The 127,111-nt window shown below is 34.2% G+C and overlaps 6 protein-coding genes, 2 long non-coding RNA genes and 3 pseudogenes across 23 annotated transcripts; 5 read left to right on the forward strand and 6 right to left on the reverse strand.

Annotated features, from left to right (window-relative positions):
• Positions 1 to 22,195: 22,195 nt before the first annotated feature.
• On the reverse strand, positions 22,196 to 25,034 carry LOC149493217 (cytochrome C oxidase biogenesis Cmc1-like protein). 3 transcript variants are annotated; one of them, XM_089726554.1, is made up of 3 exons: positions 23,547 to 25,034; positions 22,676 to 22,755; positions 22,196 to 22,547 (listed from the first exon to the last, which is right to left on the reverse strand). In XM_089726554.1, the coding sequence occupies exon 1, from the start codon at positions 24,932 to 24,934 to the stop codon at positions 24,656 to 24,658; it is 279 nt and encodes a 92-aa protein (XP_089582680.1). In that variant the 5' UTR covers positions 24,935 to 25,034; the 3' UTR covers positions 22,196 to 22,547; positions 22,676 to 22,755; positions 23,547 to 24,655. The 3 variants fall into 3 exon arrangements, with proteins under 3 accessions (XP_089582680.1, XP_089582678.1, XP_089582679.1); XM_089726552.1 differs by lacking the exon at positions 22,676 to 22,755 and having other exon boundaries at positions 22,196 to 22,487; XM_089726553.1 differs by lacking the exon at positions 22,676 to 22,755.
• Positions 25,035 to 27,201: 2,167 nt separating this feature from the next.
• LOC119369075 (protein NUCLEOLAR FACTOR 1-like) lies at positions 27,202 to 51,874 on the reverse strand. 6 transcript variants are annotated; one of them, XM_089726712.1, is made up of 12 exons: positions 51,536 to 51,874; positions 50,997 to 51,118; positions 49,210 to 49,396; positions 48,024 to 48,168; positions 47,427 to 47,550; positions 44,722 to 44,822; positions 44,492 to 44,623; positions 42,948 to 43,028; positions 29,588 to 29,650; positions 29,412 to 29,483; positions 29,138 to 29,200; positions 27,202 to 27,650 (listed from the first exon to the last, which is right to left on the reverse strand). In XM_089726712.1, the coding sequence occupies exons 1-11, from the start codon at positions 51,736 to 51,738 to the stop codon at positions 29,141 to 29,143; spliced, it is 1,290 nt and encodes a 429-aa protein (XP_089582838.1). In that variant the 5' UTR covers positions 51,739 to 51,874; the 3' UTR covers positions 27,202 to 27,650; positions 29,138 to 29,140. The 6 variants fall into 6 exon arrangements, 3 of the variants coding, with proteins under 3 accessions (XP_089582838.1, XP_089582839.1, XP_089582837.1); XR_016322897.1 differs by lacking the exons at positions 27,202 to 27,650; positions 29,138 to 29,200 and adding exons at positions 29,813 to 29,918; positions 35,041 to 35,226 and having other exon boundaries at positions 29,411 to 29,483; XR_016322899.1 differs by lacking the exons at positions 27,202 to 27,650; positions 29,138 to 29,200 and adding exons at positions 29,813 to 29,918; positions 35,041 to 35,231 and having other exon boundaries at positions 29,411 to 29,483.
• A 464-nt stretch (positions 51,875 to 52,338) lies between these two features.
• LOC149493218 (uncharacterized) lies at positions 52,339 to 54,914 on the reverse strand. Its single transcript, XR_016322900.1, has 2 exons — positions 54,550 to 54,914; positions 52,339 to 52,600 (listed from the first exon to the last, which is right to left on the reverse strand). It is a non-coding gene; the product is annotated as an uncharacterized LOC149493218 (long non-coding RNA).
• A 3,094-nt stretch (positions 54,915 to 58,008) lies between these two features.
• Positions 58,009 to 60,758, forward strand: LOC149493219 (uncharacterized; annotated as a pseudogene).
• Positions 60,759 to 69,161: 8,403 nt separating this feature from the next.
• LOC105631780 (2-methoxy-6-polyprenyl-1,4-benzoquinol methylase, mitochondrial) lies at positions 69,162 to 81,166 on the reverse strand. 4 transcript variants are annotated; one of them, XM_089715404.1, is made up of 9 exons: positions 80,598 to 81,166; positions 76,943 to 77,041; positions 75,990 to 76,116; positions 75,838 to 75,899; positions 73,966 to 74,124; positions 73,606 to 73,750; positions 71,319 to 71,390; positions 70,067 to 70,175; positions 69,162 to 69,388 (listed from the first exon to the last, which is right to left on the reverse strand). In XM_089715404.1, exons 2-9 carry the CDS (start codon positions 77,034 to 77,036, stop codon positions 69,287 to 69,289), a joined length of 870 nt encoding a protein of 289 aa, XP_089571530.1. In that variant the 5' UTR covers positions 77,037 to 77,041; positions 80,598 to 81,166; the 3' UTR covers positions 69,162 to 69,286. The 4 variants fall into 4 exon arrangements, with proteins under 4 accessions (XP_089571530.1, XP_089571531.1, XP_089571528.1 ...); XM_089715405.1 differs by lacking the exon at positions 80,598 to 81,166 and adding an exon at positions 78,167 to 78,458; XM_089715402.1 differs by lacking the exon at positions 80,598 to 81,166 and adding an exon at positions 78,148 to 78,457.
• A 3,042-nt stretch (positions 81,167 to 84,208) lies between these two features.
• LOC105631785 (autophagy-related protein 18c) lies at positions 84,209 to 86,872 on the forward strand (the record flags this gene model as incomplete). The annotated part of the gene is made up of 4 exons (XM_089715441.1): positions 84,209 to 84,553; positions 85,176 to 85,428; positions 86,028 to 86,151; positions 86,719 to 86,872. Coding segments are annotated over 4 exons (816 nt in total), but the record flags the coding sequence as incomplete, so codon positions are not given.
• A 124-nt stretch (positions 86,873 to 86,996) lies between these two features.
• On the reverse strand, positions 86,997 to 88,111 carry LOC149493220 (putative F-box protein At1g50870; annotated as a pseudogene).
• A 395-nt stretch (positions 88,112 to 88,506) lies between these two features.
• On the forward strand, positions 88,507 to 91,387 carry LOC105631781 (protein NETWORKED 4A-like; annotated as a pseudogene). Its single transcript, XR_016322817.1, has 2 exons — positions 88,507 to 88,664; positions 89,492 to 91,387. The product of XR_016322817.1 is annotated as a protein NETWORKED 4A-like (transcript).
• A 2,160-nt stretch (positions 91,388 to 93,547) lies between these two features.
• LOC105631782 (protein ENHANCED DISEASE RESISTANCE 4) lies at positions 93,548 to 96,819 on the forward strand. 5 transcript variants are annotated; one of them, XM_020678436.3, is made up of 3 exons: positions 93,548 to 93,628; positions 95,319 to 95,568; positions 96,035 to 96,819. In XM_020678436.3, exons 2-3 carry the CDS (start codon positions 95,448 to 95,450, stop codon positions 96,412 to 96,414), a joined length of 501 nt encoding a protein of 166 aa, XP_020534095.1. In that variant the 5' UTR covers positions 93,548 to 93,628; positions 95,319 to 95,447; the 3' UTR covers positions 96,415 to 96,819. The 5 variants fall into 5 exon arrangements, with proteins under 5 accessions (XP_020534095.1, XP_012069351.1, XP_012069352.1 ...); XM_012213961.4 differs by lacking the exon at positions 93,548 to 93,628 and adding an exon at positions 93,635 to 94,018; XM_012213962.4 differs by lacking the exon at positions 93,548 to 93,628 and adding an exon at positions 94,033 to 94,179.
• LOC110009259 (uncharacterized) lies at positions 96,270 to 97,785 on the reverse strand. The gene is made up of 2 exons (XR_002284136.3): positions 97,459 to 97,785; positions 96,270 to 96,736 (listed from the first exon to the last, which is right to left on the reverse strand). It is a non-coding gene; the product is annotated as an uncharacterized LOC110009259 (long non-coding RNA).
• A 16,082-nt stretch (positions 97,786 to 113,867) lies between these two features.
• Positions 113,868 to 121,269, forward strand: LOC105631783 (uncharacterized). Its single transcript, XM_012213963.4, has 22 exons — positions 113,868 to 114,268; positions 114,544 to 114,707; positions 115,181 to 115,260; positions 115,464 to 115,550; positions 115,675 to 115,725; positions 115,820 to 115,937; positions 116,011 to 116,067; positions 116,169 to 116,233; positions 116,370 to 116,453; positions 116,543 to 116,593; positions 116,678 to 116,740; positions 116,870 to 116,916; positions 117,054 to 117,123; positions 117,201 to 117,263; positions 118,628 to 118,717; positions 118,875 to 118,913; positions 119,026 to 119,253; positions 119,344 to 119,429; positions 119,694 to 119,742; positions 119,850 to 119,930; positions 120,057 to 120,150; positions 120,588 to 121,269. The coding sequence occupies exons 2-22, from the start codon at positions 114,590 to 114,592 to the stop codon at positions 120,776 to 120,778; spliced, it is 1,812 nt and encodes a 603-aa protein (XP_012069353.1). The 5' UTR covers positions 113,868 to 114,268; positions 114,544 to 114,589; the 3' UTR covers positions 120,779 to 121,269.
• Positions 121,270 to 127,111: the final 5,842 nt, after the last annotated feature.

Below are 127,111 nucleotides of genomic sequence, written 5' to 3' on the forward strand. Positions count from 1 at the left end.
GCGGCCCATGTGAGAAAAAGATGGATTTGCGTATTTAGTTCACGCTAATTCTGTTCTGTGTAGCACGGGTGTGCTACCAAGCACGGCCTGGGTGTGCTTTAGTCTGGAAGTCTGGGCTAGTGAAGCACGGGGTGTGCTAGGCAAGCACGGGCTAATGAATCCCTGAAGCACGGGCGTGCTACCAAGCACAGGCAGGGCGTGCTTGCTTCTGTCACTCCCGCCTAGAATTGTCATGGGCGTGCTAGGCTTGACACGCCCTGATCCCATTTTAGCACGGCCGTGCCTTTTGACACCCCCCCGGCCGTCCTCTCTTCTATCTCTCCTTTGGTTTCCTTAGCTTCTAGCACGATTGTGCCTTCTAGCACGGCCTGGGCATGCTAGAGGCTAAGTGTCTTGCCTGGTAAAGTTCGTTTCTGCGCCAAATTCCTACAATTTTCTCTTAGATCAAGCGGATTAAGAATCAAGGAAGCTTTGAACACAATTATACTAGAAGTGAATTAAAATCAAATTAAAGTAATAAAAACTTACTAAAATTCTAATAAAAACTATATTAAAAACACTATAAAATTAACACCTATCAGTTCTCATTGATAATGGGTCAGCACTGAATGTCTGCCCACTAAGGGTAGCCAGCTGTCTAGGGCTAGAAGAAGCAGACTTCACTCCATCAGACCAGATAGTCAAAGCCTACGACAGCACTAGGAGGGAGGTATTGGGGGTTGCAACATTAAAATTGGCAATTGGGCCAGCCATAATGGAGATCCCATTCCAGGTAATTTATGTGCCTACTAGCTTCAACCTACTCCTAGGTCGACCCTGGATACATCATGCTAAGGCAGTACCCTCTTCCTTGCACCAAAAGGTCAAGTTTCCTCATGAGGACAAGGTTATCACTATCCAAGGGGATGACTACAGTCAGCTCAAGAAGCCAAAGGGCCAGCCTCTCTTTAAGGTCAACCCTGAAACTACCAATCTACCCCTCTCGGGATTTCAATATGACACTGTACAGTTTATAGAAGGAAAGACTGCAAACTCTCGAATTCTCTTTGATTTCGGGACAGTGCAAATAAACTGCATAGTGCCTTTAATGCTGAAGATGTCCTATCTGCTTGGAATGATTATGGCAAGGTCCGGAAAGACCTACCCCGCACTGCAAGCTTGGGAGTGTCCGATAAATGAAGGGACCTATGGACTGGGTTACGAGCCCACTGATGAAGACCGTGCTGAGAGAACTAGAAGGGGACGCAAGGAGGGAATATAGATGCGGCCTTACCTTTTGACTCTGAATGGTTACTTCTGCAAACCGGGAGAAATGATTCCTTATCATGGCTTCCAAGAACCATTTCGCTGCCCGACTGCTAAGAAGATGCTGCCTGGATTAGAGATATTCTCAGATGTCTGGGGCAATAAGCCTGAAACAGTAACTGAACTGGAAGCAGAAGACTTCATGCAGCCCAGTCTCTTTGACGAGGTTGCAGTCATTACAGGAAATGATGGGAATCAAGACCTGCTCAACCTGATCAAGCCGAACGAAGAACCTCTCACCAACTGGTACGCCGAGGAGGAGCGCGCTGCTGATAAACCCCCTCCCGAGTCAAACCTAGTACCAAAGTCTGCAATCGAGTCATGTACTGAGTCTGAAACCGAGTCAGAGTCCAGTTCCAGTTTCGAGTCGTCTATGTCAGATTTAGAAAATCCAGATTTCAAATTTGATGTAATTTTTGAAGACGATTCCGTCATAATCAATAAAGGCTTACAAATTCTTGACTACCCCGTATGTCTATCTTTCCAAGCATTTCCAAGCAAAAATGATAAAAAAGAAATAAATGAAATAAAAAACGAAAAAGAAAAAATAATAATTGGCAAAGAAGAAAATGAACATACATACATTGCATCTGACTGTGTGAACAGGGAACAGGTCATTGAATGTTTGAAAAAGTTTGCCGATTGCTTCATGTGAAAGGCAAGTGACATCACGGGAATTGACCCAACAATAGTGGTGCACAAGATACCAGTATACCCTGAGGCTAAGCCAGTGAAACAGAAGCTAAGAAGGCTGAAGACAAAATGGTCCTTGAAAATCAAGGAGGAAGTAGCCAAGCAATTGGAGAACAAGTTCATAAAACCCATTGCCTACCCGACGTGGTTAGCGAACATAGTGCTGGTTCCCAAGAAGGATGGAAAAGTCAGAATGTGTGTGGATTACCGGGATTTGAATAAAGCATGTCCGAAGGACGACTTCCCCCTGCCACATATTGACTTGTTAGTGGACCAAATGGCTGGACACGAGATGGTCTCCTTGACCGATCTTGCTGTCGGATACAATCAAATAATGATGCATTTGCCAGACAAAGAGAAAACGGCATTCATCACGGAGTGGGGAACCTACTGCTATAGGGTCATGCCTTTTGGGCTCAAAAATGTCGGGGCAACCTATCAAAGAATGGCAACGACCATCTTTCAAGACATGATTCACAAAGAAGTAGAAGTGTACGTGGACGATATGGTTGTCAAATCGAAAACAGCTGAAGAACATACGACAGCACTTAAGAAGTTCTTCCTTAGACTTCGAAAGTACAATTTAAAGCTCAACCCGGCAAAATGTCTGTTTGGAGCTACATCCGGAGTATTTCTGGGGCATATGGTCAGTCGGAAGGGCATAGAGATTGACCCTTCAAAAGCTAAAGCCATTCTGGAAATGCCAGCACCGAAGACGGAGAAAGAAGTTCGGGGTTTCCTGGGAAGACTACAGTACATCAGCCGGTTCATTAATCAATTGGCCAATACTTGTGGTCCGATTTTCAAACTATTCAGAAAAGGAGTAGCTATCAAATGGAATGAGGATTGTCAGAGAGCTTTCGACCAAGTCAAGCAATATTTGTTATCCCCGCCGGTTTTACAGCCACCAAGGCTAGGAAAGCCTTTGCTATTGTACCTATCAGTGATAGAAGAAGCAATGGGTGCAATGCTAGCTCAACAAGCAGAAGATACAAGGATAGAAAATGCTGTGTATTACCTCAGCAAAAGGATGCTAGAATACGAGTTAAAATACAATAAGATAGAGAAGTTGTGCCTGGCCCTGGTCTGGGCCTGTACAAAGCTGCAGCACTACCTCTCGTCTTACACTACATACGTCATTTCTGAATCAAACCCCTTGAAATTCCTTATGGAGAGGCCGGTTCTTGACTGTAAGATGGCTAAGTGGGTCTCAGTGCTCGCGGGCTATGATTTAAAATTTGTACAATGAAATGCAGTGAAAGGCGAAGCCTTGGCTGATCAATTAGCGGAATTACCGGTCGAAGACCAAATGCCGGAGGTAGAATTTCCTGATGAAGATTTGTTAAGCTTGGAAAGTGAAGTCTGGGAAATGTACTTCGATGGAGCATCAAACTACCATGGAAATGGGGTTGGAGTCGTATTCAAAACTCCTTGTGGAGAATACATCCCAATCGCAGTCAAATTAGATTTCGACTGCACCAACAACGAAGCCGAGTATGAAGCTTGCATAAAGGGGTTAGAAGTAGCCTTGGAAAAAGAAATAAAGATACTCAAAGTTTTCGGAGATTCCAATCTAATAGTCTCCCAAGCCTTGAGAAAATGGAAAATTAAGGAAGAGCGTTTGGTTCCTTACCTACAACGCTTGGATGAATTGGCTCAGCAATTTGAGGATTTATCCTTCCACTACTTGCCGCGAGCCAAAAATCAGTTTGCTGACGCTCTGGCTACTTTGGCCTCCATGGTTAATGTAGGGGGAGACCAAGTCATTCGACCTCTAACAGTTCGGCTCCAGAAACAGCCAACACATGTCATGAATCTAGTCGATGACAAGCCCTGGTTTTGGGATATACAGAATTATCTTCAGAATGAAGCCTACCCGGAGGGGTCCAACAAGACTGATCAACGGACATTGAGACAGTTAGCGTCTGGATATTTCCTTACTGGGGGAGTTCTGTATAAAAGAAGTTGGAATGGCCTGCACCTAAGGTGCGTTGATGAGGGAGAAGCTCAAGCCATCATGGATTCCTTACATAATGGGGAATCCGGTCCACACATGCACGGGATAGCTCTGGCTCGAAAAATTATGAACCTGGGTTATTACTGGTCGACTATGAATGCAGATTGCGTGAGGCACGCGCGGAAGTGCCATGAGTGTCAAATTTTTGCTAAGTTGCAAAAACGGCCTCCGGTCAATTTGAATCCTATTGCTTCACCGTGGCCTTTCGCAACTTAGGGCATAGACGTGATCGGAAAGATCCACCCAAAGGCCTCCAATGGCCATCAATTCATCTTGATTGCTGTTGATTATTTCACTAAGTGGATTGAGGCAGCTTTTTATTCGGTCTTGAATGCCAAGAAGGCAGCATAGTTCGTTCGTACCAACATCCTTTGTCGGTACTGAACGCCATTCGAGATCATAACTGATAATGGGTCTCATTTTCAGAGTCAATTCTCTGATTTGTTGAATGAGAAGAAGATTCAACATCATAAGTCCTCTCCCTATCGTCCACAAACAAATGGGGCTGTAGAGGCTGCAAACAAGGCTATAAAAGTCATTTTGCAGAAGACGGTGAGAAAGCATAAAGCTTGGCATGAACAGTTGCCAAATGCTCTATAGGGATATAGGACTTCAATTAGAACGCCTACTGGGGCAACCCCATATTCCCTAGTGTATGGTATGGAAGTAGTGTTGCCTATCGAGCTGGAGGTTCAGTCAGCGAGAATCATCCGGGAAAGCCAGATCAGCGAAGCAGATTGAGCTGAGGATTATCATTTGCAACTCTTGGGTATGGATGAGAAGCGATTGCGAGCAATCCACCAAACTCAAGTTTACCAAAGAAGGATGGCACGGCACTTTAATAAGAAGGTCAAAGACCGAAAACTAGAAGAAGGTTGTTTGGTTTTGAAAGAGATTAGACAACCAGTCACAGACCCACGTGGGAAGTTCCGTCCTCATTGGGCTGGACCCTATGTGTTGAAGAAAATACTGTCCGGCGGAACCGTCATTTTGACTGATTTAGATGGTTTGGAGTTCACGAATCCCTGTAATTTAGATCAGTTGAAAAGATAATTTGTGTGATTAGCATTGCATAATGTAAAAAGAGCTACATTGGACCTGATTCTCCTCGAAAAAAAAGAAATTATATATCGGAGATATGTAGGCAGCCCTCATTGGGCGCGGTCTAAACATTAATAAAAAATCATTTCATAATTCATTTCTTCTTTGCCAAAAAAAAAAGAGAGGAAAGAAAAGAAAAAAAGGTGAAAAAAAAAGAAAAACCTGCTAAGTCGAAAACCCGAAAGGGCGGCTTAGGCAAAAGTCGGGGACCGCTAAGTTGAAAACCCAAAAAAGGGTGGCTTAGGCAAAAATGGGTAGCTCGCTAAGTTGAAAACCCGAAAGGGCAGCTTAGGCAAAAATTAGAGCTTAAATAAATAAAGTTGGAAAATGCTTAGAAAGCTTAAAAGCCAAACGACATTCTCAATTTAAGCAGTAAAGTCAAACAATCTGGAGTCAAGCAGAAAGCAAAAGAGTCCAAGCGAAATAAACAAATAATAAAGCCTAAGTCCAAGTCCAAAGCAAAAAAAAACATACATCCCAAAAATCCAAGTCCCAAATAAAAAATAAGGGAAAAATAATAAAAGTCCAAAAAGCCTATAAGAGTCTAGGTATCCCATCGCCTTCGTGGGGCAACGTCTTCCGAGTCATCCCTAGTTGGTAAACTCTGCCCAACCTCGCCTGTCCGAGGAGCCAGCACAATCTCCTCACCAGTCCCAACCTCATTATCAGCATCAGTCTGAACCCAACCTTCGAGTGCACTCAACAGTGCGGTCCTCCTTGGTCTCTCAACCGGCCAGACAGTGGCAATGAACCAGGCTCGATACTCAGGAGAAGTCTTAACACCGACAGGATTAGGTAAAGGCCTAACCATATGATGATCTCTAACCCAAGCCCTAAGGACGGCTCGGGTAACACCCAGGGTAATGGCTGAATCAGCTGAAATGTCATCCATAATCGGAACAGTCTGATCTATCCCCATCTGCCTCAAAACGCGCGAAGCGCAGTACCAAGTACAGTGTGTAAAGCCTAAAAGGTAGACCCGAGTATGGAGGAAGCTAACCTGGATAAAGCGGGTGATGTTGTACCAAGAGATGAACCACAGTATCTCATTTGGACCCAACTCAATCAGCCATGAAGTCCATGCATCAGTAGATGGGTGTGTGATCAAGATCCTCCGCATACGATACGGAGTAGGGCTATAAGGCAGGAGAGTAGGAGTAGCAACCACTTGAAGGTGGTCCTTCAACCAAACCTGAGTAATGGATCCTTTCTATTACAAAGGAATGAACTAAAAGAAGAAAAGAATAAGGAAAAGGAAAGGGGAAATACCTGGAGAATAATGGGAGAGACTGTCCAGTCATCGAACCCTAAAGCAGCCCTGTCAAGGCTCCTAATAGTCTCGGCCAGCACAATGCCGCCAATGCAGCCCATATCCTCCATATGCCGAACCATGGGGCAAAGGCACAAATCCCCAAAGCCTGGGTCCTGGTTAAACAAAAAGCCAGCCAATAAACAAAAAACCAAGGACCGCATTCTCAGCCTCATCCGGTTTGGGTCATCTGAGCGAGCCTCTGAAAATTCATCAATCAAGGGCAGCAGGATTGCTTTCTAGTCATCAACAATCATAGCCCTAGCCTGTGGTCGACTGACCTGAAACAGGTTTTCAAACGACCTGACATACCCAATTTTTACCTCATGCTCGACCAAAGGGGCATTGGGGTCACACCCTATAATAGCACAAAACTCCTCAAAAAGAGGGCAAATCTCCTCCATCATGGCCCCAAACCGAAAAACGTGAGCTTCAGGGTCCCAAAGTCTAATACAGCCCCGTAAAAAATCCCAATCAATTACTACACCCCTAAGAGTAATGACAGGAGAAAGATCGTACCTCCCCAAATTGATCTTTTCAACTTTGGAGAGACTCCTAGTCCAGTTATGCATGCTATGGTTGTAGAAGGGATTCATGTTTTTTATTTATTTATTTTGTTTATTTATTTAAAAAGAAAAGAAAGAAGAAAAAGAGAGAGAGAGAGGAAACTGACCAGAAATTACTTTTGGGCTCGAATTCCGAAGGTGAATGTGATCTAAAAAAAAAGAGAGCCTAAAAGACAGCTTTTATAGGCAAAAACACGCCCAGAGGCGGCTGCGGCCGCCGGACCCGGCAGCCCAGTCCGCCGAGCCCGGCGGCCCAATCCGCCAGACCCGGCGGGCGGCCGCTGGACCCGGCGGCAGCGGCCACCGCCAAAAATATATATATATTTTTTTTTTTCCAGTACCGTAAAAAAATAAAAAAAAAAAGAGTTTTTTTTCATTTCCAGTGCAAAAAAAAAAAAAAGTATATATTTTTTCCATAAAATGGGCTGAAAGGAAATCCTATTTTCTTTCAAATTTGATAATCATGCATACATATGAAATTTTCAATACTAACCAAGTGCAGGTACAGGCAAAGTTCAGTACAGAAAGACAGAAAAAAGAGAAAAACAGGAAAAATCTAGCAACTATCAACGGCGAGGCCTCCTCCCCCTCTGATCATCAAAAGCTATCTGAGTCCACGCCGTAGTTAGTTCTTGCTGCATCCCGAGAACCAGCTCCATCATCTGATTGACCAGCCCGACAGGAACCTAGAAATCATACAAAGGAGAATACGAGTCAATATCAAATCTCTTATGAATCTTTTTTGTGAGAGATTTTTCAGTCTTTACCTCAGTAATGTCCTTGGAAGGAAGAGTCGGGCGATCCACACTCTCCAGGGAGCCCTCTCGAAAAGCTGGAGGGCTGTTGGGAAGATAGTAGGGAATGCTGTATGGAAGGCGTAGATTGGCCAGGTCTAGGTGAAGCATCCCGGTAGCCTCCGAAATAGCCCGGGGAGCCCTGTAAGGACCAGCAGAGCGGCTAGGCCTGGCCCGAGACGGACCCTCAATTGGAGTGAAAGAAGTGGGATCGGTCGTAGGCCTCCTCCTTGGAGTCCTAGTCGAGGGACCCGAAGCCCGAGAAGAACGGGTGCCAAGCGGCTGGGAAGGAGCCGGTCCCTGAAAATCATCTAACCGAGATCCAATGGGCTGCATCAAAGAGATCCTGCAGAACTCATCATAATCTCCTCCCATGATGAACTCCACATGTGGAATACCCTCAGTATGAGCAGCGGTGAGTGTCATCCGCCTACCCGCTCGCATGTCCTCGGGAGGGGAATAAGGGACAGAGCGGCAGCCTCTTATCTGAATATCCACTCTCTCGCCCAAATAATATCGCCGCAGGACGGGGTGCGACAGGACCACCCTCCGCCGAGACAAGGCATCTGACCGCTGGAAATCAGGATCAGCCTGAATCCAGCTCTGTAGACGGGCAGTCAACGGCCCTATTTCGGCCTATAAAAGATGCAAATATGTTAGTAAATCCTTTTTATTTAACATACCCAAGAATCACTAAGCACATACCTGCTCCAGAGTGCAAGTATCAAAAAAGGCTCTCAGCTCCTTCAGCGATTTCTTGCGCTGAACAGTATGAAGGTTTGCTCGGTACCATCTCCAAGCCGAAGGCACCAGCCCTAATCCGAGATCGGTATGAAGTAGCTCTGGGCAAGTGTAAGGAAAGTACTCAAATGCCCAAGTCTGCGAAATAGAAAAAGAATCAGTGAAAAAGAAAAATCAAGACAAACAGAAAAATACGGAAAGGAAGAATGTTCTTTACATTACCTCCCAAAAGTAGTAGGTCCCGTTGAGTTTGCAGTGGCCTCGACTCAGATCACACATGTCATCGTACATGAGGCTCAAAATAGCACCGGCCCAGTCGTACTCCTCCAAATGGGACAGATTTTCCAAACTCTTTAAAATAGAAGGATTAAACTTCTCTTTCCTGTTGGACCAGAAGGTCGAAGCAAACAGCAACAACAAAGTGAATCTGGCCACCTGAGTAGCCGTCAGTTCTCCTCGCCTGTATCTAGCATAGATGTCAGGGGCCTGGAGGGATAACCAGCGTCTGGAAACGCTCAAAGCAGGAGTAACAGAGCCTGGCTCGACAACCCGAGGCAGGTCTATCCCGATCAGCTCCACTATCCGGTCAGAGGAGATCTCTGTCCTCCAGTCATCATATAGCTCGATCGGCCGAATGCCGAAAGGGATCCCAGAGATCACAGAAAAGTCCGCAGGGGTCACTATCAACTCGCCCCAAGAAAAGTGAAAAGTATTGGTGGTGTCCCACCATCTCTCGGCCAAGGCACACAGTAACTCTCTGTGGCTGCTCTGACCCATGTCAAGATGCCTTAGGTAGCCCAGATAAGACGGACCGATAATCGCTCCAACTGGGTTTTGGTGATCGAATATCTCGATCGGAATTTCAGCCACAGAGCTCTCTCCCACATCCAATTTAATACGGGAGTCCTAAAAGGTAAAGCAATCTAAGAGTTATTCCTTGGTTCCTTACTAAGGATAATATCTTAGTTCTACCCTAGCATGCATACTAATAAAACAGTAAGCACAGAAAAAATTCACATTTTGGGCCCAAAAATTACAGTTTGGCCACAGAGGCCCAAAAATCCGCTGTTTGGCCACAGAGGCCCAAAAATCCACAGTTTGGCCACGGAGGCCCGAAGATCTACATTTTTGGCCTCTAAGGCCCAAAGAAATAATTAAAACAAGCAAAGGTGAAAGGGAACTTACCCGGGCATAGATGCCGGTTATGGAGGCGTGAGTGTCAGCATCCGCCGTAACATTGGCATCCTCGAGGGAAACCCTCAGAGACGCCAGAAAATCCTCGTCACTGCTGTGGCTCGGGGAAACCATTGAGGAAGTTGAGAGGATTTGAGAGAAGTCTTTGAGTTTGAAAGTTAAGAATGAATGAAAAGTGAGAATCTTAAGCTATTTATAAGCAAATAGCTAAAAGGCGGGTCTTCTGGACGCGTCCGATTTTCGCCCTCAAAATTTGTGTTTCAGACGACCACCGACTCCCATAAATCCTTTTTATGGTTGTCGGTGGGGGGCAACTGTGAATACCCAAATTTTGAGGCTCAAAGAGCCAGTTTTCCCGGACTGCAAACAGTCCGGCCGGGCCGGAAGCCATTCGGAAAGTTCACCGGAAGTGTATCAATATGGTACTTAAAACGTCCGGGACGTTGCGCAGATCGCGGAACTAGTCCCGGAATATTTTTTGGAGGTCCGAAACTCCCGAAAAAGCCTCCGGAACGAAAAATTAGCAAACCTGCCGGCCTCGGTGGCTTAGGCCGCTGGACACGGCGGCTTTAGCCGCCTGCCCCGGCAACTCGGGCCGCCGTCCACAGCGGCTCCGGCCGCCGAGCCAAGCGGCCTAGGCCGCCGAAACAGTCCGTTTTTGCCTATAAATAGTGGCCCCGGCACTCATTTCAAGGCACTCAGTCTGTGTTGACGGACGCTCCTTCTCCCCTATGCTCCTTGCGATTCTTTACTGCTTTTCTACATTTTAGTTTAACTTTATTGCTTTCTTGCTTTGATAAGTGGTCACAAATTTGAATTAATTAATATTCTCTTAACGAGGAGCTTAACCTGGAGTTAAGAAGTGGCCGTCGATTAAATTAGGTACATGAACTAAACTCTGCCTATTTAATTTTAGCACTTCATGCATGTTTCTCTTCTACTCCTCCTAATTCTACAACTGCATAAATGCATTCATGTCATCATTAGGCAAGTAAACTGCCTCAATTAAATAAATTTAGGCTAAATGCCCGGTTAATCAATAATCGTGGTATTAAAGCCTAAATCCGACAATATTGGCTAAATAACCTAGTTAATTAATAACTACGGTTTAATCGCCTTTATTTCAAACAATTCGGCTTAAGTCCAATTAATCAATAATTGTGACTAAAAGGCCTTAATTCAAACACGTTTTTCTTGGCAATAAAATTGCCTACATTACAAATCAATTAATCACTTTTGGCAAACAAATTGCCTATAAGTAGATTAACCATTTTTTAAGCGACAAATCGCTTAAATCGAAATTTTGGCTAAAAAGCTTTTAATTAATCAACTTTTTGGCTAAAAGCCTTAAATCAATCAATTTTGGCAACAATCGCCCAATCAACATTTTTGGCAATAAAATTGCCTAAATCAACTCATTTTGGCTAAAAACCTTCAAATTAATCAATCTTTTGGCTAAAAGCCTTAAAATCAAGCATTTTGGCGACAATCGCCTAAATCACATTAATTTTTGGCAACAATTGCCTAGATCAAACTTTTTGGCTAAAAGCCTTAAATCAACAATTTTGGCATCAAATGCCTAATCAAATCAATCAATTCTTTGGCAAAATGCCTAAACAAAATGCACGAAGCATACACACACTCATGCATAAAGCATACCCATTCAAAGCCCTTTTAAAAAGGCCTAACGAACTACGTTGACTTTGATCTTCCATTCAAACGGAAGTACGTAGGCACGTTCGGGATTTAACCCCGAGTGGCAAGTCGAAATCACATAAACATTTTTCATTGGTTCAATTATTTCATTCACCCTGCAAAAGCATTCATTCATAGGTTAGTTCATCAGCATGACATAGTCTCGGGATCCACCTTGGGTTCGTAGACCATGCCTTAAACTTTGGGTTAATTAATCTAGTAATTAGGTTAATTAAAATTGGAGTCACTTAGGGTTTTTTCCTAGTTTACCCTAAAATAATTAAACAAGGTGGCGACTCATACATTCACGTGCATTTCTGCCCTTAGTCACATGCATTCATATGCGTTTGATATTTGGGGGAGGGGTTCATAGCTACTTGGTAGAACTTTTGATTTATCTGTGAATGAAGTTAGCCATATTTTTGGATTCCCCACTGAAAACGCTCAAATCCAAATAGGTAAGGATTTTCATGACCGTAGTACATGGCAACATTTCACCGATGAAATTAATTATAATCCTAGGTATTCAAAGGCATCCAAACTAAGAAATCCTGCCCTGAGATACATACACAAATTCTTGTCTAACACTATTTTTGGAAGGAGTGAGAGTGATGGAGTCTTAAGCTTAAATGAATTATACTTTTTATGGGCGATTGAAAAGGGAGTTTTGCTAAATGTTGGGTATTGGCTCTGCCAAAGATGGGCGAGGGTGGCCAGAGCGGATAAAGGGGCCATCATGATGGGGTGCTTTGTGACCCGCATTGCTAGGTATTTACAAGTCTAGAACCCGGCTAGACCAATCTATGATAGTGTAGGAGGAGGGCGCGGTACCAGATTAGATTTAGATGTCATGATCCACATGAAATTGATTGAGAATGTCGGAGATGCTTATCAGGTTATAGGAGCTTGAAAGGACAGTGCTGAGGATGAGGAAGCCGAGGCCGCAGGTGGTGCTGACATGGAGGAGGATAATCCGCCTCCTTTTGGTTCTTCTTTTGGTGCAGGTACTTCCGGTGCTGGTCCATCCTTTCAAGGAGCGTCAAACATGTCCAATGACGAAGTCCTTGTACGGATGATGTCTCGAATGGACATATTTGACACACGCCTTAACGGGATGGAATCTATGATTGCAGACAGATTCCAATCCATCGAGATTATGCACGAAAGCCTCGACTCTCGCATGGATACACTGCAAGGCCAACTCCAAACTGTTATCCAGCTCTTACAGCCACATCCACCCCCACCAGCGGAGTCTTGATGGATTTTTACTTTTTATTTGTTTTCCTATTTTGATTTGTTCTTATACACTGATCTTTTTGTGTTGAATTCGTAGTTTGATTTTTAGTTGACTATTATATCTTTTCGCAGTGTTTTCTATTAATGTTTATTTTGATCTTTTAGCTATGACATTCCAACTCCAGTTTCATTGTATTTTTCAATACAATTTTGGTAATGCTTACTGCACTCTCTTATTTCTTTTCCTCTGTTAATGCAATAAGTTTGGGAAAGTACTTATACACATTGGGGACAATGTGTTTGATTAAATTGGGGGAAGGAAAAATTTTAGCTAAAATTTTATTTTTGCTTATCATGGTTGGAATGATTATAAGTAGGCTTGAAGGTTGTCACAATTTAAGTAATTTTCGATGAATTTAGTTGATTTTCTTATTTAGTATATTTAAGCTTTAAATTTAAATTTTTGACTTAACATGATTTATTGATTTAACTATCTGTTTCTAAGATTATAGACACTAATTTTTAATGAAAATTTATGATACATAGGCATGTTTTAATCTAAAGTTATTTAACCTTGGTATTCCTAGAACAAATTAGAACTCCCTTTGAGGCAAAAATTTAAAATGCTTACATATAGAAAGAGATGATGTAGGCATTTTTTGTTGAACTTCATATTTAGCCTAGGCCACCTAACTTAAAAAAAAAATATGACTTTTGCAACCAATTTGAAGCCTATATCCAAATTTTATTGATCAAACCCTATTAAGCCTAGCTATTAAACCAATTTAAATTCCTACCCTAAGTACAATAATGTATGATTGAAGGATTCGATTTTTATTAAAACACAGCAACAAGAAGAGAGAAAATTTCATTGATGCTAGCAAGTGTACCAAATAAGCAAAATCAAAAGAGAAACACCCCATAGAAAAAAGCAATCAATCAAAGAATCCAAGTTTAGGGAATCTAAAAGCAAGGAAGAAATTATCAAAATATTATGGAAAGACCTTGCCAAAATACCTCTAGCTAGTGAAGAATTTCAAAACAGAAACTCCCTTAAAAGAAATAAGTTTTGGTATAATGAAAATCTGGATATTATACATTCTTTTGTACTCTTTGTCTACCTTTTATCCTTTTCTTTGATTAAGCTAAAATTATACCCCGAAAACCCCATTACAACCCAAAATAAAGACCTTTTGATCTTTTAAATCGTATGCATTTCAATTGTGGAGAAGGGATGACTAATTTTGCATATGGGAATGCTGAATTTGTACTATCAATTATCTTATTTTGAAAGGTTGAAAATTTTTTTAGATGATTCATACCCTATTTATCGTAAGTTGAATAGTTATTAGTGTTGAAAATCTCTTTAACTTATTTTTAAATCAAGGACTGTGCTTTATCAAAAATTGAATTCTAGCTTAAATGTAAGTAGCATGGAAAACAATTGATTTATTCACATATTTAATGATTGTGATATCTTGTGAGTTTATGAATAATTATCTCCAACCATAGTAAGCTAGTTTGTCAAATTATTTTTCTCTTAATTTTAGTTTTATTGCTTGAGGACAAGCAATGGTTTAAGTTTAGGGAATTTTGATAGGTGTCAGTTTTACAGTATTTTTAGTATAGTTTTTAATTAGAATTTTAGTAAATTTTATCACTTTCATTATTTTTAATTCATTTTTAGTATAATTTTGTTCAAAGCTTCCTTGAATCGTAATCCACTTGATCTGAAAGAAATTTGCAGGATTTTGGCACAGAAAAGAGCATTACAAAGCAAAATAATCAGAGTCTAGCACGCCCAGACCGTGCATCATAACACGCCCGTGCTAAACTAAGAGAAATCAAGTGCAGAGTCAGGGGCTAGCATGGCTAGCCCGTGCTATAGGACACGCCCGTGCCCAAAGGAACCTCAGGGCATGTCTTCCTAGCACGCCTGGGATGAAATTTATCTTGGGAAGTCAGAGCCTAGCACGCTCTAGCCGTGCTAAGGTGCACTCTCATGCCACAAAGACTCCTCTGAAGCGTGTTGCATAGCACGGCCCGTGCCCAATCATTCATAGTTCCAGACTCTAGCATGCCCAAGCCGTGCTAGATGGCACGCCCGTGTTTCAAAGGCAGAGCTGACGTGAACTAAAAACGCAAATCAATCCTTTTCTCACATGGGCCCGCCTCGGATAGTTTCCTAAACGTACTAAACAAGATCTAGACCTATTTAGGAACAGGAAAGAGTCCTAACTAAGAAGAAATCCAAGGTCTAAACAGTCATGATCTCATAAAGAAGATTTTGTACTTAATAAGGATTCTATTTCCTAAATGGAGTCAGATTTTCCTCCACGAGGTCTATATAAAGAGGGGAGCTTTTCATTGTTGGAGATCTCGAAATTTAGTATTCTTCTACATAGTTCTCTCTCTCTCAAAGATTTCAAGCATCCAAGATTTGTGCCAAGATTCAAGGAAGCCATCTACACCTAGTTTTTATATCTAAACTCTTAATCTTGTTTTTCTTTTCGTTGTTCATTACTGATTATGAAGATTTACTCAAGTATTACTGAGTTTTATTTAATTACTATGTCTAGCTAAACTCTTATACTAGGGATTTGATGTAACTTAATTCGATTCCAATTTATAATATTACATTTGCTTTTCATTGTTCTTGTTATAATTTATTATTGAACTTAAAGCTTCCAGGCAGAGTTTCTCCCCTAGATTGAATTATTTCATTAATCACTATCGGGAGAAGGGTTTTTGATATGGAAAAGGTAATGAATTACTTGAGAATAATAACTTGATGCAGAAGCTATATAGTTTGACTCAAGAGGGGTTTTCATAAGTTAATGACCTTAGGTTATGAATTCACAAAACAACCATAAAACTTAATAATTTAATTTATGTTTAATTGCGCTATTGGAAGATAGGTAATTAAACTATATCAGAATAGCTAACAATACATCGGGAGAGCTTGCTAGTGATTTTAGGATTCTTTCCCCTACTTGAACAATTAAAATTGATTAACAGACTAATAAAATAAATTGAATAGAATTAAGTGAAATCAAATTCCCTATTAGTTTAAATACTCGATTTCTTTTCACCTAAACTTTATTGCTTGATCTCTTTCTGTTTTATTTTCAAATTTACTTTCCTTATAACAAATCTCTCTTATTGTCGTTTAAATAATAATAGGTTAACATAATTTTGGTACTTGATATACAATCCCTGTGGATACGATACTCTTTCACTCTATATTACTTGTTGCGATTTCGTACACTTGCAAAAATCATTGTCATTGGTGTTTATTCAATCCATTTATGGCTAATGGCGCATTTCAGAACAATAAAGTCTGGTGCTTTGCTACTAGATCTCTGAATCGGGTCCGTTTTATTAATTTTTAACATTCTGGACCTTTGAAATGAAGTGTCTAAAGCCATAGGAGAAGTGGTGTGCGCCACACATAGTGCCGCTAGGCACTTTCCCTGATTAGAGAATCACAGAGTGAAAAATAGAGCCACTTGACTACAAGAGGAGTGGCGTGCGCCTTGCATTGTGGCGTGCCCCTTGCATTGTGGCGTGTGCCACTCCTGACACAGTCAAGGGGTTATGGTTTTTCACGAATCTCTCTCCCAACCAATCAAAAGAACGGTGTTTTCCAAACCCAAATGAAAGAAAAAAAAAGATGAGGAAAGAGGTTAATGGCTCTCAGAAGTTACCTTTGGGAGTTTTCCAATGATGTTTTGAAGATTGGATGTAAGAAAATCTAAAAGTTAGGTTCTTGAATCAAAGATCCGAGTTTGAGATCAAATGTGTGTGTTTTATGGACTTTTGCTCAACAATCTGCCGTTGTTTAAGCAAAAATCAATGAATACAAATTTAAATCCAAGTGGAAAACACAAGCTTTGACTTTGATTAAAGTTAGGTTTTAAAAATATAAGAGTTTCCTCAAGTTGATCAAAAGGCTCCTCTTTTACTCTAATCCTAAGGTTTATTTATAGGCAAATGGGTAGTGTTGCCCCATTTTAGGGCTTATGTGGCAAAATGCCACTGGTGGACCCCAAAATAGGCTCGACCCATTTTTATAAAATCAGACCGGGTGGCATGCCAAATGAGGCGATGCACCGGGTAGGACCAAAGCGCTTCCTTAAACACGGTTTCGTTGTGAAACATTCGGTAATTTGAAAAAGTAAAAATGGTCAAACATGTGCATTATCTCAGCCACAGACTACTGGTCTGAAAAACGGAGCGATTGGGAGTCCCGATCCAATCTTATATTAAAAATGAGTTATCATCACTAAGCCATTAGAGCCAAATTTTAAGCATCTACAGTTTTCCCTGTAACATCCCTCCCCGATCCACCCATTAACTCGAATGAACCGAGCCGAGACGCTACAATCTGGTTGAACCTACGTCCTGTCATGCGGAGATCATAATGTATGCTGAATAATATATCATGCTGTTGCTTTCTACATTAGTAAACCTAGATATGTACTTAATATCATTCTACTAGTTTCCAAAATGAAATGGGCCCAACTGTATGCCTTGTACATGCCATGATAAGGATAGACAGAATCAAAATATCAAAATGAGTAGCTACCCTGAAGACTGGGTCTTCCAAAGATGAACTGCAGCAGTTGTAAGATGACTCTCTACGGTCCAGTCCCAAAACCTACGAGTTAAACAAGTAACTCGCTGAGCAATAAAACTCAGTGGATATCTCAACGTATAAAGAAACATGTAAGCACACACATATGTATAAATAAACATGTAAACACACATATAGGTATAACGAAACATGTAAGCACACATATCATGATACTTCCATTATTGTACTTGCAGTGCATTATGCCGGATGACTTATGCAATTTTTAGTCAATATAACTGTATGGCTCCATAAGGTTATAGTGAAACCAAAGTGATAAGAGGAACTGTATGAAACTGGATGAATACTGTATAACTGGGCTGCTATGGCCCATATATAATCATATCCACTCAACGGCCTGTAGCTAGGGTACCAAACTGTATGGGGCACAGATCTGCTATCCTATGTCGTGACATAGCCTTATCTACGTGGTTTCTACCTAACCTCAATGGAGCATATTATTGATATGTCAATAACACAAAAGCATAGTAACTGCTTCATAAATTCATAAACCATACTGTTTACTTGTATGCTGATAGCCTCGCAAAGCGGGCAACTTGTGTTATATTAGTTTCACATCATTTGCATGATTTCATTTTATTTTTATACATTTGCTCGTGTTGTCTTTTTGTTTTAAAATGATTTGAGGAATGCAATTTGAGCAAAGGAATACAATTGCATAGAAAAAGAGGTCCAAAAGTGCATCAGAACACAAGTCGCGAGAGCGACATTGAAATTCGCGAGCGTGAGAAGCACACAAGAGAGTCAGAGTTTTTACAGGCATAATTTGCGAGAGCGACATGAAATTCACGAGCGTTAGAAGCACACAAGAGAGTCAGAGAGTTTATAGGCACAACTCGCGAGCGCGACATGAAATTCGCGAGCGCAAGTCGTGTTTCCAGCCTACATAGGTTGTACTATTTTGGTCATATCTCTCAATTTATAACTCCAATTTAGGTGATTCAAAAACCCACGGATAGATAAAACATAGAGGAACAAATAACTCTTCTATATCACTTCCTAATTCCATCATTAAATAGGGTCAAAATCAAGGTGAAGTTACTGGTCAATTCTCCAGCAAACCTGTTACAGTATGAACTCAATATCTACTTCATTTATTCATTTCATCCCATGCTTTCTCACCATTTCCAGTCCTCTTACTCAACATTTAGCAACATATCTTCTCATTATCAACACACCACACAAGTTCTCATGCAAGGAAAGTGTTAAATTAAAAGAGATATCAAACCTTCACTTCAAAAGCTATAAATCTTCTTCTTAGCTTCCTTTTTCTTCTACCTTTGAGCTCACCTCTCCTATACATAAGAACTCTTATGAATAATCTAAAATATCACTAAATTAGAGGTTGAATAAAATAGAGCTTCAAGAAATTATACTTACTTGGATAGAATAGAGGTTGAATTTAATGCTTAACTACCATTACAATGGATGGAAAGAAAGGTGGAAGAGTAAAGTAGATGAAGGAGATGAAGATAAAGATGAAGAAGGGAAAGTGAAATGGAAATCTCGGTTAGGCTCCAAAATATCATTGATTGTTTTTGTAAAATTACCAAATGGTACCTCAATTGTCAATAGGTTACAACTTAATACCTAAGCTTTATATTTTAGTGCAAGTAAGTCCTAATCCTTATACTTTGATCTTTTTGTCTCATTCAAGTAAGTCCACTTCTTTTCATTAGTATTATAACTCCCATTCTACCCCACTCAAGACTCTAATGGCTCGAACCGGGCTTTGGTTCAGCCCGACTCAACTCGACTCTATGCAACGACTCGATTCAGTAGGATGTCACATGCCCCCACTTTGATGATATTTTGATTTTTGAGCAAGATGCTGTCAAAGTGTAAAGTAGATGCGCAAGTAAGAAATACTTACCTGGTAGTTGCTGAATTGCTGAGTCTGGTTGAGACAAGGCGGGCGTCATTTGGATTGGTTTTGCGTTCTTTGAACGGCTAGGATGAAGTGCACCATTTTGGCGGCTTTGCTGATGTGAGGTGCCATTTTGGCGGTTTTAACTGAGATGCTCCGCTTTGCGATATGTGACTCGATTGAAGAGACAGTTAGTCACAAATGTTCAGGGACTTGAGAATGGAACAAAAGGCAGGTAGACTCAACCGTCTTCCGAAAGGAGATGCGACTCAATTGAAGAGATAGTTAGCTCACTTGCAAACATATCTAGGCGGGATTAAATATATGACGGGGTTACTGAATGTTGTAATAATCGTTGATCAGCTAGAGGAACATACGGCTCTTCGGGAATATATCACTTTGGGAATTCCAACAATTTGTTTAATTGATACAAACTGCGATTCGGATCTCGTAGACATTTCGATTCCAGTGAATGATCCAAAACAAAAAATAGTGGTATTTGCTAGCAACAACATAATGGAGGTAGTCAATCAATATGAATTGATCCTAAATCTGATTCAAATCCAATATAGTACCTATGGGTACATAAGAAATGTATTGACTCAATTCTTTTTAATGAATAGATCCAATCGCAACTTTGAATATGGAATTCAAAGGGATCAAATAGGAAATGATACTCTGAATCATAGAACTATAATAAAATATATGATCAACCAACATTTATCGAATTTAAAACAGAGTCAAAAGAACTAGTTCAATCGCCATTTTGGACGACTTGATCTGAAATTTTCCACTTTGGAAGGTTATCCTTTGGATGGGTACGTTCTTTGAACGGCTTAGGTGCTCCACTTTGGGAGGTTGTCCTTTGGACAACTATGTTGTACTTATCATACTTTTTCATGCCCACATTTGTTGTCAAATCAAACTACTCACATTTGAATAACATGGTTCTCTTGATTGGTAATATTGGGTATTCTAACTCTAACACCTCTAATAGCTGCCCATAGAAATCACTGCATTGGGCAATATAATTTGACCTCTTTATGCATACTCCAACATTTGATGTTGTTCTATTTTTTCCTCGTGTTTCAGTGTGAAATTTATATCCATTGACAAAATATATATTATATGAGGAGATGGTGTACAATGGACCTAATGCAAGGTCCTTGATGAATTGATTTATGACTGAGTTGTGGGGATTATGGACCTACGTTTAAAATGCATAAAGTTTATTGTAATAGATTCATGCTGGAACATAAAAGAATAATTATTTAATTTGGAATAATTATTTGTCTTGCATAATTATTGAACCATGTTTGGAATTTTATTTCTAGCTTGTATTAATGTTAATGTCACTGATTGCTGGTTCTGACTGTCGAAGTTAGGTTATATGTATGCTTTTTTGAAGTACTGAAGGTCATATATGCAAGTGTAACAAGTTACCATAAAAAATTAACAGAAGTTGGCATATCAGTGACTATAAAATTTGGAAGAATTGCACTTACTCAACAAACGGAGAAACTTCTTCACAATTCAAAAGGATATACATTTGAGCAGCTTGCTTCTCTTCTATTGTTAACCTTCTTTTCTTTGCTTTGCCTATGGGGCGCCCTGGATGGATAAAAATAGATAAGTTTCCTTCTAATTCATCTCCAGGAATAGGTCCCCCATCATCATTCCGTGGCACTCTACGATGTCTTGTGTAAACATGAGGCTCAAAATATAGTGTGCACAAAAAGTTGATGGTTCTTCAACAAGGTATGCATTAGCAATGGACCCTTCAACTTTTGATTTTATTACTCGCATTGTTTTTTAGCGAAGCATTGCATCTATGAGCATAATTGATTAATAATATAATTGGCATCATTAAAAATATATTACCATATTACCTATGAGCATAATTGAGCACCTACTGAATTGATTTGGTCGGTAATTTCTGTCGATATTTCATTTTTTTTTGTAGTGTAATCTAAACCGAGTTCTATTCTAAATCATCGTAAAAAGCATCTTCATTTCTTCTTCTCTCGAGAAAGCCTTCTTAGTGATGTATCCATATACAATTCCTTAGAACTTTCTTTCAATTCTCCCTTGATTACGGAAGGCACAAGATTGATTTCAAGTCTTCTCTTAAACACTACGTTACTTCCAATCTTTCTTGGATTTGATACTACATGCTTTTTATGATTTCTATCAAGGTCAAACTTTTGTAGTACTCTTGGCTAATGTTCTTAAAAACAAACCGGACCGATTTGTCAAATCAATTTAACCACGAATCAATGGTTAGTCAAGTCTGATTTGATAGTTAAAAACAAATTGGTAAAAGATTGGATTCAATTGAAAACATTCGGATAAACGCATATAGAGAACACAGTTTACACCCAATTTATATTAAAACGACACTGTTTTGTTAAAAAAACTTAAATCCCTAGCTCCTTTCCTTATTTTTCTTATGTAGGCTTGCGAAGAACAACGAACAAGACACTCTTTCATTCTCTCTCAACAAAATAAAAACCTCTCCTTTCTCACTTTCAAAATCAAATTCTCTCTTTTATAAATCTTCTTTTTCCATTGTTAATGCAAGTATATAGCTCTGTCTCTCCTTTTAAGCTATAATTCTAAGGTATTTCATTTTAGAACTTTTAACTTTATGAAATTTAGGATTTTTCACTTGTTTTTTCAAGCTATATGGGTTTAAGACAAAAGGCCTGAAGGATGGTGATTTTTTGTCACTATTGTTTTTGTACCTAGAAGGTTATATTTTAGGGATTTTTTGCACATATTTTAGATTACGTAGGTATTTATTTTTGTTTTCAAAATTGAACAAAACTTGTAGGTGTAGTTTATTTCATTCTTGAATCATGGCAAGCCATTATTTTTGGAAATTGAAGTAACACTTTATTGTGTGCAATACGTATTGCTCCATGAGATAGAGCAAACCCATTTTATTCTACTTAATGTCTAGTTTCTTTGTCGGTATCAAATGCAATTTCAGAAATTCTTAATCAAGCAACAAAATCCACAGATTCAGACTAACATCAAAGATCATTAAAAATTATATTGTATAACAGAATTACAATTGTTAGCTATTGATCACTGGAAAGTACACAAAAATATTTCACTTCCATAACCTACCATAATCTAACTAAAACTATCACTAAAGCAATTTTTTACCAAAACAAAAAACCAACAGTAAACCCACCCCTAACAGAGCAGCTAAGAAGCACATAAAGCCTTCATTTCATGCTTCTTCCCTCTGCATTTGACTTCTCTTTCTCGATCCTGTCTACCTTCCTTAATAACCCCACTATGACATGTCTGGAAAGAGGATGCACCATTGGATCAAATCCATTCAAAGAAATGAAAATAATCAGGTGTCTGCAACAATATTAGTTTAAACCCTAAGAATTAAACATGAAAACCATAGTCCAAATCCTCAAAAAAAAAAAAAAAAAAAAAAAAAAAAAAAAAAAAAAAAAAAAAAAAAAAAGTAGAAAAAAAATAACCATAATTGATGCAACCCAAGAACCTCCGACCGAAATTGTTCTCAGTTCAAGTAGTTTTCAATTATGCCTCTTAACTGCATCTGCAAAATGTGGCATTGCCAATGAAGGGATGATTCAGACCTTGCCAAATACAAGTGAGAAGATATGAGGTGGAAGGGAGAAGAGAGAATTTGCCACAAATCTTTTTCTTTGGTCGTGAAAATTGGGTTTCCGATTTAGGGTTTAGAAGGAAAAAGGTAGGAGAGAGGAAGTAGAAGAGAAAAAAAAAAACAGTTTTGGGTGAGGGGATTGAAAATCATCAATTTGACTCATTATAGCTGACCTGGCAAATTTTTTTTTTTTATCCACTCTGGCTAGCCACGTCAGCTATCTGATACTTTTTCCAACCATGCTTACTTTTATGGTACAAATATAAATGATAAGACAGTTCTAAGTGATAAAAATAAGATGAAAGACTGAAGTTCCGACTCTATAAGTTGAGGAACCCAATTGAAAATAAGCCAAATAACATATGGAAGTCCAAAAGTCTGCTTCTTGAATATCAGCCAACATATCCTAGAACTAAACTCAAGACTCGGGGAGAAAGCTATCAGTCATTCTCTTTGTAAACCAAATAACAGTTTAATAAGCGTGGATTACCCAAAGTGCTAATATCTCATTGAATGAATGATGTACTGTTCACTAACAAAAGATTGTGCAACAAACCAATAACTTCTCTTTACACAAATATAAATGTTAAAACTGTCATATATATAGATACATATGACTCATTGGAAACATCTAACAATTTCATATTTGTGAGGAACATATTGGCTCAAAAACTAGAAAAAGTAAAAAGTAGAAATTTTTGATAGTTGCCTTGTTGACATACCTCAAGATGAATAGGTACAACTCCTGCCTCCCACAACTAGCTCTACATAACACTAGTCCAACTAAAAAGCAACTTCAAGACAATCGTATCCTCATATGATACAGCCATTCGTCCTCGAGCTAAAAGAGATGCAGTCTTGTTTTACCGCGACAGGAGCTATGAGTACGATTGGAAAAAAAAGTTAAGTACATTAATAAGACAAACCATACTGTCATATTTTCTCTTCATCAGTTAAAGAACAAACACCTTAAGAATGAGTATCTAAATACATTTCAGCATGCAAGCATGCTTGCATTTATATACATCCACAGCAGTAATCTGATTTAGGATCCATTTAGGATTGAGTTTAGAGCTGCTTTTTAAAACGTTGTTTTGATTTTCTTTTTCATTTTCTAATATTTTCTTTTAACTGCTTTTGAACCATGGTTTAAGAAAGCTGAAAATTCTAGCTTCTCTACACTCTATAAGTTTTTTATACTGAAAATGCAGCTTGCTAAAAATCAACCCAACCCCAACAATGTCAAGAGAGCACTTGATGGCAAAGAGGTTTTGACATTGCAATCAATTCAAGAACACAAGGGGGTAATAAAAAGACTAATACTCACATAGGGAATTTCATGCATGAATATGTATATATATTTTATGGAGAGAAAGACCATAGTATTTCAATCAATTAAAATATAGAACTACAAGGGTGCACATACTACTGACTCTTCTGTATATATATATATATATGGAGAGAAATACCGTAGTATTTCAATCAATTAAAATATAGAACTACAAGGGTCCACATACTACTGATTCTTCTTTAGTGTTCATATGGGACATAACAATAGTATCAAAGAACATCAATTAAGACAAAAAGGATAAACATCTGATGGATTTTAACTACTGAAGCAGAATGAGTTCATTAACCATTTATAGTTTTCCAATAGCTATCATTTCAAGTCTCTTCAAAATCTAAATAGAGAATTACTCTAATCATAAAGTTTAAAGAAAAAAAACATGGGGCTTGTAATCAAAAGAAATTATATATATAAAAAAAATCACTTGAGGCATCTGTATAACAAGAAACACAGAGGAAAAAGAGAAAAAAGAAAAAAGCAAGGTTAGTTCTGATGGGAAGAGAGGCAGATGGAGAGAGAGAGCTGAGCCTGTTGACACTGAGATCGTTTCAAGGAAGTCCCGCCGCTCGCACACAGACTGCGAACCAGCTCCGCCTCCCCGGGGCAAGCCACCGAAACCAGGCACTGTGCGAGGCCGCGGTTCAAGTGGCGACACGACACCTCTCGTCCCGTACCCGGCGAGATACGCCGGTGGCACTCGCGAAGCGCCGAATGCAGCCTCTCGCACTCTGGCGGAATCGTTTCTGATCCCACCGCCTGCATATCCCTATCCGTTTTCGGGCTTTTGTGGAATTTATTATGCAAAGCTTGTTTCTGGGTTAACACCCTGTCCGAACTAATAGTTATTCAAAAACTGATGTTAATAAAATCACTTCCACGAATATATCATAACATAACTACTTTCAGGACTATAAAATCACTAGATGAAACTCGTTAATTGTTTTGGTAGTCTGTAATTTAGAAACTATCCATACTTATAATATATTTATAAAATTTTTAAATTTTTATATTTAAACAATTACTTTTCACTCAATAATCTTATTAAATGAATGACTTTTATTAATATCTTAATAAGTCAATATTAAAAACGGCAAAATAATTTTTATTGACTAAATTTTTAATATACGTATTTTATCAAACCATATAAACAAATTGGATCAGAGAGAGTATATATTAAAAGATTTTTTTTTTTCTTTATTAAATTGTCGTGTTATATAAAATTATAATATCATTAATTTTAGTTAGAGTTTTATAATTCAAACAGATTAAATATCGTTTCTTATCCAGCTATCCTAGATAATTTTATACAAATAAACTTCTACAATTCAAATAATTCAATGCAAATAATATATCGCAAAATACTTTTTTGAATGGTAAAATAATTATTTGTTACAAATTCATACCAATCCACAGACTCACTTTGGTTTTGGTACAAAAGGTTTAAAGGAGTTATTAGTTTTGACAAAATATCCAACTGCATTCCTTCCTCATCGAATTGATTGAAGGGAATTCCTATGGCTCCAATAAATAAAGTAAATAGTATCAAAACAAGCATAGGAAGTAACATAGTATTTTCCAATTCATGGGGATAGGAAAAAATCCTTTTAGTATTAAAATTTTTAATTGTAATAAAAGGCCATGTCATATTTCTTAAATTACTGTCAATTTGATATGTGTTCCTCCAAAAAAAAGAAGGCTTTTCATTATTATTCATTGCTGATAAAGCTAATAAACGAAAATTGTTGTTAAGCATTTTAGATTATTCTTTACCCCATAAAGAGATTGAATAAAATGAACTGTTTTTGTAATTTTGAAAATTAACATTTAAATGTCCTTCAAAAATAAGTAAATAAACTCGAAACATATAAAATGCAGTTAATCCTACTATGAAACAAGCTATTATTGCAAAAATAGGTGAATACAACCAACTATCATTAAGAATCTCATCTTTGGACCAAAAACAGGCGAAAGGTGGAATACCACAGAGGGAAAGTGTTCCTAATAAAAAAGCAGTTTTTATAATTGGAATATGTTTTGTTAAACCACCCATATATGGAATGGAAATATGATTTTTAAAGATAATTAATAATAATGTTTGCATGTTTGACATTTTTCCTATTGCATTTAATGTCATCTAATCCCACACATTTTATAATGACACTTTAATGTGGTTCTCAAGAAATAAATGAATAAATATACACATTTTAAATTCAATTTTCAATTTTCAACCCACAATATTTAATAAGGGTAATATTGACATTTGACATTCTAAAGCCACTCATGACATGTCAAAACCACCTGTGATTCGGATCACGAGGTGAAAATCTTTTCTGATAAACAAAATATTAAACAAACATTAAAAAAAAAAAAAAAAAGTAACAACGGAAATTGACGTTTAAGTTGGAGAACTAAAGAATTGAGGAAGAAAAATATAAAGAACACCATTAAAATGATTAGCCGCTCCCCATTGCGCGTAGTTGTTATTATTTAGCTACAATGATAAAACATGTAGTTCATAGTATATTTGAGGCAAGTAATGAGAGAAACTGTAATGCTGAGAAGTGTGAATGCGCAGAGACTCTGCTGCAGTATCATATAGAAACTGTAATACTAAAAAGGAAAAGAAGAAAATTTGTTTAGTGTTTTATTGGATTCTATTCTAAATTTGTGGATAATTATATATTTATCTATTAAATAGGAATATTAAAGTCCAATCAAATATATAGTAAAATAAAATAAAATTTAAAAGAAAATTCAAAATTTTGTAAAAAAAAGAAAAATAGGAATGTTGAACTTATTTTTGTAAAGCGCGTCTTAAACTTATTTAGGTGGTAAGTATAGCGGTGGTTGTGATGGGTCTTTCTCGCCGAAATAGCAGCGGCTTGCAACTAAGGAAAAAAAAAAGAAAGAAAAAGAGCCGGCCAACAGAAGAGAGTGACGATGATGTGAGATTCTTTCATCAATATAAATAGGCATGCAAGGGCTAATCATCCATCTTCAATCATTCTGCCGTCCAAAAAATAAATAAATAAATAAACAAATGTCCTGCATTGAATTCGCGTTTTCTAACACAAATGTCCAATAAAGATGCATTGTTAGATATCCATTTTAATGGAACAATGCTTTCCATTCCTGTGAACAATTTAAACAAAAATCAAATATTTCAAACCTTTGCATCCAAACTTAATATTATTCTTTTTAGATAACATCCTTCGGATAGGTAAAGCGTCTCTTAAATTACTGTTATCAATTTATCATCATACTCATTTTTGTATTTTAATCTAACTCTGCTTTCCATTCAATTCTTTTGCCAGTAAAGTTGTTAGTAAACAATTGTTTTGATTTACCCATCCTGCCAGATTCTTCAATGTTGCAGTTGTGGATGTTCTGAACCTGACGACAACTATTGGAATAAAAGTACATTCTTTTCCGATCTGACCATCTTCCTTGCGTACTCTGATCCGACAATTCTCTTCAGCTAAGGCATCCCAGCATAATAAACAAATATATTAAATACAATGAATCTGAGAGAAGCAAAAATGAATAAATGACGAGTTCACCGATATCAGTCTAAGAACTTGAGGAAATGGCAGGCAGAGAGAGTCAAACACTCAGATAGCGTTTGAAATAAATCTGTGGAATATATTTTCTTTCACATGAATTTCATTAAAAAAATTCATTTGCAAATAAGTTATTGTATGTAAATTTATCATTGAATTCATTTTAAATATATAGCTTTATTAGCTTGTATCTAGAACCTTTAACTTTAGCGGCTTATACCCTTGTTAAGTTTGGAGTTCCATTTGCAAATTTTATTTATTCCATTAGAATTTGATTCAGACAACCAATTCGATAGAAACAAAAAGGAAAGAATTGTAAGTGCATTTTTATTTACAAGCACTAGTTTTGAAAATATAGACTCTGTAAAAGAATTCTACAAAATGTGGAACTTGTTTCAACCAGAAAATCTTTAAATGTCAGGTTTCATGGTTCTCTAATACTACCTCTGTTCCTAAATGCTTGTCACATTTGAAAAAAAATACTATGTTCCAAAATATTTATCAAATTTGTGGTTTCAAGAAGTAATAATTTTTTTTTTCATGTTTACCCTTTGTATGTGACCAACAATTACTGTTTCAATTTCTCAAAAATTTGGTGTTTGGACATACTAAATTAAGGATAATATAGTCAATTTATTCAATAATTTATTGTAACTTAGACAAATTTAATGGTTTTCTTAAGGGACGTAAAATTCCAAACGTGACAAGTATTTAGGAATTGAGGTAGTAATGAATACAAATTTTTTCAAGATTTTATTGAACAGTCTCTAATAGCATGTTGCTTAATTTCTTACTGAAGAACATAAGCTCTGGTCTATTCTCCATCATAATTAGTCACTCGTACATATGCGTGCACACATGCAGGTACACATGCGGGCACACACACATCAATTAGAATTAAGTTATACCAGCAAAAGTTAAAACTTGTTTCCACACAGCTCGGTAATTTCTGTAACTCACATTTTTGCAAAACAACTGCTGGATCTATCACATCTAGAACAATCATATATCTAAAGGTTTGCAATATTGAGCTTTTTACTAAATATGATTCTAAGCAAAATCGTTGCATAATGTGTGAAATACTCATCCATATCTGTTTGACCTGAAATATGGAATGAATGACGCACAAAAATATAGCAGTATACAATTGGTAGCAAAATATACTGAGAACAAGTTGCCTACGCTGGGTGGATTAGGTAAATCTTTTAATTTAGGGAAAATTGATCCAAGCTAGAGACATTAATTCTAGTTTTTACTATTCTGAATGAAAAGGAATGAGGTTAACTCAATAACTGGGAGTTATTCGTAGAAGCTTTAACATTTAAGCTTTTGTGATAATACAAGTGCTTATGAAAGGTATGGTATGCTTGAGGTTTTATGAGGATTGGTATTGTAAAGGTTTTACCATTTAATACCAATGATTATTGCTTGCGTAAATGTATTCTCCTGTCGAAAATAAGTGTTTGCTCTGCACATACATAGACTTTCGTCAACTTGAATAATGTGCAAATGTATGCTATTTACTTTCTTATAATTGACTCAAACTCTAATTTTGCAACATAAAAAGACAAATCAATACATAAATTTAGATTATACGAAAGTTTGGGAGGTATAAGCTACTAGTTTCAATCCAATCCCAAGCATGCTATGGAAAAGAAGAAAGAGAAAGAAGCTTTTACCCGAAGCAGATCGAATTGAGAAAAAAGCACAGTGCATGTCATGTTTTGGGCCCCTTCAAGCATGTTAACCACCTACATGCAGTAGAAAGATTCCAGGTAAAACAGGAGTTCCATAACATCAAGAAAGAAAATGACAGCGAAACCCATATCTTTTTGATAGCTTTGCCGGCACTCACCTCAGGGTAGAACTCCTTTCTCTCAGGAAGAGAATAGATTATCAAACTTTGAATGCCGCGAATCTACTCATCAGAATATAGAAAAGAGTGACAGTTACATGATATCTAATTACTGATTTAAATATCTGGAAACAATATTCTTGTATGAGAAGACAAATTGAACCAGCTGTTAGAGGTGTAACAAAAGTAACAAGAAATTTAATAAAGGAATCAGGTCAAGAGAACCTTATATCTGGAGCTGAAATGTCTTCTCTCAGTATAAAGCAAAATCTTCTTCTTTCCTTCAAAAAACCAAACTCGTGCACGAGATATATCCTCCGGTTTAGTGTAGCTAAAGAAAAAAGCTAAAAGTATTACTACGATGCTGTGGGAATTTACATCTTAGCAAGACTAATGGTTTTCTAGAAAAATGTCCTTTGTTCGCAAAAATAGAGCCTAATGAGAGAGAGAGAGAGAGAGAGAGAGAGAGAGAGAGGGGGGGGGGGGCACCTAGCATAGATTTTAATTGTACCAAATCTTTAAAGATGCTCCATTGCATCCTAAATCTAACAAATCATTTACAATTCTACCCAACATATAAAAATAGAAAACAAATTTATTTTAATACTAATTTAAGTATTTTATTCTTCTTCTTCACTAGCATTCCATTTCGCTCTCCCTCTCTGAATTTGTGATCAATAAAGTTTTTATCATTGTATCTGATACGGATCGAATCAAAGAATGAGATATAAATTCGCCTCTATGGCACCCCTCGTTTATAATGAAACGGAAACACCAATAATCGAGATTAATCGCTCTATGGCACCCCACGTTTATAAGGAAACGGTAACACCAATAATCAAGCAAAGAACAAGATAAACGCCACAAAAGAGTTGATAAGTTTACCTTAATTCTTGATGCAATTAGAGGAAGCAATCTCTCACTATCACTCTAAGCAAAGGAGAACAAGCAAAGCTTGAACAAATGAAGTTTATCAATGTCAAAAGTTGTTGTTTACAAAGAAGATGAGAATATTTATACTAAAACCTAAACATATTAGGTTAACTTATGGAATAGACCCATTAACAAAAGGCCCATACAAAAATAACAAAGAACTAAGCTAAATAAAGCATAAAAACATAGAAACACGATTAAGTCAGTGGGTTGCACGGTCTGGGGCGTGCTAATTGGCACGGGCGTGCGCTGTAGCACGGGCACTGTAGCACATGTTTAAACCTTATCAAATTTCTCAATCAAGTAAACAAGAATTTGTAAATAAATTAAAAGATCAATTGAGTAAACTTGAGGTTCATTCAGCAACTGATCAACATGTAGCTCCTGACACTACTGAAGCCTCTAGAAATATAAACACTATAGAAGAAAACACCAACTCTGATGACAGTGAACCTGACTCAGAAAATGCTAAACAATTTGAGTTAAATCCTATAAATCATCATCGAGAAATAGTAAATAGGGCACCAGACTTAGGCATTATTGATAAACCTAACACTATATCTCAATTTAAATATAATGCTTCAACAATCTATGAATGGAACATAGATGGTTTAAGTGAATATAATATATTAAGTATTTTGCAACAAATGACCATGGCTGCAAATGCTTATAAAACACAGTCAATTATTTCTGATAAAGCTATTGCAGAAATCCTCATTGCTGGATTTACTGGACAACTTAAAGGTTGGTGGGACTATCATCTCACTGAACAACATCTAGAAATTTTAAATTCAATTCAAGTCAATGATGAAGGTGAACCTATATATGATGAAAATGGTGAAGTAATTCAGGATGCTGTGTCATCTTTAATTCTCACTATTTCACTTCATTTTATTGGGGATCCATCTCACTTAAAAGATAAAAATGCAGAATTACTTAGTAATTTAAAATGTAAACACTTAGGTAATTTTCAAGAATATAAAACTACTTTTCTAACTAGGTTAATGTTAAGGGAAGACTCTAATCAAAGCTTTTGGAAAGAAAAGTTTTTGGCTAGACTCCCTTATTTCTTAGGAGAAAAAGTTAGGAACAATATTAAACAACAATATGGTCAACCTATACCATACAATAAATTAACTTATGGTCAATTAATTAGTATAATTCAAAAAGAAGGTTTGCAGATTTGTCATGACTTAAAACTTCAAAGAACAATAAAATATGAAATGCAGAAAACTAAAAAAAAATTAGGATCATTTTGTAAACAATTTGATTATAGTGTAAAATCTCCACAGAAATGTGATGGACAATGCTTGCGAACACATAAATCTAAAAAACAATATAAAAATAAATATCATAAAAGACAATACAGGTCTACACCTAGTCAAGATAAATTTTATTCTAAAGAAAAATATAAACCCCATAGGAAGTCTAAAAGAAAGCAACAAGCTAAAAATTCCAATAAAACCTCTTATAAAGATTTAACTTGTTATAATTGTGGTAAAAAGGGACATACTTCAAAATTTTGTAAATTTAATAAAAAGTTAAATGAATTACATTTAGATGAAGAAGTGTTAAATAAAATCCACGAATTATATTTACGAATTTAATAAAAAGTTAAATGAATTACATTTACGAATTATAAACCTAATAACACCATATTCAGTTAAAGAGGATTGTATTAAATTTAAAATAAGAAATAGTACAGTTAAGTTAGAATTCACTGAAAAACCTAAGAAGAAGCAATTAAATCTCTTAAAAGCTCATTCAATTAAAATATTAGAGATCAATTCTTTAATTAAATCTAGAGAAGAAGATTTAAAAGATGCAAGAAATAATATGTGTTTAAACAAAATTAAACAACAATTAGAGACTGAAGAAATACAAGATAAAATCACAACATTAAAAGAATCTATGGAAAAGGAATTATGTGCCGATCATCCACATGCTTTTTGGGATCGTAAACAACACATAGTAGATTTACCATATGAAAAAGATTTTGATGAAAAAACTATTAAAACTAAAGCTAGACCAATTCAGATGAATCCTGAATTGATAGAGCATTGTAAAAATGAAATTCAGGATTTACTCAATAAAAAATTAATGTCTAAATCTAGAAGCCCATGGTCTTGTGCAGCTTTTTATGTCAATAAAAATGCTGAAATAGAACGAGGTGTTTCTAGATTAGTAATAAATTATAAACCATTAAATACAGCTTTAAAATGGATAAGATATCCAATTCCCAATAAAAAAGATCTTCTAAAAAATGTATATAAAGCAAATATTTTCAGTAAATTTGATATGAAATCTGGATATTGGCAGATTCAAATTGATCCTAAGGATAGATATAAAACTGCATTTACAGTTCCATTTGGTCAATATGAATGGAATGTAATGCCTTTTGGACTAAAAAATGCTCCTTCTGAATTTCAGAGGATTATGAATGATATTTTTAATCCTTATTCTAAATTTTGTATTGTATATATTAATGATGTACTTATTTTTAATACAACTCTTCATGAACATTTCACACACTTAAAAACATTTTGTATGGTAATTCGGCAAAATGGTTTGGCCTTAAGTAAAACTAAAATGGACTTGTTTAAAACTAAAATCAGATTTTTGGGTCATTATATTGAGCAAGGTAAAATTCAACCCATAGAAAGAACCCTGGTATTTGGAGAAAAATTTCCATATGAAATTACTAATAAACTCCAATTACAAAGGTTTCTTGGTTGTTTAAATTATGTCATTGATTTTTATCCTAATCTAAATTGCATGATAAAACCATTGCATGATAGATTATGTAAAAATCCTCATCCTTGGACGGAAAAGCATACTCAATTAGTTCAAAAGATAAAATCTTTAGTAAAAGAAATACCTTATTTATATATTCCTAATCCTACAGCATTTAAAATTGTTGAAACTGATGCTTCAGATATAGGATATGGTGGTATTTTAAAGCAACAACTTGATAATAAAGAGCGTATAATCCAATATACTTCAGGACATTGGACTCCCGCTCAAGTTAATTATTCTACTATTAAAAAGGAAATTTTAAGTATAGTCATTTGTATAAACAAATTCCAATCTGATCTTTTAAATCAAAAATTTTTATTACGTATCGACTGCAAATCTGCTAAAGATGTTTTACAAAAAGATGTTCAAAATCTTGCCTCTAAACAAATTTTTGCACGAAAGCAAGCATTATTAAGTATTTTTGATTTTGATATTGAATTCATTCCTAGTAATAAAAACAATATTCCAGACTTTCTTACTCGTGAATTCTTACAGAACAATGGGCAAGAAAAAGGATAAGGGAAAAGCCATTAAAGAAGAATCCGACTCACCCACTAAAGCTCTTTCTGAGCATTCTGAAGACCTCACTAAAACCCCAGCCTTAAACACTAAAACCTCTAAAGATCTTCAAAAATGGATTGAATAACTTAGTCAATCTCCTGAAGTTTTAAAAGCGTTGCAAGGTATAGCATCTTCTTCCACAGAGGATGCAGGTATGTCTTCTAAACTTAAAACGATCGTGCCCGTTCATGGTACGGCTAGTCTGTCTCAAACGGTAGACAGTAAAGACTTATCAAATCCGTTGATGGCTGTGGATTTGCCAAAAATCCAGTATACTCCTCAAAGTATACATAAATGGTTTGTTAAAAATATTTTTGATTATGAAATTGAGATCGAGGATGGGTATAATAATATTAATCCTTGGTCAATTTTAAAACATTATTACCCTGAGGATTGGTATTTTACTCCAAATGATCTTTCAAAACCTCAGGAATATTATCATAATATCTTACTTGATATTGACTCTGTAAAAATTAAACATAATTTTGATCCTAAAAATAAATCTATTATTTTGTACTCTTCCATAAAAATCCAAAGAGTCATTCATCCTAAAGATTGGCCTGCTCCATCCCTTTATACTCCAGTAAAATTCAAAGTTTTATATAAGCATGTGCATAGTACTACTTATAATTATTTTGACTATAAAGAAGCATGGGAAAAAGTTTTCTATATTCAAAATCCCACTGCTACTCATTCGTGGTTAATTTATTTTGATCAGTCTTTTCGTACTGATTTAAAGATTCCAAACTGGTTTAAAAAATGGTGGCAAACAAGGGGTTTATCCAATGATATTCTCCCTCCTCCTCTCATCTCTTTATATCAGTACTTTAAAGCCCATTATAAAACTAGACCTGAAGAAGCCCATATTCCATCCTTAATGTACTATTGTATGGCCTTCTTTACGCCCTGGGTATATCAATGGTATTTGGACACTCAGTATGCCATAGGAACTCAAATTCCTATGTTGGTAAAACGACACAAGATTAAATGGTGGGGCTCTTTCAAGAACTCTACCACTGAACTTAAAATCGATCAATGGATTAGAACTAAACTTTCTGGTACACCTGCATTAACCTATGCTACAACTCTTGCTTTAAAGGATCAACCTACATTTGGAATCCAAAAAGCACAGTGTCAAGCCAGGTTAGCAGCGGCTAAAACACCTGATGAGTATAAAAGAATTTGCCAGGAAATGTTCCAGCAGCTTTCCACAGGTTCAGATTCTCCAATAAAACCCTCATCAAGTAAACCGCCAGCAGTCTCTTCAGATAAATCGTCATCCAAACCCAGTCTTAAAGGCAAAGCCAAATGGGCGGACATGGCGTCCTCATCTTCGTCAACATCATCATCTTCCCTTGTTTCAAGTAAAGATAGCAATGATGATATTCTTCAATCAATAATAGTAAAAAGTAAAACTGACAAAAAAGAAAAAGGAAAAGCAAAGTTAAAACAAAAAAGCAAAGTGAAAAGAAAAGAAAAGAAAAAGGAGGACACTTCGTCCTCATCTGATTAAAAGGCAGAAGGAACCTTATTCCTTCACGTGTCTCTACAGTAAAAGGCAAGCTCCAATGGCCAACCAAGCATTATTTCTCTACAGTAAAATTCCGTGGTAAACAGAGTAATGTGCATCAACAGTAAAAAATAAACAGTCTACAGGAAAGAAGATTCTTTGTTTTTTCTTTATAAAGGGAGCCTCTCCCCTTGTGAAGGCATAAGTTTAATTTTAGTTATAACCATAATCCCTCTCTCCTTCTTCGCTCCTAGTTCTAGCTGTAAGAGTTCAAGTTGGAGAAAGTCTAAATCTAAAACTCTTGTAAGTTTTAAATCTTGTATTTATATTTTGTAAATAAATAAAGTTTGTATTTTATCTTAAACTGCTACGAATAAACTGCTACGAATATAAGTCCGTGTTTACGGCACCTTTCTCTTCTCCCTCCACAATCTGACTTAATTCTGGGGATCCCAAGTTAAGGTTGCAGGAACCCTAAACCTTTGTGCTAAATTGTTGATTAAATTTGTCATAAGTATGCTCTGTGGATGCAGCTTAGTTTGATCTTCCACATCAGAAATATTGTGTAAACTGTATGTTAATTCTGAAGTAAAATCATACTTAATGAATTATATAAGTATTCATATAAACCCAATTAATCATAGTATTTTAGTTCACAGTTATAATTTATATATATATATATATATATATATATATATTGTGGATTTAGCACTTTTTAATTGATTTGGTGACTACATATGTTGATACATCCTAGTACGAATCGTATTATCTTTTGTTGATTTTATATTATTATTATTATTATTATTATTATTATTATAAATTATTAAGATATCTTTTGTATTTATGGTTAAAAAATTTAAAACTACCGAATTTTAAACTGAATTTCAATGGAATGATATGAAATAAAATTTTAAATTCCAAAAAACATTTGGAGTAGAATGAATTGCAATTTCAAATTTCAAAATATTTTGGAACCGAATTGGAATGAAAGTCATTCCATTCCATACCATCCAAATTACAACCCTACTTTCAATAATAATAATCCAATCGGCTTTTCATTTATCATTGGTTGTTTTGTGTTTATTTTGTTTTGTTGTTCTTTAACACACAATACTCTTTTTCTCTCTAAAAACACCTCTTTCTATCTGTGGGTTTTGAGTTTTGAGTTCTTTTTCTCTTTCTTGAGCTTGGCATCTAAGATAAAGACCAGAGGACCCTTATTCAAGTTCTTTTCCATACTTGGGTTTTTGAGGTATACAGTGACTGTTAGAGAGAGAGAGTGAGAGAGACGGAGATAAAATAGATCCTCTACACTATCAATCTGATGAAGAAGAGAGGCTCTCATACCTGATACATGCAATACTAGCAACAATACAAATAGTAAATACGAGTGACATTTTTGTGTTTCCATACTCAGCTTTTCTTTTTTTACTAAATTGCCAAAAAAAGTATATGGGTCTGCAATGTTTTTGGGGCCTTTTCAATCTTTTAGGTGTTTTTTTCTATTTTGGTGGATGATTGACTTTGTATATGGCACTTTTCTATGCAAAATAAGGGAGGAAATAATCATGTAATTTGTCTCTTGGGTGCCATTTTTGTTCTTGTGATGTTGCTATTCAAGGAAGAAAAGGACAGGAACTGGTTATATTTTTTTCCCTAGTATGTTTTTGAACTATGTAATTTGTATTTTTTTTTTTTTATGTCAAACAAGCTATTTTACTGGAGAAAGAAAAGTTAGAGGCGCTATGTTTAGATTATAGTGGAATCTTCACGATTGGGCTTCACACGCCACTCAAAGTTTTTTGCCCTTCTTCACCCGCCAGCGCATGCGGGCGCGTCCGGCCATCTCTTGTCACCGGCTCTCAGTTTCCAGCATCGATTCTGCCAGTACAGTGCAACCCAGTGTGTTGCGTCGGCCCTCTTTGACTTTTGTGGTGTTTTTTATGCTGCACCTTTGCTGTCACCTTGCCGGGTACAGTCTGAATTTGTGAATTTATATTGCGCTGCTGCCTATTTGCTATTCTGCTATGATTGGCAGCAGCAGCAATTGAGGAATCAGTAGACTTAGAAGAACGGTATCTAGAGAGCTCAGCATACTCCGCAGCAGAAATTGCTACAATGTTCTCCGAAGAAGTAACTGCAGAATCCTGAGTGGCCATATTTGCCCTTGGGGGCTTATTTAGTAGTTTCTTACAACACCGTTTAGTGTGACCAGGTTCATGGCAATAACGGCAGATAAGAATGCTTGCCTCCTGATTAATTGGTCCATTACTACGGTTATGTCCTCCTCTTCCTCTGTTTCCTGGCTGTCTAACTATTTGATTACGACTCACAAGGGCACTATTATCATAAGGGGAAGGGGTATGAGAACCTTCAGTACATAGTAATCTAGCAAAAGTCTCCTGAAGAGAGGTAACGTCACTGCCTGAAAGAACCTGTGATTTGGCAGTTTCAAAAGTCGGAGCAAGACCTGCAAGAAAACTCATTACAGCCATTTGTTCTCGCCGAGTCTGTTGAACCTTAATATCGGGGCTAAATGGCAATAAAACATTAAGTTCCTCGTAAATCTTCTTAAATTCCATGAAATAAGTTGTGAGGGGCTTATCTTGCTGGTCGGCCCGATAAAATCCTTTGCAGACCTCATACATACGAGAAAGATTACATTTTCCAGAGTACAAAAATTCAAGATAATCCATCAGTTCCTTAACAAACTCACAATGATTAATTAAACCAATTACCTCAGTGTCAATCGAATTCCGAAACTGTAAAAATAATCGATCATCCTCTCTAAGCCAGATTTGCCTAGCAACTCCTTCAGGTGGATCATTGGTCAAGTGGCCATCCTTATCCAAACTACGAAAATATATACGAACTGTTTTACTCCATGCCAAAAAATTGGAGCCGGTAAGTTTGTATTCCGTTATTTTATTCAGTAATGGCACCACATCAGTGATGACAGGTTTCGATTCGAAAGTCCCCGGTGGAGTAGTCGTCATGATTTGGCTTGTGTTGGTGCTCTCTCTCCTCTCGAGGTTCATTGTCGTTTGGGTCATCCTTCATTGACTACTTTAAAGAAGTTGTGTCCGCAGTTTCAGTCTTTATCGATTTTAGAATGTGAATCTTGTCAATTTGCCAAACATCATCGTTTACCTTTAGTTCCTCGAGTCAATAAACGGGCTTCATCCCCTTTTGAGTTAGTTCATTCTGATGTTTGGGGTCCATTTCCTGTTATTTCTAAAATTGGCTTTCGATATTTCGTAACTTTTGTGGATGATTATTCTCGTGTTACTTGGTTATTTTTAATGAAAAATCGTTTTGAGATGTTCTCTATTTTCTGTTCCTTTTGTGCTGAGATTAAAAAATCAATTTAATACCTCTGTTCACACATTGCAAAGTGACAATGCTAAAGAATATCTATCTAGTTCCTTCCAATCTTATATGTCACAGAATGGTATTCTGCATCAAACATCTTGTGTTGATACTCCTTCTTAGAATGGGGTTGCAAAAAGAAAAAATCGACATCTTTTTGAGGTTGCTAGGGCACTCCTATTTCAAGTGAAGGTCCCTAAACATTTTTGGGCGAATGCTGTCTCTACTGCATGTTTTTTGATTAATCGCATGCCTTCTTCTGTGCTTAATGGTGCAATTCCTTATAGTGTCTTGTTTCCTTCTAAACTTTTATTCCCTATTGAACCTTGTATTTTTGGTTGTACTTGTTTTGTTCGTGATGTTCGTCCACAGGTTTCCAAATTAGATCCAAAATCCCTTCGTTGTATTTTCCTTGGGTATTCTCGGCATCAAAAGGGATATCATTGTTTCTCTCCCGATCTTGACCATTATCTTATTTCTGTCGATATAACATTTTTTGAGAATACTCCATTTTTTCCTTCTCCTATATATAAAAGTGAGGGGGAGGATGATGAGCTTTTAGTCTACGCTATCCAGCAATTTCCTAGCTCTCCTGCTCCTACTCTTGTTCCTGTTCCCGAACTTGCACTGCTCCCGCTACAGCGTCTGACCCTCCTATTCCCCCTCCTGCACCAGCATCTGTCCACCCTCGTTTTGAACAGGTCTATTCCAAGAGACCAGGAACTCTTGACTCACTTACCCTATCTACCGCTTCAACAGAAGATCCGGTTCCCTCCACTCAACCTAAGCCTGTGCCATCCACTGCTCCGTCAGACCTTGACCTTCCCATTGCTCTTCGAAAAGGTAAACGCACGTGTACCTATCCTATTTCTTCTTTTGTTAGTTATGATCATCTTTCTCCTTCATCTCGTCGTTTTGTAAGTAACCTAGACTCTGTCTCTATCCCTAAAACTGTTGTCCAAGCTTTGTCCCATCCTGGTTGGTGTGCAGCAATGAAAGAGGATATGACTGCCTTAGATACTAATGGTTCTTGGGATCTTGTGCCTCTCCCGACAGGTAAGAAAGCTATTGGTTGTAAATGGTCAAAGTTAAAATGAATCCTGATGGATCTGTTGCCCGTCTTAAGGCTTGATTAGTTGCTAAGGGCTATTCTCAGATTTATGGCCTTGATTACTCTGATACTTTTTCTCCTGTGGCCAAATTGTCTTTTGTTCGCTTGTTTATTTCTTTAGCAGCTACTTTTGACTGGCCTTTACATCAGCTGGATGTTAAGAATGTCTTTCTTCATGGGGATCTTCAGGAGGAAGTTTACATGGAGCAACCACCAGGCTTTGTTGCTCAGGGGGAGTTGGGTAAAGTGTGTAAACTTCGAAAATCTCTTTCTGGCCTAAAACAGAGTCCTCGAGCTTGGTTTGGTAGATTTTGCAATGTGGTTCACCAATTTGGCATGCAGAAAAGTACTTCTGATCATTCTGTATTTTTCAAAAGTACTAACACTGGCTTGATTCTACTTGTGGTTTATGTTGATGACATTGTTATTACAGGGGGTGATTATGCAGGCATTACATCACTCAAGTCATTCCTCCAGACTCAGTTCCAGACAAAAGACTTAGGATTGTTAAAGTATTTTTTGGGTACAGAAGTATCTAGGTGTAAGAGAGGCATCTTCTTATCTTAAAGGAAGTATGTCCTTGACTTACTAAAGGAAACTAGAAAGTTGGGTGCCAAGCCATGCAGTACTCCAATGACTCCTAATTTGCAACTTTCAATTGATGGTAAGCTATTTGATGATCCTGAGATGTATAGAAGATTGGTGGGCAAACTGAATTATCTTACGATAACACGTCCAGATATTGCTTACTCTGTAAGCGTCTTAAGCCAGTTTATGTCTTCTCCTACTGTTATTCATTGGGAAGCTTTAGGACAAATTTTGTGCTATTTGAAAGGTAATCCAGGTCATGGCCTCCTTTACAGTAATCATGGGCATTTGGACATTGAGTGTTTTTCGGATAATGATTGGGCAGGTTCGAAGGTTGATAGAAGATCAACTTCAAGATATTGTGTCTTTGTGGGTGGAAACTTGATATCGTGGAGGAGCAAGAAACAAAACGTAGTCTCACGATCGAGTGCTGAATCAGAATATCTAGCTATGGCGCAATCTACTTGTGAGACAATTTGGATTCGTCAATTCTTAGAGGAAACTGGCTTCCAGTCGTCCTTGCCTGCAAAGTTATGATGTATAATCAAGCTACTCTTCACATTGCATCAAATCCAGTATTCCATGAACGAACAAAACATATCGAGATTGATTGTCATTTCATTCGTGAAAAGATACAATAGGGTGTTATCTCAACAGGGCATGTTAAAACAAGTGAACAGTTAGGAGATATCTTTACAAAAGCTCTAAATGGACCTCGACTTAACTATCTGTGTAACAAGTTGGGCATGATTAACATCTATGCTCCAACTTGAGGGGGAGTGTTAAGGACTAGTTGTAAATAGAGTTCTGTTAGGAGTTAGATTCCTAATAGGTTTATAGTATGTTGTATATGTATATATATGTGACCCTATTGATGAAAACAATACAACAATAATTTTCCACATTCTTCTACATTAAGAAGAGGGTAGAAAATTAGAGAAAAGAAAGAGTAGAGAAGAAAGAGATAATTATGGAAGATAGGGAAAATAAAGAAGAAAGAGAAGAGGCTATACAACTTTTTATATAGATCCCATGCTGCAGCTAATGTAGTTACAACTATATTCAAAACAGATTCAAGAATCACAATTAAATCCTAAACTCATAATATTTTTACAAAAATCAAAATTGGAACTTACAATTATATCAATATATATTTTATATTATTGATGAATTTTTTTTTCCAATTTTTTGAAGTTATTATATATTTTTTAATATTTTTTTATTTTTACGCCTCACCTCACTGAGGCTAGCGCCTAGGCTCCAGCAGCCCTTTGTGCCTTAGCGCACCTTGCGCCTTTAATTACTATGAATAGTTACCACTCGAGTAAACCTTGTATACACCATTCAGCAATGTGAATTCCAGTGCGTTAGCAAGCAACTGAAGCACTATTGCTAATTAAATTGTAGTTTCCACAAATTTTATGACACATGCAAGCATAAAGAACAAACATGGTTTTACATCCCTAATGATCATGCTGAACCCCAATTAAGCAAAGGCATTTAGAATATTGGATAGGGAACTATATCAATATTCATTTTATGAAAACTTGAGTCAACCCAACTAAGTCTTATTTCCACCATCCCCCAACACTTCTCAGAAACATCCAAAACATATCAATGACAGCGAGAGAGAGAGAGAGAGAGAGAGAGAGAGAGAGAGAGAGAGAGAGAGAGAGAGAGAGAGAGAGAGAGAGAGAGAGAGAGAGAGAGAGAGAGAGAGAGAGAGAGAGAACAGAGTAAGTGACAGCCATAATCCTTAAAAAAACAAATCTAACAACAAAGGATATCATACCAAAATAGAAAACATATCAACACGGAATAGTTTTACAGCATACAAACTGAATAAACTATTAAGCAAATCCAGTGTAGAACCAGATGTAGTGAACAGATTGATCTGCAGAAAATTTAAGCAAAACGAAAAGAAAAGGACAGACCACGGGTATCAGAAATTTCAACAGAAAGAAGAGCTTCTTGAAATAGCTTGTCTATGTACGTAGTGTCGGAATAACAAGTCCAAATATGGTAGGAAAAAGCTCTGCATTGGAAGGACAGAGTGAGGGAGATATAGGTGGAAAAGCCACATAAACCTGAATACCCAATGCCAGGTTTCAGGTTGGGTATGATGTCAAGTCCACAATTGTGGCCCCTTATAAGGGCCCAAATGCATAACATTTAGTAATTCTCCCATGTAAGGGAAACAAGCAAGATGATGAGGAAACTTATTCCAGTTTAAGTGTCAAAAAACAAGAAAAAAAAGAAGGTATTGCAGTATAAAATTGAAATACATCCAATCTCAGCAGACCCCTGAATCAGATAATGCAAAGAAAAATCATGAGTGTTTAATGACTCAAACTTATTAATCCAACAGAGAACACTCATATGAAATGTAAATAGGCCCCTTATGAGTGAAAATAAAGTGTTTTCAACTTCAAACCAAGCTGGTAATAGACGTAGTTTGAGAACTCATCACAAATACAAAACAAAAGTAATACCTTGTAACTTTGAGGTGTTAGTTGTATTAGCCTCCTAACAAACCGATGTGCTATACTCCTGAATGGCAAAAGGATCAAAACCTGTAATTCAGCATTAAATAAGTTTTACTGAGTACACATATAATATTGAAAATAGAGAATAGAGGGACTAAAACATCAACCAAATAGGTTGACACCTCTAGTTACAGTTACGCAACCAGAAAAGGCAAACAATCCGATAGACTCAGGTTTTGACCTCAATAACAGAAAAGATGTAATAAACCCAAAATATGGAACTCAATCACCATGAATAATAACATGCTTCAATAGAATCAGGTTTTGACCTCAATAACAGAAAAGATGTAATAAACTCAACATATGGAACAGCTCAAGTACCATGAATAATAACATGCTTTAGTAATGTGAACAATACAACAACAACAACAACCAAGTCTTAGTCGCAAACTATTTAGGGTCAGTTATATGAATCCTTTGTTTCCGATCCGCTTTGATCAAATTAATATCAATGCAACGGAAGTATAAGTCAGGAAAATTTTTGAAATACTTTTTGTAGAAAAAGAATTTTTGAAGGGGAATTTTAAAATCATTTGATATATTAATAAATAGAACAATGTATAAAATAGGCAACAACAACTAATTAGTGTCCGCTATACTAGAAAATTCGAAACTTTTACTCCTCCAACTTATAATGATGCAAGTATTCTGATTTAAGAAAGAGTGACAGCTGACAAGAAAACAGGAGGACAAAGTTCAAGCATTTAATTCTTTTTGATAGATGATGCATTTCTTCATTTAAGCAACTAGGGTGAGAAAAATTATTTCATGGAAGAACATCAAATGGTAAATCATTAATTAAAATTATCAATGGCTGATCCAAGGCTAAGTGTTCCTAGAAGCTGCTGACTTTCTGGTTCTTAATCCTATAACTCAGCTATTTTCAGGACAGGCCAAAGAGAACCACAAAGAAGTGCAACAGATGTAAAATAATATGAATATAACCATATTTGAGAAAATATCAAACAGTTAATACAACAGAATATAAGTATATGGTCTGCACTTCCAGATGTCTTCCCACAAAGGGGTGTATGCATTCTGTATTCACATCCAAATATATGATTAGTAGCAGATACAAGAAGTCTAGCTTTAGAATTCTTTAAAATTTCCGTGAAGAAAAATATTTCCTTTTCATATTGCACTCCCGCAGTGCACAGTGACTTGAAAGTTATTAACTCACTTTCTTATCAAAAATAAATCAACCAATAAAAAAATGAAAACTAAAAGTTCCATAACACTATCCAACCATTAAATCGAGAATATCAAAATTCCAAATAAATTTGCAGAAACAATAAACTAAACAGAAAAGAAATAATAAGGGCCCGTGAGATTGAAATAATATGCAAATATGTGAATATATATGGCTTGTATATGCAAATGGTTAATCAATGGTAGTCGAGAAACCTGATATTGCAACGGAAAAGCTTTAAAATACTATGAGAAACCTCACTTAGCTTAGCAGGCAGTCGGAGGAAATAGTTAAGCTGTACCTTTGGACGAGTAAACCCATGATCACGGAGACCATCAACAGTCAGTAATTTATCATCAGCACCCTCTTGATGTTTGGCCACTTTCAAATCATTCTTTTTTATAAGATCTCTAGTCCTGAATATGTGATTCAACTGCATGATTTTTCATTTTATTCAGTATATGAGAGTAAAAGACATTCAGATTCATCAGAAAGAAATTCCACATTGAATCAAAGGGCATGAACACTTACAGAATGCATAATATAAGCATCCAAGATACTTGAGTCTTCTTGATGGCCTTTGAGATAAAATGGTTTCTTATTGGAATGCAGTATATCCCTGTAACTGTTACCTAGTAAAAAAAGGCACAATTTACTCACTTAACCACAAATGTATACAAGCAATCAAGACGTAGTAAAGTCGGATCATAATTCTCTTCACTGTGAGCAAAGGCCACAAAGCAAGCTAATGAGGCAGCTACAAATGCACCAGAAGTAAGCAGAGTTCCAACAGACAAACAAAAACAAAGTAGCAGCTTCACAGTACAATATTTTAGAAGTGGCTTCTTGATTTGCTGATTTCTGTTTCTAACTTTTGTGAGACAAAATCACCCTTAATATTATATTTAATCCAAAACCTGGTAATATGTTGCAACGTTTTGTGCTTTTGTATGGATGTTGTGCACATTATGGGATTGGATATGATTGATAGGAAGAGTAATAGATTACATCATAGGTATAGTGAAAATTGTCTGAGTGAACTTGGAAAATTTTAGTTGTTACATGTATTACAATGCAATGGTATAGCATGTATCATTTGGATGATGAGTAAAACACAATTGTGTTGGTCTAACAATAGAAGCTTGACATACAGATATTTGCCTACATGAATTAGGATTTCACTATGATCTATCATCTATGCATGTTCAAGTCTTGAGTTAGAAATCCAACTATGATTTACAATAACAATGACAACTAAGTCCTAATCCAAACCAGTTGGGTTCAGCTATATGAGTCATTTGTTTCCATTTGTTAAGGATTAGTTGTAAATAGAACTCTATTAGGAGTTGTAAATAGAACTCTATTAGGATTTAGATTTCTAATAGGTTTATAGTATCTTATATATGTATATATATGTGTCCCTATTGATGAATCAAACATAAGAAAATATTTTTCCCATTAAATTTACATGGTATCAGAGCCTGGTTCCGATCCAGGGACCTGTGGGTTATGGTTCCCCAATATCCTGAAGTTGATCTTCTATCAACCTTCGAACCTGCCCAATCCGCATCTGAAAAACATTCAATGTTCAAATGCCTATGATTACTGTAAAGCAGGCCACGACCTAGATTACCTTTCAAGTAGCACAAAATCTGTCCTAAAGCTTCCCAATGGATAACAGTAGGAGAAGACATAAACTGGCTTAAGACGCTCACAGAGTAAGAAACAAAATGTAGTCTCATGATCAAGTGCTGAATCAGAATATCGAGCTATGGCAAAATCTGCTTGTGAGTTAATTTGGATTCGACAGTTGTAGAGGAAATTGGCTTCAAGTCATCCTTGCCTGCAAAGTTATGGTGTGATAATCAAGCTGCTCTTCACATTGCATCAAATCCAGTATTCCATGAACGAACAAAACATATGGAGATTAATTGTCATTTCATTCATGAAAAGATACAACATGGTGTTATCTCTACAGGACACATTAAAACAAGTTAGGAGATATCTTTATAAAAGCTCTAAATGGACCTCAGGTTAACTATCTTTGTAACAAGTTGGGCATGATTGATATCTATGCTCCAACTTGAGGGAGAGTGTTAAGGATTAGTTGTAAATAGAACTCTATTAGGAGTTGTAAATAGAACTCTATTAGGAGTTAGATTTCTAATAGGTTTATAGTATCTTGTATGTGTATATATATGTGTCCCTATTGATGAATCAAACATAAGAAAATATTTTTCCCCATTAAATTTACACCATTCCATCTTATTCATAACAATAGAGGAAAAGTTATTCTCATATGGAATATGCGATAAGTTACTTTCTTCTGATTTATTATTGATTACAATCTTCTAGGTTTGGAATTCATAATCCTAGTGGCGGTAGGATTCATTATTTAGTCTATAAATATGGATGTAACTAGTTTTTCCTTTTTTCTTTTTGGCTTTGGATAATGGAGCTTTGACTATTTTAATTTGGTTGAGGCCCAAGCATCCAGTTTCTCTTTCCCTCTTTTTATCTTCTTTGCCCTGTTGCCACAGTATCTCTTGATACTGTTTGCAACTCCCACTAGCCTCTAATTTCTTTATTTGACTTTTTCTATGGCTTAATTTCCTAACAATAAACTCCCAATCATTAATCAGAACTCTAAAGAATAAATTACGCAAGATTGCCCACTACAAAAGTACTTCTAGGCAAGCACCTTAGTCTTTGCCACACCACCAAGATGGTCTCCAAGTTTGGGAAGTCCATTTTAAAAATAATATCCTGAGAGGAATAAAAAATTAATGAAGTTTCCATCCTATGACATATGGAGTTAGATGCAACACCATTTTGGGTAAGATGTGCCCCTTCTCTAAAGTGGGATATCCAAAAGGACAGTGTGATGTGTAGGAATCTAGAGCAAGGGCCAATTCTATCCTTTTCTTTGTTAATCCTTTAACCAGTCAAAGAAGCCCTAAATTCTAAGGGATTTTTTACTTACAGAAATAATGAGTGCTTTCAAAAAAAAATTCTGCAGAGAATGAGAAATCGAGATCATGTTCATGCTGTACAATGTTCTAAAATAAAAGGTAGAAAACAGTTTTCTAAGTTTCCGAATTTAAAGAAGACATTGGAAAACAAGTTGGGGACGTTTTCCAAAATTTTCTTTAATAAAAAAATGGCTGCTTTCCAAAAATTTTATAATTAAAACAGACATACTACAAGCACCGATATATATAAATATATAAACTTACAGAGAGAAAAGAAAAATCTCTGCTTTGATGAATGAAAATCATTGCCTCCAGATGTCTTGTAAGCATCCAGCCAGTGCTTATACAATCTTTGCTTGAGACCATAATTAGGTGTGGTATTATCATCCTGCATAAAAATAAATAAACAAAACATGAACATGAAAAAATAATGAAATAAATGAACATTTGCCAATTAAAAAATTGCAATATCTATAAAGCCAGCTCCAAAATGAAAACACTGGACAAGGTTTTTTAGGGAGACCCCCAACTAACATGAACTTTGGATTATCTTGCATTTCCCATGGCTTAACTTGCAATGCACGAGATTTCTTGGACTATCCTAATTTCAGCATAATCATGTGAACTCTATTTAACAGACTTCAACAAGAGTTATGATGTGGGTTAAGCGAGAGAGAGAGAGAGAGAGAGAGAGATGTTCCATGCTAATTGTACATTCACTTCCTTTTTTCGCTTATCACTTCCTGATCTCAGGAAATAAATATTTACAAAGGCATTCTTTGAAAGTTTAAACAAAGACAGAAGACCTCAGAATCCATATCTAAGCAAAAAAGATATATAAGATAGATACATGGAGAATACCTTTAGAAAACACTTCCCTGTCCCTTCCCACTTGCAATTTGGCATGTCAAATGCAGGCACATCCCATTTGTATTCCCATTTTTTGTTTGATAGGTTATCAACCTCTTCTTCTGATAACTTGTAGCTCAAGTGTTCATGAAAAGAACTGCATAAAGAATACACATTACTCTACATTACGCAAGAAAACTGTGCACTATTTTAATTCATAATAACCAAAGACAAAAGCAAATATGCAAGAAATACAATCAAAATAATTCTACTTTAAAGAGGTATTTTACATGTCAAACAAAATGATGGAATAAATAAACAGGTAGTGGACCTTGAATTTGTCCTTATTTACATCTCAACAAAATCATGTTTACCCCCTTGCAGAATCATACATCGACATGAATGCATATTGGTTCCTCTCTAACTTAAACCCACAATGGAACTGCCATCCCTCCTTATTGGCCTGTCCCTCTACCTGATGCAGTTATGAAAACCAAAAGTACAGATTTTAACATGTTCACTCAATTCTAACTAAAGACAATATAATTGATTATTATAGTTCTAGTGCAACATATCCATGAAATGGAAAATGAATAACCACTCCCCCACTAGTCTCGCACATGCAAATGACAAACTAATATTTTTTTACCCCATCACAATTTTTGTACTGTTGGAGTTCAAGGATGCCAGCTCTCACAGACTCCAGAGGAGAGAGAGTGAGAAAAATAAACAAAAGTTTTCCAAACACTCTGGAAATGATTCTTAAATGATAAATACCAATCACAGAACAGTCCATGGTTCCCAAAAGGTTCGCTTTGAAAAACCTTGAATTTATGTAAGAATACACAAGTGATAAGATCAAAGGTTCTCCAAGTTGAGAAAGCAATATCTACTATGGTGAGACCCATTTTCCTTTGCTTGGGATTCTAGAATCAACTCTCAAAGTTCTGGGTTATTCTGCCTTCTCCTAGAGGGGAAATTCGCCTGGATAGCAAAGCTGCACACCAGATCTATACAATGCAAGATAGGCATTTATGTTCATCTAAGATGATAATTTATCTCCGCAGAGAAGTAAATCACCTTTCAATATTGTGATGTGTGAATTTCTAACATATCTACAATATCAATCTCAAGACATGATTGAAATAAAAATTAAACAATAAAAGAACACATTAAGAGCAAAATCATCAAAGGGTACCTTGTAGACAATGATGCCTTGACAATAGTTTGGGCATCAACACCCAAGTTTTGCTCTTGATCTGTGTCAGATTCCTCTACATCATCCTCTGATTCAGCATCTTCATTATTGTCCACAATGCTAACTGTGCTAGTCTCATGCAGTTTGCTTTCTATTACATGACTTCTTGAGAATTCATTACCAGTTCCTATAAGCCAACACAAATAACCCAAAGGCAGACATTTCAGAATGAAACCACAATTGGAAATAGAGCAATATAACTTATATTGGAAATGTGTAACCAGAATCCATCCTTCATGCACAGAATAAATGAGTAACAGAGAAGAACAAATTCAATGAATTAAAAGAAAAGTCCAGAAGAGTGCATAAATTCTTTTAACAAATTATAACATGACATTCTGTCGTTCTACCATTGATTAATTATTCCATACAAACCCTCGAAATGGTAGAATAACAGCATCATTTAAGCATATGGCAATTTCATAAGCCCCAAATGCATGACATTTTTTTGACAGACTTTATATAGTCTTATTCTATTTTAGGAATACATTTTTGTCTTCTGAAATTCCCAAGCATCTTATTGAGAGTAGATCCACAGCACCAAAGCATGAGTAGCTTCTTTATTCTCTATTGAAATATCATGATTCTATTTCTTTTTAAAAAAAAAATTAAAAAAAAAAAAAAGATGCAGCAGAGAATGTTAGATTGCCAGCGAGTTAGATAGGCCAATCTGATAGTGAGATTGGTTTCTTCCTCAGTAACAAATGACTTGCTAGCAAATGAGTTAGTCTACATAATCAATTCTTCAATGACCCAGATTAAGCATTAATAAATTTGAGACGAAATGCAGACTAAGGCAGTCTGCCTGTACAGTTTGACCTTGGCAAAAACTCACTCATGAAGTTTAATGGACTCGCTTATATATTTCCATCAAGCTTTTAAAAATGCTTCTTAAGCAACTTGAATGCAAGCTCCCTATCCTGCAAAGCATTGATTGACATAGGACAGATTGCAGGTTAAAATTCCAGGAAAGCTTTTGAGGGACGTTGGTCAGCTGCGCAATGATATAGGATCCTGCATTGACACCCTACCTTTGTAACATATTCCTAAATCTTCCACCTTACAAAAAGCCACCTAGAAGTCAGTTACAGTCAATTTCCTTTAGCTTCCATGCTTAAGCAACAACCTGACAAAGCTATCTTATGGTTTAGAAGCTCATATTTTTCAGTTTTCTATTTAGAAGTCCAAGTTCTTATATTAATCTATAAACAAGCAAGTAATCCTTCATTAGAAGAAGATAAACTCTCAGAAGTTTTGAAAAATTCATGAATCTTTGGGATTATTGCATATAATTTTAACCTTAAATGAGAAGTTAGTGACTTCCTATATTTAAACCTTAAATAAACTAAAAATCCTAAATCATTTATCTAATTTGCCAAGTGAGTTCTATACTATTTAGGTTTGAAATTTGTCCCTTTTAATCTCTTTGGAGTAAAATCAAATAAGATCTTTTTAGAAAGAATAAATAAAAAATAAGGGATGCAAAATTGACAAATGCTAATAAGAAACGTTGCATCGAGTGAAAAACAGCTGCAGTTGATTATATGGACTAGTGACCAACCCCCTTCAACAAATATATTACAACAGAATAGAAATGATAGTTACAGCAACAATAACAATAACATTAATATTCAATAAGCTAGTATAATATATGAGTAAAATAACAAATTAAAACCAATAAGACTTTTCAAGATTAAGATTTATGAAAAACCACAAATTTATTTTACCTTCTCCACAAAAATCTTCTTCCTCAGACACACAAGGAGATATAGAGTCGTCTTCTTCTTTAAAGTCACTCCTACCTTCTTCTTCTTCTCCTTCTTCTACTTCTTCTTCTTCTTCTCTTCTTCTATTTTTCAATTAAAGGATATACTCATTTATTGTTCATAAATTTCTCAAAACTATTTAGTAATAAAGAACACAAATCATCCTCAATTCAACAAAAAGCTAGCCCATGGGAGGTTATTAATATTATACCAGTTGTTCTGTTCAACCTTTTAAAATGTGTCCAAAAGAAGGGGAAAAAAACAGTGTTTAAATCATACATTCTTGCCTATCTTGCTTCTAGGAGACATGGCTTAGGTTTCAAGTTCGAAACCCTTGCCTCAATTTTTCTCACATTCATATCAACTGAGCCAGACCCAATTTTCTGACTATTACAAATATTTATACATATTTGTTAAATTTTTAAACTTAGACTGCTTAGACTGCGACAAAGACAAGATGCACTTTAGACAAGAAAAACACTACAAAATAGGGCATTTGCCTCTTCTTGTAAACATCAGGTGGAGTGTTGTTGCATGATTTCAGTGTTGTTAGCAAGATATCATACATTGAAGACTCATTTTCAACAACTTCTCCAGGAGCAGTATCTCCATCAGATAAATCCCCTGTATTAAAAAAAAGTTTAGATAACAATGGCAAATCATAGGGCTCTCGGTAACGACTTTGGGCATGGCCAGCTCCCATAGTGTGACAGGCGGTGTGTACAAGGTCCGGGAACGAATTCACCGCCGTATGGCTGACCAGCAAGCTGAATAGTGGGCAGATTTAGGTGAGAGGCGGTGGCTGTGGTGGTGGTTTGGAAGAGAAATTGATGTACCAGGGAGTTAAGAGACTAAACATTGCAAAGGGGTTTATCTAGGCATGGCCACCGGTTCGGTTCTAACCGGAACCAAACCGCACGGTAAATGAATCAAAACCGAACCAAAACCGGCGATTCATAATTTTGAACCAGAACCGGCAGTTCAAGGACCGGTTAAGGTTCATGTGAATGTTAAAATATGAACCGGAACCGGCAATTAACTGGCGGTTCCAGTCCGGTTCGAACCGGATGCACAAAAAAATTGTAGCTTAAAATTTTTATAAAAAAATTTATATCACTTGATTTGATTGTAGTTGATTTGATTTATGGCGAAGAGAAGTATAATGGTACATAAGTGTCACGACCCGTTTCCGTGGGTCGGACCGACACTAGGGCCCAGGTAAGCTTAAAGCCCCCGAGGCCCGTGGTAAGCCTAAAACACTAGAATCTATTATCTCAATATAAATTTCAACATTCAGCCCATATGACTATGAAAAATAAACCTCAAGATTTTATTATATCTCGGCCCAAATTTATCTTCTACAACATTCCACAGTTCAGGCCCAATTTACAATATATCACATCTCTCATATGGGCTCACAGAATTATTTCGTCTATGTTAATACACGACTAAATGTATGTAAATTCTACAACTGCGGAGTCACTAACTGTTTGATATACACAGCTTCTCATACATATAGATACATAGCAAAATAATTATGGAACTAGGAAAACTTCTTTATAGCCCTGCAGCGAAGAAACATAGCTTAAACCGAATCAAAGAGAAACTTACTTCCTGAAAAATTAAACAAGATATGTGAGCCTTCTAGGAAGTAATACTTATTGCACAACACACGCATTCATGCAAATGTATAAATATATCAATCTAGTCATCCGACTAGTTATATGCTCACGCAGCCAGTCACACAAATGGCATATCACCAGCACTTACAATTATTAACATCTTCACATAATCACATCACGTGGAAATTGGTCAATAGCGTCACCGAAACCCCCGACGAGCCGTACTCTCACCTGGCCCATCCTCTCAAACGTGTGCACCCGAGGAGCCAATTCCCCATACCTGGCCGACTGGTCTAATCCTCACACGACCAGTCCTCTCATTGTTTTTACATTCTCTCTCTTTTTTTTTTTTCATACCAACAGGAGGCAACCCGGTGGTCTCCATCCAATTTAGATCATCAGGCGCTCACAACAGAAGGCCACCCTGCGGGCTGCGATCAAATCTAGACTATCAGGTGCGCAACGACGAGAGGCCATCCTGTGGTTTCTATATAATGGTATCAGGTGCACACGGGGGGGCGCCAATCTCCCATTTTCCAGGCCGACGGTCCAATTTCATAATTCATCATAATCAGGATCCATGCTTTATCGACCGTCGTCACAAACCCATGGTGACCCACTTCATCCCAATTCCACACAATCAAAGCACAGCAATGTCACAACACAATTAATCAAGTATTGCAATTAAATGCAAGCATATTAATCAATTAAACATCGTAATGCAATGCACAATTAGACATCCAAAATCAAATACAAATAAATAAGTAAATAGTGTTAACAATAAACAACAATAATAAAATAAATAATAATAATAATAATAATAAACAATAATATGAAAATAAATAAATAATTAGAGCACTTTATTTATTATGTATCAAATTATAGAATTTATCTAAATAAACTTATTAATTATGTTATTAAGATTGGTCTAGGTTCTATCGAAATTTCGGCAGAACCTCCCCTAGAAATATGACTATCTACCTGTTAAATATCATAATAATATTATATATTTACCAATCAATACACACAGCCCATCCATCGGGCATTCAATCAAATCGAATATCCGTCCTCCTTTAAACAACAGTATCGCCATTTATCATCCATAACAACTTACATAAGCTTAGTTCATAATCTAAATAACATCATATTTTCTTTATGTAAAAACTTAATTGTCAAATCCCAAGTTAATTCTTTGAAACTCATACTAAATCAACTACTCTTTGCATGATTAAGAAGTTTTCATAATTCCTATTGACTTATCATAAGCTTACTGCCATTTCAAAATAAACATAAACCTTCATCAAGCCTTACAACAGCATAACAATCCCTTCAGTAACTCTTAAGGTGCAGGTTTAGAATTCTAAATATTTTTAAATCTAAGAAATTACTATCAATATAAGATAATACATGTAAGAACGAAGACGAATGAGTGAATTTCAATTACTTCTCTCCCAATTACAATCACTTTTCGGCCATTTGAAGAGAGAATCAAATTTCTATATTAAATTCATAGTCTAGATGTTATATATCCATTATTCATCAAGAAATAGACATACTACATCCTTTGCCATCTCATTATAGATATTTGTACATTACCATTCTCTTCATATTATAATGTAACTCGTAAAAATAGCCAGGTTAGTTACTGCCCTATCGAGAAGTCTTTGATTTCCTTACTAACATTTGCAATAACTAGATAAACCCTTTATTCCTTATATGTAATCAGTTCATGTTTTCAATTAGAGGATAATATCAAATTTTCCCGTGATAATGCGCATAATCAGTACTTTTAAAAATCTAACCTCTTCACAAAAACATAATACAGGCTTAAATTCTTCAATTTAGTCGAAATAATTCATAAAACCAGAAGAATGGAGCAGGAAATTACTTACTCAGCTGGAAAATGTCAGAAACTTGAAGGTGAGAGCAGATAACGCGACTGTACAGATCGCGAGCCATGATCGCAGCTCCGCCAGCTTGCTGCGTCAACCGGAACAAAAAGGAGGGAGCGAAAAAGGGAGACCCAAGCTTCGTCGTCGAGAGAGAGAGGCTGGAGTCGTCGGAAAATCGAGGAGCAGGAGGCTCGACGCGACTTTCCGATCGAAGGATGTCGCGGCTCTCCTGCGCCTTCTGCGTACGCTAAAAACGAAAGAAAGGAGAGAAGGGAGGCCGGAATCCGCTGCGGAGAGGAGGCGAAGGCAATGCGTGGCACTGGTCTCCGGTGATCGAAAAACGCGAGGAGGAGAGGGCGAGGGTGAGGTTGACACTGGAGAAGAAGGACGAAGAAGAAGAAAAGAAATTTTGGATTTCTAGACTATTCCGGTTCGATTCGAATCAATTTGGTCCAATTTAATGATTCGGCTCGATTTGCTTGGTTTTCTAATCCGATTTGATTCATTTTGATTCTATTAGTTAGGTTCCAGCATTTCCTCAATTTACTAAATAGTAATAATAATAATAATAATAATAGATTTTTAGAATAATTGATTTATATAGTAATCACATACATATACATATACATTTTTAATAATTTAATAATTAGTACTTCATATTTACTTTTAAAATTTTCTAAAGGTTCTCCACTCAGCAAATATTTAATAATATGTTTTGGGCTTGAGCCCATCTCCGTAAACTTGGGCTCGAATTAGAATTAAACAGTATTTACAGTCCAGACAGTTGAAAATTCAGATTTTTGATTTAATAATAATTTAAAAGTTTTGAAAATAAAAATTAAGGGTGTTTCAATAAGTTATAAAAAGTGGTGAAAAAAATACACATTTTTTTACTTAATTTATAAAAAAAAAAATACTTTCAAGTGTATAAAAAAAGAGTGCAATGGATAGTTTTTGATATGATAGGTGTTTTTTATTTATTTTTTGGTAAATAAATTTTATTTATTTTTTAATCATTTATTTATTTATTTACTATAATTTACTAAATTATCTAAAAATATAGTTATTATTTTTCTGTTATAAGAGACAATTTGGAAAACTAATAAATGAGAAACATGTATAAATATGTTGAGTTGATGATTTTTTATTTCACAACCAATTATGTTGAGTTGATTTTTTATTCTCAATCAAAATTCTCTCAAATTTTCATAGTTCATTATTTTTTCTATTGCTTTATTTCCTTAATATTGAAATTATATATTGTTTATTTTTTATTTTCTTACATCCAATTCCAAATTCTTTCTCTAATCTCAATTTTTTCCATTCATAAATTTACTTCATTTGATTTTTTTAATAATTTTCTTAGCATTTAAAAATAATAATTTCCAACTCATTTCATTAATTTTATATTCCATTTATAGTTTTCTATATTAGTGAATTAGCAAAATTTGTAAATTTAATGTAATAATAGTTCTAAGTTAGTTAATAGAAGTTTTTCTTTTCAAATTTTATAATAATTTATTTAGTTAATAAAATTTAAACATTTTAAAATTATTATTTATTTATGAATTCAGAATCAAATTTTTATTATTTTTTTTAAAAATTTGCGTAATGCCTGAACCGAATCGGAAGCATAATTCGAACTGTCAGTTCGCCGGAACCGTGCCGAACCGTACCGGAACCAGAATCGGACCGAAACCGAAGGTTCCAGGGTCAGTTTCGGTTCAAAATTTTAAATATCTCGAACCGATGGTTCACTGAACCGGCCATGCCTAGGTTTATCGTATGGTTAGTCCTAGGATGGCAGCAGGAACCCACTAAAAATCAATTACCCAAATCTGAACCCGAACCCAACTGTGGATTTAAATACCCGAATCCTTTTAGGCATTATCCCCACACTAACCGAATCTGTTTAAATACCCATTTAATTATAAATTCATTCAATCCATTGAAATACGAATCCATTTAAAACACAAATCTGAGCCTGAAAATGCAACAAAAAAAAAAAAGAATTCATATTAAGATTCTATTTGTTTCCGTAAAATAATTTGCTGGAATTTTTTGCAAGTCATTTTCCAACGTTTGGTTATTATATAAAAACTCAAGGGTCCGTTTATTTCCATAAAATAACTTACAGGAAAATAAATTGCTGAAAATAAATTGCTGAAAAATATTTTTCAACAAGTTATTTTCTTTTAAGTTATTTTACAACGTTTGGTTATTATATGAGGCCTAAACTACAAAATACCTCCACCTTTGCGACTTGTTGCAATATCACTCTAAACCCACCTTCGTCTTTCGGACAGCCTAACTTAGAAACTTAAATATATTGTCACCCTAATAGCAAAATCAGCTAGGGTTTGGCAATATAATAATATTAAAGTGGGTCTCACCTAACCAGTTTAAGTTAACTTAACCCAAGCCCTCAAAACTCACCGTTTTGGAGAAAACCTAACATCTAAAAAACAAAAACCCTAATTTTCTAATTTCCTGTTTCCTTCTTCATTGCTCATTCTCCATGGCACCTTCATCGACATTTCTAATTCTTAATCTATTCTGTCTCAGTCTTGAAGTTTAATTACATAAGTTGGCTCGCATTGTTGGCAGAAAGTGACTGTAGATAGGCACTTCGTTCTCATTGTTGCAGATGGCGAAGAAGAAGAAGAAAGATTGGTAAGTAAATTTATTTTGAATATTGAAAATTAGGGTTTTAGGTAAAGGGGAATTAATATTGGTTGGTGTAATTATTTATTGAAGAGCAATAACATTTATTTCTTTGATTGGAATTGTATTGTTGCTTCCCCATTGTGATTTTTTACATTGAATATTGTTGCCATTGGTTTCCCCTTCCCATTTTTCCCTTTCTTATTCAATATTGCTGGCATTGGTTTCCCCCCTTTATATTTACTATTGGTTGCACATTTATCATCTTTTATTGTACTATTGGTTGTTCATTTTACTCAATTTATTACACTTTTGCTCGTCATTATGCTTCTTGACAAGGGACAGTAGTGAGTGGGGCATTATGCTTGTGAAATATTATTGTGAGTGGGGAAATTGATATATATATGAATATTTGTGTCTGTGAATACACAGATTTCCTTTAGAAGTTTGGATGGATGGTAAAATAAGTGAGAAAAGCAAGAGAGTGGAAGGATAAACTACATTGGTGGAAAGAGGTTGAAGGATTGGGATACACAAAATGGGTCCATGATATATGATGATGTTTGTAACAAGGTCAGAGGCTATGGCTATAGAGAAGTGCAGCAAATAGGATGCTACAAACCCCATGAACTATAGTTGACATTAGAGTTTGCTAGAGATGATGATGAGGTGAGATTGATACTTGAAAGAGGGGAGAAATTTGGATGGCTGAAGATATACATTCAAACTAGCATACAAGTTGAAAAAAATAAAGGATATGATCATGCTAATTACATACACTCAGATGATGAAGAGATGGCTAAATCTAGTGGACCTTCAATCGATAATGAAGAGCAATGCAGTATAAATAAAGTTGCAATTGATGACACATGGGTTGATTCTAATGATGAAGGCATTGATGGTAAAAACAATGCAATCCAAGAAGAAAAGAGTGAAGATAGTGAAATAGATGAAGAATGTTTGGATGATGAGGAGTTTTTGCCTGCTAATGAAAATAAGATTAAATTGAAGAGGTTGTTGTTGACAATGGAGCAGATTTAGGGCTAGATGAGGCAGTTAAATTGGGAAGAAAAGAAAGTGAGACAAATGTAGATATACCTGCTACAGAGATTGGACCTGCACAATTCAATTACTATGAGCCATCTGATGCTGAGTATTCAGCAGCCAATAACAGTGATGACGGAGAATTAGTGGTAAAAAAAAGGTGAAAAATATTTATGACCCTAGCATAGACCACAGTAAGTTACAACTTAGTGTAAGCATGATATTCAAGAGTAAACAGGAGTTGAAGCAAGCTGTGAAAAAAATTTACAATTCATAATGGATTCAATGTCACTTGGAAAAAAGTAAGGAGAGAAATGTTGACTGTAGATGTGAAGCATAATTCCCTTGGAGACTCTATGGTAGCACTAAACGTAGAGATAAGTCTTGGGTGATAAGGACTTACCAAGAAGAACATAATTATTTTAGGGCCTTGAGGGAATAAGCAAGCAAATTCAGAATTTATGGTCTTAGAATTATTAGGTCAGTTAAGGAAGGACCCTAATTATAATATTGATAAGATGATAAAGGGTATGAATGAGAAGTATGCAGTGACTGTCAACAGATATACTTGTTATTGAGCAAGACAGAAGGTAATGGTCAAACCGATAAGGTCATTGGGTACACATTACTTAAAACTTAGATCCGACATTGCTGAGTTGAAAAGGTTGATAAGAATGTACTTTTGTAATTCAGTGTGAGGAGGGACATAAGAGGGGTCCAAATGTTTTCCAAAGGTTATATATTGGTTTTTCATCTTTGAAAAGGTTGTAGAACTTGTCTTTGTGTAGATGGTTGTTTTCTAAAAACTATGGTGGGTGGAGTATTATTAAGTGTTGTGGCAAGGGATGCCAATAATCAAATGTACCTGGTTGGTTGGGCTGTAGTGGAAAGAGAGAAACAAGGTAGTTGCACTGATTTCTTAGTTTGCTATTTGAGTACTTGCAATGTGGTGTTGGACTTGGACTAAAAATCATCAGTGATCAACAAAAGGTAATTTTTTTTACGTTTGCTTCCAAGACATTTAGCCATTGAATTTCTTTTTCTCTTAATGTAGGGTCTAGAGAATGTTGTTAGAGATTTTGTACCATATGTAGAGCATAGAAATTGTGCCAAACACATTCACTCCAACTAGAAGAAGAAACACAAAGGGGAAGGATACAAATCAGCCTTTTAGGCAATTATTTATGCAATTTATGAGGCTGATTTCAACAAGAAACTGAAAGAATTGACTGATATTTCTCTAGAGGGAATAGAAGACTTCCTGAAAAAAGATAAATAAAAGTTTTGTAGAGCTTTCATGTCTATTTTCCCTACAGTTGATGATGTCATAAGCAACACGACTGAGACTAATAATGACAAAGCACATCATTCTAATGTTGGAAGACACAAGAAGAAGGTTGATGGAAAGGAATTACTTCAAAAGAATGCTGGTTGAAAAATGAAGAGACGGGGTTGGACATAGAATTAGAAAAAGAATTGAACATGCCAAATTGTACACCTCAACTTGTGTTCCTAGACCATCAGATGATTACAACTTCCAAGTGCAAGTAGGTGAATAAGCCTTTGTGGTTTAGTTGGATAAGAAATAGTGCTCCTGTAAGGTATGACAGCTATCTGGGGTACCCTACTGTCATGTCATTTCTTGCATCAACTTCACGAGGCATAAGCTAATGGATTATGTATATGACTGTTTGAAGGCTGAGACCTAGAGGAAGATATCAGTTTGGTTTATGTCCATTAGGACGCGAAGAGATGTGGCCACCAATGCCAGATATAGAGATTCAACCCCCTGACTACATTAAAAAACTTAGTAGGTAGAAGAAGAATAGAATTAAGGATCCAGATGAATCTCCAAAAAAGAGTACCAAAACATGCAATAGCAGAAAAGAAATCCAAATGAGATGCCAACATTGCTTAGCTTGTGGCCATAATAAGAGAGGCTGCCTAAAGATTGACCAAGCACCTGCTCCAAGAGAAAAAAAAATGTAATTTTTTCTGTTTTGATGTCAATTAAAAATTTTAATTCATTTTTTAATATTGATCATATGTGTACAACAATTATCTTAGAGGATGTGTTATGTCAGGGAAAGATTGGAAGACCATCAAAGTAGGCAAATTTAGAATCCAGCTCTGCAAGAGGACAAATAGTAGACCCATCCACAGTTGGAAAAGCAAAAGAAAGAGCCAAGGTATAAAAAATTAATAATTGACTGTTTTTGATATCTTTTTTCCCAATGCATTAAAACCTATCTAATATGGCATGATAATATTAAATGTTTCATAGGTAAAGAAGGATTTGGCGTGAGAATCTTTAATGAGATTGGGAATGTGAATGTGTGATATTGCTTATTTAATATTTTGTCCATTTTTTTACAAATCACATGAGTGCTGCTGATTTTTTGCATCTTTTATGTTTTTAGATGCCAGGAGAAACTAGTGTTAGATATGTGAGTGGAATTGAATCCATTAAAGCAGTTACAAGAAAGAAAATGAAGGCATAAGAAATGATGACATAAACAGAGCTAGTACAACCAGTAATAGTAGAATGGATACTCCTAAAGAACCACAAGCGATAATAGACCTGAGGCAGCCTCCACCAGTTTCAAGCCAAGATTAGTTTAGATTTTCAGAAAGCAAAGCAGTATATGGAGCTTTTTGTTTATGTCAATTACAATATCAGTATATATCTTTTTGCTTAGCTAAATGTAAACAACAGTTGATAGGGTATTTTTTGGATACAGCCAGGATTAATTTGTTGTGGATGCTAACTTATCAGTTTAGGCCCTTTTTGTTGTAATAATGTAGCATCCAACCATTTTATCTTCGCACTTTCTATTCTCTTATCATCAATGAAATGCAAGCCTTTTTCTTAGTTTCAAATGTCTATTTTCTTCATTTAAAAATAACCTTATAAAAACAATAATTTAGCATTTTAAATAAAGCTTAAATCAAATTGGATGCACACAAGGAATCCACTACAAAATAGCAGCAGAGCTACTGTTACATTCCATTCAACATGAGGTTCTAGAAATACAAACATGGCTACTTTTACAATATCTCATCCTACTTGTCTACATATTCAACTTAACAACTCAATACATGAAGCATATAACCCCAATTCCTAAACAGAATCACTTTAACAAACTCACCTCTTTTTTTTTTTTTTTTTTTTTTTTTTTTTTTTTTTGCTAAATTCTAGATTAAGTGATTTCTTTTTAGTAAGGAAAAATACATTTGGGCCTTCAATTCTTTCTTAGATGCTTTCTTCTGCTCCAACCTCTTCTCACCCTCTTTTAGTTTTTTTTTAGCTCTAAATTCTCCTCTTTCAACATTTCAACAATTGCTTTGAGCCCATCAATTCTCCTAAACAAATTGTTCACAATCTCCACACTCTTAGGTGAGAGTTTAGTATCCATCCACCTAAAGAAGTTACAGTCTTTAAGATCCCCTTTCTATAATAAATGGATGACAAAATTTGACATAGAAGTGTCTAATTATTCAAAATCAGAAAAAATTGCAAAAATTGAGTATTAATTTACCTTTTTTCTCCAACAAGGGCATTGATAAAATTGTCTACCTAGATTTGTTCTACTCCATGAGGTGAGTGTTTTCACAAGTAGATTATGCCCACATCTCACACCTAATCGATCAAGTCTGGAGTTTACAGACAAGTTGCTTCCTTCATTTCTAGAATCCATACACACTCAACCAAATGAGATGAATGAAAGTTATGAAATTGAAAATGCAACCAAGCGATAGAGAAGGGAGATGAGAGCGATTGTGAAGATTGAAAAGAAGGGAGAAGAGGGCGATGGGAGAAGCGAGCGATGGATAAGGGAGAATAGAGAAGAAAAATTAGGTCTCCAAAACGGTGAGTTTTGATGATTTATGGGGGCTTGGGTTAACTAGTGAGATCCACTTTATATTATTATATTGTCCAATTCCTTGCTGATTTTGCAATTAGGATGACAATATATCTGAGTTACTAAGTCACGATGTCGAAGAACGAAGGTGGATTTAGAGTGATATTGCAATAAGTCGCAAAGGTGTGGGTATTTTTGTAGCTTAGGCAATTATATGAAAACTCAGTTCAAAAATATTTTATGCATTTAATACAACATTAAAACATTTAATTTTCCACCGTATAAGTAATGCAATTACACATATTATATTTCACATAAATCTAATAAATATATGTAAATTCAAAAAAAAAATGTCGAAAATCATAATAAAAAACATTTTTAATATTTCACTATAATTTCATAAAGTTCAAACCAAAGTTCATACAATACTTAAAACATAGGTCAAATTATAAAAAGCAATAGTAATAATATTAGTTCAAGAAGCAATAAAAATAACATAGTCTAAGAAGCAATAAAATAAACATAGTCGAAGAAACAATAACAATAACATAATCCAACAAAGAAAAATCATAAACAACATAGTTCAAACTCCTCCATCCTTGTTGATAAAATATTAAACCCAAACTTTTCAAAGATTTGCGTTTTTAGGCATAAAAGCTTTTTCAAGCATATCTTTCTCCACCAAATAGTCAAAAACAGTGGCAAGAGTGACTTCATCATAACCTTTAGTCTTCATAAATTTATCATAAAGTTCATTAAACAACAAGTTGATTTTTTTTCAAATCCTTGATGGCCAATGCAACCTCTTTCATTTCTATAGCCAATTTCTCAACACCATCATCTTCAATTTTTCTATGAGATCTTTTTTGAGATGAAGGAATAGTAGTTGAAGATGCTTCTTTTCCTTTTATCACTTTTTCAAATTCAACATCATCATCTCATCATCATGTGTAGTAGAATCCACCTCAGTGCTCTCATCCAATTGAATATCAGTGAAAGACTTAGCATAGGTTCCAGTGGCAATATCTTTTCCCACAACAATTGCCTTCTCATCATACATTTTAATCTTTTTGTTAAGATATTTTTCATGATTAGAATTTACCTATTCAATATAATATAAAAATACAATTAGCATATACAATCATACAAAAATTGTGATGTAATGCAACTTAAATCAACTAATGGATGTGCATCACCAAACAAAAGTAATATAATTACTTAGTTGCACTTCTTCATCATAAAAATTCTTAGCAGCAGTTATCATCCCATCAAAATCCACTTTTAGATCGAAACTTTGAGATAATTGTCTTGTCCTTTTTCACAGTTCTAAGATGGTTCTCAACATGTTTAGTGCAGCATTTCACTTCATATTTTTGGGTGATTTCTTTAGCCGCTCGTACCAAGGATTATGATTTAAATGTTAGAGATGGTTTATTCTTTTTTAAAGCCTCCTCGGCTAGTATCTCCAAAAGAGTCTGAGACATGAGTTTAGCCATCTAAATTGCTTTATTTTGACCATTTCTACATATAACAATCAAGTAAATAATAAAAATATTTAAAGAACCAAAGTAATCATAAATATTCATAAAGTAATTGAAAATCCAAAACAAATACAAAGTCAATAAAAAAGCATAAATATTCATAAAGTTTGATATAAGTAAATATTTATTTATTTATTTATTAATATAATCATTCCACATAATAGTTGCTATCGTATCTCATCTTGCTATCCATTCCCTACTCTCTTTTCATTCTTCTCTAAGTCAAATAATTCTTTTTCATTTTCAAGATGATTGTCTGCAAATTCTCTCAAATGGTATCGAACACCATGACATAGAGTTACTATTCCATTTCAAATACCATAACTAGCATCACTAAGATAATATTTTCTTACAAAGTTGAAAAAATAGACATCCACTAAGTATTATATATATATATATATATATATATATATATTTCAGTTGTAAAATTTATATTTATAATACCTTGGAGTGCTATCTCTAGACTGAAGTTATTTTGCTCTCTAATGAGGTGCGGGTATAGGTTTATGATTTATTTCAATACAATTCTAAAATAACGATGAATAGTTTTAACAGATCTGTAGAAAGCTCCAGCAATAAACCGAAATATGGTATTGTGCTCTATAACTTGTAAAAAAATATCACTTGTTTCCTAATAGACATATTTGCAGTTGGTCGCAAAAGATCATTCCTAGTGAGTAGATCACAAAGATTGTTAAATACAGTAGGTTTCATTCTAAGTTGTTTGACACAATATCTATCACCTCTATGTAATAAACTATTCATATAATATTCTCTCTTGGAAACGACATTTAAATGTGGTTCTCTAGGTATTTGGGATTCTTGGTCACATTTTGATATTATTACACCACTTACTGCTATAATACTCGTAGCTGCACCCATACAAGCAGCACAAATGATCCATCTACAAAGCAATAAAAAATAAAAAATAAAAAATAAAAAATAATAGAGCAAGAGGACTTCTATTACTACAAGAGAATGAAAATAGAAACTGTGAGAAATTTTAAGACAGTGGCAACCAAAATATCTCACACACGGACATAAAGAATGAGAACACACAAATTCTATGGGCTTGTTAAACATAAATAATCAGACAAAGGCAAGTGACTAATGAGAACACAAAAAAAGTGAATTGTTGCATAGTAATATTCTTGTTAATTCATAAAGTTTCCTACTTGCTTGAGAGCTGACAAGTTACTTTTCGTCTTGTGCTTGTGCATTATATGGGTACCTTTTACATTTTAATGTCTCTACACAATTTTTATAACACGAGCTGATGAACATGCATAAGTCACTCTATACTAATTACATGCAACTCTACCTAATTTAGTACCCTTTATTGGAGGTAAAATGTTGTTATACGTTTAATTTTTTATACTTGCATTTCTTGTTACTAACAAACTAGGTTCTCTTCCTCTTTTGAGGTAGAGTTATCTTTTTACTAAAGTCTTAGCATCATCACATATAAGTGTAATTTCATTTGATTTTGATTACTCTCCAAATTGATCATCCGAGTCATCACCCAAATTCTAAAAAAAGGAAACCAAATTCATTATTAGCATTAATTGATACGGATAAAAGTTAGCAATAAAAATCAAGTATACAAAAATAGAAATTTTTTTTATTATATAATACCCAATGCAAAAGCTATGACCTGAAAAAAGAATATGAGAAAAGAAAAACTTGAAAAATGAGAATATCCAATATATGCAAATAAAAAATAAAATGCGAACGGAACTACAGTTTTAACTACCAAATTAACAATTTGAGTATTATATACATATATATAATTGGGTATTAATTTTTTCACATATATCAATTAGTCAACAAAGAAATGAAGTAGTCAAGTTGACTTCTAATGCATTAATATGCTGTGGACTCAAGTATGAAATATGAGATCAATGATTTGCCGAAATTAACCAATAACAACCCCTTGAAAAGTATATTAAATTAATAAATATGAAGCATCATCCACCATAAATAAAGCAACCTACAACACAATGGCGGAACCAGGGAGTGGCCAGCAAGGGCCATGGCCTCTCTGGCTCAAAAAATAGTCTTATATATATTTGACAAGAAGGTTAATGTCTAATGAAGCTTAGTGAAAAATCTTGTGATTGTTTTACCTTGTAACCAAGGCTCAAATCTTGGTAAAAGCATAATTAATATTTTTGTTTTCTTTTTAATATTTTTTTTAAATTTACAATAATTAAAAACATAAAACTAGATATTCACAAAATAATTATTCTATATTTTAAAATTAGTAATTTACATATTTGTTTATTTAATAAAAAAAAAGGAGTTCTAAAAATTGTAAGTCAGAGTCATCCTTAACATTTGAATTTCTTTATTTTGTTATTATTGTTTGAACTAGTCATATATTGCTGGAATTTTTTCGTTACTCATCAGTAATATTTAAAATTTAAGACAAAATTAAAAGTCTCATTTAATTCAATCATTCAACATTTAACTATAGTAACCCAATTTGTAAAAAATTTATTGGAATTGTTTTCTTCGTAAAACAATTGAAAATGATTCATTCAGAAAATTTTAAGTTCTGTTTTCTTAGAAATGCATTTAAGAATAAGCAACAGCTAAAAGATTAAAGCATATTATTTATTTTTTTATGATCTTTTTTCATGATCTTAGTTTCACATCTCATTGTATATACTTTTGCCCCCCTAATTTAAATCATGGGTCCATCACTGCTACAACAAGCATATTAAATAAATAATTTTATTTCCTTAAATGACTTAATAAAAAATTTAGATTACTTACTAGAATTGGTTCAATTATTATGTCATGAATCGTTGTATCTCATGAAACAAAATTAAAATAAAGTTGGAATTATAATTATATAAAAAAACTCAAGATTACGTTGATAAATGCATATACATATCTCTTAAAAAGATAGCTTATATTGTGTAGTAAAAAGAAACCATAAAAAAATAGCAAAAAAAATTAATTAGAAAATAAATAAATATATATATATATATATATATTGAAATTCATAATAAAAAAATTAGATTTAAAAATAAACATAATATATATACCTATTACTAAGCAATCAATGAATGATAAGAAAAAACTCGTTATAAATGAAGCAATAGATGTGGCGGGTTAAGAGAATTTTAAAAGAAAGATCCAAAGGAATTAGGAATTGACATTGATTTACATATAACAAACATAAAATGAGTTAAGCTTATAGGACAAGATAATACTTGTACACATACACACATGCACACATATTTATATATGCAAATATTTATGAGTTGGGTTGGGTCGGATAGGGATGATTCGGATTTTTCGCAACCTTATATATGATTATTTACTTCTTGTAATTTTTTTATTTAAAAAAATAATCAAAATTTTTTTATTTAAAAAATTATGAAATTTTTTTTAAAAGAAGCAGATTTTCATAGTTTGAACTATAAATGACTTGCATTACTCAGTCGAGATTTGACCAATGAGCTATTCACCCAATAGCTTCCTCATATAGCTTTTATGTGCTGTGGATTTGTTTGTTTATAAGTATTTTAGAAGGACATATTATTATTTATACAACTTTAGATAAAGACTTAGTGTCAAATATTTATATTAATGCAGTCAAATATTTGCTCTCTAAACGTATAAATTGAAAACATTAAAGAATGTTATTTTCTTTCTTACTTTTATTTAGAGATATATTAATATAAAATAATATATTAATTCATCATTACAATCAGAGGAGATGAATGTATAAATCAATAAGGAGTCAAATCAAACACCTACATCATTTTCTATTAATTTGACAAAGCTTAAGCCCTTTTTTGTAAATTTTTTTTGAAAATTCATAAATAATAATATCAAAAATTACAAATCCTCGTGTAAATTAGACGTAGAACTCTACTGTTAGTAAAGTAACTTGGAACTTGAAAATTTTATGGCACAATATAATAAATTAAAAAATAGTGTATTAATCTTAAAATCTCTAAGATATCAATTTTAATAATTTTAGATTGGGTTCTTAAATATATAAACATTCTCTTACCTATAAAAATCATATTTTAACACCAATTAGTTAAAATTGCTTTATGTAATTAAATATGAAAAGCACCGATTTATTTAATTAATTTCTTTATTCTATGATATTTTTATAAATTAGTTAAAATTTAATTTAAATAATACTATTACTGGTTGTGGATGTTTATTGCATATGGTTCGGATCTATTAGGTCTCCGATTGTTTTGTAATATTATTGCAATCTATTAGGTCTCCGATTCAATCTAAGTATTAAAAATATAAATGATTGTTTTGTAATGAAAAAATTGTAAATAATTTTAAAACTTAGGAATATTCAAATTGAATTTTTTTTTATATTTAAAAGAAAATAATAGGAAAGTGGTGACTATTTCTTAGTTTTTGATAATTTTGTTGGAGTAAGTTGAGTGAAAACTTATCCAAAATTTCTTTGTATGCATCATTTCTCTTAGTCAACTTTAATTTGCATCATTTCTCTTATTTTGTTCTTGTTTTAATAATAACAGTATTGGATTTTAGTTTTGTATAATTTCTCTCTCTCTCTCTCTCTCATTTTTTTTTTTTAATATTAAGAGTATTTGAATGGTAAATGATACTTTTGCCGGTATATTAAGTAAATTTGTAATACTTAAAACTATTCAATATGAATAAAACTTATGACTAAAATAAAGACTTTGTGAAAACTAAATATTATTATTATGGAATTTTGAAAACAATTAGTAGGACTTTTTATGAATAATTTTCACATTCCTGCAATTTCGGAATACAATACAAACTAGCATGTGAATTGAATATTCCATTTGGAAACTTATTGCATTCGTGCTTCAATTTCAATCATATGTCCTTCAATTTGGATAGTGAAAACCTTTTAAAAAAAGCTAAAATAGAAATTTGAAAAGAGAAACTAAATTTTGAAAGAAATATAGAGAAATAAAATGTCTTCTTATTGATAGAAGAGGAGGTGATTTATTGTTGATTCCTACCTTGAAGTATCTTATCTTGATAGTCAACTATTTCAACTATAACCACAAAGACCTTTTATGAAATCTAACTTGTAGAATTGCAAGACTTTCGAATAAATTTTGACATCTAAATATGTCAAATTACTAAAATATCCTTATGATCATTATAACAAGTATATCAACGAAATAGATCCGAATAAATTTCAACTTATTTTTACATTTGATTCATCAAATTCTCGCTAAATGTAAATCTAAAATCATATAATATAAAAATGACCAAAAATGCCCTTAGGAGAGAGAGTGTTTTTGACAAACATAATCAGAATTTTTTTAAAAGAACAAGATTTTTGGAATTTTTGACAAAAATAATGCTTCTCAAAAAACTATTTCCAAATTTAATGCCAAATCAAAATTATTTATCAATTTAATATTTGTTCCAATATGGAGAGCCGGTGTTGCACTAAAACCGCCAACTTAAACTACAAACATAGGAGAATATAAGCACAAGCACCAGGGGATATCAAAATGCGAAACTAAAGAGAAAAAGCTAAAAAATCATACACAAACGATCAATTGATAAGACCATGCAAATCAAAATATGAAAAAAGAAAATAAAAAGTTAAAATAAAATCCATAAACTCTCTCAAAACTTCAACCCAGAATGAATGGCTACTACTCCCCCAACAAGATTTTCATACTCAACTTTCTGAAACCCAGCATCTGCTATCATTGAAGCAAATTTTTCCTGCATTCATTAATAACAATGGCTCGTAAACAAGTATGATAAGCAAAATATATAAATTGCTGTATACAACAGGATCCTTTTGCTCACTAGGATGGCGCTTGATAATACTATTCCGCATTTAGAATTAAAATTTTCTGACGTTTTTTAGTTATAAGTTATCTACATATCACTTGAAACTCTTAAGTTAATCTAAAATTCACTTAAAATGATAAGTCAAAAATTTTAATTTAAATTTTACACCGAATACAATAAGTCAATAGACTTCTAAATCATTTTGCAAAGAATATTTCATCAGTTGATTCAGCATTTAGAATTCAAATCTAAGCACTGGATTTTAGCTAGAATTTTTCTTTTTATTCAATGCTAATAAAAAAGGGCAAATTTGGTGTGCAGGGAAAAGAGTGACCTGAGATGTACGGCAAGAGGAAAACATAGACGCAGATAAAACATTGCAAGAAATATCAATTTGATAAAAGCATCGATGTCATATTACTAGACCTGTTTTGCATGAAGTACTTGGTTTCTGGTTAAGGACTTTCACTAAAACTAAAAACAAAAAGTGTGGTAGAAGGTGCCCCCAGATAAAACATAAAAGAGCTGGCTACTCTAATCATTAGGTTCAAAGATTCATCAATTGCATCGTTGAGAAATTTAAGAGTATATGGATCTTAGTAATACCTGATTTGGAAAACGACGAATGCTCTCCACTAAATACTGATAAGATTCCCGGTCACCTGCAACTAGCTCTCCTACGGCTGGAATGATTGAAAATGAATAATAGTCATACCTGCAAGGGAAAAGGAGCAATCCATAAAACAGAAACTAAAGAAGTTAGATTTCAGAATAATAATTAAAAAAATAAAACGGGAAAAATGAAAATAAAGAATGCTAAGCTTCAATAACTTGAAGCTTCAAGCAAGACAAATGGATAAAATTCATCAAAAATCTTTTAAGTGATTAGGTCTCATTGGAGACCATAACTTATTTATCTCCCAAACCTAGGTAAAGATCAATTTTACATAAATTCGATTCACTACAGCTCTACTTTAGAATGTAGGAAGCCAGCACTATTTGCAACTAATTCCATTGACATTGAGAAAAAAAAAAAAAAAAACACTTGTGCAGCTGGCTCCAAAAGAACTAGGACAGCTTGTTGGATGGTACTAACAATTAGTGGCAAAAATGTGGGGGAAAAGGGTCAAGTTTTTCCCCCTTGTAAAGCAAAAAGTTGCTTTCTTAATGCCAATGAAAAATTGAATATATGAGGCACTTGAGAACTTTGCATCTAAAATAATCATATTTGGGAACAGTAGAGTAAAAATCGCAATATCATTACCTGGATCTAAAAGAATGGGCTAAGGGTCGAACAAATCCTAAAGTTCAGATGAACTTAGAATTCTTATTAATTCGTTTAATTTTATCAAAGTAAGCCGTTAATTGTAGCATTTGTATCAATCTAATCCTGCAAGTAAGGATAGTCCATTGCTTATGAAGCGACTAATGTAGCATAAAACAAATAACTCTTCGAGACATTGACCTTTATTTTCATGCTACTTCTACCTTTTCTTCACATCATTGTTATTGGCATGATTTTATTTCATTGTTTACAGTATCTCTAAAATTTGGAGCTTTTATGTCTCATGCGGCTTTTAACATATGGCATAAGAGGTTTTGCCAACATCAAATAGGTTTATGTTTAAAAGAAGTAATAAAAATAAGATACCGAAAAAAGAATATTTGCAAAGGAAACATTTTTCCTAAATATTAAAATTGAAAAGATAATAAAAAATTAATAATATTCAGGGCCAGAACACAGCCAATCTTGATAATGATTTTTATTAGAAAAACCTACTATGCGCAAATCATGTTCTTAATACAACAAATGGTGTGCATCATCAGTTAAACAACTAGTTGTGCTAAAGATACTCACAAGTCTTTAAAAATCGGAACTTCCACATGACTCAATTCAAGGCAAAGGAATCTTCCTCCTCTTTTCAATACCCTAATAAGCAAAAACATAGAGTATATATCAACAACAAATTAATAAAAGGAGAAAAGTTTCTGAGAAAGACTGAATAACAAATCAGTAAATGATTATCAGTACAGAAGCAGAAGACAGTATACAACTAATTAAAATTATAATAATAATCTTCCAAATTAACAATCAGCATCTTCACAATTACATTTGATCTTCGATGTTTGAAACCTTTCAGTTTTCAAATTAGGCTTAGGGGATATTCTGTTGTCATAATCGCACTGGAAAGTACCTAGGAAATGCAAGATTCGGTATTAGGTTGGTATGTGAATGTTACATTCCCAGAAAAGTTAATTTCCTAGATCGATAGATATTACCTCTACTTACTTGAATACACGAAAAAGTACTTTCCCGCTTCAAAGGGTGGGAAAATTACATTGCCATGGGTATGTAAGATTGAAAAAAGTTTAAAGACTTCAATACCTTTAATTATAAATATTTTGTTGGTTAATTTTGATAAGATTTTTGTTGGGCTTTCTTGATTATTTGTTTTTGCAGCTTGTACTTTAGAACATTCAGTGTGTTGTATTTATTTATTTTTTTTGAATAATATTTATATTTCATGCTATTTTTTATTAGGAAAATTATTAAATTAGTCATATGTTTTTATAGTATAATTCTACAATATTAAATAGATAAAATATATATAAATTATGGTATTATTACCAGACACAATTAGTTTATATTCATAAAAAGTTCATTATAACCAAACATGAAAATCTAACTTTCTTAAGATTACTTTCATGGAAATCTATTTACCTAGAAAAGTGTTTTTATAAAGGAATATTGAATTCTGATAACCAAACGCTTGGGGTAAAACAAAATTTTAGGGAATCAGAAATTAGAGAAAATTGCAGATCTGCTCATCTGAATAATTGCAAATTAAGCAAAAATACTAACCGCTAGCATCATACAAATTAGCAAAAATTGAGATTTTATTCACTAAAATATTAATAAATAAAGCATCGTAAGAATGATATTTATAAACTCATATAACTAAATCTGTACAAATCAATTACTTGGATTCTAAAATGTGTGATATTTCATATTTGTACCCCTGAATAAAAATAGAGGCATCTTTTAATTGACTTTTACTTTTCAACACTAAGTAGAACTTTAGATAAAAATAAATTAACTCAATTATGGCTTATGGCCCAAATCATTTCAATCGAGCCCATTAATTACTATAATACCCTCAATTTCTAAGCCAAAAAATAAACATTTATCCCATAGCCAATTAACTTGAACTAAAATAAGTACAAAAGACTGTACAAAGTGAGACCTATAGCCTATAAGTGCTAGCAGCTCAGCTGGAAGTTGTTCCCAATCAATGGGTCAATTGATTATAACAAAACAACTCACTGGGCCTTTTAATATGATCAAATAGAAAGCATGAAGGGTACCATATTCTAGTAGCCCTATGATTGTTTAAATCCTCCTCTAGTTATTGCAGGTCGAGGATTTCTTATTTTTCATAGAGAAATCACTAAGACGATCTTTTATTCAGAAAATAAGACATCAAAGTTCTTTTTACAGATTCTCCTTCCCTACCTGTTGAAGTAGCAAGTCAGACTGTAACATCGACAATAAGACATCTAAGTTATTTTTACACATTGTACAAGAATTTGTACTTATATTATATCAATATAAATTAATGGGTGCAGAATAGTGATATAGCTAGCTAAAGCATATCATAGTGCCATCAATGGGTCTAAATCCCCTATTATCAGACATTCATAAATCCCTCAATTGATTTAGTTGCATTACTACATTTTATATCGATCTTGCTAACCATATGTATGGTTACTACTGCCATTCATATGTCAATGGTTGCCAATCAGATTTGGCAATAAAGTTGATGTTGAAAGATGAATGATGTCTAAAGTTTCAAACTGATATCCACTCTGTACTTTTAACATGGTCAATGTTTTTGGTCCCGTTTTGACAACAAAAGGTGAAATGATTAAATAAACTCTTTGTAACTCTTTTATCTCCTGTTCAGGTGAGATCAGAACATGAAAACTTGCATGTCAAACCCACATGAATGAGAGAGGGGAGAGCAATGCACCAAGTGCATTGAATAATACCTTGAGAATCGAAAGATTATTCACTTCTATTATTTCAAAATTATCTAAAGCAATTTGGATGTGCAAGATAGCAAGCCATGGATTAAGTAACATACCTATAAGCTTCAGCAAGAACTTTCTCTATATGTGTAACGTTCCTAATTCCAAATGCTATTGTGTAACCATCCATTGAACAATCTTCAAAACTCAAGGCTTCAGCGTCTCCCTCCACCCATACAAGGGATTTGTCCTCTCCAAGACCTGTGTGTTGACAAAGGTAAAAGGTAAAGAAAAATCTAATTGTGCAGAAAACTGAATTGCTCAAGTAATTCTCAAAATCAAATGTTTTCTGAAAGACCTATAAGTTTCAAAAATAAAAATTAAAAATCAAAGAAAAATACATTAAAAAACGCTTGTACAGAAAATAGAATTACTCAAGTAATTTTCAAACTAGCTTGTTTAGGATTATACGTTACCTCTCTCTATAGCCCGCTTTTTGCCAACGTTTAACATGTTTGGATTGATGTCACATACATATATCTGAGTTTCCTCTTGTAAATTATCATTCAAAGGATCTTGAAGTGCTCTGTATTTGATACTATTTACAGTTTCCAGGATCCTGAAAGCAACATCTCCTGCAAATTAAGTATTTTAAACTCAAAACCACTGCAGATAACACATAGAAAACAATGAGATGAAAATGGAAAAAAACCACATCAACTAACTGTCTTTAGTTCAAGAGTAGACTGATAATATCTTTGTGTAGAATATTGTCAAATGTGAGACAGCTAAGAGAAATTAAATTTCCCTAAACTAAAGCCAAAGCAGCAGAAAGGTTTGTCCAAAAGGGTCTGAATGATGCAATGGTAGCTAACAGGGATCAATATGAAGGTAATGCATGCATCTTTTTTTTTTTTTTTTTTTTTGGCATCTGGGGGGACGATGGTTAATTTTGGAATTGATTTTACACAATAATTTAGAGGTTGTTTACAGTTTATAATGCAGGATTGGCACTTTGAACAGTATATGCAAATTGTAATTCTAGGTTCCCTCTCACCTTACTCTTTTTTATTTTTTCCATTTTTGCCTCATGACCAAAAGTACAAAATGGCATTTGGGTAAATTTTCAGTTTTAGGCAATCCTTTTAATTTTAACAATTCTACACTCAACTGTTAGAAGTAGCTTCAGTTTTACCAATCAGTCAAAAAGTGACGATTAGTGAATTTATTGGGATTGAAATTCATGATAAGAAATTTTTAAAGTAGATTCAAAGAAATGCATTTTTCATCAAATTTTTAAAATAAATTCATTCTCTCAATAAAATGCCCAAAATTTATCTCAATCAAAATTTAGGATCCATTCCTATTAGTGTGCATGTTCATTTGAAATCCTCGTGATTTGGATTTTTGTTTTAAGTAAAAAATTTTTTTAAAAAAAAAAATCAGCAATGATGGAATCCAAATCCACCTTCATTTCAAATTAGTATCCATCGAATCCAAATGGACCCTAAAATATTCTTCAAAATTTCTTGCTTGCTTTTCATATAATTTTCCCACAGCAGTTTCAGCAGGAGAAAAACAATGCAGTTCTGCTACTTTAAGGGAACAAATTAAGCTACGAATCTCCAAAAATTAACTATCTTTAAACTCGTTAAAACAGAAAATTTCCTACCATGTCTTAAATTGCTTTATAATTGTTGAAATCATCAGCTCACTAATTTCAGAATACATATTAAAACTGTTGATAATTATTAAAAATAAAATTGCAACGGCAAAATTTAACATTTTCTTTTCCTTTGTAGTGAATAAGTAGATGAAGATAAACTATTAAAATGGCATCAGGGAATCCCATTTTGTTTTCATGTACTACCAAAAAATAACCAAATACCTAAGTGGGAACTATTTCCACATAAAATAATAATTTTGTTCTTTTTATGTTAAATAAGCCAAACCATCCAAAAATAGGATGTGACAGTGTGAGGACCTACCATTCTCTTTTCCTAGCTAGTCTGAAATGATTCAGCCACGTTAGGAAAGTACAAACCTAGCTATCACACATTTCTTTTTTTTTTTTTTTTTTTTTGTCTCTCTCACACTACTTAGGTCAGAACTGTCAGTTTTGAGCGAGACTGTAAGAGGCAAATGTTTCAGAACACAGATAAAGAGTAGCTCACAAGCTGAATGAATTATACAACTTTGCCCTTATCAATACATTATTTTGTGGTAAAAAAATTCCTCTTCCACTTTATACTTTCGCGTTGCTTCTCTTTTGTTCATAGTTGTCATTAGGCAAGGTTTAATTTATAGAAAATAAACACAATATAGAACTATTGAATAAGGAAAGTTACCTGTCCCACCGGCCACATCAAGATGTTTCATTCCAGGGAAAGGATTCAGTTTGCAGACTAATCTGAACAATGCTCCATATAACATAAGTCAACGAGAAGACTACCTATAAGAGATATAAACAATCACTAAAAATGCATTCTTAGCATCTAACCTGTCCTTCCACAATCTATGTAATCCACCACTCATCAAATCATTCATAAGATCATAATTTGAGGCAACATTACTAAAGACATTGCTGACCATTTGACTTTTTTCTTCTTCCCTTACTTCTTTAAAACCTGAGAGTGAACCAGTAAAGTATTATTTCTAGAAACCTGTCCACCAGAAACTGTCTTTCTGGAAAACATTAAGTGCAACAAAAATACTCTATCAAGTAGAGGGAGGATAGGATCGATAAGGGTATATTATTTAATTTAATCATGGAAAAAAATAGATAATAGGACTGAAGCACAAATTTCCTTTTTTTTTTTTTTTTTTTTTTTTTTTTTTTGAAAAGAACACAAATGATTTTTTGGAAAACATTTAAATGCACAAAAAAAAATGTATCTAGTAGGGGGAGGATCAGAGCAATAAGGGTATATGCTTTGTTTTAAGCATGAAAACAAAATCAGTAACAGGAATGAAGTACGAATTTCAAGTGCATTTGAGATAGAACAAATGTACATATATTGCTTTTTTATATGCATGTAGTTCACTTATTAGCTTCAGCTTCATTTAAACAGTGCTTATTTTCTCACAAGTCTCAACCTGACTTAAAGTTACATTTGCATAACTGAACTCTTCCCACCAGTTTCTAGTATAACACAATGCATCCTCACATTTGTATCTGCCGACAACTACCAGTAATTACTTCCCACCAACCCCCCCCCCCCCCCCCAACCCCCAAAAAAAAAAAAAAAAAAAAAAAAAAAAGCAATCCATACTTGATATTTCAATATTTTTAAGACATATATTCAACAATGTTGGTCGAATAGAAATTTGTAATGATGCCTACTTTTTATGCTTAAATTGCAAATGAAAATTTCCCAAACGCCTAGAACTCAGTTATTCGAACAATTCTTGCACGAAAGTATCTGAAAAAAAATAAATCTCTCTCGAACTTACCAAAACTTGTAGCATGTGAATGCAGTTGAGAAGAGGAAGAGAACATGGGGAAGAATCTGCTACCAAACTTCCGGGTAGCCAACCTCAGTGCCATCGTCACTACAAGAAGGAATTATATGATCACAGGAGCCAAACAAATTTCAGATTCCTCAAAATTATATTGTCCAATGTCAAAAAACCAAATGCCACAAACAATTATTAAAAGAGATTACTTAATACCCTACAAAATAATCAGAGAAACAAAGGAAACCTTTATTGCCCTTCAAAAAGAAGTTCCAACAGGATTAGTTAGTAGCAAAGTTACAATGAGGCATATTATCAAACACCTTATTACTGCGGCCACAGAAATCTAAAACTAATAAAAATTCAACCCCAACATTCCTAAATTTTGATAACTACAGAACAAGAATTAAATCAACAGCCTTTTGGCAACTAATGTAAAAGGAATATACGAGTCGATAATAACAATGAAAGGAATTAGGCACAGGATTTGTATTTCTACCTTGTTGCTAGGATATAGTGGAGTCCTTTGGAAGAGAGGGAGCGAAGTAGTGATTGTTTAGCAATGATATAAGAGAGACATATCCTTTCCTTGTAGATTAATAGCCATAATTTCGTTTTCTATTGGATCCAAATTAGAATTGGTTGCAGCAGTTTTCGGTGGGTGGGATGATGGCAGCGGAAGCGGGGCTGTGGTTTAAAAAATTGTTGGTTTGGTTAAGTTTGTAAAACTTAAAAAAAACTGAACTTTAGTTTGTTTACGGTTTTAGAGTCAAAACCATCCAAACGAACCGAACCGAACCGAACCGTTACACGAACACCTATATACCAACGGCATTGCCATTTTGGATTAAACTGAAGTTGGAATAACAGATGCAGGAACATTATTTAACTCATATGGGCAAATGGCCTTGCCAAGTAGTGCTACAACTTCTTCTGGCTTCACAGGAATAAAGTGTCGCGATTTTCTACTTTGCCAAGAAGAGGCAGATCTCTCGCTCGCGTAACGCCGCCGCAGCATTTTAAAAATTATTCCAGTGATTTAGAAAATTGTTCAACAGCCTTAATTTTGATGTGGCTTTTGGACAGTAACGAGAAGGAAAATAGATTGAAGGATGATAAAATTCGCTGATTAGAAACTAAAAATAAAGGAAAAAGAAAAAGAAAAACGTAAAATTGACAGAGAATGGAAAAAAATATAGTACCTAACTGGTAGAGCAAAACCTGAATGGAGCAGCTTTCAGAGATTCGCAGAGGCACAGTGTGAAGAGACTGAAACCAAGTTGTCCGGCACCCTCTCTTACAAGTGCGACGGTGATTTGAGCCGCAAAGACGGAAGACCAGCTTAAGGGAAAAAGGCTGCTAGTTGTGTCCGGAGGTTGCAACCCGCCGTTCCTTGGCCGGCATGGAGGAGAGGCTGAGATCGTTCCGAGAAAAGAAGAAGAGAAGAAGAAAGGGAAAGAGAGAGAGAGGATGATCGGGGAGAGAGACGCGTTCTCCCTACGATTCGGCTCAATAGCCCATTAATCAACTGGTCCCGGTTCGATTAATAGAAGGCTCTAGATTTTAATTGACTTGGTCCGGTTTGAATTGGTTTAGAGTGATTTTAATTGTTTTTTTTTTTATTCTACCATCATTCCATGCAGACGTGGCCACAGATCAGAAACCCCAGTTTGGTTCTAGAACCAACGGTTCTGGTTCTAAAAAATTTAGAACCAAAATCAAACCGAACATTAACGGTTTTTGTTACGGTTTGAAACTGAATGGTTCTGATTTCGATTCTGATTCTTTAATGGTTCTAAAACCGATGGTTCCAGCCGGTTCTCCAACCGATTTTTCTACCAATTCCAACCAGTTCTGGACGGTTCTGAACGATTCCGACCGATTTTGAATGGTTCCAACCGCAACTAAAATCGTCGATTTTGACTGGTTTAGGAAACCATCGGTTCAATATTTCAAAACTGGTGGAACCAAAATCAAACTGATTCGTACCGATTTCGGTTTCGATTCTTACCGGTTCGAATCCGACGGTTCTGATTTTGAAAATTGGATTTTGACCCCCCTAATTCCACGGGTTGGGCTTAAGTTCTCTTTTTAATATTGATGGCTTTTGTTGGATAAATAACATCGTGGATTACATAACAGAGGTAGCCCTCCCTTTGATTCACTAAATTAGTAAAAACAATTGTGATTGAGAGGTCTTGAGACCTCTCACTTTTCACATAAGTGAGAAGACCAACAGGATCACGAATGGAGTTTTTAATAAATTTTTGTAGTGCTAATAATAATATTAAATAATAACTATATATATATATATATATATATATATATATATATATATATATAAAATTAAATTGCCAATTATATGGTCTACTAAAATTTTTATTGATAAAATTCTCTGCGTAGATCAGGCTCGACATTTCAATATTGGCTCAGCCCAACATCCAAGTTATTTCTTTATATATATATATTTCTTTGTAAAGTAAATGATATGTGTATGTGCAACTATGATATGCACTATTTATTATTTCTCGCAGTGATAGAGAATAGAAGAAGCCCTAACTCAAATTTTGACTCGGAGGAGCAGTAGACGAGCCTGGACAATCTAAAGAATTTAAGAATGCAAGGAAAAATTGAATCAGATAAAAGACTCATTTAATAAAGAAATAAAGAGTTAATCTAATAAATTATCTACTAATCTAACTACTATAACTAGACTAGATTCTGCAAAATTTTGGTAACATCTCACCTAACAATTGGACTATCGACCAATTTAAATATTAATAATTCCATTCAATATTAGCTCAATCCAGCCCATCCCTCAGACAATCAATCAATCAAGTTCCCATCTTCCTTTAATCTCAACATCAACATTCAATTAACGCAATCGTATTACATAAACTTAACTTCCATCATTAATTTACAAATTAAATAACTTTCAATTTGTCCCACTAACATCATTAACCATCCTTTAATCATTTACTACAATTCTAGATTAGTCAGTAAGAAACCATGATCCCATTAACTTACAATTTAATGAATGCATCTTCAAGCAACCCAATTCACAACTTAAATATATGCCAACACCAACAAATATAAAAACATCGAATATATACATATCCATTTCATGTTAACTTATTAAAAGAACATAAGATATTTGAAATAGTTGCTGGCCGTAAAAGATATATGTTCCTTAACTTAGCCTCATTTACAATGCACAAATAACCCATATCGAACTTAAATAAAATTCAACTAAAGTTCCAAAAACTTTTTCCTCGATTTGACATCAAATACCATTTCTAGATTTAGTTAAAAAAATAAAAAAATAAACAACCCACAGTCAAAATTGTTTATCTAGCAAGAATAATATTATCGAATAATAACTAACATTAGCTCAAGTATTAGCAACAATAATCTCTGTTATATATAGGCTATGCCTAAATCTAGACTAAACTCATATTGTTTATGCTAAATTCATACATAAGATTAGCTAGCAATTAACTTAAATTGAAGAATCAATTTCTTTCTCAAAATTTAAATACTAGAATCATGGGACTAAGGTAAGTATTTCTGCAATAATTTGAATAATAATTCCAATCCTCCATTTTGATAAAAGGTCTTAAACCAAACTGAGAAAGATTAAAAATTTGCTTACCCAGTAGCAATCCTTAACGGAAATTAAATTTTTTTTCCGGGTAAAAATGACCGAAATTTGCTCTACTGTCCCAAATCCTATTCTGCCGGCGTTAGCTTGGCCGGAGCTGGAGAGGATCGTGGCCGTTGAGGTCGCTAGAGGCGTTAGAAGGTGTACCCCGCCAGCCCTTGACGGGTTTCGCTGGAAAGCTGCAAAGAAGCGACGAGTTGACTGTCCAATGCAACAGATCGCGATATCAGCTCCTCGTATTGTTGCGCCAGTGGAAACAGAAGAGGGAAAGCGAGAAAGGAAGGGATCAGAGCTTTGTCGTCGTCGAGAGAGACTGGAGTCGCCGGAAAGTCGAGTAGAGAGCTGCAACGCGATTTCCCAAACGAAGCGAAGTCGCAGCTCTTCCTACGATAACTGTAGTAGATGCCCGAGCCTGAAATGGCAGAGAGAGGGAGAGAGAGCGGCAACGGCGGCAAGAGGCGATGGGGGAGGGCGCTGGCTTCAGGTGACCGGAAAAACGAAATGGAAGGGGGAGGGGTTGTAGCGCGATGGAGAGAGGAAGGAGAATGGGGATGCGGATTGTTTTGGTATTTTCTTATTTCTAGAATATTCTAATCGGTCTAAAGCTGGTTTGGTTCGATTCAGGATATTTGCTTGGGTTTTCTTTCGGTTTGTGGGCTTTTTAACTGGTTTAATTAACTCTTTAGGTTTGGTTTAAATATATAAAATGTATATTTTCATTTAATTGGTTAAATAAATTCACAAGGTGTTAATTTATTAAATTTTTTAAATGGAATAAGTTCTATAATGTCACTGGCTACGATTAATAATTAAATTTTTAAATGAAAAATTTTTAAAAATAAAATTCCGGATCATTTCAACAAATCTCGAATTACTTCTTAATTTGCTTTCATTTCTCCTTCTTAAAAACTTCTCCTCTTTTAACCATAGGAAATTACATATATATAAATAAAATGCAAAATAACTCAAAATCATTCATGAAATACATGCTAAATATCAAACTCTAACTCAATTTTTACATACTTTGAATTTTATTCTTCTACAGAAATTTTCACAAACTTCAAAACTTCAATATCTCATGATTATGGCCTTAAATCCAAGCTGTAATCCATGAGTATTGCTTTAAGAATGATAAACTTTAGTCTTTAGGATGATTTAAGTGGAGAAGTCAAGTAAAGAAAGAAGAAAAATCAAAGAAAAGAGAGAGAGTTGTTTGGCATGGAGGGAGCTAAGGGAAAGAGGTGATATCTCATCTCCAAAACTAGGGTTCATATTCTTTTAGAAATGAAGGGCCAAGATTAATTGGTTGTTGGATGATTTAAGGGCCAAAATCATCTCTTCTTATTTAACCACTAGACTTTCTAATTCCCTTTAATTATATCTCAAATCAACTTATTATGAATTACCCTATTCCTCATCTACACACATAAAAACAAAAATACTCTTACACACACATATAATTGTAAAATTGCCCCTTACATGCACTATTCATTTTTTCAATAATTCCATCTAAGTCCATACCCTGAATTGACATATGGGTTTTAAACCATCTAAATCAATTTATTATACCACCAAATTAACTCACTCAACAAATAAATAGTATTATTCAAGGGAAATTACCAGTCACTCCCCAAACCATTGTTCATGACCCAGGAATGCCATTATTCATGATCCGGAATTTAGGGCATTACAAATATATATCAGATTCAATATTGATCTTAAGAGGAAATCCATACCTCTAACGCCAAGACTGGTGCTTTGCCCTTGATTTTACCAAGGACTAGAGACAAACAATTAAAAGCTACCTTCAAAACCCTTCGATGGACTCGGACAAAAAATTTGATCGCTTACCATTATTAGCAAAAGGACGGCCAGTTATACAGTAGACACTTTGACAGTTAAATATGATGCATCGGTCCTAAACAGGCAATACTAATAATGATCGAAGTACATGAAGGGATAATAGGGGGCACCATTTAGGAAAAATAATTTGGAAACTACTAGTCAAGTACGGGCATTGTGGGCAAAAAATGGAAGGGGACTACCACATGTACGCCAAGGGATGCCATCCATGTTAAAGGCATGAACCAATTCAAAATGCTCCAGCTATGAAATTGTGATCAATCGTTAAACCTAGGCATACCATCACATACTTTCCATTTAAAATTACTTTATCATCTAATTACATCATCATGCCTTTACTCCATCAAAGTTACGCACAAACTTCATTATCACCTCATCCTAGGTTCGGACATCAAGCAATCAAGGGTTATATTTTAATTTTCAATTAAACAACCCATAACAAATCACTTTTACTATACCATAACAATAAGCAATTTCATAAACCATCAAAATTAAACAAGGAAACATCTAGGGGAGGCCATGGAGGCTTCAACCTCTCATGGTTCTCAATCCTAGTATCATTTGTTTTCAAATTTCTCTTGCACACTAGAAAATTGATCAAAGTCCTTCGTCTTTTATCCGTCCAACCATTTGCCATGAGTGTACACTCATTCTTTGCCCATTCTTCTTCATAACCCTTCAACATTTGTTGCACACCATCAACTTCTTTATTGAGAAGTGGAACTCACACCTCATACATGCTAGGTGGTTTCAACCCAAGACTAAATTGACCAACAGATTCAATCATCTTACAAAAATTAGGGTAAATAATGGCATTGAAAGGTATTGCCGCGTCATACGTCCACCGAGCAATGTCCCTAATAGCTTTTTCACGCAACTCTTTATTACATAACTCATTTCAACATTTTGTCAATTACTTGAAGCAATACGATATAACAAAAGTGATAATAATGCATATTTGAGTAAGACGTAGATTTAAGTTTAAGGTTGTGTTCGGCAATAAATTTTTTAGTAACTTTTTATCAAAACGCTAAATATTACTTTAATAATTTTCAGTAATATAGTGTTTGAATTAGTTTTTAAAGGTTAAGGTAACATTTTATAAAAAATTAACTTATGTAATGTTTTTTGAAAAACTACTTAAGTAGCTAACTAAAACAGCTAAAAGCACACCCCAGATTATACATGTAAATTCCAGAGCTCAGCTCTCCTTTTAATCCAAAAAACAATTAAAAACTATAAAAACATCCGATTTTGCTGAACAACTCTAAAATTTCTGTTAATTTAGTAAAATGTGATTCTACTAAAAGCAAAACACAGGAGCCTGGCCTAGGGTACTAGGGTGGTGTTCCTCAACATCAATTAGCATGCTTCCTTGGCTTTTAGTACTTACAAGTTTCTTAACTGGGAGAGACATTAACCAGACAACATCAATCTACTTGAAATAGACTTTTACTTAACTGATACATTTATTTTTCTTTTCAAATATAAAAGTAAACAAATTGTTTAATTAAGATGTTTTGACTATTTCAAACCATTTAATTTTAATTAATTTAGCCAAATATATATGCATGGTTGACCAGTGAGACAATTCTATTCTATTATTATTAAGATGAAGAATGGAATACAACCTTACATCAATTGTGTGGTTTGTGCTACTAGTCTTCATTGTGCGCTTGGCAATTTGAAAACTACACTCTTATCTCCCAATTCCCATTCCACTTAGGTTCGTGCAGTAAATATTAAGGAGGGATCGAATTGTTGTTGTTCTTGAGCACAAAATATATGTTTATAGTTTCATGGATCTAAAGCTTCTTCACCAGATTGAGACTCTAACAAATCCTAGGGGATTATGCTGCCTTTCTCACCAATCAAATACATGTGTTTTAGCTTGCCCAGGTCTTCGTCGAGGACAGGTTCGAATTGAACACTTTGGGCTGAATGTCATGAAGTTAATTAATGCTCATGATTCTCATCTTGCATGCATCACCTTGACAATGGATGGCCTTCTTCTTGCAACTGCTAGTACAAGGGGCACTTTGATTAGAATTTTCAATACGATGGATGGGTCTGGCTTGCAAGAGGTAGCTTGTTGGACCATTATGTCATGTTTATTATGAATACGGTGGTTATATTAAAAGTTCACCAAGAATTCTCTCCTATTTCTTAATTAGGGTTGAGAATCAATATGTAAAATCATCACGATTCACTAATAACTTATAAGGCATCCCCTACTACATAGTAGGTCCTTGGTTTGCAAGGGGAAGATTGTTATGCTAAGAACAACTAAAACTGATAAATTAAAGATCTTCAGCTTTTCAGTTTATTGATTATTGAACTTAGATCAGAAGCATTGGCATGTCTGGCAGCATAAGAAATGGAGTTGCTGAGATAAAATTTTAGTCAGTTCTCCTATCTGGACTTATGTAAAAATGTTATTCACGAGTGCACAAGGCCTGACAAATATCTGGCTGGACATGATAAGTGGATATTTGATTCACATTTCTCTTTTTTTTGCACAGTGTCTTACTCTACTGTCTAAAACAATTGTATATGATATAGACGACTAAGTCATCTTCTCAAACTGATATCATAAGCTCTTCACCTGACTACTTATCGCTGTCAGTCATGGACATCTAAGTAACAAACTTGCATGTATTTTTTCCTGATGGATTTTAGAATAAAAAAAAAAATTGCTTCCTATAGGTGCGAAGAGGAGTTGATCGAGCAGAGATTTATGGCATTGCACTCTCTCAGAATGTTCAGTGGCTGGCTGTGTCAAGTGACAAAGGTACTGTTCATATTTTTAGTCTTAGAGTTCGCATGGCTGGGGAGGATTCTTCCTCTCATCCTATTCAAGGTCCAACACTATTAAACCAGAATTCTTCAACTTCCCTGGATACTCTTATTTCTCCAAGCACTAGTTCTAATCCTGGTTCATCCTTGTCTTTTATGAGAGGTAAGAAAATTTTATCAACACTTTTTTTTATTAAGCTTATCACTGGACTTGGAGATGAAATCTGTAATGCCTTTTGCATTCTTTTTTTTTTTTTTTGTATTTTTCTCCTTTAAACAAATGTCAAAAGATGTTTACTGACTTTAATACCTATGAGCTGCATGATAATTTGCAAGGTGTAATGTGATAGGAAAGCATATGATATGTAATTGATACTAATGCAAAATGCCTAGAACATTTGATTTTTAATTCAGTTATACCTGATGATAATTGCTATATGAGGTCCAAAAACTCACGATAACAATCTGAAATATAATATCTTACATGATGGTAATTTTTTTTTTCATTAACATAATGTTCTGTAACACCGGAGCACATAAAACGTTTCCTTCCCAAAGCATGTGTACCCAGGATTTATCCATCTGTCTTTTCTGTTGCTCAAAGTGTAAGTCTCCTTTATTTTCTCTGATCCTTTCTTCTGCCCGCCGCCTCTCCTTTTGAGGCACGGAGAAGAGATGGGAGTCATATTTTACATCTAATATTTCCCTACAAATTTTGGTTCTTTTCTTCAACAAGCCTCATCTTTCTGATACTACTTGCAGAGGTATTACCAAAGTATTTTAGCTCCGAGCGGTCATTTTCTCAGTTCCACTTGCCAGAAGACATCCAATTCATTGCTGCATTTGGATCCCAGAATACTGTTATTATTGTTGGCATGGATGGAAGGTATGGGCTTATTTTGTTCTGTTAATTGCTACAGATTTTCATTTGCAATTGTATTCCTCTGATGCTGGCAATTACATCAGCTTTTTGATAGCTCATTAAATTAAATTTAAAAAAAAAAAAACAGTGGGAAAATGGGTTCCAATCTTGTCCTTGTCACAAAGGTTAACCTCTGAACCCTAGCTTACAGCCTGCGGCGTATCCTAAATTAACTGACTCCCATTTTTTCTCTCTCTTTATTAAAATTTTGAATGTGTGCTTAGTTCAGCATCATGATTACTAAACATTGCCATTGAACATTTTGTTCGAAGTTATTTGTCCCTGCCGACCATGTATTGGGATGTTATTTCTAATAGTTGAGGCCATAGAGATACAATGTGTGTGATATTTGGTTTCAGTACTACGTTCGTCTATGGTAGTTTGGGGTGTAATTATTATCAACAAATTTTTAGTGGTGAAAATAGAGCAGGAATATATTGGTGAACAGTGACAGCAAGAAAAATGTAGTGTTTCCAAACAGTTATTTTGATGGACTGTTTCATTCGTAACAGATTTCTCCTCAATTATCAGTTTTTACAGGTGCAGCTTTGATCCTATTCATGGAGGGGAGATGTTGCAGCAGGAATATGTCCGTTTCCTGAAAACAGCGAGCAGGCCTAGATAAAGCTACCATTTTTCATGCCCACAACATATTATTTATCGTCCTGCACGTGTAAATATATGGATCAATGTAAATAGTGTCGTATGAAACATTACATTTTTGTCATTTTTACTGTATAGCATAAAAGCAATGCTGTTCCATTAGGTTGCTTTTTGGTGGCAATAAATTGTGCGTCAATTGGCAAAATATTACTGTGGATGGGTACTTTCCTCTGAAGTCCATTATTTACTGAAATTTTTTGGTGTAAATTTCAACAGACTATTTGTTTCAAATAAACAAATGCATTACCTTTTACAGCTCTAGTTTTAACAGTTTAAGGAAAATAGGGCTTTAGGATAATCTGAAAAAATTGCAACACTGAAGCAGTGAAGCAACCTAAAACTAACACTAAAACTAAAAGAAGATGACATAGATTAGAGCATACCGATTCAGAAATCTAATGTGTGATTCCAGGGGAGAAAAAGCTTTCCCAATAAATCCCAGTTTCAAAGGCACGAAGAGGAAGTGGACCTGCCTAAACCTTTTCTTTTTCATCTCATAAAAGAGCAGAATGTTAGAAATGGAGCTGAAAACAATTTCACCATTGTTAAAGGCACTTGATTTCTCCAACAAGTCTGCGATCTATTCCTGTAAGATTTATTAAGCCTCTTTTCTCCCACAGGCACTTTTGGTGATCCCTCAGCATCCATACATTATATGAGATGCCGAAATCTCAACCATGCACAACATCTCGCCGAGATCCGCCAGCTGCGTCGAATTTTGTACAATGTATCTCCAATCAGCTGGATGAGTAATGGTAAAGAATTTCTCCTCTCTAACGTTGAAAGAGACAACATAATCGTTGCTCCTCCTTAGCACTCGATGATGATAACGATTGATCTTCCAATTGATGATTTCCTTGATAAAAACCGGATAACTGAACTGCTCGACAAAATATGGTCAGCCTTCTTTCAGTACTCTCCAACCGTTATCAACTCCTTCAAATCCAATGGTAAAAATAGAGCATTCTATCTTATGAGCAATGGAGGGCTGAATTACTCGATGAACTAACTGTACCACTTTGTATCCCTTAACTGACCCCGCATACCCGAACCCAAATCCTGATATTGGTGTGCGCTGCTGGTAAGGATATCTAGGTAATGGGGCGAGTTGGCGGGTGGCAGGGTTACATATAAGTAAATGCGGGTATTTGTAGCGAAACAAACCAATTTTCCTCTTTCTCATAACCTGAACCGCCGGTTCTTCAACTATGATGACATTTAGTTACGGTTGTAGACTGGTAGGTTTGGTATGTTCAGTCATTGTTAATCCCAATTACCCTTTAAAAAAAATTGGCATATTTCAAATTCTCCGATGTCCCGCCAGAATATATGGGGCAGTATTGGTTTTGTGCTTCTCTTTCAACTTTCAACCGCAATTATTGGGTTCAAGAAATTTACCAAAAAAACCCCTTGATCAACAAATTTAATCAATCAACCAAACGACAAACCTCCAGGGATTTAAAACAAAGGAAAACAGAGAAATGACTTGTCGTATATAGGTCCACCACCACAACCACCACCGGCCCTACCGTCCCTTGGATTCTGTTTGACAAAGATTGCTCAATTTGAAAATTGAAACGGAGGGTGTTTTAGTAAATTTAATCTAATTTTAGAAATGCAAAGGCGGCAAATTTGGTTTCTCTGCCCATCAAAAGAAGGAGATTGGCTAGCGTTTCATTCTTGTTCCCTCTCTCGCACTTTTCTCATTGTCTCTACTCTCTCTTTAGTTTAATCTAATTGAAGTCTTCTATTTACTATTTGGAGTTGGATTTCAGTCTATCTGCAATCTATTTTCACCTGCTCTGCCCACTCAGGTCGGTCACATTCTTCTTTTAAATGTTATTTATGGATCTGTTTTAACAATTTCCCAACTTTTGCTGAGATGATATGATAAAACGTTTGAATTTATTGCTTAATCCATCATTGTTTTGCTTCACTGCTGTGTTTTCATTCCTTTTTATTTTTGAGTCTGTTTGTGGATATTCCTGTTAGCAATTTGGCAGTTTTACCGGATCTATTCTCAATTGGGAGGCTTAACCCCAGATCCTTGTTGTACAATTTTAATTGTTCACTTTCCCGTTTAAAATCAACTAAAACTTACGTAAAGGGAATTCAATTTGGCTATGCGCATTTCTCATTAGCTAAAACCTAAGAGCTATTGGTTTTAGGTTCATTGGTTGATTGCAAATGTTCTTTCTAAACTGCATGAAGTAGCAAGTTGGAATCTTTCTGCTTTAGTCCATATCTAAACGTTAATTCTTCTTATTACCTCTTGTTGTTGATCTGATCTGTGTATACTTCTAAAGTTCAGCCTTTTGTTACCCTCAGTAGTTTTACGAAACTAGTTGAGGATAATCTTATCTCAGTCCTTCACTGCTTATCTATATTTATGATTTTATTTAATTGCTTCAGATCCTTTGCCCTTCACTATTGTTTGGTTTCCAAGGTAACCAGCAGCATTCTGTTGCAGTACTCTGGACCTGATTAGTTACTATGAATTGAGTCTACTAAAAAAGCTCATAATCTGTTTATTATGATGCTATGTCGGATATTTCTTTGATCTTTCTTTGCTAGTAAAAAGATAATCACTTTATGTTATATTTTGGTGTGGATTTAATGATAAAAAAGCTATTGATTGCAGAGATGGATCAAGGTGCCAACCTAGTGCTTAAAATGATCGAACAAGAAGGTGCATCTCTAGCCAAGAAAGCAGAAATGTGTAAACAGGCTAGGCCAGAATTGATTTCTGAGATTGAGGAATTCTACTCTATGTATAGGTCATTAGCCGAGCGCTATGATCATTTGAATGCAGAATTATACAAGAGTATGCCGTCAGAGTTCCAAATGGAAGGTGCAGGCAGTGCCCCTGACACTCCGACGCTGACTCCTGATCAAAAGTTGGTTTCGAACAAGACTGGTCATCGAGTTTTATCTGTGAGCTCCGGTGGTGCTAGGTCTGATATTTCATTGAAGGATGGCTCTGATTCGTAATCATCATCAGACTCTGAGTTGGAATCTTTCAACTCCTCCGATGATGCCTATTATAGCCTGCCAATGAACACTAATCGCAAAAGCCTGCACCAGAAGATTATTGAGTTTGGTACTACTCTTCCTAGCATGGAAGAGAAGCTCGAGATGGATGTGGAAGAAGATGGAGATGGTGTGTTTAATGTGGATGAAAATGAAAACTATAAGGAAATGCTCAGTAAGATTATTAGGTATGAGGAAGAGCTAAAAGTTTCAAAGCTAAAATTGCAGCTATCAGAAGAGGAAGTTACCAGGTTTAAAAGTGAGCTTGCAGAGAGCGAATGTTTTATGGAACTTGCTGAAAATTTGCAGGCTCAGCTTGAATCAGCAAATGGAGATATCAAAATGAGGGAGGCTGATCTTGAAGTAGAGAGAACAAGAGTAATAGAGCTGCAAAAACAACTAGCTGATGATGTAAATGAATTGCAAGCTCAGCTAAAATTGGTTCAAGAAGAAAAAGCCATGTTGAAGGCAAATCTTGATTCAGAGAGTCAGCAGGTTTTAGAGTTGCAGGGATAATTGTAAAGTGCAATAATGATTTATCTGATCGTGATGATGAAGTCAAAGCATTAAAACTTGCATTCCTTAATGCTGAGGAAACTTTCTTAGTTGAAAAAGCTCACCTGCAATCTAATATATCTAGTTTGTCAGAGAAAGAGATTTTGTTGGAGGCAAGGCTCAGAGAACAGAAATTGTTAGGTCAATCCATTGAGGATAAGTTATGTCAATGCCAAACTGAGAAAATGGAATTGCAATGTTCACACAACACCCAAATTCTACGGTTGCAAGCAGAAATCAGTCAATTGAAGTTTGAACTTACTGAGAGATGTGGACAAGTGGAAATTCTGAATAAAAACCTCGACAGCCTAAAATTCAAGTGTGACATGCTTATGGCAGAGAAAGATGAGATGAATGCTAAGGTAAAAACACTAGTTGCAGACTTGAGTTCACGAGACATTCAAATTGGTCAAATGGAGGAGCATCTCCGGAGCAAGCATATGGAAAATGTGGAACTGATTGCAGGGTCTGAAAGTGTGCAAAAGCAAGTACATGAATTAAGATTGAGAGTAGTGGAGTTGGAGAAGGAGGTGGACAGGCAAAGAGGTGAGCTTTCTGCTGGGGCTGAGGAAAAAAGGGAAGCAATAAGGCAGCTTTGTAGGTCATTGGATCATTATAGGAATGGATATAAAGAGCTTTATCAAGTATTTGTTCAACACAAGCGGCATAAAGTTATGGCTTCCTGAAGTCTCATGTTTGTATCAATGGACTAGTAAGGTTTCTTTGGCTCATTTAAATGTTTTCCATTATGTTTTGTTTGTCTATGAAAACAATTGTTTGCTAGTGAAACTTCGTTTCTCGCTGGAAAGTTTATCAAAGGATAGTATATTAATTAGTTCATGATAAAATTTTGCTCAGACGATGATAGAATAGTTACAAGTATTGAAATTCCTATTATGCACTATATTTTGAATAGCTATATTAGTATTGAGTAGCTTTCCATTTGATTGTATGATATGATGACCCACTAGCAGTTAGGTCCAGGATCCTTCGAATTCAGAGGCAGAGATTTGAGCTTCTGGTTACTTTTTACTGTACATTATAAGCATTTGTTTCCATCACCCATAAATTATAGCATCATGATTGGTATGAATATTTGTCTTGTTTAATTGTTAATCTAATAATAAAATGTGTATGACTATGAATCTTACATATGGAGAGTTGAAAAATAGCTAAATCCCATAAATAATGCCTATGCTGGAAGCAAATGCTAAGAAAGGGTTATAGTGAGATCCCACATCGCACCAAGCGGTCCTAAAATTCAAAATTAAAGGTTGGGTTTAGTTGCGGCTGAGTGCAAGCCTAACCCTTGACTTTCCGCAGTTGACTGACTCTTGATGCCCTCAAAAGCAGAACTTTTAATTTTTTTTTTTAATTGAATTGTCTTTTTTAGAAGCATCTTCTAATATATATTTTTTTTTCATTTTAAGATCTATTTATTTAATATATTTATTTTATAAATTAAAACCTATATGAATTCAAAGCAGAAAAACTCTTCTGAAATCATCAATTAAAACTAGCAATGTTTCTTTCTTTCATCAATTAACTAGTGGGTCAGGGGCATCCATTAGCATATTCCATTTAGTTCATATAAGAAAGTTCAAAATTTAAAGGAATTTGTTAATGTGTTCCTGTAGGGGCACTTGTTAACCATAATTATAATTAAATTGCAAAGGTCAACAGAAATTTTGTTTGATTTTGAAGCATGTGAATTTTATTTTTAATTACTAATATAAGGTAATTTTTCATTTTTTTAATGTTTCTATGTTATTTTAATAAATAATAGTTTTTAAAAATATTTTCATTTTCTTTCGCTAAAACACATAAAATGTGTTCATTTTATCCACAAACGTACCAAATTTTGCACTAACATAATGTAAAAGTAACTCGTTGGTCAAAGAACTATTTAAATTTCTTAGAACTCAGTGTAATTCGTCAAAAGCATTTAATTTGTCCAACAATTCAAGAGATACAGATTTTATCGAAACTGCTGATGGTCAAAAATGAAATGAACTTAATTTTTAGTTAAAATATAAAGTAGCTTCAGATCGAAAATGTGGAACTATCTGACGTTGCACATTAGAATTCATTAGAGCTGATCAATACATTTCTTTTTAAATATTCCTCTCTTTTTAAAATCATGCTTTTGTATAAAATCGCAGAGATTTCAATCTTCATACCCACCTCTAAAACCACCTCTAAGAGGCAATTATATATTATTAACATTAAATGGATCAATTTCATTCAGCTCAAATCGGAACATTAGCAGCATTTACCATTTAGTCCCAAGAAAAGGCTTATCGGTCTCAACACTCAACTCTTTCAGGTCAACCATGTGAAGACAAGAAAAACAATGAGGTCATCAACGTGATGCCAAGTGGAGAAATGGCAGTGGTTGAGATTAATCATCCAATAGGAAAATGCCACATAATATTAGTAGGCCATCCCCATCGACATTTTTACTCAAAACAAAACTTTGCTCTAATGGATGTGACACGTCGCCGTGTTCTCCAAAAATTGAAAATTAAAAAATTGGGGAAGTTGCTTTGAGCTTTACAGCTTATTTTATACACACAGGACACGATTGCCTGGACAACAAATTGACACGTGGCGAGTAACAGTTGGGCTGTGAACCCAATTTAGTCAAACCGACGACATTTCTTCTAAATTCCATCTCAGTTGACTTGAACACAATATGATCATAAGATTTAAGAACTTGTTTTTTCTTTATTTTTTATTTTATTTTATTTTATTTTTTTGGAAACACAATATGCAGATTTAAAAACTTGTTGAAGGGACATGATTTCCTTTTGTTACACTAATTATTAAGAAAAATGACAGATAACTACTGGTAAATTGAAACAGAGGTATTAATTCAGTGTTTAAAATTTTGAAATTCAATATTCAAAACTCACAAAGATTAAAGAGTTTTAACTTTTAAGATATGTTTTTAGTCTTATATTGTTAGAAAAAAACAATAAAGATTCATTATCAAAATAAAAAAAAGAAATGCAAGCATCAAAATAACGGTCGTGCCCGTGAAAGAAAGCCACGTAGGATAATACGTAAACTGTAAGCAGAGAAGTGGGAAGGAGCTTTAAATAGAAGTCGGCGTCCACTTGAATGCTCTTAATTCCAATGTCTCTGCCGCTAATCAATAACTTGTCTTTGCCCCGAACTGCCCAACATAATAGTAAGATCTCATCTCCTCTGTGTGTCCATAACTGGCACTGGGTTTTTCTTCTTTTGGCTTTTCATGGTCTATGGTTGACTGGAATTTCTTCTTTATTTTTTTTCCCAAGAAAGAGCCTTCTCATACACGAAAAGAAACACGACTCTTATATATATATATATATATATATATATATATAGTCTTTGGTCTCTAACTTGAGTTAAAGTTAAAGCAGAAATATGGTTTGGTTTCCATATTTGTCTCTGTGATAGAAGAAGATCGACCAAAGAGAAAATAAAGAAAATTATTGAGGAAAAAACAAAAACAAAAAGAGAGAAGGTCATGAGTGAACTTTGCGGTCACGAAAAGAATTTTCATTTCTTCAAATTAATCTCTCTCTTTCTACCTCAGGTTCGCTGCTATTTCTCATCCCCCCCCCCTCTTTCTTTCTTTTACATTTTCAAAAATTCTTCAGTTTCTGCATTATATATCTGTCCTTATAGCTAGAAATATAGCTCAGGTTTCTTCAAAATCTTGAATTCTCTGGATTCTGTAGTCTTAGACTAAAAAGGGTATGTGGATCTTTATATGCTGATAGATCTAATTAAGCTGCTTCTCATTCTTTGTATTTCTCAATTTCATTCACAAAATTTTTAGCTTTTTTTTTATTTTTTATTTTATGTTTCTGTTCTTTTATGTTAATAGAAAAAAAAAAAACATGTTATGCTTGTTTTTTGTCGCTTTGTTGCTCATGTATGTGTGTGTATATATATACCATTCACCCCAATGTGTGGATCTATACGGCCTAAAGTTTTATCAACTTAGGTAAGTTCTTGTACTCTTTTGCCTTATTTTAGCACTGTCTTTATATCAGTCTGCTTAACGTTGACGGTTAACTGCAGCAACTTCTTCTTGTTTGTTTTCTTTCTTTTTCTTTTTCTTTTTTTTTTTTATTGTGTTTTTAATTTGCCCCTTCTTGTTTTTGAAAATTGAATCATCCTAACTTTATTCCACAGATCTTATCTCTTCCTAAAAGTATGAATTTCATTGATTTGCTTTTACCTGCAATACTTATATGCTTTAATTTTAAAAGTCTTCATCAGTTTATTTCTATTTAGATTCATGATTCATATCGCCAAGAATATTTAATATTCTACTGACCTGGTCTCTAATTTCCCTCACACATTGTTCTGCTCTCAAAAAGCTTCAACAGACAACCAATATATTCAGCCAAATGGTATTAGTTCTCACTTTTCTGCTTCTTCATGGAAAAACATGCCGGACTAGGTTTGGTTCACTGGTTCTGAAGGTGACTTGTTCTAATAGGATGTCATTTTATCATTTGCTCCGGTTGAGTAGGTGAGCAATATCCAATAAGAAATGGTAGCAGCCTTAACTGCTTCATCTATCATTTTTCATTGGAGTGTGGCATCTTGGATTGCTCAAGAATAACATAAAATGACTTCGAAGAAAATATTATAAATATAAGTACTTAGATAGAAGTTAATGTCCCTGAAATTAGTGAAACTTCCCAACTTAGCACTCTTCAAAGATCACTAAAGGTGTGCCTACATTCTAAAATGTAGGTTCTCTTAATGTTAAACCACTTCTAGAACTTAATTTTTTCACTATGCTCCCACAATTTTGCATTCTTGGTGGTTCTCTTACATTATATTTGTCTAATACGTGCCTATGTATTTACCCATTGCAGACGGTCAAGCCTCACAGTCTTAAAATAAGGTCTCAATTCATGGTTGAATCTCCTATTTGGTAATTAGCCATATCAGAAGTAGAGACAAAAGACAAATTAGACTGTTTACAATTGTAAACTTGGAGGAAGATGATCAGTGGAATGAGTGCAAAGATTCGGTTAGTTAGATGTCCTCGATGTCGGCAGATCCTTCCAGAGTTGCCGGATATTCCTGTCTATGAATGTGGTGGCTGTGGCACACGTCTCCAAGGTAAGAATCTTATGAATTCAAGCTATTAGTTACGAATGCTAAGAAACAAGAATGGTCTATCATTTTAATGATTCATTCGGGAAGCCAAGACCAGTTTAAGAGGTATTTATCTTAGGGATTCTACAATTGAAGATGGGTCTTTTTAATGATAGGTCTCTTGTGAACTCTTTCTACTAAATTCTTTACTGTGATAGAGTTAAAAAAAATGTGATCACTCTCCTGGAATTGGTTAAATTTGGAAAATTGGTGCTTTGAATAATGGTCAACTCCTTGTTGTCTAGATCCTTACCTATATAATAGACTATCCTTGAATCTACATAATCATGGTTCAATGCCACTATTTTTCCTGTCATGGACTCTCTGTCCTCCCCTCTTTGCACTTGTTTTATTGAAATTACTATTAGTATTAACCCTTGTAGTCTGAAGTTTTTAATCAGTTTTAGTTAAATCCTCTGTCCTCATGCAGCAAAAATTCGAAAGGAAAATGCCAAAAGCACATCTAACCTACCTGAAACAGATGCTGAAGAGACGAATAAATTTGATCATGTTTCTGAAGGTAATGAATCTAGCAGCTCAAGTCATGAAGCAATTCTTCCTTCTGTAGGCGAATTCTCTTTGGACCAAAACAATGGGAGGAATCAAGTTGAATCCAGTGATTTCAATGGTGACAACCTCACAGGTGTAAACTTACCACACGAAGATGAAAAAAAAGCAAGCGATCAAAATAGATTAGAGGATTTTGATAATGGACATCTTGAAGATTTAAAGTTACCAAATGAGGACCAAAATGATGCGGTGACAAAAATAAATCTGGGGTTTGTGACAATGAGAAATTCAAGGTTGTAAACTTATCAAATGAGGACTACAACAACTGTGATCATCAAAATGAATCTTTAGCTTGCAATATTGAGCAGCACGGAATTTCCAGCAGAGACTGTTCATCAAATGAACTTACTCATTTTGAGAATGGAAACCCGTCCCAGTTCCCATGATCCAGAGCAAGCTCATCATCGTCTGCAAAGGCAACAGCAGAGGGAGAAGCAGAAGCACGGAATTGTGATATTATTTTTTGTTGCTTGGATTGGCTAAACGGACATATTTCTAACCGGGGTCTTTTCTAACATCACTATCACTCACAGAGGCACTAGAAGACTCCGTAAACAAAGACCTGTAAATAATTAAAACACAATTCAGCTTCATGAATTATATGTAATATAATATTCACAATCAAACAATTACATATTTGGTTTATTGTAGCACTTTAAAAATTTTAAGTATAAATGTATAATAAATTTTAAAATAATTTAAAACATGCAATATATATATATATATATATATGTGTGTGTGTGTGTCTGTGTGTGTGTGTATTAATAAGTTTTTTCAAATATTAATAAGTTATATGTATATGTATATTAATAAGTTATTTCAAATATATGTGTATACAAATTATATTCTTTAAATCCTAATAAAATATATAAATATAAGTTATATATAAATTCTATTCTATTTCAAATACCTGTGTGTATATATAAGTTATTTCAAATTAAATATATAAATGTAAAGTTGTAAGAATAACTGGGACACAGGGACGCAACAAAGAAGTATACAACAAAAAAACAGCAGCAATTAAACATAATAACAGGGACGCAGCAAGGAAGTTTATAAAAACAAAAACTCAGCAGCAATAAAACACATAAAAGAGGAAAATTTCAGCAAGTAGCAACAATGAAGCAATGAACTGTAAATGAAAAAAAAATATATGGGCAGCATAACGACTTGTAAATCAAGCTTTTGGATTTCAAACAATAGGTAGAAGATGAGAGTGGAGATACCCACAAAGAAAGAGAGAAAAAAACCCTAAAAATTTAGGGAAAAATTCAAAAATCCTACCTTTTTTTGGCTGAGATTGAAGAATTATTGCTTGATAAAACACCCATAAAGAGATGAGAAAAGCTTTTCTTGGTATAAAATCTTGCCGTCGGCACCGATTAAGCTGAGATCCTCCACTCACAGGCATGCAGCACGTGAGTTTGGGTCGATTTTTTTCTGGCTCCTAAAATCTCCTAAGCTCGCCTTTATTGCGCCTGGGTTCAGGTGCGCATCTCTGCCCTGAAGCGAGCACCTAGTGTAGGTCGCATGCCTTTCTACTCTAAATCCCTAAGGCTGTCGCCTTGAGTCAGGCATGCCTCGGGCGCGCTTTTCACAACTGTAATAGAATTAGTGAGATTTAATAATAATTAGTGATTATTTAAATAAAATTATATTTATACTGTATATAAAAGTGAGAACAGAGGATAATGTGATTACTTATAATATCCTTAATAAAATTTTAAATCTTCTAAAATAATCTCATTAATGACTAATTAATTTTATTTTAAATATTATGCTTAATAGATAATTACGTTACGATAATACCCTTAATAAAATTTAAAATATTATAAAATAACCTTATTAACAACCAATTAAATTTTAGTTTAAATGTTATACTTAATGGATAATTAACATTAACTATATATTAATAAATATATTTTATTTTTAATTATTTTAATGTTATATAATAAGGCTATAGATGAAAATTTAATATTCTTTTATTTACCATATATGTTTTTACTTTATACAATTGTAATACCTTGAATTTTTATTTTCAAAACTTTTAAATTTTTATTAAATCAGATCGTGTAGGCTGCAAGTATAAAACAGTCTCAATTCAAATCCAAATTGTGAGTTGGGCCTGTTGACGCGTGTTTTTTATGCCCCGTCTGATCCGATAAGGACACAAAAATGAATGGGTTAATGCTATCTAGAAGTCTTTTAATCCAAAGATTAAGAAAAAAAAAAATGAGTGCTACAGTAGCCGCGTGCTACAGTATCTGCGTGCTACAGTATCCTGACCTAGCTCTATAAATTTATCTCTTTCTCACAACTTCACAACTTCTCACAACTTCACAACTCCACAAACGGCAAAAATCCTAAAAAAAATATACTGTGCTGCCACATTTTCTCACCAAAAAATTCTTATGAGTTGATTTGAAGAGAAATTGGCATTAGATATCAATTTTAGGTGAATCAAACCATAAAAAGAGAGAAAAAAATCAAAAGATAAAAAAAGGAACACTTCAATCCTTGGAAACAAAGCTTTTGGAGATCTTGATCCATTTATAATCCTCAATCTGAGGATTAGGTAATTTCTTTAACATTTTTTGTATTTTTTTTACATATTTTTTTGTGTTTTTTTGCATATTTTTGTGGTTTTAGTAATTTAAGCTTCATATTTGGCCATTTTATATGTCTTTAAATCACATTTAAACAAAAAATGATGTAAAAAATCACTTAAAAATGAATTCTGGGTAAAAATCACGCAGCTGTTCATCGATGAACAGTAACTGTTTGTCAATGAACAGTTACTGTTCATCTAGATTTTTCCAAAAATAATAAAAAATATATAACTTTTGTTGTTGATCGATGAACAGTAACTGTTTATTCAATGAACAGTAACTGTTCATCCAGATTTTTCCGGAAATAATAAAAAAATATATAAATTTTGTACAAAAATAAAACATAATTTTTTCAATAAATCTGAGAATGCCCAAATATAAACAGATCATAGTTTAATTAAACTTAAAATACAAAAATGTAATTTTATGTGTTTATTTATATGAATTTTATAATTTATATTCAAATAAAAAAAATGAAATTAAATTTGTAGATTTATTAACAATTTGCATATTCAGACAAAAAAATAATAATTAAATGTTTAGGAGTAAATTTGTTGATTTATTGATATTTAAGATTAATTTGCATATTCATTAATAATATTTTTGGTATTAAATAATAATTATGCATGATTTTATTTTTATTGGTTTATGGATTTAGTTCTGAATCAATTTATAAATTTTTGGATCCGGTATGTTATCCGTCTTGAACCATAAGGCAAGAGCGGGTCATTTATTTATTTCATTTAATATTTTTGACTCGGTTTGTCGCCCGCCTTGAACCATAAGGCAAGAGCGGGTCTTTTTAATTATTTGGTTTAATTGCTGTGGTTTAATTGCTTTGATTTGAATGGTTGTTGTGTGATAATTAGATTTGATTGGGACGATTAAATAATTTTCCATATAAGAACTCGATTCACTTGGGTTAGGTTTAAATAAATAATTTGGCTTTTCTAATTAAAATAAATTAGAAATCATAGGTTAATAGAGACCGGTTTTCCAAGCGTCGGCTTCCAACGGGCCGACGTACCCAATTCTCTTATCTAGAATCGCATTGGTGCGCTTGACCAGTCTTTTAATAATTTGGCCTTAAAACAAAATTGGGTTTAAAATTAAGTCATTTTTATAAAAACGGTCCCATTGCCTAAATAATGGGTGGCGACTCAAAATTGTTTATAAGACCGATTTATCGGCACCGCATTAAAATAATAATATTTTATCAAAAATCACAAAAAGAATGTTTTCGGGTCCTCTGAGGGGATTTTCGATGAAAACAGATTGGTGACTCTGCTGGGGATTTAGCCTGCTAATCTCCGGTTATTTTTTTAATAATTAGTCGGCTATAATTAGGAATTAACTCTAAAAACCTATGTCTTCTAAAAAGTGTAAATTGGTTAGAAAGCCGTCGGAAAATTCTTTAATCGTCCTTGTTTGTTTATTTGCTTTCCTTTATTTTTATTTTCTAAGTTTTTCATCCACACTACATTTCTTTCTTCTCACCACTTTCTACCCAAAATTACCCTTCGGTATTGTTGTTAACTTTGAAGGTAGATCCAGCTTAAACCATGCGTTTTAGGCACATCTATCCGAGAATTAGCAATTTTACCAACCGCAAGCCTAGTGCCTTAAAGGTGCGTCAAAAGGAGTAGGCCCATGAAAAAGCTCGAATCCTGTTTGCGGAACCCAGATTTGTAAAGCCCAATGAGCTGAAGCCCATGCATGTAGTTAAAACCTTAGTTACTTTCCCTAAGGAAAACCTGAATCTGTTTGCTGTTATTCTGTCGCATTCATTTCGAGAGCTTATATCGTCAATCTCAAAATCTCCTGTTGGTTGTCGAGATTAGACCAGGAAACAGATGTCAAAATTATTGCGAACGGAATTCGTGTGCGGGAGAAATAAGGTTGGAAGGCATGCATTTCCCAACTCCCATTCCCTGTGTGTTATAAACTGTACATATGTTGTGACATTCATGCATCACATAACATTTTTTTGTTTCAGCCATGCATTAATAAGAGCTAATTTTCGGTATGGACGTTTGATCTTGATTTTGAGAAATGGACCTCTAATTCGTTTTGAATAACATAATGCAATCGTTTATAGTGAATTGCGATTCCTTTGAATTTTCACATTTCTCGCATTATTTGAAAATAAGCGTGAGATTGAAAAAAAAAATTTGCAATTAATCAAAATAAGATCCTGCTTGGGATCATTTGTTCCAAGGCAAAAAGTAAGGACACAAAAAAATAAGAAAATATATTCTGCTTGGAAATTCTTTCTATTCCAAGGCAAAAATTAGGGACTACAGAGAAAATAGCCGACTGTAAAATCCAAAAGAAACGGTCGACGACAAATAATGCCGGGAATGTTTAAATACAAAGTAAATTATTGCTATGTTATTCATGTTGAATTTTAGGTCCGGTCATAATAAAATGAGATCTTATTTCCATACTGATTATTAAAACATTAGATCTGCATTTCTCATCCTATGTGCAAGTGCAAAGACAGAGGAAAGGCAAAACACCAGTCACATCGTCTTCTCAAGCAGAAGAAGAAGAAGAAGACGAGTCGTGGCAGCAATTTTTGAGTAAAATGGATGCCTTACAGCAATCACATGAGAATTTGCAGGTCACAGATTTTGACATGGGACAACAACTGCACGCGATCCAGGCAAACCAAGCACGTATGGAACGGAAGTGGATAAAAAAAAAATCGAATTCACTCTGTCACCTTTAGGTTCGGGAGGCCTAGGGATTTTCTGTCCTTTGTTTTTCATTTTTTCTTGCGTGTTTTATGCATGTGCATTTTATGTGTTTTATGCATGTATCCTCCCATAATGAGGACATTTTGTCTTTCAAAGTGTGGAGGAGAACTATATTTTCATTTCATTTCACTTATATAAAAAAAATGTGTAATTAAAAAATATAAAAAAAATAAAAAATAAATAAATAAAAAAGGGGGCTCAACTTCTTTGCCTTAATTCAATGTTTTCGTCTCTACATGTTGATTTGTTTATATTTTGCTTGTTGAAATAGAAGTCTTGAATAATATACCATGATTAAGAGATTTAAATGCTTTTATGAACTTAGGTATTAAAGTATGACATATAAAATTTTTCTTTGGTAAATATTAATCTCCTAGACATTATCTTTGACCTTAGAGAAGCATGAATCCTAACTTAAATGAAGAATAGGAAGGAAAAGGGAAACTAAAGCCATAATACTTGTGTGTTTCAAGTCAATAAAGGATGAGGATATTTTAAGAGAAAAACAAAATATGACAGAGGGAATAACGGAAATCCGTTCTAAAATGAAGTGGTACGGAGCATAAAATGCAACCACTTACCATTTACACTCCCACCCACATATATCTTTATAAAAAAAAAAGAAGAAGAAGAAAGAAAAATGTGGTATGGAGCATAAAATGCAACCACTTTGTGAAAAAGAAATATGTTACCTAAAAATGCCTTGAGATAACAAACAATACATGTGTGCTAGAATTGTCTTAAGTACTTCCTATTTTGCATTTTAGGGCCGGAAGATTGCCTATCTCATATTTTGAATGACTAGATTTCGTATAACTATATTGACAATTTTAAATGTCATATTCATTTATACTACTGAGTTCATAAGACACGTCAAATCTCTTATCTTTGGTAAATTACTTAAGAAGTCTAAATCAACGAGCAAAAAAAATAAACACGATCAACATGAAAAGAAAGATGAATGTTTTGCTTAGGGACAAGCAAAGAGCTAAGTGTGGGGAAATTGATAGCCTCGCGAAGCGGGCAATTTTGCTATGTTATTTTCATATAATTTGCGTGACTGCGCGTGGTTTTTATACATTTTACGATTGCACGTGTTGTTTTTATTTTAAAGTGATTATAGGAATACAATTTGAGCAAAAATAAAAAAAAAATAAAAAATAAAAAATAAAAAATATTTTTATACATGAGGGAGTTGCGTATTTTATCTCTTTCTGAATATTGCAGGTCACCCCATCTTTAAAAAAAAATCAAAAAAAAAAAAAAAAACAAAACAAATGTTTTTATACATGAGGAGTTGCATGTTTTATCTCTTGTAGGTGGTAAAATGCTCACCCCATCTTTTTCTCAAAAAAAAAAAAAATGTAAATTTTCGTCCCTAGTTAAATAATCCACTTTGATGTGCTTTCATTTTTTTTTTATCCAAGGGCAGGAGGCTCAAAAGCTAATCCAGCAAATAATTTCGAAAGAAAAGATTTGTTGTTATTTTTTGCTGCCTTTAAGTGCAGGAAACAGGAATCAATAAGAAAAGACGGAATTATTCAATGCAAAAAAAAATTTTAAAAAAATAATAACAAAAAATAAAAATACACAAAAAAGGCAGCCGTAGCAGTCACTACAGTGGTTGGATCATCATCTGCCATCATCTGTTTTCGGTGATGATAGGATGTGGATAGGCTCCACTGGATTGAAAAAAGTAGCGGTGGATGACAGATGGACAATTGGCACCCAAATAAAGCGGTGAGTTGAACGCCCCCTTATTGTTTCTGTGGTTTTGTTTAGCTTTCATTTTATTGTCTTTTGTCAATTTTGGAATAATGCAGATGGGCATTTATGACCACATTAACAAGGTGGACCGCTTTTGCAAGTGAGTGGGATGCCTCTTTTTTGTTTGTGGTTTTGTTTTCTTTGTGCGGGAACAAAGCAAATTTAAAAAAAAAAAATCAAAGCCCAAGTCGGCTTATTTAGGTAATTTGGAGTCGGCTCATCTACTTTAATAATTCCGCACAGGGGGCAAAATCATCAACTCTACCAAATTACCCTCAGGTAAGTTTTCTTTCAACACTGCATCAGGAAGGGTATACCTGAAAATTTGCCAAAAAAAAAATTTACAATGGATATAAAATAATAATAATAATAAAGTTTTCAAAAAAAATTTGCAATGGATAAAAAATAAAGTTTTCAAGGTTTGTTTAAAAGATAATATTTTTGGTCTCGGGACGGAATTCCAGACTGGGGGCAAAAGTAAAATCTTTTGTCCTGATGCAAAATTTCAAATTTTAAAATTATTGATGCATGGGGGCATGTGATGCTCCAACATTTAACAAAGATAAGATTTGTTTGTATACAGAAATCTCACCAAGCAAGATCTGTTTGTATACAGAAATTGCACCAAGCAAGATCTGTTTGTATACAGAAATTGCTCTTTGGACCTACAAAGCGAAATCTGTTTGTATACAGAAATAGCTATTTGGTCTCACCAAAATCTGTTTGTACACAGAAATTTAGCAAAATCTGTTTGTATACAGAAATTGCTCTTTGGACCTACAAAGCGAAATCTGTTTGTATACAGAAATCGCTATTTGGTCCCACCAAAATCTGTTTGTATGTAGAAATTTAGCAAAATCTGTTTGTATATAGAACTTGCTCTTTGGACCTACAAAGCGAAATCTGTTTGTATACAAAAATCGCTATTTGGTGCCACCAAAATCTGTTTTTATACAGAAATTTAGCAAAATCTGTTTGTATACAGAAATTGCTCTTTGGACCCATAAAGCGAAATTTGTTTGTATACAGAAATCGCTATTTGGTCCCATCAAAATCTGTTTATATACAGAAATTTAGCAAAATCTATTTGTATACAGAAATTGCTCTTTGGACCCACAAACCGAAATCTGTTTGTATACAGAAATCGCTATTTGGTCCCATCAAAATCTGTTTGTATACAGAAATTTAGCAAAATCTGTTTGTATACAGAAATTGCTCTTTGGACCTACAAGACGAAATTTGTTTGTATACAGAAATCGCTATTTGGTCCCACCAAAATCTGTTTGTACAAAGAAATTTAGCAAAATCTGTTTGTATACAGAAATTGCTCTTTGGACCCATAAAGCGAAATCTGTTTGTATACAGAAATCGCTATTTGGTCCCACCAAAATCTGTTTGTATATAGAAATTTAGCAAAATCTGTTTGTATACAGGAATTGCTCTTTGGACCCACAAACCGAAATCTGTTTGTATACAGAAATCGCTATTTGGTCCCACCAAAATCTGTTTGTATATAGAAATTTAGCAAAATCTGTTTGTATACAGAAATTGCTCTTTGGACCCACAAAGCGAGATTTGTTTGTATACAGAAATCGCTATTTGGTCCCACCAAAATCTGTTTGTATACAGAAATTTAGCAAAATCTGTTTGTAAACAGGAATTGCTCTTTGGACCCACAAAGTGAAATCTGTTTGTATACAGAAATCGCTATTTGGTCCCACCGAAATCTGTTTGTATACAGAAATTTAGCAAAATCTGTTTGTATACAGAAATTGCTCTTTGGACCCACAAAGCAAGATCTATTTGTATACAAAAATCGCTATTTGGTCCCACCAAAATCTGTTTCTATACAGAAATTTAGCAAAATCTGTTTGTATACAGAAATTGCTCTTTGGACCCACAAAGCGAAATCTGTTTGTACACAGAAATCGCTCTTTGGTCCCATCAAGCAAGATCTATTTGTATACAGAAATTGCAACAAGCGAGATATGTTTGTATACAGAAATTGCTCTTTGACCCCTCTAAGCAAAATCTGTTTGTATACAGAAATTACTCTTTAGTCCTACCAAGCGAGATGTGTTTGTACATAGAAATTGCTATTTGAACCCAAGGCGAGATTTGTTTGTATATAGAAATCGTTCTTTGGTCCCACCAAACAATGATGACACATTTCAAAGTTGTTTGGATTTTAAATCTAATGATATATTGCAAAGCTGATCTGTTTGTACACAGAAATTGCTCTTCTCAACAGAACCCTGGATGTGGCCAGATGACTGCTAACGCTTAGAACGCTAATGTAGTCCGACTGGAGCCTTCAGGTCAATTCAACAAAATCCTTCGAGCCAGTCAGACCGCGATTTGGAGTTGTTCACAGATCCGACTGGAGCCTTCAGAGCCGATCAGACCGAGCTTTGGACTTGACCAGATGATCAAATCAACCCAAAATCCTTCGAGCCAATCAGACCGAGATTCGGAGGTGTCTTCAAAGCCAATCAAACCGAGCTTTGAAGATGATTACCAGAAGGCGCGTAGTGGGCCACTTTAAACATTAATTGTTTAAACAATTAATACTAAAGTGGGGAGGCAAACTATTGATGTGTGTTTTTTATGCCCCGCCTGATCCGATGAGGACACAAGGATGAATGGGTTAATGCTATCTAGAAGTCTTTTAATCCAAGGATTAAGGAAAAAAAAAAAAAGGGAGCTGCTTGCTACAGTAGCCGCGTGCTACAGTATCCTGGCCTAGCACTATAAATTTATCTCTTTCTCACAACTTCACTACTTCACAACTTCACACAACTTCACAACTCCACAAACGGCAAAAACCCTAAAAAAAATATACTGTGCTGCCACATTTTCTCTCCAAAAAATTCTTATGAGTTGATTTGAAGAGAAATTGGCATTAGATATCAATTTTAGGTGAATCAAACCATAAAAAGAGAGAAAAAAAATCAAAAGATAAATAAAGGAACACTTCAATCCTTGGAAACAAAGCTTCTGGAGATCTTGATCCATTTACAACCCTCAATCTGAGGATTAGGTAATTTCTTTAACATTTTTTGTATTTTTTTTACATATTTTTTGTGTTTTTTGCATATTTTTGTGGTTTTAGTAATTTAAGCTTCATATTTAGCCATTTTATATGTCTTTAAATCACATTTAAACAAGAAATGATGTAAAAAATCACTTAAAAATGAATTCTGGGTAAAAATCACGCAGCTGTTCATCGATGAACAGTAACTGTTCATCCAGATTTTTCCAGAAATAATAAGAAATATATAACTTTTGTTGTTGATCGATGAACAGTAACTGTTTGTTCAATGAACAGTAACTGTTCATCCAGATTTTTCCAGAAATAATAAAAAAATATATAAATTTTGTATAAAAATAAAACCTAATTTCTTCAATAAATCTGAGAATGCCCAAATATGAACAGATCATAGTTTAATTAAACTTAAAATACAAAAATGTAATTTTATGTGTTTATTTATATGAATTTTATAATTTATATTCAAATAAAAAAAATGAAATTAAATTTGTAGATTTATTAACAATTTGCATATTCAGACAAAAAAATAATAATTAAATGTTTAGGAGTAAATTTGTTGATTTATTTATATTTAAGATTAATTTGCATATTCATTAATAATATTTTTGGTATTAAATATTAATTATGCATGATTTTATTTTTATTGGTTTATGGATTTAATTCTGAATCAATTTATAAATTTTTGGATCCGGTATGTTACCCGTCTTGAACCATAAGGCAAGAGCGGGTCATTTATTTATTTCATTTAATATTTTTGACTCGGTTTGTCGCCCGCCTTGAACCATAAGGCAAGAGCGGGTCTTTTTATTTATTTGGTTTAATTGCTGTGGTTTAATTGCTTTGATTTGAATGGTTGTTGTGTGATAATTAGATTTGATTGGGACGATTAAATAATTTTCCATATAAGAACTCGATTCACTTGGGTTAGGTTTAAATAAATAATTTGGCTTTTCTAATTAAAATAAATTAGAAATCATAGGTTAATAGAGGCCGGTTTTCCGGGCGTCGGCTTCCAACGGGCTGACGTACCCAATTCCCTTACCCAGAATCGCATTGGTGCGCTTGACCAGTCTTTTAATAATTTGGCCTTAAAACAAAATTGGGTTTAAAATGGAGTCATTTTTATAAAAACGGTCTTATTGTCTAAATAATGGATGGCGACTCAAAATTGTTTATAAGACCGATTTATCAGCACCGCATCAAAATAATAATATTTTATCAAAAATCACAAAAAGGATGTTTTCGGGTCCTCCGGGGGGATTTTCGACGAAAATAGGGCCTGAGCCTAAAATATATTATTGAAATTTTCGATTTGAAAACACTTAAAACTTTCGAGAAAGGATATGGAACTCCAGCTACTAATATATTATAACTATATATAGGTATGTGCATACTATATAAATTAATTATCCTAAAACCAAATGTCATTACTATTAATATTTTTATTATTATTGAATAAAAATGAGGAAATGTTATGGAACCTAACTAGAATAATTAAAATAAATCAAACCGGGCCTAAAAATGAATTGATTTTTGAAAAACACAGGAAAAACCCGAAAACCAAGCGAATCGAGCCAAATTATTGAATTGGACCAAACCGATTCGAATCGAACCGGATGGTCTAGAAGCTCCAGATTTTTCTTTCTTTTCTTCTGCTTCTTTTCCTCCAGTGTGCGCGATAGCCTCTCCTCCCTCTCCTTCCCGTTTCCGGCCACCGTTCAGCGAGAATGAGGTGGCGGTTGACTCGCTTGGCATTGCGGGTCACGTTTCCAACCTTCTCTCACACAGAAAGGGCCTCCGTTGACGCGATAGGGGCTAAGATTCTTCGACAACTTCTTTCTCCTCATCTCTGGCGAACCACGCCGTTGCTGGCAGTTGCAGCGTGGAGCGAGGGTACCGATCGCTTCCTCTCCTCAACGCAATCATTTCTCCTCCATCAATCACGGCAACGGGGCTCAGATGATGAAACCGACATGAACGAGATCGCCAAGCTCCTATCAAGTCCGATCCGCCCAATTAGAGGTTTCATCTCGCTCAACGGACATCGAAAATGGAACCAGTAGCGAAATTGGAGTTAGCTAGTGGTGTTCTTGTAAAAATTTTGGGAAGAAATGGTTTCCCGGCCACCCTGCACGGTGGCGGTGGCGGCGTCGGCAGTCCGGCGAGTCTCTGGTAACACTCCGGCGAGACTTCAAGAGGCAGAATGACCTCCTCTTCGCGCGAATCACGGAACTGGAATTCAATTTTCAATCGATACACTCTAAGACTCAAATCGCTATTTTTGTATAAATTTTGAACTAATTAATTAATGAATTTAATTGAGTATTTAAGTGAATTAAATTGAATATTGTTAATTATATTTCAATAACTTACTTATAAAGATAAGGAAGACATTGAAATAAGAATTCTAACTAATAATTATGAAAGTTAATTTTAGGAACTTTAATAAATATTGCTAGGAATAATAATAATTTACGGTATAAATCACTTATATCGTAAGATGTAAATATAAGAACCAGTTTAGTTATATTAATAATTAGAAGCTTTATAATTAGAATAATGAAATAAAGGAACGATACATATAAATAGTTCGATGAGATAAGATAAATAGCTATAGAGCCTCTAAATTAATAAATGAATGCAAAGTATATATGGAATGATGATTCTTATACAAAATTTTCCTTCTAGATGCTTATAAAAAATTCCATGATGGTAAGACAAAAGCTGGAAGAATGCAGCAGTAGAGACAGTCCTTTAAAAGGACAATAAAAAATAGTGAGTAGTGTTAGATAATTCGCATCATCCGCCTACATTCATACATTCACGGCTAAATGTTATCATGCATTATTTTGTTGACTTGCCATATTGTGCTGCACTATTCGTTGATATTAAAAAATTGTTTGATTACTTGTGTTGTGACATTGCTGTGCCTTGTTTGAGTGGAATTGGGATGAAGTGGGTCACCATGGGTTTGTGAGGACGATCGATAAAGCATGGATCCTGATTATGATGAAATTATGAAATTGGACCGTCCGCTGGGTAAATAGGAGATCGGCGCCCCCGTGTGCACTTGATACCATGGATTATATAGAAACCACAGGGTGGCCTCTGTCGTGTGCACCTGATAATCTGGATGTCATGGAAGCCCACAGGGTGGCCTCCTGTTGTGTGCACCTGCTGATCTAGATTTGACGGAGACCACCGGGTTGCCTCTTGTTGGTATGAAAAAGAAAAGAGAGAATAGAAAAACAATGATAGGACTGGTCATGTGAGGATTAGACTGGTCGGCCAGGTATGGGGGATTGGCTCCTCGGGTGCACACGTTTGAGAGGATGGACCATGTGAGAGTACGGCTCGTCGAGGGTTTCGGTGACGCCACTAACTAATTTCCACGTGATGTGATTATATGAATATGATAATAATTGTGATTGTTGTTGTATTGCCATTTGTGTGACAAATTGTATGATCATATAACTAGTCGGAGGACTAAAATGATTTATGATAGCATATGTGTGATTGTGTGGGGTGAGAGGGCTATCTAACCCTACTCATTGAGTTTGGCGCTCACCCCTGCCTACTATTTTTTTTCCAGGTAATAGAAAGAAAGAAAAGCTCTATGGAGTTAAAACATTAATTATAGAAGACTGTTAATTATTGAAATAACGATGTAAATGTAAATGTAGAATTCCACAATTGTATTCCAAATGGATTGTAAATGAATAAATATAGTACATATGTGAATTATATAAAGTGTACTTTTGATATGTTTATGGAATAAAGTTATTGGGCCTGAAGCCACAATTATATTTAGAATATGGATGAATTGATATAGGTTTACTACAGGCCTCAGAGGCCTTAAGCCCACTCAGATTCTAGTGCCGATCCAGCCCGTGGAAATGGTTCGTGACAAGAATTTAGGATTTAAATTAAATTTTAAAGCTAAATACATATTATATATTTTCTGTATTTATTGTATACATTATTTTGCTCTATTTAACTTAATAGATAATAAAATAAATTTATAATCTACAATCTATCTATCTATACTATATATAAAACTGAGAATGAGGGGGAATAATGAGGTTTTCTATATTTGTCCCTGTAAAATTTAAAATACTCTAAAACAACTTTAATCATAGCCAAGTAAAAAATTTTAATGTAAAAAAAAATATATAATATCTTTATAATTTGATTGGATGTTTTTTTAAATTTTTTAATAGATAAATACATATAAATAATTAAGCATTTGAAAATTTAAAATTTTACTATTATTATCTTATAATGTCTAATTATTTTCTATTCCATTATATTATAATTAATAATAAAATAATTTTAATAATTTATTATTATTATTTATTTACTATTATTGGAATTTATCTTCAACATTATTATTTTAAATGAATATGTGTAAATATGAGGCATTCAAAAATTTTTATTTTTTTTAAATTTATTTTAAATAAATATATATAGATTATTAAGATTTTGATTTAAAAAGGGTATGCTTAAATTTCTTTAATTACAAATTGTACTCTAATTTGGTTGGTCAAAAAATAAGATAAAAAATAATTTTAAAACATTTCAATTTGGTTAATTATATTCATATCTTATTTAATTCAAATCCTATTCTCTCTATTAAGGAATATAATTTTAACAATAAATTTTTAAATGATTTCGTAATTTTGATTGGCTAAAAAAATAAAAATAAAAATTATCATTATTTATAAATATGTAATTTGATTTATTAGATTAATTTCTTATTATATTTTTATTTACTAAAAGAGATTATAGTGAAATTTATTAACAAAACATGTAAATTAATTATAAAATGCAATATAAAAGCTATATGATAATTTTCATAAATCAATTTGGTACTGAAATAAAAAATAAAAGCAACTAATATATAATAAAAACTATAAAAATCAGTATGTTGAAGAGAATATAAATGATATATTTCATATTTAAATTGCTACTTTAAAGAGATAAATAAATATATCAATTCTTTTTTAATGAGATATTACAGTGCAAGATATATAATTAAAAAAAATTACTATATATATAAAAATCACTATATTTATTGCAATTTAAATGAGAATTTATACTTTAATTATATAAGTAAAAAGCTAACAACTATAAAAAATAAGGATATAACGAGTATAGTCAATGTGCATCGCACATCATAAAGAAAACTAGTAACATCAAATGTCAATATAAATATAAATTAACTAACAACAGTTAGAAAATCAAAATATGGAATTATATGAAACAACTAATCCTAATTTGCAATTAATTTGATAGTGAAGGGTTCATATTCAAATATCACGAGTAGTCAGTTTAACACAATTATGTCAAGTAACTAATTAACTGCCCAATAGCTTAAGCCTGAAACTGAAAGTCAAGGTAAGTGTGTAAAGAAGCTAAATAGATAAGGCAAAAAGAAAGAAACAGATAAGGTAGCCAATGAAGAAAAGAAAAACAGAATCCCATAAAAAAAATAATAATAAAACAAGCATTAAAGATGTATCCTAAGTGAGGATAATGTAAATAAATAGAAAAAAAAAGAAAGACAAACATAAAAATGACCAAAGGAGAGTGGTGGGGTTTAGGGTTTGAAGGCCTCGTTGACTACGGCATGCCTGTATTATATTGTATATTATTATTATTATCATCATGTGTGGATCTTCTTTTGGCATATATTGGGCTAACCAAACTTCCCTAAAATCCAAATTTAAATTGTTTGATTTAGTTGTTTACATAAACAATTCAATTTTGATTTTAATAGAAATAATTATTTCTTTTATTTAATTTGTTAAGCACAAAAATAAATTTAAATTTGTTCAAAATAAAAGTGAATTGAATTATGATAATAGTTTTTTAAGTAGTTTTTAAAATTTATTTGGCAAAATTAAATGTTTTTATCTATTAGCTGTTTGAGTAATTTTTTATAAAATATTAAAAGTTAAACGTTATACGAGTTAACTTTTTATAGAATACTGAATGCTATTTTTTAATATAACATTTGAATTAATTTTTACATATTAAGATAACTTTTATATAAAAAGATTAACAAGATAACTTTTATATAAAAAGATTAACAGCTTAGCTTTTAACGTTGATAAAAAAACTATTTATACAGTTAAATACTATTAAAATAATTAATATTTATTAAAATAACTAATTTTATAAAATTTAATTCTACTTTTATATTCTAAAAAAATTGAATTTATTTGATTCGATGGAATCGAGGGAATCCTCGACGAATAGACGAGGATAAGAATGATAATTGATTTGAGTGCCATGTGTTGCTTTCGAAGTTTTTTTATAAGCATATTGAGAAAATGAAATGTCATGTGTTGTGATTTGGTGATTCTATTTCCATTCTATGATTATAGCCGTGAATTGGTGTGAGCAATTGACGGCTGTGATCTTGTGCCAAACATTCCTTATAAAAAAGTCTCCGTTTGTATAATATAAAATGTGAACGAATCGACGGACAGAATATAATCTTTCCTTCCCCTCCAATTAATATTTCCAATCTTCAAAGTGGAAAATCTTTTATAGAAGTTACCAATAAAGGCAAAAACATCTCTTGGTCAGTCTCTCTTTTCTTTTATTTTTGGCTTTTCTTCGAATGCTCTCTCAACGTCCGTTAAAAAGTTAAAAAGAAACAGAACATAGAGAATCTCATTTGAAACCCTAAATGAATTAAGAAAAGGAAAAGAAATTGAAGCAAAATGATTTTTGCCAAATGGTTCTAATATTACACGTGAGAGGAGCGTCAAAATTTAAAAACTTAAATGAACGATAAATTTGTGTTAATAGCTTATCAGCTAAATATTAAAAAAAAAAAAATCAAAAATTGATTGCTGAATGATTAAAAAGTGATATAAATTTAAATTTTTATTTATAAATTTAAATAATTAATTTAGTAGTTAAGATCAAACAAAGAAATTTATTTTATTATTATTTTAAAAGAAAAAGCTGTGAATAAAATAAAATAAATAATTTCTTAATTTAGCTTTGTTTAAGAGTGATTAGAAAAATCATAGTTTATGGTTTAATTATAATAGTTTCACAGGAAGTAATTGATTTATTTTTAAGATGTATCTTAATTATGTTAATTTGATAAAAATAATTATAAAATTATTTTGTACAAATTAATACTCTTATCAATAATCTCGTTTATAATAATTGTCTAAAAACAAAAAATAATTATTAAAAAATAACTCAATAAATTTAGTTAATATTTTTTATTTACATAACACATTAAACTAAAATACAATTAATTTATATTAAAGAATAAAAATTAATAAATAGTGCATGAGAAATTATTAATATAATTTAATGGTCATTTTCTCGTTTCAGTAATTTAAGAAAAATTGAATAAGTAATTTATTTAAGAATTTTTTTTATCCACTTATATTATTATTGTTTTTGTATATCCAGCTTTATATAACTTAGAAACAATAAAAAGGGGTTTTTCTTTGTTTATTTTTTTAAAACATTTTATGTCAGTGAATATAAAAACAGCAAAGGAAAAGAAGCAAGGAGGCATCCTGAAACCCGCCGCCCCCGCCCCCCTGAAACTGAAAAAACACAAAAGAGCAGTGGGCAGCGGGAGGGAAGGATTGAACTAATTTTTCTCTGGTTTTTCTTTGATTTTAAGTTTGATTTGATTGTTGGTATAATCTCATTGATGGGTTTTTGTCAGATTCGTTTGTTCTTTCTGATTTGAGAGGAAAAAAAAAATTCTTTCTTCTCTTTTTTCTTAGACTAAGACTAATCACAAAGACTCTGAAGACAGACCGTTTATTCTCTCTTTTCTTTTTCCCTCGAAAAGAAGAGTTTACACAGAGAATAGAGAAGGGGGAGAAAGTGAGGCGCGCTTTGTAAAGACCGTCATTGATAACAAGGTTGTTTTCTCATTATTCACACCGCTTTTGGTATCCATATATCTCTATAATATCTATGTTTCTATCAGTCTATCCTCTTTTGATTGACCACCTCTTTTAGTATTTAATTCCATTTACCCTTTGGTTGTATCAGAAACTAAGACTTCCTCTCTCTTATATCTCTTGCATTGGTGCTTGCTTGCTGCATTTTTATACTTCTCTATCTTGGTTTATCTTTATTTTTGTTAATTAATTGTACCCATTTGTTCTCATTTCTCTTTTTTATTGAGTATCAGTACGAAAGACCATTTGGAGAGAAGAGGTTAAAGTAATTAAGAAAAAATGAAGTACGTATTAGTGACTGGTGGTGTGGTTAGTGGACTGGGCAAAGGTGTTACTGCTAGTAGTATTGGTGTTCTCCTTAAAGACTGTGGCCTGCGTGTAACTTCTATCAAGATTGGTATACTTCTTTCTCCAAGCCTAAGTAGTATAAAATTATTATATATGAAGGAAGTTACCGCATTCATTATTCCATGTTGCTCATTTTGTAAACTATAGTCCATTCTCTATTGATTTATAAGCTTGCAAGTATGCAAGCTTTTTTAACTTTTGGGTTGCTGATTTTGCTTTTGGAAAAGGGTAATATAATGTAAATTATGCATCTTTCTTTTTTCTGTCCAACATTGTCTGTGGTTATAATAGGAACTCGTTTGGATATTATTTTTTGACCATTTCATTTTTGCTTGTTTCTGTTTATGCCACAAATATGTTGCCACATTAGCTTAGGAACTCGTTTGGATATTATTTTTGACCATTTCTTTTTTGCTTGTTTCTGTTTATGCCACAAATATGGTGCCACATTAGCTTGTTGAAGTGACATCCATTGTTTTATATCATCTTATATTGCAGTCCTAATTTGTTCCATTTTTGCAGACCCTTATCTAAATACCGATGCGGGAACCATGTCTCCTTTTGAGCATGGGGAAGTCTTTGTATTAGATGATGGTGGTGAGGTAAATTAAATTAATGAATTGTTTTGCATTTGAATTACCCTCTTTAGTACTCTCTCTTTCACATAAGATCTATGTTTAATATTTGTGTGTGTGTGTGTGTGTGTGTGTGTGTGTGTGTGTTTTATTGTTAAAAGAGAATTTATATGAATTGTAAACAAAAGTAACTTCTTGCTATACCTCTCTTGATTTTGGTACTTCACAAGGTTGACTTGGACCTTGGCAATTATGAACGGTTTCTAGACATCAAGCTAACCCGTGACAATAATATCACAACTGGAAAGATATATCAGGTCATTGATTATTTCTTTTTGTTTATAGACTTGAAATTTGTGAATCAGATATTTGCTAAGTCATGTGAGCTTGCTGAACTCTCTAATAATTTGCTCTCCATAATTATTTGTCTTGTATTAACAGTCTGTGATTGACAAGGAGAGAAGAGGAGATTACCTTGGAAAAACAGTACAGGTCTGTTTTCCACATCCTGTCATTTTAATTTAAAATATGATACATCGCGACCTTAAATATTTTTGTTTGAGCCTTTTTTTTTTTGTCACAATAGGTAGTTCCACACATTACTGATGCCATCCAAGAATGGATAGAGCGTGTAGCCATGGTACCAGTGGATGGAAAGGAAGGTCCAGTTGATGTTTGTGTCATTGAATTAGGTGGAACAATAGGTACTTCACTACCATTGATGTGCGTTTGGATTAGTTGTCTGCAGTTTGCTTACAGTTAACCTTATATGAGCAGGCGACATTGAATCTATGCCTTTCATTGAAGCACTTGGACAATTTTCTTACCGTGTAGGTAAGTTGATGTTATATGTACACTTGCTACTATGGCTTTTATAAATTTATTTCGTGAAGCATTTTAGGTGGGCTCCTCTCTCATTTGCTTCTTGTTTTTAGGCCCTGGGAATTTCTGCTTGATCCATGTCAGCCTTGTGCCTGTTATCAATGCGGTTGGTGAACAGGTATAGTTAGACACTTTGTCCCTCCTAACATGCATTGTCTATTGTATGAGCTTTACATCATACCGTAATTTCAATTGATGTACTGATAATTTGTTGACCCTAATTATTGGTCATGTATGAATGCTGTGAATAACAGAAAACAAAGCCTACCCAGCACAGTGTTAGAGGACTAAGAGGACTTGGGCTGACACCAAATATTTTAGCATGTCGTAGTTCAAAGGTTTCTTCATTTTATTTCCTTGCTGTGGCTATGTTTCCTTTTGTCAAATGTCTGATTGCAATCTCATGTCTGTAAATTATCTTAAACAGGAGCTTGATGAGAATGTTAAGTTAAAGCTCTCTCAATTTTGCCATGTTCCGGTACTGGATGCTACATGCTGCTATTTTATTATGTGGTTTCCTTAACCGTGGTTACTTCTAATATAGATTTTGAAATATGTGCAGGCCGCAAATATTGTCACTCTATATGATGTTCCAAACATTTGGCATATTCCTTTGCTACTGAGAGTAAGTGGTTTTTCTTGACACTCCTGAATTTTCTTTTCTATTTTTTTTTCTTTCTTTTTCTGTACTAGTCATCAAACTAAAACTTGAAAGTGATGCTTTCTAATTTAGTTTTTCCCTCAACATGATTAGGATCAGAAGGCACATGAATCAATCTTGAAAGAGCTGAACCTTCTAGGGTTTGTCTTATGAATTCACACTTTGTTGCTGTCATAATCTCTTTTGTTTTTCATTTATATGGTCTTATTGCATCTGGATAATGGTACAGCATTGGCTTAGTTTTTCTACTATTTATTAACATCTTTATAATCTTCAGTGTTACCAGGCAGCCGGACTTGCAGGAGTGGACTGCTAGGACAAAAATTTGTGACATGCTGCATGATCCTGTGTGTAACATTCACCATCAGTTGTCAGTTGAGAGTTATTGTTTTCTACTAACTCTGCTGTTAACTATGCGTTGCAGGTTAGAATTGCTATGGTTGGAAAATATACAGGCCTTTCCGATTCCTACCTCTCTGTTTTAAAGGTAAATGCTTTTAGTGTTTCACCTTTTCTTCTTTAAATTCGATTTTCATTTTTGAAGATTTTTATGCTTTAGTATTATGTCACTAAGCTTATCTTCTACAATCAGTCACATCATCTTCTTGACTGATAAGGTGGTGAAACCAAATTGCACTTTCCTGGACTATTTTTGTCTACATTTCCTATCTATCCCTTATTGAATAATAGAAGTCAAACTTGTTCTTAAAGGAACACGATATGCGAAAAATTGTTAAACCTTGAAAATAATTTTTTTCCAAAAAAAATATTATTTATTTATATTTTTCTGTTAAAATCTTGGAACTTCTATCATGAATCTACTTCAGCGAGGTTTTTTCTCACTCGGATGTCTCATTGAATTTATAAATTATCTTACTTAATAACCACAAAACCCTCGACGTTAATTTATGAATTTGGTTTCTTTTTGACATCAACTTAGTATCATCTTAGTTTTAGCTGTATTTTGGTATAATTTGTAATATTTTACCATGCTGGCTGTAGTTGACAATTTTAAGGCCTCATTTATTTTGCAGAAAATAGTATTCCCTAGGAAGTAAATGCAACAATTATGTTTAGTTTGCAAAAATATGATCTATAATAAATTTATGTGAGATACTAAGGCAGGGGCTTTAATTTATTACACAATATACTTAACATAAAAATTGGTGAATGAACCATATATACATATAAATTGGTGCAAGTCCTAGTGAAGAAGTGTTAGAGCAAATCTTAAAAGTGGAGTTTCACAGTGAGTTTCTTTCTACTAAGTACCACTTCTTAGGAAATAACTTCCCACAGAATGGCCATATAATTAAATCAAGCAAGGACATAATTGACTCTCCTTTGGTTATGAATTTAAAATGCGGTTAGAAAGTGATAATAAAGATAGTATGTCATTTCAGGTACTTTTCTTAAGCTGGATGTTATCTATTTTCTCTAACTTGTGATTTGTCTTTGGAAATTGAATTTTGGATGCTCCTTTAAGGTAGCGTCAGCAATTGAAGTTATTACGCAGTTTGAATTCTGGATCATAAACTGTTGACAGAATGTTCAAAAATTTTTCTATAGACAAATAAAAGAGCAATTTTTCAATTCACAATCTTAATTATTGCAACGGTATTCTTTATTTTGAGCATCCCTTATGTGCATTATGAATCATGTTGAATTGGTTTATGTGCATTTAAAATTTCATGCGACTAATCATGTCGTGATGGTATCTATTAAAATTCTAATCCCATCTGTGATGTATAAGTTGATGCATGAGTGATGTGCTCCGTTTAGATTTTGTTCAGTTGCACAACGAAGATGTTATAAGATGTAAGATACTAATGTAGTGGAAGGTTGTGATAGGCTCTTTTGCATGCTTCTGTTGCTTGCCGCCGGAAGCTTATTGTAGAATGGGTTGCAGCAGGTGATCTAGAAGACATTACTGCTAAAGAGGTCAGTATTAGTTATCTATTTCTGCTGCATGATTCCCTTCATTCTGCACTCCATTCTGAGCATGTGCACATGAAATGAAGGAGGTGGGGGTATGTGATGCATATGACCATTTAGTAAATGAATAATTTGTAGCTTGACTGTCTTTCACTTATTTCAGGCTCCTGAAGTTTATAAAGCTGCATGGGATCTTTTAAAGGTGAATCTGAATGGCACACTTGCCTTTGAGTTGTGTTCTACTGGTTTTATTTTCTCTCATTTTGCAGTTGATTCTCTTACCAGTCCTGTGGACCTTTTCTTTTCCAATGCAGGGAGCTGATGGTGTTCTAGTTCCAGGAGGGTTTGGTGATAGAGGAGTGCAAGGAAAGACTCTTGCTGCAAAGTATGCTCGTGAGAACAATGTTCCATTTCTTGGCATTTGCTTGGGGATGCAAATTGCTGTCATTGAATTTGCCAGATCTGTTCTTGGTTTGCATGATGCAAATAGTACTGAATTTGATCCTGAAACTTCAAATCCTTGTGTCATATTTATGCCTGAGGTTCGCTGATAAGAAAATTTGTTAATATTACCATTTTTCTTCTTATTTCATCTGCTGAATCTATTATTTATAACCTGGTCTATTCAATAGGGTTCAAAAACTCACATGGGAGGAACTATGCGCCTCGGATCAAGGAGGACTTATTTCAAGATTCCTGATTGTAAATCTGCTAAGTTGTAAGACTTGTGACTTAATTCTCATATACATTAATACATGTCCATCCGACATTTTTGGTTTTGGGGATGTTACATAAGTTTCATTCTGGGTATAAGTGTATTGTGTGGAGGAATTTGTAATTACATCCTTACTTATATACAGTTATATGATGGTATTTAGAGAGTAAACCACAAAAAATGGAAAAAAAATGTGGCTTCTGAAACATCATGGTGAATCATCCTGTTATCAGAACCGTACTTTATTGTCTGAAATTGGTTTTTTAGGTATGATAATGCTAGCTTTGTTGATGAGCGGCATCGACATAGATACGAGGTAACATATCTGTCCATTGACAATGCATTTGCAGGAGCAGTGTAAGAAGTGCAACAATTATTGCTCTTCATATATGACCTTTCTTAGAAGAATTATTGGTTGTGTAGGTCAATCCTGATATGATATCACAATTTGAAAATGCCGGTTTATCATTTGTTGGCAGAGATGAAACTGGTAGGCGCATGGAGGTAAGTTTTTATGAAAGTGACGGTGTGTTTGTATTCGATAAATCTAATGAGCTAACAATTGCAAGAATGTTCACCTTTATATGACATTTGGGTCTGGTGATCATTTTATCATCCTGTCAACTGCAGATTATTGAATTGCATGGTCATCCTTACTTCATAGGTGTTCAGTTCCACCCTGAATTCAAATCTAGACCAGGGAAACCTTCTGCTCTTTTCCTAGGTATAATTTCTTCCTATCTTATGAATTTAACTGGTGAAATTTAATAGCATTATATGAAGTGCACTATCAACTTCATTAATTATTTGTAAAATAGTAAGATCTTATATTGGTGAATTCTTAATGAGAATGATATCTGTCTGTATTTGACTCATTTATAGTGCTCTCCCGTTAATTTTAGATGTCTGCATGAAATCTATCAAGATTTCATTTTCTTTTTTGGAAAAAAGTATATTTAATATTTTTCTAATTTGTTCCGCACTTTCCCCCAAGTTCTATAGGTATCTCAGTATTTTGAGCTAGATATCATCATTACAATGACTTGTCATTTAGGCCAGATAGTCCGAGCATGAGAAACCTGTTTTATACAGCACAAATCATATAAACATTCTGTCATGTTGCACTTGGATGTCATTGTAATTGCTTTTGTCATCTTGCAGGACTTATAGCAGCAGCATGTGGGCAGTTGGATGCGGTCCTACAAAATAACGGCCATGCAAATAAGGTGTTACCAAATGGAATAAGCAACGGGAAATCAACAGTGAAAGCCTACCAAAATGGAAATGGCATTAAGTCTTGCAATGGCTACTTAAACGGTGTGTATAGCAATGGTAATGGTGTGCATTTTTAAGGAAGCACAATGGATTGGGCAATGCACCTCTGGTTATGGTATCAGTTCTTTCGAAGCACTTTTGGTTGTCTTCGGTTCAGTTTGTACAGCAGCTGAGAATGGGTGGACATTTTTTTGTTTCTTAAGTGACTTATCTTAGGATGAAGCTAGACTATGAAAGGTAAAAGCTTGTAGTCTCCACTTACCGGTGAAATGTGGGCTTTAAGGTACTGCATCACCCTCTTTGATGCACTAAGTGTCCTTTTTGTGGAATTTTGGCATATGGTACTAATGTTTCTTAGGGCCATTACAGAAATCAATGTTGGTTGAACTTTAATTACTATGGCATCAAGTGTGCATCTCTTCAACATTTCTCTTTAGTTTCTATACCTGTCTTGTTTTCTTTTTTGAGAAAAGTACCTTTCTAATTTTGGAAGGGGCAAGTAATGTGTAAACTTGTGTTGTTCGAGATCATTCTAAAATTGGCCTGTTATTTGGGTTTGTCTAGTCCACTTCGGAATTGGTATTAGAATGGTAATTATTGTCTAAATTAATAATCTTTATTCATTTATTTTTTTTTTAAGGGTGATGATATTCTCACAGTTGATTCTATGGTTATTAATTTAAATGGAATTTAAATTAACATGAGTATCCTCTTAAAGAAGTTCAACAGATTTTCAAGTTCGAAAAGAAAAAAGGTCGTATTCAATATTTGGAAAATTTGGAAAATATAGAGCTGATGCATACACTTTCTTTGCTTCTTAACGCAGATTCAAGAAAAATGTTTTCTTTCGAAAATATTTTCCTAATAACTATTTTTTTTTTTTTGTTGTTTAGTTGTAATATTGAGAATTAATTAAAAATATAACAAAAAAGACCACAAAACAGTAATAATTATAAAAATTTCGTATAAATTTTATCATTAAATATGAAAACAATGCAAAAAAAAAGGGTAAATTATAAAAGTCGTCGGGAACGGTGGCCAACAATGGCCGGTGGTAATGAACTGTGGCTGGTAGTAGTGGCGACTAATGATTAATAAATTAAAAATATGGATTTATAAGGTTAAAATAAGTTTATCAATGTCCGCAAAATATTTTATTCTTTTGAAAATTGTAAGTCATTTCATTTGATTAGGAAAAATTTTTTCATTGATTTATTTTTCTAAATGTCCCAAACAATAGAAAATTGTGAAAAAATATTTTCCTGCAAATTACTTTATGAAATAAATGATAAATGGAGCCTTAGACAACATAATTTTCTCTTACTTGAAGTCTGAAGAAGTATGGGATGTTGTGATTGGAATAGAACTCCAAGAGAAGAGACATGAAAAATGCCTCAATTAATGATGATACTGATTTCATTTTTTTTAATGAAAATTTAGGTAAAACATATTTGGATTCTTAAATTATATCTTCGTTAATGCTTTCATCACTTTATTTTTGAGAAATTACTATGACGTTCCTAACTTTTATTTCAAACTCACTATCATGTCCTAAAAATTGAGCTCTTCCAGTAGCCAAACACTTTTTAGATGCAAGGATTCGACAGTGAGTTTGAAGCAAAAATCAGAGATGCCATAGTAATTTCTGAAAATTAAAGGGATGAAAGTGTTAATTATGATATAATGTAGAGATCCATTCATATTTTAACCTTCAAAATTTAAGAGAAGAAAATTTGTAGTTATAGAAAAATTTTTGCCTACATTTAGCAAGTTAGGATGAGGTAACACGCGGAAGACGATGCATTTCACCTTTAATGGGTTCCTATTTGATTTTATTCAAAAAGTTGATTTTATTTTTTTTATTAAAAATCCATTATCTTCATAGAGACAATGTTTTATGAAAAACACAAGTTTATTTTAAAGTTGATTGGAGGTTTTTTTATTATTTCTTTTAAAAAAATGATCTCTTATTTGGTAAGAGTTTTTAAATGGGTCGCCACCCTCTTTTAGGGAAAAAGATGAATTGATTCCCTTTTTGGTGAAAACCGATCCATTAAACTAGCTCAGGAAGTAAGGATGACATTGGAGAGGTGTTAGGCACTCGGATCGCCAAGTTTTTGGACCGGCCTTCATTGTTTGTTTGATTATTCACCTTCGAGTACTAGAATTGACTTCAATTAAGATACTAAAATATTTTAATGCACTTTTGATTAAAACATGACATTCATAAGCATTATTAATCAATCAATTAATAATCACAACATGAAACCAAAAATATCTATAAAAACAAGGGAGGAGAAAAGAGTACGGTCCATGGGATCCTAGTTACAATCTACCCAAATGACCTTCAATTATAACCCAATAGCCCTCAATTCTTATATCAAAGCAATATATAGAGTTTATTATGAACTCTTTGCAAATCAAGCAATAATGGTATGTATGGTATATAAAAAAAACCACATCATATCACCAATAAAAATAATATAGCCAACGTACACAACCACAACAACAATTAAAACATTAACAAATATATAATCAATAATAAGAACAATGAAACGTAAAGATTAAGGCATAATAAAAGTAATGAGAGTATAATTAAAGCATATATGCAATGAAAATAAAGCATAAAAACATTAAAGGTAAATAACTTGCACGAATGAAAAATAAAGAACTGCAAATGTAAAAATGGCAGAATATTTAGATTAAATTAAGAGATAGCATGAATCAAAATTTAAGCCTCTGATGTTGTTCCTTTGAGAGTTGAACAAATGTGACCATCTCTATCAAAATTCATGTTTCTTATTGATTTATGTGATTCTTTTGGTTCTAGAACATCATTTAGGCCTTAAGGCTTGATACCAGACCCAAAAGAACCAACATAATTGAATTAAAGAGTGAAGAACATAAAATACAGGTTTTGGATAGGAACCACATGCGCCACACTGAGGACGTTGGATTTTTCCCAAAAGATTGGAAAGAATTGAATTGAACGAGCTTGATTTAATTTTATTTAGTAAAAAATATATTTTTTTTTCACTTAAACCCGTTTAATCCTCGAAAAAAAGGTTCTCTTACTTTGATAAGAGTTTTATTTTGGAGTCGCCACCCTTATTAGGGAAAATTCTCGAATTAGTCGATTCTTTGGAATCGACTAATCTAGTTTTAAACCATAGATAGGGTTGGGAGTTAGGTACGAAATGGGAAGGTGTTAGGCACCCATTTCGTCCGGCTAAGCCGGCCTCCTAATTGTCCATTAATTCACAATAAGTTAATAGTGCAATTAACTAAAAAATTGAGATGTAAAACCTTTCATGCACTTTTGGAAAACATGTCAAACATACATTCAATCTCATCCATACAACATAAAAATAAGCCATCCAAAGAAGGGGAAGTGAGGAGAATAGAATACAAACCAGTCCCCTAAAATACAATCTACCATCAAACCCTCCAAATTTTCCAAACCCAATCTATCTATTACAAACAAGCTATAATGGGAATCCCATTAAGGATCCCTTACATTTTGCAATAATAACACATTACATTACAATAAGGATACAAACACAATGCATACATTATTTACAAAATTTAAACATCAATTCTCGCAATAATCATACACATCCTTCCATACAAAGAATGATGAAATGATGCATGTTCACAATTACATTATAAATAACAAAGGGGTTAGCGTGCGCCTCATGCTTGTGGCACACACCACATGTAGTGGCATAGGGCCTTTCCAAAATCAGGAAGACTTATGGTGTTTCTTAGGTGGAAACAGGGGATCTGAGCACTAGTAGCATGAGGCACTAGGAAGTGGCGCACGCCACTCTTGCTGGCCTCGAGCTACAGAGGTGCAGAACCTCCTGTTTGGTTGATCCTAGATTTTCCTTACAACCAGACCCAGAAAAAGTGTCTTAAACACCAAAAAAGAAAAGAAAAAGATGGAAGATAGATTAAAGTTTCTTAGAAACTACCTTTGGTAGTTTCACTTGGAGATTGAATGAAAAAAGGATGAAGAGCCCAACTCCTTGGTTTTCAATCCAATGATGTGAGCTTCAAGATTAAAATTTATGTTTTTAGGATTTCAGATTGATCATAAGGGGTTTTTTGATTGATTAAATGTTAGATCTCAACTTGAATCCAAGGTTAACGCTAATTGCCTTAGGATTTTTGAGTTGAGTTTTAAAGAGCAAGAGTCTCTCCTAGTTTTCCAAAAATCCTCCCCTAAAGCCTACCCCCAAATGCCTATTTATAGACATTTGAGAGTGGGGTGGCTCCATTTAGGGCTAACGTGGCAAAAACACCACTATTGGGCCCCGCAATGAGACCGGGCCTACTTTTACTAGATCGGATCGGGTAGCACGTGAAACAAGATGATGATGCACTAGGAAGTGTGCCAAGCACGCCCGATGCACTTCTCGGGCCCGGTTTCATCGCGAAACGCCCGATGACCTAAAAAAGTAAAAATGGTTAAACACATCGGTAATCTCAGCCACAAACCATTGGTCCAAAAACCAGGGTGATCGGGATCCAGATCCAATTTTATGGGAAAAATGGTGTATCATCACTGAACGTTTTAAGGACAAAATTTAAGCATCTACAGTTTGCCCACACTTTGATAATATTTTGCTTTTCAAGCGAAATGTCATCAAAGTGTAAAGTAGATGTGTAAATAAAGAGATACTTACCTGATTTACGTGCACACACGGCTTTGGTGGATGAGGAGCGCTATTCTGGCGACTTTGTTGATGTGGATTTGAAAACCTGCCTCAGGGGACTTACGGTACCATTACGGCATTTGTAGGTGGGCGAATTAAGTTAGGATGGCTGTTGACAGCTTCTACAGCTAACTTGTGCCAATTTGCAGCTCTAGTTTGAGAATGCTCCACTTCGGGAGGTCGTCCTTTGGACAGTGCCCAGGGGGACTTTGAAAACCTGCCTCAGGGGACTTACGATACAATTATGGCATTTGATAGGTGGACGAATTGCACCATGGTGATTATCGACAACTTCTGCGGCTATATTAAGCCAGTTGGCAACTTTGGTTTGAGAATGCTCCACTTCGGGAGCTTATCCTTTGGACGGTGAAAGGCGGAATAAGATGCACCATACGGGACGACTTCAGGGGTGCTCCACTAGGACAACTTCAACAAATGAATAAGTATGAATCGGTCGATTCGGTTTCTGAAATGCTCCACTTCAGGAGGTTGTCCTTCGGATGGTGAAAGGCGAAATGAGATGCGCCACATAGGACGGTTTCAGGGGTGCGCCACTGGGAAGACTTCAACAGATGAATGAGTACAACACTTCGGTTGACCCCATTTCTAAAATGCTCCACTTTGGGAGGTGCACCACTTCGTACGGCTTAGGTGCGTCACTTCAGGCGGCTTAGGGAATACTCCACTTCGGGAGGTGCGTCACTTTAGACAGCTTTGAGAATGCTCCACTTAGGGAGGTGTGCCACTTCAGACAGCTTTGAGAATGCTCCACTTCAGGAGGTGCGCCACTTCAGACGTGTTTTCATCGACCGCCCCCGAGCGACATGAAAAAAACGTTCCATATATTTTTTTTTTGGTGGAAAGTGATTTTTATTTTGAACAATGGTGACAAAATGTTTTATTGGATACGGTGCCGATAAATTGGTCTTTATGAAACATTTTGAGTCGCCACCCATTATTTCGGCAATGGGACCGTTTCCAATCTTATTTTATAAAAGTGACTCCATTTTAAACCCAGTTTTATTCAAGGCCAAATTATTTAAAAGACTGGTCAAGCGAACCAATGCGGTTCTGGGTAAGGGAATTGGGTACGCCAGCCCGTTGGAAGCCGACGCCCGGAAAATCGGCCTCTTTTAACCTTATGATTTCTAATTTATTTTAGTTAGAAAAGCCAAATTATTAATTTACTTAAACCCAACCCGAATGAATCGAACTGAGTTCTTATGTGAAAAATTAATTAATCGTCCCAATCAAATTCAATCAAATTCAATCATCGCATCCATAATCATCCAAACCATTCAAACCAAAGCAGTTAAATCAAATAAATAAAAGACCCGCTCTTGCCTTATGGTTAAAGGCGGGCCACAAACTAAACCTAAAAATACATTCTACCCGATTAAAAATTTTAACCCGAAAACCAAAAACCCAAAATCATGCATAATTACATTTTAATATTCTAAACTTAATTAAATTGCAATCTACTCACAATTGGTTGTCTTCGGATTTATTAGAAAAATTAAATTTTATTTTGTACAAAATTCGTTAATTTTTGAAAGAACAAAAATTGTTTCTGGAGCCCTAGAACAGTCGCGTGACCTAACTGTTCTTAAAACTCCAGATCCATCAACCGTATATTTTAGATCCACAATTAAAAATAGAATATTAAAAATAAAATGAAATCGTGAATATGAA

The sequence above is a fragment of the Jatropha curcas genome, chromosome 10 (assembly GCF_041381405.1).
Source record: "Jatropha curcas cultivar XTBG-Jc1 chromosome 10, XTBG_Jcur_1.0, whole genome shotgun sequence".
In the NCBI taxonomy this organism is placed as follows: Eukaryota; Viridiplantae; Streptophyta; class Magnoliopsida; order Malpighiales; family Euphorbiaceae; genus Jatropha; species Jatropha curcas.

Bases quoted from the DNA above. Each gene is read 5' to 3' on its own strand.
- LOC149493217 (XM_089726552.1), bottom strand. From the start codon at position 24,934: ATGCAGGCGGTGGGATCAGAAACGATTCCGCCAGAGTGCGAGAGGCTG.
- LOC119369075 (XM_089726711.1), bottom strand. From the start codon at position 51,738: ATGGGAGCTGGCCATGCCCAAAGTCGTTACCGAGAGCCCTATGATTTG. The intron at 44,624-44,721 runs GTAAGTGTTCAT...AAAATCATGCAG, and splicing joins ATGCTTATATTATGCATTCT to TTGAATCACATATTCAGGAC. The intron at 43,029-44,491 runs GTACAGCTTAAC...GCTGAATTACAG, and splicing joins ATGGGTTTACTCGTCCAAAG to GTTTTGATCCTTTTGCCATT.
- LOC105631780 (XM_089715404.1), bottom strand. From the start codon at position 77,036: ATGGCACTGAGGTTGGCTACCCGGAAGTTTGGTAGCAGATTCTTCCCC. The intron at 76,117-76,942 runs GTAAGTTCGAGA...GTTCACTCTCAG, and splicing joins TTCACATGCTACAAGTTTTG to GTTTTAAAGAAGTAAGGGAA. The intron at 73,751-73,965 runs GTAACGTATAAT...GTCAACACACAG, and splicing joins AAAGCGGGCTATAGAGAGAG to GTCTTGGAGAGGACAAATCC.
- LOC105631782 (XM_020678436.3), top strand. From the start codon at position 95,448: ATGATCAGTGGAATGAGTGCAAAGATTCGGTTAGTTAGATGTCCTCGA. The intron at 95,569-96,034 runs GTAAGAATCTTA...GTCCTCATGCAG, and splicing joins CTGTGGCACACGTCTCCAAG to CAAAAATTCGAAAGGAAAAT.
- LOC105631783 (XM_012213963.4), top strand. From the start codon at position 114,590: ATGAAGTACGTATTAGTGACTGGTGGTGTGGTTAGTGGACTGGGCAAA. The intron at 116,454-116,542 runs GTTTCTTCATTT...TATCTTAAACAG, and splicing joins TAGCATGTCGTAGTTCAAAG to GAGCTTGATGAGAATGTTAA. The intron at 117,264-118,627 runs GTAAATGCTTTT...AGGTTGTGATAG, and splicing joins CCTACCTCTCTGTTTTAAAG to GCTCTTTTGCATGCTTCTGT.